This window comes from Protopterus annectens, chromosome 12.part0 (assembly GCF_019279795.1).
Source record: "Protopterus annectens isolate FY-2018-M chromosome 12.part0, PAN1.0, whole genome shotgun sequence".
Lineage (NCBI taxonomy): Eukaryota > Metazoa > Chordata > Ceratodontiformes > Protopteridae > Protopterus > Protopterus annectens.
In genome coordinates, this window is record NC_056746.1 from 946,290,264 (window position 1) to 946,434,442 (window position 144,179).

General features: G+C 40.0%; 1 protein-coding gene across 1 annotated transcript; it reads left to right on the top strand.

The window, feature by feature from the left end:
• The first annotated feature begins 37,996 nt into the window (after window positions 1-37,996).
• On the top strand, window positions 37,997-120,796 carry TUBB1 (tubulin beta 1 class VI). Its single transcript, XM_044089977.1, has 4 exons — window positions 37,997-38,188; window positions 44,797-44,905; window positions 75,640-75,750; window positions 119,145-120,796. Exons 1-4 carry the CDS (start codon window positions 38,132-38,134, stop codon window positions 120,221-120,223), a joined length of 1,356 nt encoding a protein of 451 aa, XP_043945912.1. The 5' UTR covers window positions 37,997-38,131; the 3' UTR covers window positions 120,224-120,796.
• The last annotated feature ends 23,383 nt before the right edge of the window (window positions 120,797-144,179 follow it).

Below are 144,179 nucleotides of genomic sequence, written 5' to 3' on the forward strand. Positions count from 1 at the left end.
CTCCCTGGAGAAATCTGGAGTGGTCAAAATCCTTGCTTTGCATATCCTCTTTATGAGCTCATCTACTCTGAGCATTGGATAAGTGTCAAATTTAGATGTCACATTCAGTTTTCAGAAATAATTACAAAATCTCATAAAGCTATCCAGCTTAGGAACCAATAAGGACTCCTCAGTAATTCTTAGTTTAAGATTTTTTTCACTTCTTCATTTATTGCTGTTCTTTTGGACTCTGGTATCCTTTATGGCTTTAGATTTTTCTTCTCCCCTGTCATGCTATTAAGTATGATGCTGTATTAGATCTTTACTACCATGTAACTCAAAAAAAATCTTCATTTTTTTTAAAAAGAAACATCTTTATTGAATTATCACTTATGACATAGGTAATTATACATTTGTATAAATGAAAACAAACCATATTGACATATTTTCAGTTGCAAGCATTACACATCACTTATAATCTATACAGCCATTTTCAATCAAACATTACATAGCTCTTTTAAATTTTGCCTTTCCTTAAACCTCATTCCTTCTCCAAAACATTATTCTGTGTGTATTGCTCCCACTGTTCCCATTTTTTCTATGTAACTTGCTCCTACCCTTTCTAAAGATCCTATTTCCAGATATTTTATCTCTGTTGCAATATTGACTACTTCTAGTACAGTTGGTTTAGACTTATAGTTTCACAGGTGTTTACTTGGCTAACAACCACAAGGGCCTTTTTAAGCCTAGCCATACATCCCAAATCTCTGACAAGTTCTGATACCCTTGACAAGTATAAGCATGGGCCTGGGAGATTAACCATTTACAGATTACCTGTTTGCATCAGAGACAGTTGCCAAACCAGTGATGCATTTCCGGTTTCCCATCCAATTGTCCAAGTTGCATTTGAATTGGATTAAGGAAGAACTCTGCTTCACATGGATAGGGAGCCTGTTCCATAGACAGAGTAGTCTCTGGGATACATACCTATCTCTCCAGCAAGTCCTATTTATATCACAGGTGAGGTTTAAGTCTTTAGAATGGGTAATTCTGGTACTGTTTGTTTTGTGGGTTTGTAGGAGGTCCATCAGAGTGGGATCTGACAATGCCCTGTATGCCAGGCATAGATCTCCCCTCAAAAGCTTGTAGGAGACAGAATACAGGGACAGGGCCTTGAGGCGGTCTGCATAGGAGATATTAAATACGGCCTGTATTCTTTTAGTGAGGAACCTCTGTGGATGTTCCAGTTGCTGGATATGCCCGGTTAGGTACATACCAAAGGGGGCATTGTACTCAATGATAGGTCTGATGAATGCCGAATACAGTGGAACAATGACTTCTTTGGACTTAGATGGCATACCTTTGTTTATAAATTGTGCAACATTGAATGATTTCCTCATCACCGTAGACACGTGATGATCAAAGACTTAAGACTTTTTTTTTTTTTGAAAGACACCAAAATTAAACTCAGCAAGGACATACTATGTCTAGGCAATTCTGATTCTGTATCACAGTTCAAAAATCATTTCTTTAGTTATACCAGTTTGCTCACCCGGTATTTCTGACAGAGTAGTCTGCAGGGAATTTTTAAAGTCTGCCAGCTCATTACACTCCGAAAAATATGTTCCCATTTACCTCTTTCTTCCCCCTCACACCACCAACATTTGCAATCTATACAAGGAAAAATTCTTTGGAATCTGGTTGGGGTATAAAATTACCAAACTTACTGCTGTGTTGCAATCTAAGTTTGTAGGCGCATCTCAGGGGTACTGCCCTGTAATCTCCCCCGACCACCCTCTCAATATCGCGCTAAGGAAGAAAGCGATACCTTAAAGTGTAGAACAGCCCAGAACTAAACTATCTACCAACAGCCCAGAACTAAACTATCTACCAAAAACTTTCATCTACAAGGTACTGCCCTGTAATCTCCCCCGACCACCCTCTCAATATCGCGCTAAGGAAGAAAGCGATACCTTAAAGTGTAGAACAGCCCAGAACTAAACTATCTACCAACAGCCCAGAACTAAACTATCTACCAAAAACTTTCATCTACAAGGTACTGCCCTGTAATCTCCCCCGACCACCCCCTCAATATCGCGCTAAGGAAGAAAGCGATACCTTAAAGTGTAGAACAGCCCAGAACTAAACTATCTACCAAAAACTTTCATCTACAAGGTACTGCTCTGTAATCTCCCCGACCACCCTCTCAATATCGCGCTAAGGAAGAAAGCGATACCTTAAAGTGTAGAACAGCCCAGAACTAAACTATCTACCAACAGCCCAGAACTAAACTATCTACCAAAAACTTTCATCTACAAGGTACTGCCCTGTAATCTCCCCCGACCACCCTCTCAATATCGTGCTAAGGAAGAAAGCGATACCTTAAAGTGTAGAACAGCCCAGAACTAAACTATCTACCAACAGCCCAGAACTAAACTATCTACCAAAAACTTTCATCTACAAGGTCAATATCCTAATATAATGAAAGCTACTAATGTATTTTACATTGTAAAGTATCCCCTAAACTAGCGTGCGAACTGGGTTTCACACACAGCAGTAAGACGCAAACAACAGTATCTACTCCTCACTTACTTGGAAAATTAGTGTGAATTCTGAGTAAAAACAGTGGAGCTAGTCCCAAACTACAAACAAAAGTGCAGCTACTATTACGCTTCACTTGTAGAGCCCTGTAGCAAGGAAAAAACATCTACTAGTGTATTACCTGAACCTGCTCTGTGTGGAGTGGGATTAACCCCCACCCCCTGCCTATGACGAATGCGAGGTATCATAACTCCCAAAGTGCCCGTCATTTTTAGTCATTTACTGCTGTGTTGCAATCTAAGTTTGTAGGCGCATCTCAGGGGTATGTAACATCACATAAAACTAATGTATTTATAATTGTAAATTACAGCGTATCCAAAAGTGTATTTCTAACAGTTGGTCCAGTTATAAATGTGATCTAATTGTAGCTCTTACAGCTACGACCACCCTGTAGAATAATTAGCTCACAAACTGTATTCAGCGTCTCGCTACCTTCTCACGCAGTTACTCACTCAGAGGTAGCGTGTACACACTAGTAGCGTCACTTGCTAGGTAAAAGGCGCTCTGTGAATTGTTTGTTTTTGACTACTTTAAACAGTTATATTTGAATTACTATGTTAAATTGAAAGAGGACACTATCAGCGACTGCTGTGTTTAAGGACATTGACGTGTTGCAGTATTAGGAATAACTAAGCAAATATAGCGAAGTGTCCTTTGTAACCAAACTGCTCAATTAGTAGTGACTGGTCTTTTCGGGGCAATAATGAAGTCTAAAATGTGTTGCATTAATCCTGAATGATAGAGTGAGTCGACTCGCAAAACGACTGTGTTTTTTTCATTAACCTGTTGGCTCAGTATACTAACAGGTCTTTATATACTTGTTGGATAGCAATTAAGTTTAAAGGGAGTTCTATCCCCTGTTCTAGGCTCTGTTACATATAAACTGCATTGAAACCTGTACCCTAACTCTACTTTATAGCTTTGCAATTAATAACTCTAAACACAAGCTGAATGTTTTTTTCTTTGTATTTGTTCAGGTACTGCCCTGTAATCTCCCCTGACCACCCTCTCAATATCGCGCTAAGGAAGAAAGCGATACCTTAAAGTGTAGAACAGCCCAGAACTAAACTATCTACCAACAGCCCAGAACTAAACTATCTACCAAAAACTTTCATCTACAAGGTCAATATCCTAATATAATGAAAGCTACTAATGTATTTTACATTGTAAAGTATCCCCTAAACTAGCGTGCGAACTGGGTTTCACACACAGCAGTAAGACGCAAACAACAGTATCTACTCCTCACTTACTTGGAAAATTAGTGTGAATTCTGAGTAAAAACAGTGGAGCTAGTCCCAAACTACAAACAAAAGTGCAGCTACTATTACTCTTCACTTGTAGAGCCCTGTAGCAAGGAAAAAACATCTACTAGTGTATTACCTGAACTTGCTCTGTGTAGAGTGGGATTAACCCCGCTCCACTCGCCCTCGCTGTGCTCGGGCTCGCTCCACGCCCCACCCTGCCCCCGTATCCCACCCGCCCCCAGTACCCCTAAATTTATACTTAACTAACCACACCCCTCCATTATCTCTAGCCACTCAAAACTCTCGGCCCACCTCTTTCACTGCCCCTCCAAGTCCACCAGGCTCACAAATCACACTGCCTCACTCCCCATTCCGCCTCTCCCCCAACCAATACCAAACCACTCACACTAACTATCTTATAGCCAATCAAGCAACAGTATGAAGTCCTTAACACCCCATATCACAATACCAGCCCAAAAAACTGTAACTCTCACCCTACCAATTCTTATCACGCTATACCTGCTAACTATATACGAGTCCCAGACACACCCAGGTTTTCATTATCCAAAGTACCAAACTAGTACTCCCACATTTCTGATCAATACTAATCACCCTACTCACTACCTAATCAACAAAACACCGCTTACTCACTTCCACTACTCCTATAAACCAAACATAATCTACCCCAAGTCCAAAAACATAGATAAACTACTACATAAACTGATGAAGCTAATAATGTATCTTAGAAAAAACATAAATATAGATGGAGACATACACCCAAATCCAGGCCCTCCATCAAATGACAATGCAAATAAAACATCCTTGTTTCCAAGACCTCCTGACTCCCTTCTTATATGCCACCTTAATATTAGAAGCCTAAATAATAAAATACATAATCTACATGCTCTTTTAGCAACATACCTCCCTGACATTATGTGTCTTACAGAAACCTGGCTCAAACCAGAGACCAAAGATAACGAAATCCTGCCAGCTGGCTACAACATATACAGGACCAATCGCCTCAAAAAAAGAGGTGGTGGTACTGCTGTGCTCTTCAAAAGCACACTCAACGTTACCCTACACCCCACTCAGCCACCGCAAATACCCAACGTAGAATTAACAACCCTAAAACTACAACTAAATAAAGAAAAAAGTATTAACCTAATCATAATCTATATTCCCCCTGGGAACAACTCTGACACTCTTGAGAACACTCTAAGTTGGCTGACAAATAACTTCCCACAAGAAACCATAATTCTGGGAGATGTCAACATTGACTGGAATCTATGTGTGTCAGAGACAGACCCAACCAATGTCAATCTCCATGGCTTCTCACAAAATATTACCACCTCTACCAGAATTGGCAGCAACAAACAAAAAGAAAGTATCCTAGACTGGATACTCACTAACCATAAACCCGAAACTTATAAATCTGGGACCATTACTAATGAGCTCAGTGATCACCTCATTACTTATATGGTAAAAAGCAAAAGTGGTAGCTGCCACCTCCCTGTACTCAGGACTGTTAGAAGCACCAAACATTTTGACATCACTAGATTCCGAAATGAGCTGCAGTCCTGTAACTGGTCAATCCTAAAACACCTCCCACTAGAAGAAGCTGTAATAAATTTTAACTCCACATTTCTAAACATACTTGACACACATGCCCCCAAACGGTCAATCAAAACAAAAGCTCTCATAGCACCATGGCTATCAAAAGACTCCACAGCCAAAATCAAATCTAGAAAAAAGCATGGAATAAATGGCGTACTACCAAGACACCCCTAGACCGTACCAACTTCCAAAAATTAAGAAATGACACAAAAAAATCTATCTTAATGGACAAAAAGAACTACTATTTCCAACTACAACATAAACATCAAAACAACCCCCAAAAGTTTTGGGCAGGAATAAATAAACTTCTCCATCCAGGCAAGTCCTCCACCCCCACACCAGCAAACCTAACTATGAAAAACCCAGATGAAGTGGCCACATCCTTTAACACCTTCTTCATCGATGTAATCAAATCCTTAGCCAACCAAGTAGCCCCCTGCTCCCTAACCACAAGTCCCACCCAGAAGACCACGCCGTTATTCAACCTACAACCTGTCCCTACTGCATACATCCGATCCTTACTAAGGAAACTAAAGCCAACCACCCTCGCGGCAGACCTACTTCCAGCAGACTTTCTACAAAAAGCTGCAGATGTTATAGCCTATCCCATCTCAATCTTAATTAATCGGACCATAACTGAATCCACAATCCCCTCCATATGGAAAATCTCCCATGTCATCCCCCTCCATAAAGGTGGCTCATCCACTGACCTCTCAAACTACAGACCAATAGCCATTTTGTCACCACTGGCAAAAATCATGGAAAAATGTATTCACAAACAACTCATCCACTACCTAACTCAGGAAAACCTGCTAACCAACTCCCAACATGGCTTCAGGCCCAAACATAGCACTACCACCGCTCTCCTCTCTTTCACAAACACTATCAATCTTAACCAGAATGACAAAAAAATTTCTTCAGCCCTCTTCTTGGACCTATCAAAAGCTTTTGATATGGTCAACCACGAACTCTTGCATGCAACCCTAAAAACTCTCTATCTAGATAACAAAACCCTAGACTGGTTTCATGCCTATCTTTCTGATAGGCAACAAGCTGTGCTCTGGCAAAGCAAGCTCTCTGACCTCCTACCCAACACCATAGGAGTTCCTCAAGGTTCCATACTTGGCCCTCTTCTATTTTCCATCTTTATTAATGATCTTAACAAAGTCATCCCAGAGTCTACATGTATTCAATATGCTGATGACTCGACTTTAATTTGCTCAGATAGATCCCCAACTATTCTATTATCCAAAACTCAAGACTGTTTCACTGCAGTTGAGAATTGGTTATCGGAACGCCAACTGATCCTTAATCCAAAAAAAACGAAAATGCTACTCTTCCATCCTACCCATAAAACACCAACTTTTCCCTTTTGTGTACAATCCAACAATGGAACCACCATCTCTCCCGACCCTCATACCAAGCTACTAGGGGTTACCATTGACAACAAACTCAGATTTGATATGCACATCAACCAAACTATCAAAACTGTTAATAAGAAACTGGGGTCCCTTTATAGAATAAAAGCCTTTCTGACTCCCACGGCTAAAGTTGCCATTGCTCGCACCCATCTCCTTTCTACCCTCTTGTATGCCTCCCCCATACTAACAAACCCCAACAAATCGGATCTATCTAAACTCTCTTGTTGTTATAATCATATTGCGAGATTTGCCACAGGCCTGCCCTACAAAACCCATCACTGTACTAATCTTCAGAACCTAGGTTGGATAGAACTACCAAACCTACTTCTACAGAAGCAACTTATCGTTGTTTACAAAATACTCTCTCAACCTGAAAACACTCCCGGCCTGAGTGGATTAATTACCCCTTACACCAACCTAAATAGACTAAGATCATCTCACAGATTACTTGCACAGACGATCAAATCCTGTAACTCAGGAGGTGACTCTCTGTTTTCAAACACAGTGGGTAAAATATGGAACTCTCTTCCACCTAGTCTCACCGAATCAACCTCCCTAAATACTTTCAGGAATGGCCTCTCCCACCACTTCAAATCCCACTGGCTTTGCCAATGTTCTAATCCAGACTAACCCATAGCTCCCCCTCAACCTCCTCAGTAAATTTACTATCCACCTAGGCCTCAAGCCATCTACTCTCCCCCTGAAACTAACTATTTGTAGGTTTGTTTCTTATAATAATTGTTCACTGTACATCCTAATGTAACTTTTTCTTACCTGTGTAAACTAGCTATATGACGGTTTGTTTTTCTCTTTATAATTGTTATTGTACATACTAATGTAACTTTTTTCTTCCCTGAGTATTTAATGCATAACTACAATCGTATGTTAGCTGTCAAACATTGTTGTAACCTACTATGTACTATTGGAGCTTTTTGTAACCTACTATGTACTATTGGAGCTTTTCTCCCCGGGCCTCCGCTGAAAACGGACATGTGTCCAGTCGGACTTTCCCGGTCAACAAATGTAAAATAAATAAATAAAATAAAATACTTCCTAGCAAAGATTCTCAATCTTCTAGACTTTGCTGCATATATGAGAGCCATACTTATATCCTCTCAATCTTTCTTTGTGAATTGCTTATCCAGTCTCTCTTCCCAATCCTTTCTAACCTCTTTTGATTGATTCCTATAGTTATCATGCAATATTGTATATGCCCTACTAATTATCCCTTTTTAAACAACAGCTTTTGTTCTAGATTATATTAAAAACTGTGCCAGTGATGGTGCTTCACTTAGGATCCCCCTATTCCTTTCTCTGTGCCTATACTCTGAAATCAATCCTTGATAGGGAAGGCAATCTCCAGTCTGCAATCCAAATGAATTCTTGGTCTCTTTCCATTCTATTGCCCTTATCGTTGTAATTATTTGCCCTCACTACCTGTGTTCCTTTGCCCCAATTGCCTATTTTCTCTATCATTATTTGTAGTCATCCCTCAATTCCCATACTGGCTTGGTTCTTACAATCCTGCCTGCTACTTTACGAATATAATAATCTGTATGGTTATTGTTATTCTCTTTAAGGATCTGAATCCAAAATTACAGTCCTTGTTTCTTGAGCTCCCCCCACTTCATCATCATTCCTTTCTACTTTCAGTTATAGCTTCCTGTTTGAGCTATGTATATGATACTTAACTGTGTAGCTCTGAAATACCCTTTCAGATCGGGATATAGCTTTGTCACTTATAAATGCAGACTTGGGTGTTTTTCTTCACCTATTCCTTCCCTCTAGAAATGGCAGCTTATACTGGTGACTCTCTTCTGTTTTTGGATTTTGCAGTTCCTTTATTTTTACATCAGTAAGGTACTTGCTGCTCAGAGTCATATTTCTGTCCAGCTGTCTTATAGTACTGAGGAACCTAGGTAACCTTGGACTCTATTCAGGTTCCCTTTCTTCTGTTAGTTGGTCTCACCTTTTCTGTTTCTGAATAGGCATCCTTCATTACTTTAATGACTGGAATCTTCTGACAAGGTTCCATATAATGCACTGTGGATTCTTTCATAACTAACTTAAACTGGGGTTTTATGATAAGATTCAGTAACAGGCTTGGGATAACACAGAGGTTCTTCTATCCGTTCTAGCCAAAGCCAGCTTCTAGTTCCTTTTGAAGTTTCAACACCTGTATCTTCCTCTTTATCAGAACCATGTATTGCCTTACTCATTTTACTAGGACTATATTTGGGACTATATTCTTAACAGTGTGTCAGGCTGCCATCCTATATTTTACTGGAGATATACTATGGCTACCAAGTAACTGTGCTACATCTCCTCATAGAATACACAGCATCTTTAATTGAGGGAAGTCTTATCCAGTTAGGATTTTGTGCATTAAATTAGGTACCAAAGCAACAGGATGCAATATTTTACCCAACAAAGTTTGAATTTCTACATGTTTTATAAGATATTCATTTTCTGTCTTCAAGGGCACAAATTTCTTCCACTTTCCACTTGTCATTGTCACATGATCATGCTCACAGAATCTAGTAGCCCCTTCACTTCCTTCCGTCTACCAATACTATGCATTTGGCTAACTTGGTAGTAGTTACTTTATTATATTCTCTTGGCATATTTTCTTTATCAGCATGTTGAATAGAAATCACATTTTGATAAGTACAGATACCTGTTACTGGTTAAACAATGCGCTCCTTCTTCCCATATCTAAAACATAGTATTTTAGTGTTTGACAGTTTTTTTGTGTAAACAGACATCTGCACATTCTTAGTTATAGGTGTAAGTTGTTAAGTTGTAAATAATGTTTCATTACCTAGTAACCTTTCGATTAGTACAACCAACTTATTAGTATTTTAGGGTCTGTTAAAATTACAATCTGCTAAAATGTCTAACATATTGCTTGTATTATTTGTGTCTGATTCTAGCAAAGAGTTTGAAATATACTTGAAATCAGACACTTGTGATCTTACCATTTTACTTAAATTGATGTAATGGTGCACTCAAATAAATAATAATAATAATAATAATAATAATAATAATAATACATTTGCTCCTTCCTTTTAGGGTGGTATAAACTCAGACAACAGTTCTGTTTCCTCATATGAGGTATATATAGAAAACAGCAAATGTTGCCTTTTTACAAAGGGGAGTTAAGTCAAATGTTCTTGCACTTGCAGACATACCTCTCAACTGTGCCTCATATTTTGTCTGGTCTCTCATTAAAGGTTTGATTTTCTGATAAATAGCTGTAGATTATAGTCAATCACTGACAGACACTGGAATTTCATACTTATTATTCAGAAAATGCATGCTGATGCAAACCCTGCTGCTCTATTAGCTTTCTAAGGGAATTACAATAATATTTAAAATGTGTCCCTGATTATGTACCTTTGTTCCCGCATTATTTTTGACTTTGTCCAGAATTCTTGAGCATAGATGTTGAAAGGTATGCTTGCACGCTGCAATGTAGGAATGGGAAAAGCAATTAATTTGATAGATAGATAGACAGATAGATAGCGAAATAGAGAAACAGATTGTTATATAAATGTAGACAGATATTGATACAGATATATGTAATATAATTGGTACAGCAAAACATTGCAGCATCGCTTATTGACAAAAAGTGATCAGAAGTTGAACAGCCATGCTCCAAATCATAAACTCGGAGCATGTAGGTCAAAAAACACTATATTTTGCAGGTGGTTGAGCTCCCCACTGCTTATATATACCAACTCTGAGATTAAACAATAGGAGGGAAAGGACATATTTCCCATTTCTCCAATGACCATCTCAAAGACAACCCCATCACTGAAAAAGCTGAGTAAAGATGTTGATCAAATGGAGTAAAATTAAAAATTGATGATGAAAGAAATAATATATATATATGATGGAACTCAAGCAGATATGTTTGTGGGATAGAGTACAAATTAAAGGCCGACCAATTACAGACTCAGTCCAGGATAGAATTTACAACAAGAATAACGCTGCATCAGTAGTTTAAAGATAAAGAAAATTGTATAAGCGAGAATACAACATTTGAGAAAAATGCATTTACTAAAAGTGAGCAACAAACATGACTGTAAAACAAGTGGTATTATATTGCATACATGAGGCAGTTGGGCATTCGTAAAGTAAAATAATAGTTTAGTGGCAGTTTTAAGGCAGTGGAGACACTTTCTTCAGTTTAAGTGCAGCATGTTTACAGTGAAATATATTTCTTCTTCTTTTCTTTTGTTATCCAGGTTAGAATGTTGATCCAGATGGACCATATGTTGGTTCAGCCAAGGAAGCGCAAGAGGAAAAGATAATAATACAAAATGGTAATGAAACGTTTGATGTGAATACAAATGGAGCAATAAGTGAAAAACATTTTGAAACATAACGGTTGAGTTAATAATATAGACTAGTGAGCATAGTTCATTTCCAACTTAAATAGTAAATTAACACATTTTTGCTTAACACAGTTCTGGTTAACTAACAGTTCATCTTTTTTTCAGGTCCAGTTTGTAAAACTTCTAAGTAGAGCACAACAGAGCTTGCAGTTCATGGACTTGCTGTTGCTCAGGTCAAGCTGCCTTGCAATCCACAAAAGGGTGCTGGCATTGCTTAAATAAATCCACAGGACTAACAGTGATTGTTGTGGCACTTCTACAGCTTTGCCTAATCAGGTTCCACCAAGAGTCTCCACTCTCAGCATTGACAACCTTTTCCATAAGAGGCAAACATCTCTGATCATTGTAGCTGCATGCTTTACTTTTAACAAGTGGTTTTTCAGGTGACCATAAGATCATAGGATCATAGGAGTTTACAAGGTTAATGGCCCTAGTGCTCTTTTAAGCCTAGCCATTCATGCCCCCTTTCTCCCAATTATCGATACCCACGGGCTAGAATGGCTTTGGTATATGCCTGTGCCTTAGGGCATCTACAAGATGCCCCTGTCCATAAAGGCCACAGGCAACAAGTCAGGGATGAATTTGCAATTTGCAACTGAAACGCCTCGCAAGGACGGCGTGCACGGTCAAAACCAACGCCATACAACCACAACGACCAGCAAAATATGATGGTTAGCACTAAGTTAACCACTTAGTTAGCACTAAGGTTCCAAATCCTTTATTGGTTTTAAAACATGTTCCAAACAAAATAACCATACCGGTTTCAGCCTCACAGCCTTTATCAATGGTTAAGCAAAAAGAAATTCAGTGTAGCACAGGTACTAGCTATATTTATAGTAGTCCCTCCTTAATTAAGAAATAATGGTATAGCCCAACCTGGTGGCCGGAATGTTCAAATACATTTGAAAATACAAAAAAATAAATAAAGACTTCATAATCTGATACTGTGATAGTATAATCATATAAACCACATATATAAAATTAACATTCAAATAATCAATGGTTAAATAATAATATATAGTCAATGGTACAAAGGTAGCCTACCATAGAAAATAAAATTAATACAGTATTATTATGATATGCTCAAAAAAACATATTTAAGCATTATCTTAGTAGGCTGATCCGATCATGTTGGACTGATAATAACTTGAAGAAAACTTCAAAAAAGCAGATGGAATAAACACGGTAATTGTATATAGCACTGGCAAAATTAATAAATGAGGAATATGTTAGTCAAAGGTCAGTATTGACCAATAGTAATATACCACCTATTTAAACTTGATCACCACAACCCAAAAGACAACAAAATCATAAGTCATAAAAAACGTAGATAATATAAAAGTATATATATATATATATATATATATATATATATATATATATATATATATATTTTTTTTTTTTTTTACATATACTTATTCAAAAAGATATATATTATCATACACAAAAAGTATCATGTTCTCTAAACCTGAATAAAGTCCTGATATATAAAATACATAGACCAAAAACCAAATCAGAAACAATTTATAGATGATCATTCAGGCCTGGCGGAAATAATGCCCCAAGGTTGGTAATCCAATATTGTTCCTTTTTATTCAAAATGGAATGCCAACCCTGTTGGTGGCTGCGATCCCCCACAATTTTGTCTATAACCATGAACTTAAATTGTGCATTAGAATGTTTCATGGTGTGTCTATATAGGGCATTAGTGTCCCTCTTGTTCCTAATGTCACTTTTGTGTTCTGTCAAACGTGTTCTGAGAGATCTTGATGTTTGTCCCACATAAAATGATTGGCACTGGCAGGTAGCTAAATATATAATCCATGTTGTACTACAGTTGGCAAAAACTCTAGTCTGATACACACGATCAGTGTTTGCACTGGTGAATTCCTTAAGCATGTAAACCTAGGAACAGGAACTACAATGGCCACATGGGAAGGTACCTAATAATTTATCCCCTGTCAGGGTTGTCTGTTGGTAAATGGCTCCTCCCCCTTCTTTATGTTTATAGTGGGAAAACAACCCCCCTAAAGTTTTACCTCTTCTAAAAGACATGTGGCATCTCGTACCTAGTAATGTTCTTAATTCATCATGTGCCAACAAAATGTTCCAATTAGAGTTCAGAATATCTCTCACTAACTGATTATTTCTACCATAAGTAGTCACAAACCTGATGATGGAGTCCTTGTCAGTGTCATCCAATTTTTTGAATTGTAATAGTGTTTGTCTATCCAGAGTATTGCTCCATTCACTGGCCGCCAAAATATCTCTGTCCTTGTATCCCCTGTGTGTAAATCTACGACATAAATCATTCCTAGCTGTTTGAAAATCCTCATCAGATGAGCATATGCGTTTAATATGCATGAATTGTGATTTTGGTATGTTGCAGATGGTGTGGTTGGGGTGCATACTAGATGCACGTAACAAGGTATTGTATTGTGGGTATTTGCGAAATACTTTAGTACTCAAAGTGTGATCTTCGTTACAATAAACTGTAACATCCAAAAAGTTAATGGTATAGTAATCGTATGTAACGGTAAATTCAGTACCCCATACATTGTCATTCAGATATTGTATGAATTCATATAAATATGTTAAATCCGCCCTCCACACCATCCAACAATCATCTAAATATCATCTCCAGATGTCAATTTCAACTATGTAAATGTTGTGTGATGAATCGTAGACCATGCACTCCTCGAAATAGGCCATAAACAAGTCCGCATAAATAGAGGCAAAATAAGCTCCCATTGCTGTACCTTGTAATTGCAAGAAACACTCACCATGGAAATAGAAAACATTCTTGGTTAACACATGTTCTGCCATGCAGATCAAAACAGTATTGAAACCTGGTGGGTACAAATCAGATTTTTCCAACCAATACTGTAATGATTGTAACCCAGCCCAATGTGGAATACTTGTGTATAACGATTTAACATCCAGTGTGCACATAAGCCAACCTTGTTCAAGTTGGGTGTCTTCAATGATTTGAAGGAAGTGTCGTGTCCTTCAGTCTAGCCCTTACTGATGTTAGTAATGGCTTGAGGTAGTGTGTAAGAAAGGCAGATAATGGTTCTGTTAATGAACCAATTCCTGACACTATGGGTCTACCTGGAGGTTTTGTAATAGATTTATGTATTTTAGGCAGGAGGTATAAAATTTGTTTTTGTGGATCTTTAACATTGAGATGTTTAACTATATTTGTTGTTATGATGCTTTGTTCTTCCGCTGTTTGTAAGAAGGAATCAATTTCCTTCTTGTATACCAATGTAGGAACAATAAACATCTGCATATAACACCTATGGTCTGCCAATTGTCTCTTTCCCTCACTGAGGTAATCCCCAATATTCATAACTACGACAGCACCTCCCTTGTCTGCAGGCAAAATAGCGATGTTATGATTATGCCTAAGTTCCTCTAAAGCAGTCTTTTCCATGGTTGAAATATTTTGGCCTAGAATGCCTGATTCATGATGCTGAAAATGTAGATCTTTAATAACAGATTGTTGAAATATGGAGACATATTTATTCATCGGAGGTTGAAAATCCGATTTCAGAAATCTAAATTCTGAAGATCTTTGAGAGATATTGCCTGAAAAGAACAATTTAAGATTTAGATTACGACAAAATGACAAAACATCATTCACAATACTGTATTCATGACTAAAAAAAACGGGGATGAAGCCAAGACCTTTATTAAGTAAAATCGTTTGTACATCTGTCAAGGTTACATCTGATAAATTCAATACATTACTTGAGCCTGATATTGTTAATTCAGCAGTGTTCGGATCAGACCCTCCATAGAATTACTTCTTGCATTTATGTTTGTGCTTGCGACCCCCTCGTCGCCTTGATGTATGTCTAAAGGGGTTTTGGTATTGGGTTTCTTACTCCTTGGTGATTCTCGATGGTTGCTACCATCATTATCCGTACATGATGATTCATCACCAGAGGTACTAGCAAAGGATGCATCAGTGGATTTCAGAATAGATCGTGGTTTCTTGCTAGGTTTTGTACCAGGTGTCTTTTGACCAATATCATTAAATCTAAGTGTTTTTGATGTATCAAAAGGATGACCCCTTTGATAGTCAGTGCAATCCCTGTTGAACTTACGAATTTTATGATCCCTAATCTGTTGATCAAAAGAAGCCAGATCCTTAGATAATTTATTAACTAAGGTAGCATATATAGGTTGTGACTCAAAGCGTTTACACTCCTCACAAGAGGCTTTGATCTCTGTTAGACATATATCAACCATTCTCTCATAGTATGCTGCTAAAATTGTGACAAACATCATCGAAGATTGATGAAGAGCCTGGTTCCATTCCTTGGTCAGCCTGTCTTCTGACCTGCCAACCAAGGGCTGCAACCTGACTCTGAGGCCTCTAGGTGTGATGTCTCTTTGTATATACACTTTGAATAGTCTCAAATGCCATATGTTGGATCTGAGATTCCTCAAGTCCTTATTAAATTTGTTAAAAGCCAAGTCACAACCATTAGTAGGATCTGTATAAGAGCCATTTTGGTTATTGCTTGACATGTCATTGACACCAAATACTCCTAGATCATGCCAATCAGCACATAACCCATTCAAAATCTGCTCTAGATCCATATTATTCTAGTATAAGTGACCAACAGATAAATGGATTACCCACTAAATATTGTGGTAATGTATGTATGTATAGAGCTGCAGTCCAACAGGAACTACACTGAGAATGAAGGGCCCAAATTTCAATCAAAAAGATATATATATATAATAATCCTTAAGATATTGGTCCCTAGACCTCCTGTAGTTCTGCATCCACTGGTGCATCCAATTATGAGTGGTAAAAGGTTTGTAATGAAAAATACAACCATAAATTAACTAATCTGTATAATATTGGTCAACTAACCCCCGTAAGTCAGAATCAACTGGTGTATCTATATAGGAGCCGCCAGTGCTACAAAATGAAAGCTTACAGTGTGTTCGAAAAGATCAGTGATGTAATATTAGTATTAGTATGTCTAAGCCCATAATAGGCTATCCATCACATCCATATATAACTATTAGATAATATGATTGTACAAATATAACCATATATTGTCCACAAATTATTCTTAGAAAGTTGTTAAAAATACATGGATATAATAGAAACAGTGATGTCGTATCCACAAATTATTATTTATCATCTAACCATAAGACATACATAAATATGTAATCTAAACAGCTTTCCCTGAACTTCCTAGTATCAAAGAGGAGGACAGGTAGTCTGATATAGTCCGATGTAGTGCCCTAACGTAATTAGCACCAACCTAATATGTCTTTAACACTGTATGTTTGTCAAAACACAATTATAGTGCATATACATGCGTATAGAAGCCTATATATAATGGACTAGTATTATAATTAGTTTGAAAAGCAAAATGTCTATGATACCAGAAAGTCCTAGAGTGTTGAGAACACATAGGATTCTATTCAAAACATAATATGCACTATAAAGATTGAGCAAAAGAATAATCAACATATTTTGCAATAAAAATAATATGTAAGTCCCAACTGAACCAATGTCTCCATACAGTCAAATTTAAGCGATCCTGGAATGCTCCGATAAGCCAATATGTTGTTAGGCACCCATGCACCGATCAATCCTGCCAAAAGAGGTATATTGTCCACGTACCCCTGTACCAACAGTAATACAAGAATGGTAGACAGTACCTTAAGTGAGTCGTCGTTATCGGACAATGTTTCAGCAACCCAATATTATGAAAAGCAGATAGCCAAAGGTTGAAAAGAAATCCTCTCTTAAGCTTATGTTATGTTTGCCTGGCACCATATGTCCCATATAATAGTCCAAATGTGTGTCAACCTCCAAGTGGAAATATTTCCTTGGTGTCTGGTGATGATTTTAGTCTAATAGGCCTGACCCATCCACGTACACTGAAAGTTTGTAAATAATAATTCCGATTAACCCCCTGGACCAACAGTAATACCACAATTGTAAACAGTACCTTTAGTAAGTCGTAGTTGTTGAACAATATTTCAGCAACCCAATGTGGTGAAGAACAAATAATCGAAAGTTGAAAGGAAATCCTCTTTTAAGCTTATATAGTGTTTGCCCGACACCATATGTCCCAATTAATAGTCCAAATACGTGCCGACCTCCAAATAAAATGGAAATGTTCCCTTGGCGTTGGTGATGATTCAGCCTGATAGGCCTGACCCATCCAAGTACGCTAAAAGTTTATAAATGATAAATCCAATTACCAAAAATTCTGACACTCGCCATAAGTATCCTAGTATACCATCCATCTGTGCATCCAAAGAACAATGGAAATAACGTGTAAATTCCTTTTAGTACAAAAAATGCTATGCAACCATCCATCTGCTTTTTTGAAGTTTTCTTCAAGTTATTATCAGTCCAGCATGATCGGATCAGCCTACTAAGATAGTGCTTAAATATGTTTTTTGAACATATCATAATAATACTGTATTAATTTTATTTTCTATGGTAGGCTACCTATGTACCATTGCCTATATATTATTATTTAACCATTGATTATTTGAATGTTAATTTTATACATGTGGTTTACATGATTATACTATCACAGTATCAGATTATGAAGTCTTTATTTATTTTTTTGTATTTTCAAATGTATTTGAACATTCCGGCCACCAGGTTGGGCTATACCATCATTTCTTAATTAAGGAGGGACTACTATAAATATAGCTAGTACCTGTGCTACACTGAATTTCTTTTTGCTTAACCATTGATAAAGGCTGTGAGGCCGAAACCGGTCTGGTTATTTTGTTTGGAACATGTTTTAAAACCAATAAAGGATTTGGAACCTTAGTGCTAACCATCGTATTTTGCTGGTCGTTGTGGTTGTATGAATTTGCAATTTCCCATCCATTGGTCCAAGCTGTGTTTGAATAGGCTTAGGGAAGACCTTTGTTTTACATAAATGAGGAATCTGTTTCAGAAAAGGGGTAATGTCTCAGACACATTCCTATACCAATAACATGTTTTGTTTATGTCACAGATGAGGTTTAGATCCTTAGATCAAGAAATTATAGCGCTGTTTGTTTTGTAAATATGTATCAGATCCATCAGGGCTGCACCAGTGAATGCCTTGTAGGTTGAGCATAGATCACCCCTCAGTAGTCTGTAGGAGGCTGAATACAGGGACTGGGCTTTGGGATGGTCTGCACAGGGCATATTATTTACACCCTGTATTCTTTTAGTGAGGAACCTCTGTGGCCAGTCCTGTTGTTGCAAATGCCAGGTCAAGTACATGCTGAAGAGTGCATTGTACTTGATTATTGATCTAACGAGGGCTGAGTATAGTGGGAGTATGGTCTCCTTAGATCTGGATTCCATGCCCTTACTTATAAGTCGCAACATGTAGAAAGATCTTCTCACTACCACCACACAGAAGGATTTTCTCATTATTATGGACACATGGTGCTAAAAGTTTAAGCTACTGTCAACCTGAATTCCCAATTCCCTTACCAGTGGGTCTACTGTTAGGGGAATTATATAAATGCTGTAATTTGCAGAGATGGTCATCTTCCCAGAGGGTATAATTACACATTTTTTTCATTGAGTCTTAGGCCATGGTTCTGGCACCAGTTATTTGTCTGTGTCAGACCTTCCTGGAGGATATCTACATCTTGGGGGGATTCAATGATTGCACCCAACTTGCAGTCATCAGCAAATTTTGTCAGCCAAAGGCCCTCTACATTTGCTTTGGCTTCAGAGAAGTATATTCCCAACAGGAGATGTCCCAGTACCGAGCTCTGCAGGACACCACTAGTAACAGGCCTCTTGGTGGAGGTGGATTCCCCACCCTAACTTCATGTGTCCTATCTGTGAGCCATTTGGCTATCCATTAGGTGACCCAGGGATTTATGCCTAAATTTAAGAGTTGGTCTGTAATACCAGAGTGAGGTATTGTGTCATCTGCCTTTGCTAGTGAACTACTTGAAGAACTCTGCCAAGCTTAATAGGCATGACCTGCCCTTGACAAAACTGAAATGAGATGGGTCCAGTGTTTAAAGATTTCCTGTGTCTTTAGTTATCAGGTCTACAATAATTCTTTCATGGCTTTGTATATAAGACTAGTCAAATGTATAGGTCTGTAGTTCCCTGCGTCTGTTGAAGGTCTGCTTTTGTATAGAAGGATAACAGTTGCAGTTCTCCATTCCCCTAGAGATGAAGCCTGTCTGGAGGCTGATATTGAATAGAGATTCTATTGGGCATGACAGGCCATGTTTCATAAAGCATAATATGACATGTTCTGTAGTCCTATCTTGCCTTTATTCTTACATATGGGTTCGGAGCCGATCCTCAGCTCCGGCTCAGCCTATTACAAAGCTCAAAGTCTCTTAATTGGCTCGTGGCTAGGTAGGTATCCAATAGTGCACCAGTAAAATCCCCAGATCTCGTTTGCTGTGTCTACGAGTTCAGATGTGCTTCTTGCTTGGTCATGGCTAAGTTTAAAACAAAACCTTTGCTATTATCATTACATTACTTTTTACCTATAGCAATTTATCTTGCTCCAGACAGAGTTTAGTAGTGTTGGAAGTAGTTTTCAAACCTCTTGGTGTAATTTTTTACTTTAAATTAGTTAGTTGTTGAGAACTGGTTGGCCATTGGCCCTTGTTGTTCTCCAGTTTGGTATCCTGTGTGCTAGTTTTCTAATTAACGTTGCTTGTTTGCACTTATATTCGCTATTATTTTTTGTGTGCAGTGTTTTCTTGTTTATTACAGAGTTAGAAATTTAGATATTTAGATATTTAGCTTGTGGGTAGTGTCGTTTGAAAGTTTTTGACCTTTTTTCTATGATGTAGCCTTCTGAGCCATAGATTTCTAATCTAGAAAGTTAGACATTTAGATATTTCGAAACTTAGCTTGTGTGCAGTGTCGATTGATCAATTGATAGTTTCTGACCTTCTTCTATGACTTGGCCTTTCTACTTAAGTCCGTTTATGTTAGAGGACCTAGTTCTTTGTTTATTTTCTCTTTCCCAGGTTTAGGCCCGTTTAAGTTAGAGGACCTAGTCCTCTGTATTTCTTCCTTGCGTGGTTGACACAAGGATTTATGCCTAAATTTAAGAGTTGGTCTGTAATACCAGAGTGAGGTATTGTGTCATCTGCCTGAGTGTGGTAAGGGCTAGGCACATTTAAATTAGAGGACCTAGTCCTCGTTGAGCTTGTGTGTTCCTGCTTAGCTAGTTATTATGTCTAAAGAGTCTAAAGACCACAAACCTTCGGGTTTCAAAAAATGTGTAAAGTGCTCTCAGAAGATGTCAATTACGGATGGCCATAGTAATTGTGTTTATTGTCTGTGAGCCATTCATTTGTAGGAAACTTGTTTATTCTGCCATTCCTTCAGTTCCAGGGTTCTCCAGGAGCAGAAGAACAAGTTAATTTTGAAAGGTCTCCTCAAGCCTTCCTTCAAGGAAGACTTAGCCAGTTCCTCTTCCTCCTCAAAATCACATTCTTCTAAAAAAGGAGAAGGTTAAGGTGGCCAAGAGGTATTCTCCGGCACCATCCAGTGTTTCGGAACCTCCTCAAAAACTATCTAAACTGGATAAGACTTCTACCTCCTTGGCCCCACTGTCCTCGGAACTGATCGAGGTTGTTGATATTGGCACTTCAGTTTCAGCCCCAAGCATCTCGGACCGACTACTGAGAGACTACATCGGAGCCGGTCCAGAGATCCCTTGCCGGTTTCCCTAACCTTAAGATCTGCAATTCTCCAGACATCCAGATTGCCCACACTGTCATCCAGATCCCTCAGGAGCCTGTCAGAGGAAGATGTGGAGAGAATAGTGCTTAGACTACTGAAGGCATCTGCCTTGCCAAAAATGTTGCTGGCTCTGACCCAGTCAGTTCCGGAGCCACCTGAGTCCACCCCCCCCCTGTTGTGGTTCCTCCTCTGAGCTGTGCTGGGCTTTCAGAGCCAGAGTGTTCAGTACCACTTGTTGTGGAACCCCCGGTTCCACCACCCCTCGAGGCTGTCTCAGAACCGAGTTCTGCTTCAACACCTTTGGTGCCGTCTGTGTTGTCTAGGAGCCAAACCCACCAGTCCACCCTGACAGGGACACTTGGACCCAAACCTCCTCAGTTCTGAGTCTCCCTCTCGGTGCGTCGGCTAGGGTGAGTTCGGACCCTACATCCATCTCGGAGCAGATGGCTCTAGACCCGATGACTTCCTCTGCCTCCTCGGAGCCGAGGAGGTCTTCGGAGCTGGAGAGATCCGCCTTCGAGATGATGAATGTGCTGTCTCACATCAGCGCCACACAAGGGTACCGACACTCTTCCCCCTCGAGAGCTGACCTCTGTCTCAGCACCTACTCTCTCTCTCTCATGACAGCATAGACCAGCAGCCTCAGGAGCCCCCCATTGGTGGCCCCCTGTCTTCCAAGACCTCCCCAGAATATCCTTCTGAGGAGCCCTTTCAGAAGACAACATGCAAGGGGAAGCATGTAGACTCCCAGGATGAGTCCCTTACCTCTGACACTGACCTCAAGGAGTCAGAAGGGTCCCCCAAGTCATCCTCTGATGATGTCTCATTTGTAGACATCTTAGAAATCCTTAAGCAGAGGGGCAGCTGACCCACTGTTACCCCTTCTGATGAGGAGTCAGTGTACCTGAAGGCTTTCGGGTCTCAACCTTCAGCCTCTTGGGTGTCTCCACCTTTTGATGAACCTTTAGACCTTGTTAGTCGGAAGGTGTGGGAGACTCCTGATGCTGTGGAGCCAGTTCCCAGGAAACCCAATAAATTCCTGTCTGTCCCCAAAGAGAAAGAATTCTTGTCCAAGGGTGTGCCTGTAGATGCCGTGGTGGTGGCAGTGGCCACTAAGAAGGAGCTAGAGGAGACTTCTTCATCTGTCCATCCACTGAATAAGGAGTCTTGAACGATGGACAGATACAGGAAGCATATCTTTTCTTCAGTGGCATTCACACTCAGGTCACTGAACTTACACATTTTATGAGGCTTCAAAGAGATTTCCTTAAGGAGTTGGGAGATACTCTACAAGGTACATCTACTGAAGGAGTCCCTGAGAAGGTGTCTGCTCAGTTGTCCACCTTAAAGTCCATCGTTAACTCCTCCATGAGGCTGATTTCTTATGCAGCTGATGGAGCGAGCAGGGCAGCGGGTTCAGGAGTTTCCTTTAGGAGACACTCCTGGATGCACTTGTGTAATTTTGCAGAGACATTCAAGTCTACCTTTACCAATGCCCCCTTTGATGGTTCTTCATTGTTTGGACCTAACATAAAAGATAGACTCACCAGGTGTAAGCAAGAAGGGAAAACGCTCTCTGCTATGGGATTACATTTTACCATCCCCTCTAGACCATATCCTAAGGGTCAGAGAGGTGGTAAGATGTGGTTCAAGAAGTCCCAGAGATTTTTCCTGGATGCACAGGGTGACTCCTCCTTCAGAAGCAGACGAGGAGGAGCAAATGGTAGACATCATCTTAGAGGCAGGGGCGGGCCGCAAAACCAGGGAGGTCATGATTCATTTCAAGGCCATCCCTATCAGTGCTCCTGATGTGGGGCCTGGCTATGCTTCTCTGAAGCCAGTCGGGGGTCGCATTTCTTTGTATTTAGAAGCCTGGCTAAACATCACCCAAGACAAATGGGTACAAAGAATAATCACCAGAGGTTACTCCATATCCTTTTCTCTTCCACCCTGAGCTCCCAAGAAGATCCCAGATGTTCCACCCAATCACAGGGATCAAGCAACTGTAGAAGTGAAAATGTTGCTTGCAAATAGAGTCATCCAAACCGTCCCTGCAGACCAGGTAGGATTCGGAACTTACTCCAGATTCTTTTTAGTGCCAAAACATACAGGGGTCTGGAGGCCCATCTTGGTTCTCAGCAAACTAAACGAATCCATAAAGAAGGACAAGTTCCGGATGGTGACACTGCAGTCTATACTCACTCTGTTAGGGAAAGACAGTTGGATGTGCTCAACAGACCTCCAAGATGTGTACTACCATATAAAAATGGACAGAGCATCGAGGAGCCACCTACCCTTCCCGCTGGAAGCTAGTCACTACCAATTTTGTGCTCTGCCCTTTGGTTTCACCACAGCCCCCAGGGTGTTCACCAAATGTATGGCAGTAGTGACAGCTCACCTGAGACGTCTAGGATTCCAAGTGTTTCCGTACCTGGACGACTGGCTCCTGACTGCCTCCACTAGGCATCTACTCCTTCAAACTGGAGATTCCACTATCCAACTTTGTTCCCAGTTGGGGATTACAATAAAATGGGAAAAGTCTGCCTTATCGCCCTCTCAATTTGTGACTTTTAAAGGTGCAGAAATAGACACAGTCGCCATGTTAGCTCATCTACCTGCAGAAAGAGCACAGAACCTCACACAAATTCTCCGTCTACTTCCTTTGCAAAACGTCAAGGCAAAGACAGTGCTGAAACTCTTAGGGACCATGGCCTCCACCATAATGTTAGTCCCTCTCACCAGATTACATATGGGAATTCTTCAATGGCTTCTTTCATCACAGTGGTCTTTTCAACAACTGCCTCTATTTCACCACATCATCATAACAGAGTCTTGCAAAAAGGATCTCCGTTGGTGGATCCAACCCGACCAACTAACACCAGGCACTCCATTCCTTCCTCGCCAACCCATTGCTACTGTAACCATGGATGCCTCACAGATGGGGGGGCATTATCTAGGCAGGACTGTCGAAGGCACATGGCAAGATCATGCGGCTCACCTGCATATCAATGTCCTAGAGATGAGGGCGGTGCTTCTAACGTTGCAAGCACTTTTCGACTCTCTTCCTCTTGGGACGATAGCAATCCAGTCAGACAACATGTCAGTGGTATGGTACCTCAACAAACAAGGTGGAACCAGATCATACCCCCTTTGTCGGGAGGTGATTTGTGTTTGGAAGTGGGCGATATCTTTCCAGTGCTTTCTACTAGCAATGCACATCCCAGGGTCAACCAATGTGATAGCCGACAAACTCAGCCGAGCAATCTTGATGCCTCACAAGTGGTCTCTGAATCAGGAAATAGTGGAATAGATTTTCTACAAATGGGGACAGCCTTGCTGCGATCATTTCGCCAGTCTGATCAATTACAAATGCAGCAGCTATTTTTCCCTTATCTCCCCTCCAGGGGAGTCACCGAGAGATGCACTTGTTCACAATTGGCCCCTGGGACTCCTTTATGCCTTCCCTCCCTTTCCTCTCGTATCCAAGGTGATTCATAAAGCAAAGCTGTTGGGAAGCAAAATGATTCTCATCACTCCTTACTGGCCTCATCAGATTTGGTTCCCCTTTCTCGGGCCTCATCTACTAGATGATCCATGGACTCTGGACCCAGTGCCAGACCTCTTGACACACATCAGGCTCCCTTCACGCCAGCCTCCACACCCTCAATTTAACAGCACAGCTGCTCCACTTCTATCCCTAGTCAGACTTCATGATTTTTCACCTGCTGTGATCCACATCCTCACATCTTCACATAAACCTTCCACTAGGAAGTTATACACTAGCAAATGGTGAAGGTTTTCTATCTGGGGTGAAGAAAGGAATATAGACCCTTACACTGCATCCATCCCAGTGGTTTTAGAATTTTTGTCTAAACTTTTCCATCAGGGATCTGCTGCTGCCACAATTAGGGTAAAGTTGGCATCAATATCTAATTTTCATTTGGGTCAACATGAGTCTAACCTGATGTCACACAGACTGTGTAAAACCTTCCTTAAAGGTGCTACTTTGCTGAGACCCCCATTTCAGGAACTGGTAGCTTCCTGGGATCTGAACTTTGTCCTGTCCAAGCTAACTTCTCCACCCTTTGAACCTGCTCATTCGTGTCCACTGAAATTTCTGTCTTGGAAGACTTTGTTTCTAGTAGCCATCACATCAGCTAGACGAGTTACAAGCACTGTATATCAAGCCCCCTTATTTGATTTTCCACAAAGACAGAGTTTCTCTTCGTATAAATCCTTCTTTTATCCCTAAAGTTTGCTTTCACAATAACTTGAACCAAACTATAGAGTTGCCGGTGTTTTTCCCTAACCATTCCAACGCAGCAGAATACAAGTTTCATGAGTTGGATGTTCACAGGCAGTTATGGTTCTATCTTCACGGGACTAAGGAACTTAGAAAGTCAGACCAATTGTTCATATCATTCTCTGATTCTAGACTATGTCTACCAGTCTCTAAAGTGACCCTATCAAATTGGATTTTTAACTGTATTTCCTTCATTTATTCTTCTCATGGAAAGGCTTTACCGTTCAAGATTAAGGCCCATTCTACATGATCCCAGTCTACATCTGCTGCCTCCCAAGCCAGAGCTCCAATTGACAATATTTGTGCAGCAGCAACCTGGACTACCCCTCATAACTTTATTACTCATTATAAATTGGACCTAACCTCTAGGGGTAGAGCCTCCTTTGGTTCCACGGCACTCAGGAGTATTTTTCCGTAAGCCACCCAAGAATAACGTGCTAGGGACGCTGTCCCATATGTAAGAATGAAGGCGAGATAGGACTACAGAACATAAAGAAGTTATGTACTCACCATAACACTCCATGTTTGTAGTCCATCTCGCCCTTCATTCTTATGAACCCACCCACCTACCCCCATCCTGGAAGGATCTGGAGACAGGATAGTATTACCTTGATAGGGTGGAGACCTTTCCTTATTTTTGTTCTTTATGGATAGCCTTAGTTCTGTCTTTCTATAGTTTAGCAGCAAACAATATCTGGGGATTGTACTGATGCACTATGGGATACCTACCTAGCCACGAGCCAACTAAGAGACTTTGAGCTTTGTAATAGACCGAGTCGGAGCTGAGGATTGGCTCCAAACCCATATGTAAGAATGAAGGGCAAGATGGACTACAAACATAGAATGTTATGGTGAGTACATAACTTCTTTTTTTTGCACATTCAGTCAATTTGTGTCACTCTCAGTACTGCACACATATGAGGATTACTATATACAAACCTGAGGAACCCAGATTCAAACAGTTAGCTGTCAGATATGTTTGCATTACAGACCTAAACCCTACCTGATTTACATTTGTTTAGGCTTTCACAGGATTTTACTATCATAATATACTGACTATACAAGCCACTATCAAATTCTTGCCATAAGACATAAGTATATCTATGCAACATTTGTATGTGATGGCAATAGCAGTCTTTTCTCCTGGCAAAATAAAAGGCTACCACTGGGGATTTATAGCTTTATGCTTCACACTAAAATGTATGTTGTTCCCTGCAAGAATACTGGTGAAACATGGTGTTTTTTTCTTTTCCCCACAACTCTAAACAAATATTTCCTCCGAAATCACATAATAATGGGCAGTTTTTATTTTTAGCTGTCATCCCACTGCTAGTTTAGCTCTTTTGGTTCCCTGTCCAGTCAGCCATTCAGCTTTAGTAGGGGGAAGCTAGAGCCAGTGTTTGGAGGACCACACTCCTAATGAGTTGGAGCAATTCTGTCATGAATTATTTCCCTCATATGGGTGTACGGCCTGCAAATGAATGCAGTAGGGCATACATAACAGGCCTAAAGAGTATGATTCAATGCCCATCTCAGCTACATGCTGTGCACTGCTTGGTATGACAAGTACATTACTACTGAGCCCTTCCAGGTTTTCAGTGAGGGCTGCTCAACAATGAATCCTACAACCATCTCCCCTGGGATGGGCAGGCTGGTTCAACTTATTCACTCTTATCACCCCCCTGCTGGCTCCTTCAATACCAGATCACTGAACCATTATTTGTTGGTGAATATTCAAGGCCTCATTCCTCCATACCACAGATCTGTCATAATTTCTGACTTTCATACCAGTACTGTGACCCAGTCATCAAGTACACAGTTCTTGTAGTAGAACCTGCCAGATCTAAGTAAACATTGGAAATACAAGGCAACTGAGTCTTGCGACTGTTTACACCATGCCAGTATATCCCCCCCCCCCCAGACTGAACCTCCTGTCTGGAAGAGGGCCAGGCCAATAAGGAAGGAGGGGATTTGTGAATACCCATCCAATCGCCCAGTTCCAGTATGAAGGAAGATAATGTATCATATTGCTTAATTTTGCAATAGAAGTTTATTCTAGAGGTGGGAGACACTGTGTAATTAACCTGTCTCTCCACTGTGTTTCATCTGTTGGTGAAGATTTAGATCCTTTGGCCTGGTATTTGTGGAACAATTCAATTTGTAGAAATACAAGAAATTTTAGATTACTGGGCCCCTAATGGCTTGGAAGGCAAGGCACAGAACTCCCCTCAGGAGGCTATGAAACATGAATAAAGTAACAATGCTTCCAGTTTTTTCTGGTGTTTTAGGGTTTTTTAAGCCTGTTATCTTCTTAGCTAGGAGCCTTTGGGGGTCTTTCTAGTGTTTGATATGTCTAATGAGGTACATCTCAAAAGGGACATTGTACTCAGTGATTGGCTTAATCAATGCTGAATATAATGGGAGAAATGACGTGTTTGGAGCTTGAAGATCCCACTAGTGATATTAGCTGTACTAAGACAGACTTCCTGACTACTGTCATTACATGATAATCAAATGAGAGAAAATTATCAAATCAAGTACCAAGATTTCTAACAGCATTCTTATTTTTGAGTGGGCTATTGACTGTGTGGTATGTTGGTGAGAGAGATGGTTTACCAAATGCTACTATATTACACATTTTAGCATTTAAATTAAGCCTGTTTTAGCACACTGGATGTTTACAAGTGAATTGAGAATGACTCCCAGTTTGCAATCTGCTTGGTTTGTGATTTGGAGGTTGGAAAAGTAAATGCCAAATAAAAGGGGTCCCAGCAAGAAGCCCTGCGGAACACCACTGGTTACTTTCAGAGTCTTTGATGAGGCACCTGCTACCTTCACTGTATGAGTTCTGTCCTTTACCCAATTTGCAGTCCTTACCACACTGAGATTTATTTGTAACGTCTTTCATGGTTTTCCATAAAGAAGAGATTAGTCTTTGGACCAGTTCCTCTTATGAGAAAGTTAGTTTCATACACAGGCAATCCATTTACCAGAATTACTTTCTGAACCTCAGAATAGTGGGTAAATGAAAGTTATGCACTTAACATAACATTAGCTCTTCATGATCCACATCTCTCTGCTTCAACCATAAGACTGGCAGCAGCCAACAGTTGCTGAACCCCTTTAAGAGTCTCCCATGTCCTAAAACTGCTCCTCATTCCTATCATACCCATTGCCTTCCCTGCTCCCTGGATTGAGATGGTGCTTAGGGACAGTTGTATGGTATTAGCAACAGTCAAATCCAGCTGGTCTCTTTGCAGAGGGATTGTGGAGAAATGGGAAGGAAGGTGAGTTTGTTGAAGGGGACAGGTGTGTCTCATGAAAACCTAACATTAGGTTAAGTGCATAACTTTTGTATCTTACATGATTTATTTTACCCACTTGAAATACAGGAGAGTGTCCTCACCATAAACGTATTGGATGGCATCATGACAGCATGCCTGTCAATATGGTAGCCCTAAACATCGACATGGACCTTCAAATCACATCCAGCTTATAGTGTCTTGCAAAATATACAGTGAGCCCCATGTCTCACCAGTGCAGTTATCATCCAGAGCAGCATGTCTGAAAAAAAAATCAGTCAAGTATCTGCAGCTCTAGCTGAATGTGCTTTTGGGCTGATTAGGTAAATAGCTGTTGTATTTTCTGAAACAAAACAAAATGCATTTTGAGAGACATCTGGACAGCCTGTCTTTGGAAACTATTTGCACCAGTCTAAAGGGACCTGCTCTTACCAGAGGACACCCACTTCAATTTGAGCTTTGGTCAGTGGTCTCAGCATCTTTTCCAAGTTAATGTGAAGAAAGGAGCTAAAGACAGGGAGAACAATGGATTACAGACTATGCAGTGTGTCAGGACTAACCAATCGATGGTGTAAAAGAATTGGCTCTAGGTGATTTGGTTACATTCTGTAATGTTGCCAAAAATGAGCATGGATAATTGCCAGTGATTGAAGACCCGCCCTACTCCTACCTACACTGAGGACCCATGCTAATGATGAGAATGGGTCTATACACCTCTATAGGTCAATTTGTGTCTGCAATAAACCCAGCAACCCTTGATCAATAACTTACTGGCCAGATGGTGTCCAGTTGCTCTTTGTATGTTACCTGGGATAGCTCTGTATTTTTTTAACACCTTTATTGAATTATCACTTGTGACACAGGCAAACTTACATTTTTATAAAAGTAATCAAACCATATTAACAAGTTCACATTCGCCCTTTTCTAAAGATCCTGCTTCCTGTTCTTTTATCTCTGTTACAATATTCACTACTTCAAATATAGCTGGTTTAGATTTTGATTTCCATTTTCTAGTAATTGCTTTTTTGACAGCCAGCAAAATTAAGCTTAATAAGGCCTTACTATGTCTAGGCAATTTAGATCCTGTATTCCAGCTCAACAAATCATTTCCTTAGTTACACTCATTTGCTCTCCCAGTATTCCTGACAGAGTACTCTGTAGGGATTTTTTAAAGTCTGCCAACTCATTACACCCCGAGAACATATGCTCCCTATTGCACCTCCAGTATTTACCACCTATCTGAGGAAAAACTCTTTGGTGCCTGCTTGGGGTATAAAAGTATCTATGCAGACACTTCCAGGCAAAAATCATAAATCTTCTTGATTTTGTTGCATATTTGGGAGACATACATATGTCTGCCCATTGTCTCTTTGCAAATTGTCTGTCTAATCTCTCTTCGCAGACTTTTCTGACATCTTCTGATTAATTCCTATACTTATCATGCATTATACAATGACACTCCATTAATATTTCAAAACATGCATGCTGATTGGCCAGCCTGCCCATTGTAAATCCCACAATATACCAACAAATTTTTTTTCTGTTAGTATAAAGTGCTCAAAACATTTTTTTTAACAAATAAAAAAAAAGAAAGAAAACAGAGCAATGGAGACTTTCTTTTCTCCATTGCTTCCGTTTCAAAGCATTTATGTACTGGGTATGCGTGGGACGCAAGTTCCATACGCATGCTCAGTACATCAAAACAAGGAAGCAGTGTACCACAACCAGCGGAAGAGCAGTAATGCGCTGTTATGCAAAGACATTATTTATGAAATAGTAAGCATTTTTTTTCCTAAATAATGCCATTGTATAATAGCAATAACTGACTCTGTGGTTGTGGTATATTGAAATTTACCCACGGTTGGCTTTATTTAACCACTTGGGCTTCACCCTTGTGATTAAACCAAACCAACCATGGGTAAATCTTCAATATACCCCACCACGTCATCAGTTATTGCTTAAATATTTTATATACCCTACTAACTATATTTCTTTTTTCACAGCATAGGGAAGGCAATCACTAGCCTGCAATCCAAATGTCTTCTTGGCCTCTTCCCATTCTATTACCTTTCCTTCACTAATTATTTGTTCCCAGCACCTTGATTCCTTTGCCAGCTTCCTCTAGTAAATATCAGCCTCTCTTGCCTATTTTTGCACCCCTAATTGCAGTCATCTCTGTCTGCAGAATCTCCTTTCTCCATTCTTGTATTGCCTTATGTCTTAGTATATTTTCTGATACTTTATGAATATAATATTCTCTTTTGAGTGTTGTTATTCTCCTTAAGGATCTACATCCAAAATCACATTCTTTCCTTATTTCTTGAAACACCCCTGCTTCATCATTATCATCATCATCATCATCATCATCCCTTTCCACTTTGAGTTGTAGCTTTCTGCTTGTATTATGTGCAAGAGCCTTAACTGTGTAGCTCTAAAATATCCCTTCAAATCAGGTAATCCTAGACATCCTTTTTCGATTGGAAGGCTCAGCTTATCCAACTGGAATCTTGCCCTCCTCCCCTCCTAAATAAAATCCTTAACTCTTTATTAATTGCTATCCACAACTTGTCTTTTTGTTGATGAAAATATGTCTGACCTGTGTATAAAATTAAAGGGACTAAACATTTTTACTGTTTGTATTTTGCTATCCATATCTATAGACAAGAGCTTTCAGTTTCTCAGTTTTTGTATTACCTTTTGTTTGGTCTCTTCCCACATATCCTTAGCTGCCATAACAAAATCCTTTTTAATCCATACAGCTGAATACTTAATTTTATCATGTCCCTATAAATATGGGTATTGTTGAATCAATTCATGTATGGGTACATAGTTTTTTGTCATAGACTTTGTCTTATTTTCATTAATTTTATATCCTGAAAAACCCTGGAACTGATTCAGAATGTTGCACAGCACTGACGTGTCCATTTCTGGTTCCATCAAGTACAAAATAATACAAATAAAGCTAACTTTTCTTGAGCACCATACCAATTATATCCTTCAATTTCTGAGTCTCTTATTTTCTTTGCCAATGGTTCTAAACCTCTGCCTGGTTCCTCTGTTCAGACACGACTTATCAGAGAAGAACCCTCCCACTTTGATTTTTGCTTCCAATGCCTCATATTTCCTTCTAATTAATCTTATTATTTTATCAGGAAATACAAATGTTTCCATTGCCCTACTCAATCATCATTGTTCTAATTATGTTGTCAAGTGATGGTCTCCCCTCCACAAAACCACACTGGTCCATACATATCACTTCTGGCATTACCTTTGCCACTGTTTTAGCCATTATAAACATAAACACATTAGAATCATGGTTGAAAACTGAAATGGACCTATATGAAGCTGAAGATGGGTCTTTACAGTCTTTAGGTATTACAGCCACCACTGCTTTTCCCCAAGATGTTGGTGCCTCCCCTCCTTTTAAAATACTGTTAAACTAAACCTTTCTGACCTTTATTACTTCCTTCCCTCCTAGCTTTCAAACTTCAACCAGAATACCATCTAATCCCAGAGACTTTCCTGCAGATTGGTTATACATCTCCATTTTTATCTTATTTCCACATCTACCTCTAACCTTGACATATTTAGGTCTCCATAAATACTTCCATTTGTGGATTTTCTTGATTTCACCACTTCTCTAGTTTATATAATTTTTCATAAAATTCCAGAAATATCTCTAATACCACTACAGGATGCCTGGTTATTTTTCTTTGTATAGGTTTCCTAAGTTTGACAAACCTGGGCATAAAACTAATCAACCTGCCAAGCATGAACTAAGGATTGCTGTAGTCATTATAGGTTCACTGACTGGATGCTGCTTGGAAGTGGATGACATAATGGTAAGGAGGAGGAAGCTGGATATCCTATGTATCCAGGAGACAAGGGGGAAGGACAGTGCAGCAAAGCCACTTGAACTTTGATCCAGAATCTACTTCTCCGGGGAAGGCAGACAAGAAGTGGGAATTTTGGTGAGGGAGGCTCTTCAGAAGACAGTGAGGAATATCGCTAGTATTAGTGATAGACTCATGACAATAGACTCTACTGTAGAGATAGGGCAGCGTTCATAATCTCAGCCTATGCCCCACAGCAGGGTTGTGATAGTGAGGAAAAGAGTGCCTTCAGACAGCAGCTGCAGGATCTGCTAGATAAAGCAGGACAACATGAGTTGATTCTGATAACGTGGAACCTGAATGCTCATATTGGGGGAGACAGAGCATGATATGAGGACTGTCTGGGTCCACATGGGTATTACAATAGGAATAAAGAAGGAGATGCCATCCTAGACTTCTGTTTGGCAAATGGCTTGATGGTGGCCAGCACATGGTTTAGCAAGACAGAGTCACAAGACCACATACAAGAGTGGTCAGCATGTAAATCAGGTATACTTCCTCCTAGTAATGAAAGGGTAATGGAACAGTTATCCCACAGCATAAACCACTGGTGACTACAATCAGCTATAAGTAGTAGTCAGAGAAAGCTCTAAAATCAACAGAGACTAAGCTGAAGACCTGGAAGTTGATTGCAACAAAATCACAAGAGTTAAAAGAGATAATGAGGGCTGCCACTCTAGCACACCAGGAAGAAGAGGAAAAAGGTGGAGCTGAAGAGGAAAAATGGCAGTGTCTCAAAATGGAGTGTGTTAGGACTATAGAAATAATAAGTGGCTGAGCAAGGTATGGGAATAGGGAACATAAGGATTGTTGGTTCTGGAATGCAGAAGTCCATGAAGTTATCAAAAGAAAGAATGACTGCAGGAAAAAGTATGAGATAGAAAAAAACAGACTACACTAAGAAGAAATAGTGGCTGGTTAACAAAGAGGCTAAGAGAGCAGTTGCAATAGGAAAGAACAAGGCATTAGAGACAGGGTCAGTATCCAGATTTTTGTTTGTACATACATTCATCCAGATACTGTCCACAGGCATCAGGATGAGCTGTAGCTTTATTGTGCAATGAGAGTCAGAAACAGCAATGAAACAAGCTGGGAGTCTGCCCTTTTTTCTTCTTTTATTGGGAGGGGGCAGTCACAGGAATCAGAGTGAGCTTTATATTGCATTTTACAGGGTTTGGGGGTACTATTTTTAAACTATAGAGTGCAGAGATTGCTAGGTACTGTGTCTGCCTTATTGTGAAATAGGAATCAGACTGTGTTTTTTTATTCTGTGGATTTATCCAGAGCTTTGTATTGCAGTTCAATCTGTGCATCCATTCACAGGTGTGCATTTGAGAGTGCAATGCCCCAGTTAGGCTGGGCTGTCCAGTTAAGAGGCTTGCACAGAGTTAAATCTTGTATCTTAGCTGTAGGAGGCAAGTGTTCTAATCCTCCACACTAACTGATAGACGTCTATTAACTTCTGTTTTTTTTTTTTTTTTTTTGCTAAATCACTGGGGAATGCAAGACCTGTTTTTCTAGTAATTTTTTTAAATGCTTTAGCTCTGCTGTTATCTGTCTCAAGTCTTGCAGAGATTTATGTCCTGTCTTTGAGGACCACCAGACAGTGGTTTGGGTCACCTGGAAATTTAAGCTAATCTCCGCAATGGTTCCCTGGACTGCAAGCCTACTAACTACCTATAGACCAGAGTAGTTATGGTGTAAATGAAGGAAATTGCACTAAGGAGGAGTATTATTGTGTAAGTCATGTTCTTTGGATGTGATACTTGGCTTCCTTGTTCTGCTAAATGTTGACAGTGCGTTTATTGTTTGGCTGTGAATAAACTGGACAACATGAAGTCTGAGTTTAATGTTAAAATGTAACTGAAATTTTTAAATTTAGCTTGTTTTTTCTTTCCTTTTTTTTTTTTTGTTCAGGCACATGGATGTGAAATGTACTGTGTCTGGGATACAAATGTTTGTCTAGCACTTAGTGCAGATGAGTAGGGCTGTGAACTGTTAAAAAGCTGCTTCCTGCAGCAAATTGTTTGATTCACTAAGGACTCTGCCAAGTTACTTCACAAGAGAGTACTCCTGGGCTGCTCCTGAAAAGGGACACTTGCATCCAGTGGGCTGTCCAAGGTTGTTTGCAAGTGCATTACACAATTTGTCTTTTAAATTCCTGCACTCTTTACATATAAGCTAATCAGAAATTCACTACATGTAATTTGAATATGAATCCCAGCATGCCTCTTGTAGTTTAATGAGTTGTCAGATATATATTCATAAAATGTGACATTGAAGGTAAGAGCAGTTTACTGTTTCTAATGCCAAGGCTGTTTTCAATGTGAGAATGTTTTGTTTAGAAAATGAATGTCAGTGTTTTTATGTACATTTTTAAATGAAATTCAAATCTCTGTGATAATTGTAAAATAAAAAAATGAAAATAAATGCACTGACACGTTTAAACAGTGTTTGTGGTAACTGGGGAGAAACAGCCAATAAATGGGATATTTGTATGGTATGGCTGGTGGGGGACAGATTTATTACCTTGCATGAGACCCCATTTGTCCTCAGTCTGGCTCTATTGACTCTGGAGTCATACGCTTTAACAATGCAGTATTATTAGCCATTCAGGAAGGTCAGACCTGTACTGAGTGATGTCAGATGGGATACCTATTTTTGATGACAGACCAGGCATGGTGGTGTCAAAAATGAGATACAGTATCCTTCAAACATGTAAGCCCCACCCCACTGAAAAAAAAAACAGAATGCTATATGCAGTAACATCTCTAATTTTTGTATGACTTGTGGATTGTTGAATAAAAGCTACTGCAAAATTTATATTGTCTTTAATTGTATTACTTTATTCATTGCACTAAAGAATCAATTAATTCATTAATAGACTTAGATTATGTAATATAGTCTAAACATGTTGCATTTTAGTAATATATTTTTCAGTACCTTCTTTATAGCCTCCAGCAAATGGGTTAACTTTTTTCAGGTTATACAATGTACGTTATTTGCAGCGATAATCAGTTCCATCTGATGATCTTCAGTATCCATTATGTAGTCATTATTGCATTTCACTGTGATACAGTCTTATCTAAAAGATAAGATTGCAAAAGATTTCTGCATTTAGTTAAAAACTGTTATGCTGACATTTAGCACACAGTAAAGCTACGACTTGTTGATGCGATGCTTGCTGTGGAAAAGGTGCAGAGTTTGAATCTTTCCAATTTCATTTACCTACTGTGTGACAGTGAGTCACTTAACCATGCAGTGCTTTGGATCAATTGAGACTTTGGGCTAGGGTCCTTAATGATCTCCATGTCTGTATACCTAGTAACTATGAACCTGTTGTTGTTGTTTCCCATAGGTCTGAGATTAAAAGGAAGGTTGAGACAAACGCATTATTCAGACATTTACATGAATTTCGAACACATGCATTTAAATTTAGGTGCATCTGTACGGTACAAATGGGCATTAGGGGTGGTGATCTAGATAACATTCTGTTATTGAAGGAATATGAATGGATAGTACGTCTACAGGCTGATAAACCTCCGGGCCTAAATGGGTCAGTAAGTATAAAACCAGTGTTAGTTAAGCGACAAAGGGAGAATTTATGAGAATTGTTTTGTCTTATCATTTTTTCTAATGTTCCTTATATTTTATTTTAATATGGATGATTTAAGTATATGTATATATTTTTTATATATGTATTTTATAAGTATAATAGAGTATTTAAGCATGTGATTTTCAAATGTTCCTCTATTTAAATGTGGTTCCATGTGATTTTCATTTGTTGTTTCCCAGCCATTCCATATTACATGGCTGATCTAGTTCTGACAATATTATAGCAATATCAACAACACACCAATTTTATATTTAGTGTAACACAAGCTATTTATTTTTCAAGAGCAGCAGACACTGCATTTGTAGCAGCAACCTCTGATTTAGTAATAGTTCTCTTCAATGTGGAATTATTCAGATTACTTTTAGTTTTGTAAAGTTTGTTCATATTGACTTAATATACATTTTCAGGTAGTTAATGTTTCTTATGCTTGCATAAATATTCTTCGATTTAAACTGCGCTACACATGGATGGACCTTATGGTATGATGCTAGTGATCTTTATAGAATCTGATGTAGTTCACCCAAAGCTACCTATAAAGTACATGTAACTTATTTCTTTATAACAATAAGGGGTGTACATGCACAGTCAACAAACTAACTATAACTGTCGGTGGGGTTGGAGGGCTCTCTGTGGGTGAAAAGCACCCATGGTCTTATCATCTGGTTATATTTAAACAGTCTTTAATCTGTCTTTGCAAGACTACTGTGTGCATGTCTTTGTGTATATCTGTGTATTAAGGTGGAATACTTTGGCTACAGTGTGTTTGTGTGAAACAAATTTGAAATATGTGACTTTGGTCATTATTATTATTTTTTGTCACAGACATCTGAGAAGGATGTACTCAACAATGTAGCTATCGTTGTTGGGTTTGGTGGGGGGGGGGGGTGTCTGTGGAAAAGTGACTGATCCTGCTGAGCTGATAAAGTTAAAACATCATTAGTCTGTCATTGCAGGACTAGTGTGTTTTTGTGTAAAGCAAATTGGAATACTTACAACTAAACAGAAGCAAAACGGCTAGGGTGTAAACGGACCAAACCAACAACAGAAAAACACCAAAAGTTACCAGAGAAGGATGTAAGTTTTTAGCGTAAAACACTTTAATCACGTTATTTGTCAAAACGACTTCTTCAGAAACACAGCAGATCTGATGAAGTTCCTGTAATTTTAACTTTGGGATGAAAGCGATTATTTTATGGAGACTAAATCGTTTTGTGGATTTCTACTTTTGGTCTGCACTGTGTTTGCCTTTCTAAATTTACTGTTCCCTCATACAGAGAGCCTTCATAATCAGACCTAAAGGTTTACTGTCCTGAGCATTGTCTACTGATTTACCTTAAACTTCTCTTGTTCTTGTCCCTTCACATTATGTGAAAGCTGGTTCTTCAAATTTATTCTTTCTGCCCTTCCTGTAAGGTAAAAACTGTTTGGCGGTGGACATTTTAGTCATTTTCTTTTGTTGTTTCTCTTAATGCCAAGGAAATACTGCTCTATAAATTCTATTCATTCCTAACACATTTCTGAGATGCAGATTAATTTTGCTTATCTTAATCTGCCATAGTGGTTTTTTTTTTTTTTGTAAGGAATCGAGATATCAGGCGAGTCAGTTAAAATTCCACACCTGCCTTTGGTTACTTTAAACGCTTTAAGTGAAACATTCAAAAACGTGTAACTTAGTATCACAATACCTCTTCCACATCAACGCGCCAAATAGGTTACTGTTGATAAAATCACTATTTAGAAAAAGTAAAAAAAAAAAAAAAAAAAACAGGAAGACTGAGTCTTGAGAAGGACATGATAGTAAAAATGAGGCTGTACTAAAACTGTGATGTAGGCAATGCTCAGTTCCCTCCCCACTTCACCCTGTGAGATCACAGTTCATTTAAACATACTCTTAGGCAGCTGTGGGTCATACGGAGCATCAGAGTACAGAGACTGTAGTGTGTGTTTGGCAGAGCAGGAACAGATACAGAAAGGAAGCAACTGAAGTGAGACCTGTCTCATTTTTCCAAATCTGAGAAAAGCAGAAACATGCGTGAAATAGTCCACATCCAGGTTGGTCAGTGTGGCAATCAAATTGGAGCCAAGGTAAGGGAGAAATACTAATGACTTAATTAGCGATCTTGATAAAACATTTCATGAAATAGATTTACAAAATTAGAATGTTTAATGTAATGAAACAACTTTATAACAATCTCCACATAAGCATTAAATGCTGTTTTTTATTTGTTTTGTTTTATTATTTATGTTGAGATTGTGGCTTGTACAGTTTTTGAAGGAAAATACATAGTTTTCATAAACTGTTATTTATGGTTAAAGTGACAAGATGCTGAGACAAGTTACTGCTAATGATTAGTTTCCATACATTGGTATTCTAAACCAAAGTTAGATCAAGAACATGCTACACCACTGCTGTGAAGGGTTACTTTGGTTGTAATCTAATAGCATATTCTGATGTATTAAATTTGGAAAGATTACTTTGGTATTCATACTTTTTTATTCATACAATTCCACCATTCCTTTTCTATATGCACTCAGATATGCTTAAGCAGTACACAAATAAAAATTTCAGGCTCAGAAAATTTTTTAACTTCTAATGAGTATAAAAACAAACAAAATTGAAGAAGGCAGTGCAACAAATGCTCCATTACAACTGCTGCACTTCTGTTAGACCTGACTTTACATGCAGCCTGTCTGATAAGAAAGTACTATGGCAGAATGTGTAGCATCGAGATAGGGAGTTCCTCCACATGTCGTCTGTAACTGCTCTGTCAAAAAATGCTTAATCAAGACAGCGCACATGCCTTCTTTTCCTCTGTACTGGCAAAGTACACAGAGAACTTTTATAACACTTATAGCTTTAATACTCATGACATTGTTTTATACTGAAATCACAGGGAGTGCCGTTTTAAATACTCAAGTGCCTAAAATGCAATGCTTCAGAATATACTACTTCTGTTACTGTTCTCCTGCCTATACTCATCACAGAATGCCACTGTGACTTGCTGTATGCTTATATCTGTCCATATTCAAGGACCACAGAGAGGTGATTCTGCTTTATCACTGAACCCCCCCCCCCACGCCCAGCTGACATCAACTCATTCTCTTACTTAATGAAAGAAAACTGTAAAGGGTCTGAGAGTTTTTTTTAATTAATTCAATAACTTCCTGCCCCTAGACTGAGCAGACTTATAGCATGCACTACACATACAGTATATACTTTCATATGGTGCTTCTGTGTACTCAGCAGAAAGGATATTCTGTTTAGCTGGACCTTTAAACAGTGTCTTTTTCCTTTGATCTGTGGGTAATCATGAAGCTCCTCTGTGGGCATTCTTATGGCAATAGCGTCCCCCTTTTTCCCACAGAAACGGACAGCTAGCCTGTGGGTGCTCAATCTTTCCATCTTGAGTGACCCTCTTGGAAATAGTCAACTACCTGAAATGAGATTCATAGCAACACAAAGACCAAGCAACCTATGTAACAGCCAGACCATCAACATCACAGTAAGCCCCCCTTTGTGTCAGCACAAGAGCAGTTGTGCAGTGTTTACAACAGCTGCTATCATATTGTTCCTGCTGTAAAATTTATCATCTGAAGGAGGTACAGCCTGCTAGAATAATGTCTGGAGATCATCTGTCAGGTAGTGTCATATATAGACATACTAGCATAGATGTTAGTAAATGATGAATGCTAAGAATAGGCAAGTTTATGTTTTCCTTTGAAGTCATCAGGATACACAGTTCTTGTTATATTGTCACACACTGTTTGCAGTACACATTGGTATTCAGTGTGTTTTGACATCTGCTGTGCAGAATAACTCATATGTGCAATGCATGTGTGTATACAACATATCCAGTGCATCAAACCAGGCAACATCTCATGTGGATCACGGATGGCTTACAGTGCATGCAGGTATATAGCATCTTCACTGAATCATGCCACATGGCAAGTGCTGTGGAAAATAGCTATCCTGCAGTTCATCTATCCACTGTTATAGAGCCACATCTGACTCTTATAGCAACCTTATGAACAGCTGCTACCATCCACAAAGTTAACTTGGCAAATAGGGAATGACAATAGATGGTCACACCTTTCTTCTGTATTTTTATGTATGCACCACAGTCATACTTACAGGATCATTCAGAACTGCCAGTTCACTTATTTTATGCCTTCGAGATATGGAAGGAAACCTGAGTTCCCACAGAAAACCCACTCCGACACAGAGAGGACATGCCAGAGAAGGCACTTTAACCAAGAACCAAACCAGAGAAGGTGACAGTGCTACTCAGACTATTTAAAGTATGGAATTTCCAAAAGATATCATGCCACCCAATATCTTACAATAGATATAGGTATACGGCACTTTCAGTGTATCACAGCTGCTGTGGATAACTCTTAGCATCAGTACACAGTAACACACAGTCACTTCAGGAGATGCAAACTCGTAAAACATACTTAAGATGCAGTTATGCATTTTTGGTTGATATGAGTACTACCTAATTGGGAAGAGCATCTGTCACCCACCAAGCACAGCGGTTACGACTAACAGCTTGGAAAAGAGAGCAATATATACAAGCAAGCACACAAGGAATATTAGTATGTAATGACATCAACAGACTTATAACTACTACATGTCCTACATGAAAGGCAATCATGTAACATATTTGGAAATTCCATACCTTAAGCAATCTGAGTTCTTCCCCCACTGAATAAAAAAATAGTGTTACAGGATACTAAAATGTAATATCCATGTGGGATGACATCTGAGGGTGTCACATAGTGCTTTCCTTGTGGTGACTATGTACACCAGATACTTGCAAACTGTAACATCTATCCACAGCTACAATAAAATGCATCATGTCTATGTTGTCAGGCTTGCAAATGAGGGACGACTATTAGGAAGGATGGAAATCTGTCCTACACCCACTGCCATGCTTTGAGCAAATGGCTGCAGTTGAAACTGAATACACAGAGTGTGATACAAATGCCATTCATTGAAGCAGTCCTTTCATGTGGCTTCACCCCTGTTCCACCTTAGTAATGTGTGTTAACCCTAACCGTTACCCTGATCCTGTCCGAACCCTAATGTGCAGCTTACCTTAAAAAAAAAGGCCTTCTCATAACAGTACCACTACACAAGACAGCTTGAACACTCATCACACACACACACACATGCACGCACGCACACATACACACACGCACGCGCACACACACAACACACACACACACACACACACACACACACACACACACACACACACACACACACACACACACACACACACACACTGGTAAAAATAATTTATGAAACATCACTAAATGCCTCAAGAGTATAAAATAAAATTACACCAACCTTCTGCAAAGAACTAGAAGGAAGGACAGATGTTAACATATAATGGTTGATATTTACTTTCTAAATGCCAAAGGTAATCATGAACTTTGAAAGCAAAAACAAAAAAAAAATCTTACAATTTACATTGAGGGTTAAGGTTCACCATTTGTTCCAGCATGGGCATATACACTAAATGCCAAAGATTAGTTTACAGTTGGAGTTTTTGTAAATGTATACTCAGGGGAATCAGTTACATTGTGAGGGAATATCTTTATATGCATTATTAATTTGGTAAGTGGTCTCGTCCATGGACCATTTTCAGCCTTGATCCAAGCTAGAAACAAAGTATTATGACAGATAATGTTTACAATAGGTTCTTCTTACTACAGTGAAGTTATTAAGACAAGTACACAACAATACAAAAAGGAAATCTTCAGCTGCCATTGTTACTAATGACAATTAAAGTTTTTAACATACTATACAAATATAAGCATCAGGTGTTGTTTGTATTGAAGGGCATGTCTAGAGACTACAGGACTGGAGTTTGGTATTCAAATTCAGAGGTGAGCTGTGGAGAAAGTCCACGTACGTAGTGTTTGTCAGTATGACAACATTTATATTATTCCTTTAGGTGAAGATTGATGTTTTAACTAAATATAATGTGTTTGAGTTTCTTATTTATTATTTCTGATAACAGACAATTGCAGACTCCATGTTTTTTTTTTTTTTTTTTTTGAAAATAGACTCGTATACTAGATAGGTTAAATCTGGGCATATAAAATACAGGCACTTAGTCAGTTATAGTACTGAGGAAACAGAAGAAAGACTTCTGGAAGCATACCTCTCAACTTTATAGATTTTTGCAGAAAGTCTAGATTTGTGCTTCATATTTTTGGTGCGTTTTTCATAAAATTGTGGTTTTCTGGAAAATTAATGTCAAATCATTAAAGAATAAAGTCAGAAAATAATGACAAACATTTGAGTTTCAGACTTCATACCCTTCAGAAAAATTCATGATAATGCAAAATCTGTTATTCTATCAATTTTGTAGGTTTGGGAGAGCAATATTTAAAAAAAAAAAATGTCTCTAATTTTGGACCTTTGTCCCACTTTTATTTATTTATGGCTTTGTCCAGATTTCTTGCTCTAAGAGGTTGAGAGGTATGTCTGGAAGGTATTTATTTCAAATGGCGGGCATTGCCTGGAGCTAATTTGTAGTAAGGGTGTTTTGGAATAACGAGTATCTAGCAATAATGGGAAGCTGGCTAATTTGTAGTAAACGTCTTTAAGAATAACGAGTATCTAGCGGTAATGGGAAGCTGGCTAATTTGTAGTAAGCATGTTTAGGAATAACGAGTATCTATCAGTAATGGGAAGCTGGCTAATTTGTAGTAAGCGTGTTTAGGAATAACGAGTATCTAGCGGTAATGGGAAGCTGGCTAATTTGTAGTAAGCATGTTTAGGAATAACGAGTATCTAGCGGTAATGGGAAGCTGGCTAATTTGTAGTAAGCATGTTTAGGAATAATGAGTATCTAGCTGTAATGGGAAGCTGGCTAATTTGTAGTAAGCATGTTTAGGAATAACGAGTATCTAGCAGTAATGGGAAGTTGGCTAATTTGTAGTAAGCGTGTTTAGGAATAACGAGTATCTAGCAGTAATGGGAAGCTGGCTAATTTGTAGTAAGCATGTTTAGGAATAACGAGTATCTAGCGGTAATGGGAAGCTGATTACTAATGCTCTGTTCAGTGTTGCTTCCCAGAATGAGGCAAAGTTATAAAACTATATATTGCATTTGTTGTGGAATACTGTATTTTGAGAGGAATTTATTTCTTCTTTTGGAAAGCTAAACTCTACCTATGGGATAAGCTAACTAGTTCCAAGTGACCAACAAGCTACAACAGTTAAATGCGCTGGTGAATTGTAGACCAATATCTGGGATGAAGGACTTAATTCTTGTTCTGTGTGTAGTAAAGGGGATAACTTTTGATTTAGAATTAGCCCCAGGGATATCTGCTGGCTAACTACAGGAAATAGAATTCCAGTTAGGTGAATTGTTTTTATTAAGGGGACATTTCCTTGTTTCCATAGGGTACCAAAAAGCATGAATATTGACTTACTGAAGTTTCTTCCCCATGAGCCAATGCCAAGGTACTATATGACCATGTTTGTGTATGGTTTATTTCTCTAAAATAATTTACTGTATATTTTGACAACCAAAGTCCTTTTTATAGTGCAGACATAGAACCACGTATAACTTAATTGTCTTGCTGTGTGTGACAGAGCAGATACATGGAAAACATACCTCTCAACTGTCTAAATTTTGGCAGAATGTCCTGATTTTTGCCTCATATTTTTATTTTGTACCTCATATAATTTGTAGTTTTCTGGGCAATCACTGATGATTAAAGTCATTATATAATAACAGACATCTAAGTTGTAAACCTCATATCCTTCAGATACTGCTTACTAATGCAAAACCTGCTATTCAGTCAATTTTCTCAGATTATAAAAGCAATATTTAAAATCTGTCCCTGTTTGTGGGCCTTTGTCCTCCAATTACTTTTGCGTTTGAATTTGTATGCTATGAGGTTGAGAAGTATGATGAACAGTTAAGTCAAGTGTTAGTCTGCAGGTTTCAGTCCCACACCTTAATTACTATGCTATTAAGTTGCCACATTTCTTAAACTATCTTAGAAATATGTTAAATACAACTCATATATTGCTTTGTCACAAAATGTAGCCTGTGTCACACTGACTGACTTGCTCAAACTACCTTCTGAGTGTCACCAACCACCTTCTCCAGACACCTGTATCCTTCCATGGAATACTGTATCCTTCTCCCTAACACATGCAAAACAAGTGCCTGTGATAGTGAGGTCACAGTGCAGTGCCCACAGTACCCTGCCAGTATGTGTCTGAATAGTCACATATCTAAGTCAGTAAGGTTTTCTTGTCCACTGTTTTTCCTACAGCCTGTAAATTGTTGTCACATGGGTGTCCTGAGTCTCACACTTTCCACTACACATGAGTTTGCTGGTATGCACACCGGCCTCCCTCCAGTTCCAGGAAATAGCTGTTATCAGGGCATGCAGCCCTTCCAAAACTAGTCCTTTTCTAGATGACTTATCACTCTACACTTTGTCATGAGTAGTGGTCTGCCAGTCTGCACTGCAACTGTGAGTGTGTGTGTGTGTGTGTGTGTGTGTGTGTGTGTGTGTGTGTGTGTGTGTGTGTGTGTGTGTGTGTGTGTGTGTGCGTGTGCGTGTGCGTGTGCGTGTATGTGTCCTGAGCAGGGCCTCTGCATTCATTTTCTGACATAGTCCAATGGTTATGTCAATAATATTCCTTTCTTTTAACAGTTCTGGGAAATCATTGGTGATGAACATGGAATTACATCGACAGGGGTTTACAAAGGAGATTCGGACTTGCAGCTGGAGAGGGCCAGTGTGTATTTCAATGAAGCACATTGTAAGTTGTGTAAAAGTTTTACTATGGCCAATTATTTTTGTTCACTGTTTAACATTTCCTACTACTTTAATTAAAATATTGGTTGGCTCCATTTACTTGTTAATAAGCCTTTTTTGCTGAACTGCCCTGTTTTTAAAAATGTTTCATACAACAGCAGCTCTGACTGCCCTATTCACCCTTAAAACCTTACATGCAAAGTGTAATCTGTTTATATTTTTGCAAATATAATACACATTTAATAATCTGCTTCTGGCATTTATGACTTCATTATTCATTTTTCCATTTTTTTTTGATAGGGCTACTGTTAACACACTTCCTGTGCCCTAAGGAAGATGCAAATCAAATTACGTTTTGCAATTTAAATATACTACTAATGCTTAAATGACATATTCTAGAACGTAACTTTAGGGACCATATTGAGGCTTGTATTCCATCCCATTTAAACAGGTACGTATACATGATTTCTCACAGCAGAAAGAAGTTAAAATAACCTCAAAAGGACACACAGTGACAGACATAAAAAATATATGCAATATCCTTGTCCAGGCATAAGCCATATAAAAGTAAATACCACTTTCTGTATTCCATAAATTAGCTGTAAAGGTTGTCATGAAATATAATAATGAGGCTGGTAATTAAAGTTTTTATGCCAGCTTTTTATAAGAACAGGCCATTATTTTGGCTTGTTTTCATTCAAGTAAATTTGCTTCCCACATTATGACAAGGCAACTCCATCTGGCCTGCTTACTCATTTTCTTCCCAGCTTTTCTCTTCTGAAACTCTGCAGTGGCAGACAGAGATAAGCAGGGAGGTTAACCACAGATCCACATTTTATGCAAGCAGCTTTTGAAAGGTAGCTAAAGGCATTCCCACCAACTTGAGGGGAAAAAATGCATGGAGACGGGACACTACAACAGCAATATTCCTGCAGCTCACTGACCGCTTTTTACACTTTACTAGTCTGTCAGTGTAATACATCAACATTAAACTTTCTTTATTAAAAATTTATGGGAGGCCCATTTGCATCCCATACTCAGACACTTAATTAGGATAAAACATTTAAAGTATAAACTATGGAGGCACCCCATCTTAATTTCAACCCACATAACTGGGGATGTTAGCATTTTTAATTTTTTTTTTGCCTCTTTCTACAAGGTGCAGCTAAGGGTGCAGGTGCATAGCTTACCTGTAAAAAAAACCCTGTTTAAAAATACTGAATACTTGTGGTCGAGTGTTAACTGCTTCACTCCAAAAGTGAGGGTTTTAAAGTTTCTATCATTCAGCAGAATCTAAGATGGTTGAGTCTCTACAACCTCCTAGTTAAACTGCCAACAAATGCCATCTATGGTCAATCATATATTACAACAGATACATAAAACTATTTCCTTGCCTTCCCCCATAAGGACATTTCTGGACCAAGCACTTTGGCAAAATCACTAATGTGATTAACATGAATCAGGATACTGATGCAGTATTTTTCCATAAAAATAAAATATCGTCCTAAGCAATTTATGTTATTATGCTCTGAAGGCCTTCCAGAACATTTTCCAAATCAAATACCTTCTCCTTTACATCCCTACACGCATGAAACATGGCTTAACATGCCAGATGTTGAATAAGCACAGGCAAGTCCTGGGTGTTAAGAGGACTACAGCCATGTTTGGGCTGATTTTCTTCTCAGTAGTCTTGCTTTGGATCCTTGTAGCCAGGAAGACATGCTTGAAAGCAACATATTATCAGGAAATGTTATTATAGTGGTACTGTTGATGTTTGCAGGTATATGTTTTACGTTGTTCTGAGAGCCTTATTTAAAAATCTGACACAAATGGCTAGAAATCAGAAGAATTAACAATAAAGCTAACAGGCAGAGAAGCAATATCTCTGCCTGCAGATGTTTAATAAGATAGAAAAGGATCATACCTTACTCATTAGAAGGATCTTACAAAGTAGGTGGAAACAAAGTTACTTTATCAGGTCTTGTTTAGAGAAATGATTATTGTGGAAGATGGATGGGCTCTGTGTGATATGCACAATTGTCAATCTGAATAAGGTGACAAGTCCCTCAACTCAAAAACACATTTATAACTTCATAAAATCCCTGTTTATGCACAGACAGTGGCAGTGTGAACTCAGGCTACAGGCAGTATGAATATCATTGCATCAGGAATACTTGACTGGAGAACCTGATCACAGTGATAGGATATTGTAACAAATGTCATGATGGCATAACTCAAATGCAAGACAAAAGATGTGGTAAGTCAAGTGCAACATGAAAGCTGTACCTAAAGGCATTATCAAACCTATACAGAGGTTACTCTGTTTTGTGTATTATATATCTAGTAGACTCCTGATTGTACATTGGGCCACCCAAAGGTTTAAAAGTTAACATCTATAATCCTCCCATTCCCTTTAAAATACACATATTTTATACACACATGTGTGTGTGTGTGTGTGTGTGTGTGTGTGTATATATATATATATATATATATATATATATATATATATCTATATGGAGTCTGCATGTCCTCCCCGCGGTTGGGTGGGTGTTCGAAAGACATGCGTAAATGGGCGTGCCTTTGTTGAACACTGAACGTCGAGCTGGCACCTCGGCGTTCGTGAAAATCTACTGCCAATCATTAGCTGACCGGAATACCTCTGTGGCGACCCCTAACCGGGAAAAGCCAAAAGACAGCAACGTATATATATATATATATATATATATATATATATATAAAATTGATATATATATATATATATATATATATATATATACACACACACACACACACACACACACACACACACACACACACACACACACACACACACACACACACACACACACTCATATCACTGACCTTTTCTTTTCCTGACATTCTTTCTAGGGAAAGAGTGTTGGAGCACTGAAACATGATAATAGCAGAAAAGCAAATGATCAGGAGAATAGAAGAATACATGTCATATCTTTGTCTTCAGCTCTGTAAGAGTCAGAAATGTCTGCCTTCAGAATCTCATGAGCCTACTTGTAGAATTAGTCACTACTAATGTATAGCAGAACTGTATTATGGTTTTGATGGGGCACAAGAAAAAAATATCACTGTAAGAAATCAGTGACATCTGGAAAAGTCCTAAACAGAACTGAAGGAATACTTCCAGGTGATTATTTTACTGTTTTTGGACAAGTCATTGCAGTCTTGACCCAGCAATATGATACGAGTCATGTCTTTCTACAGGCTACCACAACAAAAAAGATAATTAAATTTTTCCTAGAAATCAAATTCATTTGCTGTTTTTGAACAGCCATCCATGGATGCTAATGGATTCTTCCACTGTCTTTCATATTATTCTCACTGCTGTATACACCCATGTTCCCATTATAAATGGTGAACCTTCAGCAGACAGGTATTCTCTGTTTATCCACCAGTCTTATGAATTTCAATACATAAGCATTTTTACACTGACAAGTTAAATAGGTGGAAAAAGGTTTACGTATGACTGGGTCAACAAAGATGGGGGGAGGAGCTGCTGTGAAACACATTTGTCTTTGACATCTTCAGAACACTGTCAACTACCTATAAAAAACAATACCCACAGAGTCAGAGATGCTGGAGCCATGTCAGACTCGAAACCGGTCACAAGTGGCGTTCCACAAGGTTCTGTCCTGGGACCTCTCTTGTTCGGTATTTACTTTTCTGAGGTACAGGCCAACGTGGGAGGACTATGGCTCACCATGTTCGCAGATGACTGCAAACTGGGTGCCATAATTGACTCTCCAGCTGACACAAACATCCTTCAAAAAGGTCTCGCAGAGACGGATAACTAGTGCCAGAGCCATGGTCTAAAGCTAAATGCCAAAAAGTGTATAGTCATACCCTTTGGCAAAAACAATGTACCCACAAATTACCACATAGGTGGTAACCCATTAAGTACAGAGAAAGTAATTAGGGATCTGGGGATCCAAGTTGATAGCAATCTCTCCTTTGACAACCACATTGCCAAAGTGATTAGAAAGACCTTCTACATAGCCCACCTCATCATGAAAGGATTCACATCTAGATCAAGAGAGGTAATCATGCCCCTTTATTCATCCCTCATCAGGCCTATCATAGAATACAGTGCCCCCTTTGGGATGTACCTTACCCGACACCGGCAGCAATTAGAAAGACCCCAAAAGTACTTCACCAGAAGGATCAAGGGACTCAAACAGGTGTCAGCACAGAAATAAATAAAACATGCTGGAGGGACAGATTCATAACCCAGGGGCTCCCTTCACTCTGGAATAGAATTCCAATTCATGTTAGGCAGAGCACCTCACTGACTCTCTTCAAGAAGAATCTTGATGAGTGGATGGGGGATCGTAGGTTTGTCCCGGGGATTACTTCCGTGTCACTATTAGACAGAGGCACAGCAAACTAAACTTTAAAAAGGGCACAGTATACTCAAATCAAGGGGTGGCGTAAGCCAAACACAATCGGGCTAGGCTTATAAATGCCCCAGGGCAGATAGCCTAGTATGAACCTATGAACCTATGAAACTGCTGCAGACTACAGTAACAAATACCAGAGCTAGAACAAGAGGCTGCCATCCTAGAATACAACAAATGAACCCTTCTAGCACTGCCTATTAAGCTCTCTGTGTTGCCTGGACAACACCAAAGTCCACCTCCCCACCAAAATGGATCTCCTTGTACCCTAAAGTGCAGGGTTCATGGAAACAAATGTATATTTTCTGGTTTTGGCTCCATGTATCCAACAACCACCAGATCTTATTTCCAGGGAAAGAATAGAGGCAGACAGGATAGGAGAGAAAATATGACTGTGGCCACCATAATGTTATTATGCTCCTACTGCCATCCTCTTACTGGCCAGCAAGCAAGTTGAAGTCCCACTATGCTAAGCCATTGTGGGGTACATGCTTTTATACCCATCATGCTTGACTAGAGTGCAGGCGCTCTTTGGCTGGCACTTCACTCCACTAGATGATACTCCTGCAATAAGACAACCAGATTCCTGCAGTTTCTGCACTAAGTGCTAACTTCTACCTCTCCCTACTAGCTTCTTCCAGCAGCAAAACCACTAAACAAATCAAGCTGACTGAATCACAGTCAGTGTTTTATGCATCTACTTCACAGAGCTGGATTCACTAGTATCTTTGTCGTCTGGAATGTAGTGATTTAGAAAGATCACCTTTGTCTATATACTGCTGTGATCCCCAAAGATCATTACGCCTCAGAAAGCACTGCTTTTCACAGAGTCCATTTCATTAATATCATTTGTCTTCTGCAGTGCACTGATCTAGAACGATCACATTTGTCTCATACAATACAGTGATCCCCAAAGGGCATTATTGCTCCACAATGCATTTTTCAAGAAGAATAACCTGTTATACACAACCATTACCAATAAAAAGCCACAGTTGCTCAGCACAGAACAACCATTCTCAAAGGTTCACACCAGCCACAGTGCACACCACCACAGAGGTCATCCTTGCCCCCAAAGTTCCAGCTCAAGACATCCCTCCCCACACTGATAGTACTGCAGCTGTGAAAGATGAGCAGACTCCTACACAAAGGGGACACGCCTGGAAAAACAGAGGGAAAATATCTGTGAAGGAACTCAAGCCAAGGAAGGAAGGTTTAAGTATGACTGGGGGCTTAGTTGGGAATGCCTGAAGCCCACAGTGAAGATGAAATAGACTAATACCTGGTGAAAGAAAATTTTGATCAGTAAAAGAATTACAAAATTTCCCAACACAAAAATTATGGAAGTCTTTTACGGAAAAGCTCATAACTTTACATCTTTTTACTTAGCACTTCTGCAAAAGAATCTGCATCCAATTATTGCCAGAGTATGCTAGTAAAGAATGAGATTTGTTTAAAGAAATAGCATTCTTATTCCTATTGTTTTCTAAGGATTTACTCGCATTCCAATCCCCTTTGTTACATGCATTAGTATAATAAGATATGGACAAATAAATCTAACATACAAAGGTGGGGGGTGCCTTCGAAGAGCAAAGCAACATATTCTATGGGCTTATGATGTTAAGAGTTGTTACACAGGCTGCTGTAATCGAATTGTACTGAAAGCCACACCATGTGCTAAGCCACCTGACCACCCCAGCTCAGCATTGATTGGATGATGACTATGCTGCAGCTGTAGGCCACTGATAACCTTGCACTGTCCATTTGTTTCAAACATCTCACAAAAGAACACATGTTCAGTACTTCACTCACCTGGAATATTTATGCAGTTAACCCTAAGGTGAATGCCAGTGCCTTCCAACTGAACCTTAACTGTCTGAAGATAGTGGGGTAATACAATATCTAGGTAGACGTTCCAACTGCTACTGCTTCATGGTGTTTCCTGGTAATCAGCATATTCTTTTTATGTATACAAATTCAACATATACATTTCTGTTACCCTGTGACACCTTCGACACTTAAGCAAAAGCTCAATTCCAGCTACTATACAATCCATAGTAATGCCCCAAGGAAAAGTGTAGCCTGGTTTATACAGAAGCATATCCATATATTAACATGTTCCAAAGAAATTCCAGCTGAAAGTTATTTATGAAGAGAAGTACCAGCAAAACTCTAAGAAAAGGACTGCCTGCCTGTTACACACCAGAAATAAATTTGCTTATACAGCAGATTTACATATAGTGAACTCAGTGTATTTGCTTTTGCAGTCTGGAGTCCTGACAACAGATTGCTTGATACATACAATTCAGAAAGACTCGACAGATGAAAAAGACTTCTGTTTCTTTAAGCTTGACATCAAAGCACTAAGGTGAAGGCTGGTACTATTCTGAACAGACAGCCTAAAATATATGCAAGAATTAATAGAATAAAAAACAAAGCATAACTGTATTTCAAAACTTCTATACTTTGAGGTTGAAGACCTTCTGAGAAAGTATACCACAACACAAGAAATACTAAATAAGAGCTGAGCAACAATGAACAGGGAAGAGCAATTTAAGTTCAAAATAGTCAAAAACTAATTTTATTAGAATTAAAACAGTTGATACAATTATATACAAAAGATATAATAGCTTTTACATGGCAACCTCTTTGAAAAAGGCATGCAAAGCATCTAATAACAAAAGTTCAAAGTGAAAGACTCACAGGTGTACAAAGCTTAATTATGCTGAACATGAAAAACTGACATACATTAAAATGCTCTCCTAGTAACATAGAAGTACTCACCATAGTCAGTGACTAGCGCATACCTCTCAACTGTACAGATTTTAACATCATATTTTTGGCCTGGTCCTCATAAAATTTGTGATTTTCTGGCAAATAAATAGAATTATCTATGGATTGTTTCAGACTTCATATCCTTCAGAAAAATGCATACTAAGACAAATCCTGTTATTCTAGCAACTTTCTAAGTTTATAAGAGCAATATTTAAAATATGTCCCTATTTTTGGGCCTTTGTCCCCCCATTCTATCAGACTTTGTCCAGATTTTTTGTGCTAAGAGGTTGAAAGGTATGGACGAGCTCCAGCTGCAAAAAAAAGGTAAGACTGATGCTACAAACAATAAGACCATTCAGTATACGTGACCTTCCTGGAGATAACCCTCATTCATAGCCCACATAATACACTGCTTTAACACAACAGTCCAGTTTGGAACAAACATAAGATAAAAGAAGTGACAGAAGTTAGAGGAAAGAAGGAATGATGCTTCCTACAGCAAGAGCTATACTCTACTCAATGACCTATCTACAAGAAAAGGAAGGAGAGAGTTCCTGCCCCCCACCCCCACCCCACCGAATGGCTGCCCTAACAGACTATTTCCTTGACAACCATGGACCAAAAGGAAACCCTAGACCTAGAGGCCACGTCTAATTGTAATGCTTAATTCTTTCCAATGATATTCAGAGCTGACCAGGTATCAGTTTTCACAAAGCATCCACAGGAGTATTAAAGAAAGCCATGGATACAGACATGGCTCTGGTATAATATGCTTTATGGTGAACTTTGGAGAACTCTGCACATTCATCATAACAGAAGGTAAGGCAATTTGAAAGTTACTTGAAGAAACACTGCTTGATAACAATATTGCTGAAGAAAACAGCTGAACATGTTTTTCCATAGCCATTGTCTTATCTATAGGAGTTATTTGTTCCTATCTATAGGAGATATTTGTTGCCTGGGTAAGTGGACTGGTCCATGGACTCTTTTCAGCCAGAACTTAAGCCATTTGGCTTCCTGTGTTGTCAGAGTGCATCCATGCACTGAAAACAGTCCCCTGGAGTATTTGGAAAACAAAACCATCAATTGTATGTAGACACTCTTCTTTAACTTATTTTATATAGCCACCTTAGAGAAGGACTAATAAACATATGTGGTTCCAAGCTATCCTAAGACAAAGATTATTTGTATTCTGGATGGAAAGCGAGAAACTGAGGAAAAGTGTACTCTTCTTAGAGGCTACTTAAAAGACTAACTTCAGGTTTAGAGCATTCTGCCAAATGAAAATGTTTCTTATAGACACAAAACATCCTCCCTACTTTCCTAGAAACAGGGGCCATGGTATCAAAATGTTAACATGAGCAATTTACTAGTCTTGAAACAATATAGTAGCACTGCTCTTGCAGACCTTTTGGACTCATCCCTGGAATGATGTAAAAGTGAAAACTAGCCATCATCTCTCTGGCACACTTTTGAGAATCTAACCAAAACCTAGATCACCTGGTGGTGAAGAAAGGGAAAGGTCTTCCTTCTTTATCAGTTACTTTTTTAGAGGTTTGTTCGGTCCTAAGGAAGTACCTGCATACCTTGCTTTCTGTAGACTTTTAATCCTTTTATTTATTTATTTTACATTTGTTGACAGGGCTAGTCAATGGATATATGTCCATTTTCAGTAGAGGCCCGGGGAGAAAAGCTCCAAGCATTAGCAGTGACAAAGATTACAATATACAGTAATAGTCAAAATAAATTACAGGACATTGTTACATTGAGGTTGAAATAAGTTATACAGAGTCCTTAGTAGGTTAAAACTAAGATCAAATACTGAGAGCAATCATTTGAGAGAGAGCAATCAAAAAAGAAAAAAAAATATTGAACTGCAAAAATTTCTTAAAATTTTTTTTTTTATTTGCTGGTGATTCTGCTGCGGTCTTCAATGCAGTCAAACTCACCAGATTGATGAACTGGTACAAGAGAATAGGGAAGGTGAGAAGAAGGCGAGACACCAAAAAGTGCAGTAAACTTTTCTTGAGTGGAGGTGAGCTGGCTAAGGAAAAACGACCTGGACTCGCCAGAAAAGGCTACTGCTGCTGTTGAAAAGATCAAAGTGTACAAGGCAACAGCCTCTCCACATCTCTGAAGTATTGTGACAATCAAGTTACTTCCCACACTGTGTACAGCAACAGAACAACACAAAAAACAGTGAATAATACATCACAAACACCTATCCAGCTCATGTATGTATATATGTGTGTGTGTGTGTGTGTGTGTGTGTGTGTGTGTGTGTGTGTGTACAAACATCAGGTAGGCTGGCATCAGTTGAACTGACTTCTAGCTAGGATTCTCCAAAATATGAGGTTCAGATCACGAGAAACCTCCAAAATTTGGGCAGGGGGATCAATGAAAATAAGTGTAGAGATCTTAATTTGATATTATGCCTTTGATCCATTACATTGCGTAACTTTCCAGTGAGAGAGCCTGCTGACTTATAATGTTTCTCAATGTGCTTAGCTCTATCATAGTCCTCACTACAGATTTTATGCTGACATTTGGAAGAACCCTACTCTAGCCTCTGCAATTTTCTGAGACATTACGTGATTCTTAATAGCTGTTTATATTGCATCATTAAATCACCTACAGATGAAATACACCTGGATGTCATGAGAAACACCCAATCAAAGTAAACACTTAAGGTGAGCATGATGATTTTTCCACTGATTAACTACAAAAGTTGAATGATGTGGGGCTAGTGAATCAGGAAGTGCAAAGGATTAGCAAGGAGGAAGTAAGGATAGCTATGAAGAGGATGAAGAATGGAAAGGCTGTTGGTCCAGATGATTACATACCTGTGGAAGCATGGAGGTGTTTAGGCAAAATGGCAGTGGAGTTTTTAACCAGATTGCTTAATGAAATCTTGGAAAGCGACAGGATGCTTGAGGAGTGGAGAAAAAGTGTTTTGGTACCGATTTTTAAAAATAAGGGTGATGTGCAGAGCTGTAGTAACTACAGAGGGATTAAGTTGATCAGTCACAGCATGAGGTTATGGGAAAGAGTAGTGGAAGCTAGGTTAAGAAGGGAGGTGATAATTAGTGATCAGCAGTATGGTTTCATGCCAGGAAAGAGCACTACAGATGCGATGTTTGCTCTGAGAGTGTTGATGGAGAAGTACAGAGAAGGTCAGAAGGAGTTGCATTTTGTCATTGTGGACTTAGAGAAAGCATATCACAGGGTGCCTAGAGAGGAGTTGTGGTATTGTATGAGGAAGTTGGGAGTGGCAGAGAAGTATGTAAGAGTGGTACAGGAAATGTACGAGGGTAGTGTGACAGCGGTGAGGTCTGTGGTGGGAGTGATGGATGCGTTTAAGGTGGAGGTGGGATTATATCAAGGATCAGCTCTGAGCCCTTTCTTATTTGCAATGGTGATGGACAGATTGACAGAGGAGATCAGACAGGAGTCCCCGTGGACTATGATGTTTGCAGATGACGTTGTGATCTGTTGTGAGAGTAGGGAACAGGTTGAGGAGACCCTGGAGAGGTGGAGATATGCTCTAAAGAGGAGAGGAATGAAGGTCAGTAGGACTAAGACAGAATATATGTGTGTGAATGAGAGGGAGGACAGAGGAATGGTGAGGATGCAGATAGAAAAACACAAATTATATGAAGAACAGACCAAAAATATGAGGCATAAATCTGGGCATTCTGCAAAAATCTGAACAGTTAAGAGGTATGGGCAAATTTAACATGAATAGTCTTGCTGTGCATTAATTGTACTGGAAAGTGGCTATGACATCCCCCCCAAAGGAGTAGTCCTTGCACTCTAAGGACCATTTAGTAAGTGGGTCACTATCCTTTCTCCTGACCAATAGATTACACAACGTATTATAATTATTTAGTTTCCTGATTTCCGCATTCAGTAAATGAAAGAAAACCCGTTCTACTTTGTGCCCCCTTGTTAATTGCTCTGTATCAACTATAAACTGATTGCTCTCTGAGGGTGGAAAGCCTGCTCTGCTTGGCTTCACCTTGCTCCCCTAACATACCCCCAATTCCCATCCCCTCTTACTTTATCATTATACTTCCCACATACATATTTCACCTGTGACACCCATTCCCTAATCATCCTCAAAAAAACTTTAACACCATCATACAAACCCTCCTGTTTCTATTTTCCTATTTCCCAACTCCCATCTAAAATTTAACATAATTCCCAACAACCCTCTTCCCTCCTATACTGCTTAGCAAAAATATATTCTCACTCACATCCCTCCCCAACAGTACCATACCTCTCAACCTGGAGACATCAAACGTCTGGACAAAGGCCCATGAAAAGTAGGTACAACTGGTCAAAAATGTGGACACTAATCAACATAAAATTTGCATATATAATAACATAACTCTACCGACTCTGATTGACATGTGGGATACCAACATTCAAATAATTGTGAAAACGTTCCCCAATTTAACATTAAAGCTGACAATATGCATTCCCATAGAAACACCAGTTAAAGTCCCTTTACAGCATTAACAAAAAATCTTAAGGGAAGTAGTAGGCAATAGGGATGTAAAACATTTAGCATTCTGCTTTCTACCCAGCCAGGTATGAATGCTACGTTTTACATCAGTGACAGTTTTTAAATATTACACAAATTACTGGAATACGTTACTAGAACAAAATCAGTATGCATTACTGACTAACTGCAATTCTCTGTAACTTACAAAAATACTTATGAATACATTATTAAGTTTGTGATGGCTATGAATTCTAAATAGACACTATTTTCAGGTGTTATGACAGGTCATGCACCCAAACAGTTAGAATGTCATTACTGCATATTTATCAATTACTGAAGCAATAACCTGGCAAAATTGGCAGGGTGGCATTTCTTTGAGATATAGCAAAAACTGTGCTCATCTGAGCAAAAAGAAAATACCCTTGGGTCCATGAAAAGGGTGAGAACACCAAGTACATGTTGCCAAGTGTTGGACTATAAATGTTGTTGGACCTCATAGTGGCCAGCGTAGAGGCTGTGGGTGGGGGGAGTTTTGATGTCATTAAAAAGCACCAAATGGGTATGTTGAACAGCTTTCAACTTCTCAACTCCAGGGTCAGGGGCAAATCCAAAAATAATCATGGACACTTTTTAAACTACAAGTACTAATACCTTGAGAAGTTGACAGAGTAACAGAATGTGTTAACAACATGCATTTTCTGAAGTAAAAGAAATGTATTAACTCTAATTATACAACTCCCCCCGTTAATATTCAAAAACGTGCACGCTGATTGGTCAGCGTGCATGTTGTAAATCAGAGTTATAGTAATAGAAAAAGGTCCAGTCGCCCGGACTTTTTCCATTACTATAACTCTTTTTTCTCACTGTTTTACTACGTGCACGTGTTTTTACTACGTGCTTTTTTTAAAGCTGTCTCGCTATGTTAAACCCATTTAACATAGCGAAACAGTTTGTAAAAAACAACGGAGATCTTGCTTTCTCCGTTGCTTTTTTCAAAACTGTCTCGTTATGTTAAATGGGTTTAACATACCGAGACAGCTTTAAAAAAAGCAACGGAGATTCTCCGTTGCTTTTTTTAAAGCTGTCTCGCTATGTTAAACCCATTTAACATAGCGAAAACAGTTTGTAAAAAGCAACGAGATCTTGCTTTCTCCGTTGCTTTTGCCCACAGTTCTGTTGTACTGTGTAGGCATATGCATGCGCAGTACATCAGAACTGCCACAGAATACCAGTCAGCTGCGGAAAGGCAGCAAGGAGGCATTATACAATGCCATTATTTAAGAAAAGTAATTTTTTTTTCCCTTAAATAATGTCATTGTATAATAGCAATAACCCACTTCTGGGTGTGGGTAATGCTGGATTTACCCATGGTTGGCTTTGTTTGGCCCCTCGGGCTTCGCCCTCGTGATGAAACCATGCCATCCGTGGGTAAATCCCGCATTACCCACACCCAGGCGTGGGTTATTGCTATAGTATCTTTGCATCATAGTCCTATATATCCCCCAGGTAACAATATTCCCATTCTAGAAGATATCCTTGCCTGGATATCAAACAATATAAACAATGAGACAATTATTCTAGGTGACGTAAACATAAACTAGAATGATTTCTTAGGTCAGTTTCCATCATCTAATATCAATCCATTCAATTTTACACAACTAATAATGGATATAACCAGGCCTATCAGAAATAAAGAAGTTGGTTCAGTCCTTGACTGGATACTAGTGTCTGACCCAAATAAAATTTCAGCAGCAGGTACACTTCCTTGCAGCATTAGTGATCACCTACCAGCCTATATGCTTCCTAAAACTAACCCATTTCCCACCCAACACCAATATAAACAAAGCAGAAACCTAAGAAACTTCAATCCACTAACTTTCAATGAAATCATGAGTAATATAATTTGGAATATACTAAAACTCCTGCCCCTCAATGAGGTTTTTGAGTTCTTCAGCTGCACATTCCTCAACATCTTAAACAAACTAGCCCCTGTAAGACAAAAAAGAGTAAAAACTAAGCACGCCATATGGCTCTCTAAAGCTACCAAACAAAATATGAAAAAAATAACAAAAGCACGAGAATCTCATTGATATCTAACACAAAAGATTTACTTAACCCTCCAAAATGATCACAAACAAAATCCAGAAAGATTTTGGAACTCCATCTCATCTGTTATCAACCCAGGCACCAAAATAACCCTTGTCCCTTCCCTGAGAAAATTGCCAGTAAAATAGCCACCCTCTTTAACTTATATTTCATCGACACTATAGCCAAACTTACCACCACCTTTCCTCAAACTAATTCTAATACCAGCTTTCTTACACAAACACATTCCTCCCAGGATAATGTCACCCCTCCCCCCTTCCTTCTCTTTCTCACCCATATCCATCACCACTATAACTAAACTTCTCCTAAAACTGAAACCTGGCTCCACTGCCCCCCGACAATTTACCCCAGAATACCTCCAAACGTCAGCTAGATCCATTGCCTAGTCAGTCAGCATACTTTTCACTAGATCCCTCCAAGAATCTTATTTTCCCACTATCTGGAAAAAAGCTTATATTCTTCCCGTCTACAAAGGTGGTAATAATACCATTTCCAACTTCCGACCCATAGCTATTCTCTCCCTTCTGCCTAAAATCCTTGAAAAATGTATCCACCATCTGCTATCAAATTAGCTCTTATCCCCAACTCAGCATGGGTTTAGGCTGGGTCATAGCACTATTACAGCTCTTATTTCCTTTATGGATACAGTCAATAAAGCCAGAAACACAGGCAATTTTGTATTCTCACTCTTCCGCGACCTCTTAAAGGCTTTTGATACAGTCTCCCACCCACTACTCCTCAGTAAACTCTCCACCCTATGTATATCTCCCCCAACTCTAAACTGCTTCTCCAACTATCTAACAGGCAGGCAACAATCTACTAGATGGCTCAACTCTTTCTCCCCATTCCTTGACTCTTTAACAGGTGTTCCCCAAGGCTCTATCTTAGGACCCCTTCTTTTCAGTATCTTTATAAATGACTTCTATTCCACCCTTAATAATGAATCGGTTGGGCAATATGCAGACTATATGACCATTATTTGCTCTGCTAATTCAACAACAGAACTTCTGCAAATAACTCAGAATACCTTTACTGCCACAGAAGTGTGGATATCCAATAATCACCTAGCACAGAACCCCCCCAAAAAAATTGCTAACATCTACTCCTAAGAAAAATCTCTCCATTAACAAGTCAGATTTCATCATCCTTTCACAAAATAATACCACCATAGAGGTCATCTCCCACACTAAACTACTAGGTGTTATTCTAGATGAAAACCTGACATTCGACCTCCACATCCACAATAATATTAAAAAAACTAACCAAAAACTAGGCACCCTCTACAGGCACAAACACTTTCTTGACAGCTCTACCATGCATACTCTCACCACTACCTTTCTCCTTCCATCTCTGCTATATGGAGCTCCTCTCCTTAGCAACATCCAGTCCTCCTTAAAGACCATCCTCGAGTCCTGCTATAACAAGGTTGCAAAGTTTGCAACCAACAAAAAACACTCTTCCCACCACTGCATATCCCTACAAGCACTGAACTGGTTTGAACTTCCAAATTATCTAATCTATCTACAGTTAACCACAGCATATAAAATAATTTACAAACCTTCAGACTGTCCAGCCCTTTCATCCATTTTAACTCACTACCACCCAAATAGGCCACTTAGATCTGAAAATCAACTCCTTCTACAAGTAGAAAAAACAAAACTCCTGGTGACATGCTTTACTTATTTTCTGTTGCCAAACTATGGAACTCTCTCCTAATAGCTAGGTGAACCTCCAGCAATATCTCCTCCTTCAAAAAATCACTGCACCAGCACCTCTCCACCCTTTGCCAATGCAGATGTCTTAATTCCCATCCATCTATCACCTGACTCCCACATCCTAAGTCATATTAACCTTATGATTCTTCTAATAGTGACTTACTATCGTTTGCTGCCAATCCACCTGTCAATAAATTAATTTCACTTTTCCCTGATCAACCTATACTGGCTGTGACTCCTGGGTTACCTTGTAAACATTGTATACAACTGCTCATCACTAAAAATATATAACAATAATTTTACTTGTTCAGTATGCACCCTTAAACTGTGTTATCTGTACAAATTGTATATGTATATATTCTTTCTACTCAATTGCTTGATTAATATAATTCCATTTTGTTAGCATTGCTTGTATATACTATCCATTTTGAATGTTATATACTATTATGCTAACTGCCTTGTGGAGCTTTTCTCCCAGGGCCTCCACTGAAAATGGGTTCTTTCGGCCCAGTGGACTTTCCCGGTAAACAAATGCCAATCAATCAATAAATAAATAAATAAGCTGATGACCTTCTAAGTGGGTACCTTAGAACAGCAGCCAATAGCATTGCCTATCCTGTCTCAATTTTTATAAATAGGACAATCTGGGAATCCCACATTTCCATTCTCTGTTAAAGAAAATCACACATTATCCCTCTACACAAAGGAGGAACTTCATCAGACATCACTAACTTTAGACCTATAGCAATTTTATACCCCCCCACCCTAAAATACTTGAAAAATACATTCAGAAACAATTGCTAAACTTTCTCCAGCAGGAAGAACTCCTATCCCCCACACAACATGGCTTCCGGGCCTCCCATGGTACTAATACTGCACTTCTGACCTTTACAAATGCTGTCAATAAAGCTAATGGCAAACTAGTCTTCTCCGTTTTTTCCTAAGGAACCTTCGACATAGTTTGTCACAACAAACCTCTCCTTCAGATACCCTCACTAAATCTGATTCAGACCACCTTCTATAGTTCAAAAGTTACTTGTCTAGTAGATATCAGCCAGTAAAATGCACTTCACCCTCTCTCCATTTCTCCTAGTCATCACTGGTGGACCACAAGGCTCTATTTTTGGTTCCTTCCTCTTTAACATTCTCACAACACTGTCCACAAATCCGCAAAACAGGTCTCTGTAATACAATACACAGATGACTCCACACTCATATGTACATCAGACAACCTTTCACATCTACAAAAAGTTACTCAGGAAGCTTTAACAGTCACTGAAACATGGCTTTGTAACTCACAGCTCATGCTTAATAAAAAAAAAAAAAAAAAAAAAAACTTTTCCCCCAATATCCCTCTCTCATGAAAAAACAAAATTTAAAACTCTCTCTTTTGTTAATACAGCCATTGAAGTCACTTCTCATAGCAATTTATTAGGGATGATAGTTGATGATAATCTTAAATTCGGTATGCATATGTAAAATGTCATAAAAAATTACCAAAAATTAGGGATGCTTTACCGAGCCAAAAACGTTTTCACCAATCCAACTAAAAGTACACTTGTCTCTACTTACCTCCTTTCCTCACTTCTTTATGGTGCTTCCTTCCTTACTAACCTTTAGGCGTCACAAAAAGCTAAACATGAACAATGCTGTAATAAAGTGGCTCTGCATCAGATACCGCTTTCAGAACCCACCACTGTACAGCACTAAAAGGCTAAATTGGTTAGAACTATCCCATCAACTAACATGTGCACTGCTTCTCACCACCTATAAAATTATTCAGTATCTGTCTGCTTGTCCAGCACTTAGTACCATTCTATACAATGTTGTTTCCACTCGGTCATTACAATCCAATGACCAAAAACTCTTCTCTGTTCACACACCTATCAAACCTACTGGACATAGTCTATACTGGTACCATGTTGCTAAGGCCTGGAACTCCTTACCTGTATCTGTCAAATCAATGCCCTCCCTTTACAACCATTCTGAATGTCTTAGCCAAAATCTGGCTCTGTTCTTGCTCAACCTCATGATAAATTATATTCCTAAATATGAACAATCATACCTCACACCTCCTTACTCCCCATCCATCACTGACTTCCTTACTTCAATCAATTTCTCTTCCTTGACTCTCTGAATATGCGATAACCCTATTTTTTCTCCCACTTCATATTGCAATTCCTGTTGTATTACACTAACTTACCTTTAAATTCTCTAAACTGGCTAAAATTTCTCTAAATATGAAACCACTGTCATATAATTTGCATCTATTCTTAACAAATGTTTTCACATAATTTGGTATAATTGTTTAAATTGTAGCTTTTTATTATTGTATTATTTTTTAAGGTTGAAATTATTGTTCTTAAAATGTTTTTGTAATGCCTTGGAGATTTTCTCCCTGGGCCTCAACTGATAGTGTCCACCTACCCAGTCAGACTTTCCAAGTAATCAAATGCCAATAAATGTATAAATAAATAAATAATTTAGTTGGCACCTTCTGACAGAGTGGGATGTAGGGGATGGGAAATGAAAAATATTGCTAAGCTCTCTACATGGTGAGAGAGAGAGAGAGAGAGAGAGATGATGATGTCATTGGCAGAAGGGATCACCCAAGAGATACGCAGGGCTTAATGGAAAGCCTGCAGTATACTTTCCATAGAGAAGACTGAGTTAGTAGCCCCCCCCCCTAATTAATTCTTGGAGTATCTCATGCAGACCTAGAGTCATCAGTGGGGATACTGAGGGGGTGAACTCCTCTTCATAAAAATCTATATCCAGGGTGCGAGGACTCCTCCATAGGGGAGTCATGATGCCTCATTTTACATTTCCTATTCCAGGGAACACTTGGAGAGGCCTTATCCAAGTGTGAAGAGGAGGAATCCAATCCAAATTCTAACAACCAATCATCTGGCAGATGGAGCAGAGGGTTAAGGCTGGGAACGGCCCTCACTTACCTAATGTGACCTTGAGCAAGTCACATAACAAGACATTGCTCCCAGGTCACAAATGAAAATGGACTGTACCCAGTGGACCTACCTGATTAACAAATGGCTATTACTATTATTTTTATTATTAACCTACCCCTGAGATAGCCTTCTGTACCTCTGGGACAAAGATGATAACACCAAGATATCAGACTGAGGTGCATATGCTGAGGTGGAGAAGATGTCAGTGTCACGTCCACAAACCCTAAATGTTGCTAATGCACAGTCTCCAGGCTCTGTGTGATTACTGCTGAGGAGACCTGTGGTCAGGATAATGACAAAACTGAAATCATTGGTATCAAATCAATCTGATCAGCTCTGAGTGCCAAGGCTGATGTCAGCTTCACTGTGACAAACTCAAATGCTTTTAACACTGACATCAGCCTAGAGGACATTGCAGCAGAGACCTGTGATGACTCATTGGGCCTGAGAATCTTGTCCCTAATGATCTTTGGCACTGAGAGACTTTCTTAGGTACATAGGTTAGTACTAGGCTAACTGACCTTGAGGGACATTTTAAGCCTAACCAATTATCTCATGTGAGAATCAAACGCTGCACCTTGTATTTGTTAGGTAAACACCTTAACCATTATGCAAACTTCCACGAATTACTGGAGATGAGGGATGTAATTGCACCAAAGACAGCGTCATACTCTAGGCTGAAGCAGGATTCAATGTCATATTCATGGGCTCTGTAACACCCAGATCCAGAAAGAGGTTAGAGGAAGTAGCATCAGATGGATAAGATGGTTGGGGACCTTGTTTTGCTGTTCTGGATTTAGAGGGAAAGAAAGGATGCCCAACTTAGTTTGAACCTTGAGCAGTGCCCTCATCTTGTTCCGGTCTACTTTCAAGTAGGTACAGTAGAATGATACTGAGGAAAGCATTGCCACAGAAAAGGAAGTCTAGATTCTAAATTTCTGGAAAATTCTTTCTCTGAGGAAACTGCTTACTTTCATTCTGTGATAAGAGTACAGAACTACTATAATTTCCAATTGAGAAACACTTGGTGATGGACGTCTGAGCAGCACATCAAGTCCTGTTTTAAGGAGGGGAAATAGCCCCTCTGGACGTCAATGGAAACAGGGTAAGATATTGCTGAATCCCCGACTGAATTACTATCACCTGTCTTTTCTTTCTTGCCTTTGGAGGGACAGACAAGTTCTTATGTAATAACTCTTCAGACTAAGTTTATTCTTTGTCTTCTCTAATGTTCCTGTGTGACATTTCTTACAAATACCACAACCAACATCAACATTTTGCATGCCTAAGCAAACAACTCATAGTGCATTGGAATCTTAATGTTTTAATGGAGATTTATTTGATCAAATTTACTGTATTTCCAAAACAAAAGGCCTTTTCCTTAATCGTGATAAAAAAATGCTCAGCAAAGTCATGTAACATCAGAAAAAATTACTCAAATCTTGAAACACTGCTAGTGATCCTAAACTAGGAAAGCAACAACTACAAGACTACAAAACCCCTTTTAAACACAGAAATGGCAATACAATTGTGATCTGATGGGAAGAACTAAAAAAAAAAAAATAGCATTTTACTATGAAAACAATACTGTAGAATTCACAAAATCAAAAGACCTAACCAGAATATCCAAAAAACATAAATAACAAAAGGAATAAAAGCTTAACACCAAAGGCTTTCAAAAACTGAATTAATGAGCCTGGAACTGCCAATTGCTGCTTGCTGATATGCAGCAAAAGACATCTGAAGCATTATGGGAGGAGTTCTGAGTCTGGGAGATTCTCAAAAGTGCCGAGCATCTGCTTCCTGCAGCTACCATTCTTATTGTTGAAATGAACAGAAAAAATAGCACCATTTCCACAATGTTATTACCATTAAAGTGAAAAATGCTGCTTGGTGGGTATTTCAGCTTTGGTACAGCGGTAGCATTGTTACCTCACAGCAAGAGTTTCTCCCGTTCGATTCTCACCTGGGCTTGGGAGTGCCTTCTGTGTGGAGTCTGCATGTTCTCCCCGCGATTGGGTAGCGTTCGAAAGACATGCGTGCATGCGTAAATGACCGTGCCTTCGTTGAAGGTTGGGTGTCGAGCTGGCACCTTGGCGTTTCGTAAAAATCTACTGTCAATCATTAGCGGACCGGAGTTCTGCTGTGGCAACCCCTTACCAGGAAAAGCCGAAAGATAAACAACAACAACAACATTAGAACACTACCCCACTGGCCGTTTCATGCAGAAATGGGCGTGGCCAAAGTGATTGACATCTCTACTGTCTATAATGTGGTATGCAAATAATGCATAATTGACATGTCATGCAAATTTGCCTATGACTTTGTGAATATTCATTGTCTAATAGTAGTTTACCATGTTCGTCAATGCAGTGCGATCTCAGAGTTGGTCTATTTAAGTAGCGGGTGGTGTGGGGGGACGCAACCCCCCGCATGGTGGGAGCAGGGGGGGGCTTGCCCACTCCAAAAGGACTTTTTGTTGGTTAACCAGATACTTTTTCTATGTATCCCAAGGCCTTCCTGCATTTTTCCAGGTCCCTGTTTCACATTTCTTGGTTCTTGTTTTCTGTGCAAAGTCTGCACATCCTGCCAGCCACCATTCACTTTAGTTGCTCAGATTGTGTATTAAGAAGTGCTGCTGTAAAATGGAGTTTGCAGATGTATCCGATCTTTTGTTTTCTTGCAGAACTCCCGTATGACTATTCATGCAGATGAACAAAACATCATCATGTTTATTCAACAATATAGAAAAAACATCACCATGTTCTGGGACTTGGGTGGGGTTTGAGTGGCCCTTGCTACTGCGCATTCGGTGGAGTAGTGTTCTAATACAAAGCCAGTATTTTCGGCATAGATGACTGGTTACATTCAGATGAAAATAATTCAAACAAGGTACATATTCAGTCTGAAAGCTGACAGTACCATAGCAAATGATTTGGAATTATTCAAAGTTAATTCTTTAGTCTGTTAGCATAACATAGCACAGGGAATTATTTTGTTATGATTCATTTTCTGATTATTTAATTAAGTTCAGGGCTGCAAGTCATGGACACATCACATACATAACTTCATACAATAATTTCGAGGATCTCTAATTTGGCTACTAAAAGACACTGCATAGTCAGGGTTTACTAAAAAGAGAGGTAAGAAAAGTCTTACAATTCATAAGTGCAGTGTGACAGCATAGCAAAAAGGACTGTTTAGTACAGTTCTGAAAGAAACATAATTATACAGACCTTATGTCTTAGTTGATACTGTATTATCTGGTACTCCACAAAAAGAAAAAAGGAACAGCTTGGCACAGAGAACCATTTGTTACCACTCAGAGTAAAAACACTGCTTGTTTCATTGAGTCCGACAGCATAACATATTGGAATGAGCCAGAAAGAATTAAAAGAGAAAAGAAAGCTACTTATTTACATTATCTGTTGCTAGATACATTGTTCTGTATACTTAGAAATAAATTACCAAAGCTGACATAACACAGCACAATAGAGAATACTCTTTGGTACTGTTCAAAATAACACTGGCATGATTATAAAAAATGTAATCCCACAAGAACTCTTACTCAGAATTAATAAAAAAATAGACATACAGTGTGATGGTATGGAATTGTGTAAATTAGGGGATTATTTGGGTATCATACAAAACAAAAAGTAAGAAGCTACTAATTTTAAATTGCAGAGTCAGAATTACACAGTGTATGCAGGCTACTTTCTTGTTATTATGTAAACATCTGAAAAATAAGCTGCTTACTTTGTGAGCATAGTACAATATAAAGATATGTTGTGATTCAGAAAGTATAAAAAAAAAATAAAACCTGCTTATTCATACCATTTGACAGGAACACAGCACTACTCAGCAGCACAATGTAGAAAAAAAATCATTACTGGCATAGGGCACCACAGTTTACATTTAATACCATTCAAAAACAAATTAAAGATGCGTATTCATACATCCTAGCAGATACATTGACTGTTTGGTATAATTAAGGAAAAGGTGTATTCACATAGTCTAATGTTGCAGCACAGAGTTAACAAAGGTGATTGCTTTGTGCACTTCACAAATATTTATAAGTAAACTCTTCTGTTCCAGAAGATGCAGAAAGCCAACTCAAGGAGTTGCTGACATTCAGCAACAGTTTTTTTTCACCTTTTCCTCCTTTTTGCTTGGGTTTGGTGGACATTGTTGTTAGCTTTTATTTTTATTATTTTATTTTACATTTGTTACCGGGAAAGTCAGACTGGACACAGGTCCATTTTCAGCAGAGGGCCGGGGAGAAAAGCTCCGAAATACAAATACAGTACAAAAGAGACAAAATGGCAACATATAAGAAAACACATCATCATACATATTAAGAATACAATTGAGCATACATAGCAGAGATTAACAATTTCTAAATTTCTGATAGTAAGTCATTTCCATAGAAATAAGAATAAATGAAAGTTATATATATATTTTTTATTAGTTTTGTTGAGAACATAACATTGGCTGATCGGTCAACCAGCACTGTAGAGTACTTGTCATTGGTTAACAAGTATAGATAGTGAAATGGGGAGCAACCATTTGATCCTTAGCAGAATCCTAGCAATGGTGCAGTGGTATGGCCTAACCTGGGGAGTAATATGAGCAATGGCAGTTAATTAAGTAGTGGGTTTTGAGAAGTTTTTTAAATTGGGAAGTAGAGGTGGTAAAAGTTAAGTGGCTTGGCAGTGAATTCCAGGTTCTGGCAATGGAGCAGGCAAAGTGAGATTTACCAGCATCATTTTTATGTTTGATGATATTTATGTGGTTCTGATTACTAGATCTTAAGGTTCTAGTGGTGGTATAGGGGTGACTTAGATTCTGAAGTGCAGGGGTTTTGTTAGGAAGGTAGTAGAGTTTGTGAGTTATTGAGAGTTGGTTGAGTAGGAGTAGTTGAGGTAACTCAAGCAAATTAATTTGCTTGAGGGGTAGACAGTCATAGGATCTATGAGAGACATCAGTAGCAAACTTGGCAATCTTGTTGTAGCAACATTCCGTTTTGCTTAGTTCTGTGTGGCGAAGGTTAGTTAAGATAAGGGAGGCATAAAGGAGGATGAGATGGGTCCTTGCAATAGTGGCTTTGGTATGTTTACTGATGAACTATCTGTTGCTGTAAAGGAGACCAAGCTTTTTGTTAACTTTCTTGATTGTTTGGACTATGTGTATGTCGAATCTCATATTACTGTCAGTTTCTACACCTAATAATTTTGTGTGTGTTGTTGGGGTGATTTGTATATTATCTTTAGATTTTATGGTAAAATCATTGTTTAGTGGAGGAGATCTACCAGGGCTGAAGAGAATGAGGTTTATTTTGGGATTAAGAATAAGTTTGATGTTAGTGAACCATGCTTCTGCTAAGGTAAAGTTATTTTTGGGTTATGTTTTTTAGCTCATGTAGGGTGGGGGCGGCACATATAATAGTGGTATCATCTGCGTATTGTACTACTGAGGCAGAGAGTGAGGATGAAGCTATCTGGTTAGTAAATAGTGAGAATAGCAAAGGACCTAGGATGGACCATTGAGGGACAGCAATGGCTACTGATAAAAGGGGGGACAATTGGTCTTGCCATAGAACTGCCTGCTGATGGTCTAATATGTAGTTATTGAACCATGTTATGGTGGAGGAGCTTATGTTAAGGGTAGACAGAGTTTCTAGAAGCATACTATGGTCAACCATATCAAAGGCTTTGGATAAGTCTAAGACTACTGAGGATACAAATAGTCCATTGTTTCTATGGTGATTGACAATGTTGGTAATGAAAGTAGTGCTGCGGTAGTGCTATGGGAAGGTCTGAAGCCATGCTGGGACTTGGATAACAGGTCATTTTTAGGAGATACTCCATTAGTTGGGAATGAACTACTCTCTGTAATATTCTTGATAAAGGTGATAGGATTGCAATAAGGAGGTAGTTGGTAAGCTCAAGGGACTTACCCCCTTTGTGCACTGGTATAATATGTGATATTTTCCATGAGTGAGGTACTTTACATTTTGATATTGACCTATTTATGAGAATGGACATGGGATAGGCTATAGCTTCTGCTGTTATCTAAAGGAAATCTGCAGGTAGATTGTCAGCTGTCAGTGTGGTTGGTTTAAGTTTTTTGAGGAGTTTAGCAATTATATTAGTGGGGACTGGGTGCAGGGAAAAACTGGATGAGTTGTATGTTGTACTGAAATGGGTAGGGATCTCTGTAGGTAAGGGGCTGCTAGTAGTATTTTGGGTGTTGGCTAGGGCTTGGACTGTTTCAGCAAAGTATTTGTTAAACTGGGTGGGGATGTTGTCATGATTGTTTGCTAATACAGGGGTAGGAGTGGTGGATTTTCCATGGTGCAGTAAACTATTTATTGTGGCAGAGACTTTTTGAGGGTTGTGAGCGCATTTTTCATGCATTGTTTTATGGTATTAGTTTTGTCAAGTTTTATTAGTTTTTTGGCTTTGTTGCGGAGTTCGAGATAATTCTGTCTCAAGGCAGTGGTTTTGTATTTGTGAAATTGTAACCAGGCTTTGTCCCTTTCTTTCATTTTGGTTTTAGTATCTTTTGTTAGCCATGGGGCATAGTTAGTTTTGATTCTAATGGTTCTGGGGGGTGCATGAGAGTTTAAGATTTTTAGGAAGGTTGAGTTAAAGTACTGCACAACTTCGTCTAGCGGTAGTTGCTTTAAGGGAGTCCAGTTACAGCATTTTAGTGAATTGATTAGGTCATTAGCACTGAAGGTCTTTTTGTTACATACTACTCTGAGAATGGGTTGTTTATTGTGGTGGGATCGGTTCCTAATTAGGTAAGTTGCTTGATGGTCACTCAGACTGTCAGGAAGACAGCCTGATTGTTGAGCCAGAGTGGGGTCTGATAGCAGAATCCACTCTAAGATGGACTGGTGTTTGGAGGTTTTGTTAGTTCTTGTGGGGGTAGATGTAATTTGGGTAAACCCATGGAGGTTAATGTTGGTAGTGGGATTTTGGCTAGAACAGTCAGACCAGTCAGTACTGAAGTCACTTGATAGTATTTTTTTTGTGGAAGGGGGGATGACATTAAATTTAGTAGGCTTTCCAGCATAGTAGCATTATTGCCTGGTGGGATATATCCACCTGCAATAATTATTTGTTTGTTGGAGTTGAGTTTTTAATTTGGCTAGTATTAGTTCTTCATCTTTGACTTATTGGGAATTACACTCAAATTGTTCAATAGTGGGGTGATTTTGGAATAGTATTGCTACACCGCTTCCCTTTTTTCCTGATCTATCTCTAAGTATAATATTGTAGCCAGGGGCAGTAATTTCATTACTGTGATGTCCAGGTTTAAGCCAAGTTTCTGTTAACACAACAATATCTGGTTTGTATAGAGCTAGTAGGGCATGAAGGTCCTGTATTTTGTTAATTATACTTTTTACATTAATGTTTAAAAGAAGGAGAGATGAGGTAGGTCTTAGATAAAGATGATTTTGCTGTTTTACGTTTGTGTTGTTAGATTTGTTGGGTCCTGGATTAGGGTGAATGTCCCCACAGCAAGTAAGTTTTTGGAGTAGGTATAGATAGAGTTTGTTTTGTTTGTGTAATAGCCTGTTTTGGGGAGGAATGAGGCTAGTTTTGTATGTCCAGACTATTATATAGGAAGGGAAAAGGTTGTATGGAGGTGAGGGCACAAGGTGATAGATGGAAATGTCCTAGTTTTATGGGATTGGTTATGGATTCTGTCTGTCATGGTGATGTGAGATGATAATAAAGTTGTGTGTGGTAGGAGGAAACAGCAGGAGGAGAGAGAAGATAGTTAATGAGAAAAATAATACTTTTAGTAGTAGTTGGGTATGATGTGTATAGGACATTTTATTGAGTTGTAGAAGGAGATGAGTATGTGTAGGAGTGCTATCAGTAATTGTAGTGGTTAGGTTTGAATAGGGGTGTGGTGAAGTGTGTTTGTAAGGGAGATGAAAGTTGTTGAATATGGGTGTGGTGAAGTGTATTTGTAAGTTGTAAGGGGGATGATAGGTGAGATTTGACTGGATAATTGGAAGTGAGGTGTGTTGGGGTTGTGGTATATAACTATAAATGTAATTGATGTGGGGGTAGGTGGAAGTGGGGGTAGGGTAGGGGACTGAAGTTAGCCCAAGCATTAGCGAGGGCAAACGGAATGGGGCAGCACCTACCTGTAGGTGCAGCAGTTAAACGAAAAAAAACAATCAGTGAGGGAGTCAGGTATTTCAGCACAGGAGAAATGAGTTTTAATTTAATGTCAGAAATTACGTTCTGTTATTACTTTTGAGCAAATCTATGAACAGCAACTGACAGTCGCTAGGCTGGGAGCAAGACTAGGGAGGTGAATGAAGAGACTGAGGGGAGTAGGAGAAAAATGTTAGCTTAGAGCAGACAGGAGAAAAAAGGTGGCAAGGTAATTGAGATTAGACATTGGGTAAAGTGAAGAGCAACCAGAGTAGGGAGTAAAATACAGTTTACAGAACAATTGGTAATGTTGTTTAGCAATTATGTCCAAAATAAACCTTGTATGCAGTATTTGGAAAAGAAAAAAATGTCATATAATATGATCTGAAGAAGGAGAAATCTGAAAGCACTTATAGTTTGCAATAAGGGGACTTGTTGTTTTTATCGTGTTGTTGGACATTAAAGACTTCTTGGTTTATTTTAAGTTGGCCCATGGTGGTGACACTGACATTTTTTCTTTTCCTTGCCTGACTCTTATCAGTGCACCTTCAGCAGCTATGGGTACTTTGACTTTGGATTGTATGCAGTATTTAGGTAACATTAGCAACAACCTGCTACTCAATGAAGACTTGGATTTCAATATGTAACTGAGGAGGTTTAGTTGGTCTAACAATGCTGAAAATACAAATAAAAATATATGGAGGCAGCGTGGTGTATGCAACTTCCTACTAATACCAGTCAATGGCTAATTTGCAGGAAAGATACACACAGTTTGCAACTACTTCACAAATAAATGCAGTCACTTAGCTATAGACACTGATGCAGTAAACTACATACAGCCTTATAGTTTGCACACATGTTACAGTCGTTACCGACAGCTCACAACATCAGAAAATTCAATAACAGGGCACAGTATATTTAAACTCACAGATAACTGCAAAACTAATTAAAAACGCAATTCACAAAAGCTGATACATTACTAAGTTAGATTAAAACTTTGATAAATAAGCAGTTTCAGCAAAAAACACTGTAGAGACCAAAGAGTACACTTTATGCAATGTAAGGATGACTATTTGGTAGACTGACAACTGAAGGCAAAATACAGTTGCACTTACATGACATTAAAACTTTAGAAAGCAGTTCAGTTCAACTAGAGAGCTTACCTGGTCAGCTTATCACACCACCGCTCTAAGGGGCAGAGAGGATGGGAGAGAAATGGTGCAGAAGCCTAAGTGTGTGTTTTAACAAGCACAATGCATTATGGGAGGGGAGTAGTGATGTATTGTCATTAGAGCTGGTATAACTGACTTAAGGCAGTGCCAGTATGTGGCATAGCACCTTCCTGTAAGTGCAGCATTTAAACAAAAAAAAACAATCAGTGAGGGAGTCAGGTATTTCAGCACAGGAGAGAAATGTTTTAATTTAATATCAGAAATTACTTTCTGATTTTGCTTTTGCACAAATCTATGAAGAGGAACTGACAGTTGCTAGGCTGGGAGCAAGGCTAGGGAGGTAAATGAAGAGACTGTGGTAGGGAAAAGGGAGGCTCTGGGTTTGAGGTTGAGAGTAGAGATTCTATGTGGGAGAAAGAGGTCAGAGGAAGGAAACAGACAAGTGGTAGGTAGAGGTAAGAGGGACTGTGCCAGTAGGAGACAAGAGAGTAGAGGGAAAGAGCTAGCAGAGAAAGTGGCTGGGTGTGAGGTTATGTGGGAAGGTGAATGACTTAAAGGCTAGAGAGAACAGGGGTAGTGGGGTGGGGGTACACAGAGGTGTGCTGTAGCTGACCAGGAGCAGTACTTTAAAGAGGGACACAGTAGGCACAAAGTAATATTATACATTAAGTGAGTAAAGAAGGTCAAGAATAGTAAATATACAGTGTAACATACGTTGTTTATTAACTGCACTGTTACTGGATAGGAATTCCACTGAAGGAACAACACCCATAAAGGGAGTGGGTGGTCTTCAAAGATGGCTGGGGTTAGACAAAGTCCCTAAATTTGGTGGCAGGGACATTCTTAATTAACTGCACTGTTGCTGGATAGGAGTTCCACCAAAGGAACAACACCCATAAAGGGAGTGGGTGGTCTTCAAAGATGGCTAGGGTTAGACAAAGTCCTTATCTTTTGTGGCAAGCACCTGGTCAGCTTATCACACCTCAGTGCTAAGGGGCAGAGAGGATGCCTTAGGTAGCCCTCGATAGTTTTCCTCTCTTGCTCCAATTAGGACGCGATTTTGTTTAGCAAATTCACATTCCAGTGTTGTGAAATTTTGGACTAGCTATATTGTGCGCCTCATCTTCTGGCTGGTAGTTCACTGTTACAATCTTTCCCCCAGTTCAGTGCTGTCCTTGCTTCCCATTGGCTTCCTGGTAATTAGGTAGTCAGTTTGTGTTAGGCAATTAGTTAGGCAGTCAGGAACAAGACTTCAGATTTTAGAAAGTGTCAGAAATATAGCTTCCAGACACACATATGCCCTTGTACCCCTTGTTCCACCTTTTAAAAGACATTTGTGCAAAATCAGATGAGTACCTGGAATGTTTGTTTGAAAAAAGGCCATCAGGTTTCATTTGAACAATGTTCTGAATAGAGGCAAAGCTGCAGGTGTTTCCAGAACAAATGATGTCCTGTAACTAGATGTGGTCTGTAATATCGGGGATTATTACTGACAAGGTCAGAATTGATGTCATAACAACTTTCTGGCCCCGACATTTTTGGTTCCTTCTGCTGTGGCCTCTAACTGAGCTGTCCGGAAAACATAATCTAAACTTAGAGTGCCTCTGTCTAATGGCATTGTTTCTCCAGTTTCACTAATGACCACGTCCAAGGATTCTATCTACCCATATAGGTGGTCCAGATCCTCACATCTGCTCAGAAGCCTTCTATTATGTAAGCAAACAAAAGCATATGGACTAAATATTCTCTGTAGGCTGCTGAATGGGGCCGTGATCCTTTTTTAGCACTCAGTCCATCAGTGTTACAATATCTGGCATATAATTTGATTAAGAACTATGTTATCTTCATTAATTGAGCAGCTGTTTCTAATTTTCATCTTGGACTGAACTCCTCTTCACAGGCATCTTTAAAAATATGCAAGGCTTTTTTGAAAGGGAACTTCTTGCTAAGACCCCCCCCCCCCCCAAAAGAAGCCCTCACTACCCTGTGATAGTAATTTTATGCTGGAAGATCTAATGTTATGGTAAGTTCAGAACTTTTGTTTATTTTTCAACTTGTAGGGTCTCAACATTAGCTGATCATGCACTTCAGATAGTGTGCCCATGTCTGTACATTCTGCTAGAGCACATCACAAAATATATATTTGGTTCAGTTTATAGAAAGATACTAATTTATTCATCACAGCTGATGAGACAAAATGTCTGATAGTGCAGCAGTGAGCTTTGAGTTTTCTAAGTCCAGGTTCACTACTTTGGAAGATTTTTTTAAATTTATTTACTACCGTTATGGCTGGTTATTCATTTATTTCTGGATACAAAAAAGCACCCTCTGTGTTTTCCAACTTGGAAATGTACATTGCAATGTGCCATTGATCAGCTTAGGTTCTGTCGAATATAAGGGGATGAGGCTCTGAGTTTAACTAGTGCCTCGGATTCTGGAACATCGAGGCAGGGGCAGTGGGAATAAAAGGTTCAGACGGGTATGCAGTCCTGGTCCTGGTCAGCCAAATTGTTCCCATACAAGTAGAGGATTGTATGACAATGGCTGCAGGACTGGGGGACATGGGCTTGGCATTCCAAGCCAGTGACAGTAGCCTTCAGAGATGTGTGAGTGGGAGTACACACATACTAGGGTGAGGCAAAAATACTCCCCTACACTGATGTAGATACTTATGTCAGCCACCGGGGGTAAGGTTAGGGACAACAACCAAACCTCTGATGACTGCCTGTATGATGGCTACTGAGGAAGGGATGGCTGATGGCCACTGGTAATTGGGAAGAAATAGCATTTTAAAGAACTGTCCTTGATCATTAATGTAAGACACAATTTGATATTACTGTTTTATAGAAAAAAGAAATGTAAGTAACTATGAAGTACTGCTGTGTTGTTGCAGCTCAGAAGTTTGTGCCTCGTGCTGTACTAGTGGATCTGGAGCCAGGTACAATGGACAGCGTACGCTCCAGTAGGATAGGTCAGCTTTTCCGACCAGACAACTTCATCCATGGTAAGAAGTGTGAAGTACATCTCTGTATTAACATGAACCTGTTTGGCTAATCCCGTGTTAGTTCTGACTTATCTCTTGACATAAATGATTAATATTTGCCTAAAAATTTTATGACAACTGAATTTAGAGATTTATGTCTTGGGGCTCATGATCTGATAATACCTCAAAGATAATTTAATGGACTTGTATAATAAAAATTACCCAGATTTATTTTTATGTACTAACTGGTAGCCAGGGAAGTATATCAGGAAGAGAACATTTTCAAAGGTACTCTAGAGAAAAGCTCCTTAAAAATTAAACATCTAAAAGATGTAAAAAAATTAGTTACAATTCTGCAAAAATGACAATATAATCATATACAGTTTACAATGTGAATACAGATAATCATACACATTTATATCCTACATACATCATCTCGCTTCATTTCTACAGTTTCCGGATTACATATAGTACACAGGAAATTGTCATTTTTACCTTTTTAACCTGTTTTAAAATTACATAAAGCAAATTTACTATAAAATAGAGCTGTAAGAGTCCAACTGTGACTTGTTGTCTACTAGAAAACTGGACCTTGGTTATAAAAAAAACCCCAAATGTTATGTATAAAACTTGTAACAAAAGGAATGGTAAGCAGCTGGCGTTAATGTGAGCAAAACATGGACTTGGAGTAACAATTGGATAAAGGTAATAAAGAAGCAAAAATACTTCCATTTACAGTTAACCTGAAACTCCTTGTCCTTGTACAATTTGGGTCTATATCACCAGATCGAATGTTTAGGTTATCTAACACCTAAACATCAAACTGTTAATACCGAAAGTAAAAAAACACGAACAGCCAGTTTAATGCAGGGAAAGAATACCCTTGGCCGTTAGCCGGATTTTGCCATTTTTGTTAACTGTAGAGCAATCTCGGAGTTGGTATATTTAGTTAGGGGGGGTGTGGGGGGCACAGCCCCCCACGTCATTTGGGTTTCATTTTTTTTTTTGTGGCCAACAGAAGTCTTTCCCTGCGCTATTTGCGGTTTTTAGTTTCAGTATTACCAGTTCGATGTATAGTTGCTCGATAACTTAAACATTCGCTCTGGTAATATAGACCCGTACAATTCTGTAGCTACTATGACTATACTGTTCTCATGTTGGGCTCAGCTCTCCCAGTATGCTGTCATTTTTCATTTCTTATAACTGACCAATATAAGTCGGGGTCTGGTATTAATTTGTGCCTTGGTAAAACAGTGGGATCAAAGCAAGCAGTAAATGAGGTCAGACCTTAACCTGCCCTGAGTGTTTTCTCTTGTAGATCATATCAGGATGGTGAGAAAACAAATAACTCTTATTATTGACATGAAGATAGGACCTGACAAATATCCTTCTTTCCCCTTTCACTACTATCAGATGACAAAAAAAAAGATATATTACAGCTCCTGCGGAACACTGCTGCAAATTACACTTCATGATTCCCATTGATGATACTGCAAAAGCAAAACTGTCAGTCATTTTGCAACACACAGCCTCACTTCCTTGTCATTCTTCAGTACATATGTGAATACAAATGTTTTCAATGCCGATAGCACCATGCAGTCTAAAGCCATACTAACAGCAAGCAGCACAATAAATGATAATACCGATTAGCTGTTGCCCTCATTTCCAAACCATAGTCAGTTTAGACCACCTCATTGTATATGCACAATCCAACTACTTAAACTGAGAGTTGTCACATTTGTTGCGTTAAAGACAATCTGATTCTGAATCAGTGTTCACACTACACTACTTTGATGGTGAGCCTATTACACTAGTCTGTGACGTGTTCAAATAACAGAAATGTTAAGCAGTAAAAAGTGAATTCCATTTTTATTAGAGGTAGAACCACAGCATGTCCTTCTGGGCTACATGTTCACAGACCCACTTACTAGTAACACTCCCTACAAAAAACATAATGTAGATGCACAACCTCTTTCTTACAAGAACAAGCCATGATGCAGCAGTAATATAACTCCATTCAGAATGAGTTTTGCTGACATCATGGACTGGCCAAACAAACTAACTTCTGTACACAGACACTGACTCCCTGCAAACACTTCTAAATCCTCAGTGTGCCACTCAGGCCTGTTCCATTATAACTAACCTTTCGGATAACAATGTCATGATTACATTAAGGGTATACTTTGATACAGCTTTGATTTTTCCTTGTCATACTAACGATATGATCAGGACTGTCCATGGTCACCTGAAATGGCTTACAAGTGTTCTATTTTACTTAGTACAAAAGCCAAAAAGGCTACTGCCACAAACATTTTAAGGACTCACCTTGAATATGCTGTGTCCCTTATCTCACCAGCATGCATGCTGGATTCATAGGGCAGGAGGTTGAGACACCCCACTTTTCATCCCCTTTGTTGACTCACCTGTTTAAAAAAAAACACCTATTCAACCACAGTAGCAGAAAATAAAGAAACAGCCTTGCTCTTAATTAAACAAGCGTGTTTTCTAATTTTCTGCTACAGTACTTAGGTGTGTTGTGATCTGGAACAAGAGATAAAAATAACAGATAACTTGCACTGTTGGCTCCACCTGTATCTGCTTCTTATTGGCTGTCTAGATGTAGATACAGTGCTGGCAGCATGACTACCTGCAAAGAAAAAAACAACTCAATGCAGAAGTACCTGTCAATTAGTATTGCAGGACCTTTCTAATTTTGCCCTCATATTTTTCCTCTGTCACACTTAAACTTTTGATTTTCAGACATAAGTCACTTATTGTTCAAAAAATGCATGTTGATACCAGGATCGTTGGGAGACAATGAGCAATCTACTTTTTTTTTTCTTTTTTTCTCCAGAAGATGGGCAAATCCTGATTTCAGTGTGTGTGTGTGTGTGTGTGTGTGTGTGTGTGTGTGTGTGTGTGTGTGTGTGTGTGTGTGCTCGCTAGTACAAGTGTTCGCTATTGCATATGTCTGGGTATGTGAGTATGCACATTTTAAAACAATTATAGTATATTTTCATTATATATGATTGCATTTCTCAATGTGCAGCTATAAAAGTATTAAGTTCACTTGTAAAAAATTGCTGTAATATGGACTTAGAAGTATTCTGCACATACTCATAGATACATGTCCATATAGAATTGTTTTATCTTCTGAAAAAGAAAAAGCAACATAAATTTTGTGTATGCACACAGCATTGTGTTTTTTTCTCTCCTTTTGTAGGTCTCTGAATTTTCTCGTTTTTCTCCATACCCCATAAACATTTTGATTTTCTGGCAAATCACTAAGAAGTCAATAAGAAGCCAGTTGGCATAATGGCTAAGGTCTTTACCTCACATGCAAGAAGGTAGTGTTTCTGATTCTTCCCACCTCAGTGCTTCCATCTCAAACTCACCAATTAATGGAGCTGTGGGCAGCAATACAGACTCTACATGGTGCCCTATAGGGAGAAAAGTTGTGCAGACCAACTACTTTGGGCATCTACTGTGGTGTACAGTATCCTGAAGAGAACACAGATCACAGGTTGCATGCCATGGCAAGGCTAGCCACTTCATGGTGAAAATATGGCTCTAGGTGATTCATTTATGTGGCCATAGGTATTTGCCTGACCTATGCCATGGACCAATGCTAATGGTGGGAGGAGTGTAGGTCAATAAGCTGGTCAGCAGCCAGTGTCCATTTGCACAGCCTAGCCTGGGTTACCTGGGATAGCCCTGTTGAGCTGCCAAACTAAGAATTACTAGACTCGATGTAGATTCATGGACACAGCTTGGAAATGGATGGCATAATGGTATGGAGAAAGCCAGACATCCTGTGTATCCAAGATACAAGATGGAAGGCAGTGCACAAAGACCCTTGGCTTGGGATCCAGAGTCTGCTACTCAGGTGGGGGATAGGCTAGAAATGGTGTGGGAATTGTGGTGAGACAAAGACTTCAGAAGGCAGTAGAATTATGGCAATCATACTCCAGCCTAATGATAGGACATTATTCATAATCTCAGCCCTATGCCCCATAGTGAGGAAAAGAGTGCATCCATACAGCAGTTGTAGGGTCTACTACATAAAGCAGAGCAACATGAATTGGTGTTGATAATGGTGACTTGAATGCAGGATAGACAGTACAGGGTGGGAGAACTGCCTGGGTCCACATGGGCAGGGCAACAGGAATAAAGAATAGGTTCATAGGTTGGTACTGGGCTATCTGCCCGAAGGCATATATTAGCCCAGCCACATTGTGCGGTATTCACCACCCCTTTAGTAGTTCCCTAGATCCTTGTACTAGCAGCTAGTACCCTTGGCCCCTAGTGCTGTTGGTGTGATCCCCGGTGTGAACTTTCTGTTACCCATCCACTCATCAAGGTTCCTCTTGAAGAGTGATAGTGAGGGGCTCTGTCTTATGTAGATCGGGACCCTGTTCCATAGTAAGGGAAGTCTCTGCGAAGGGAATCTATCCCTCCAGCATGTTCTATTCATTATTGTGTTGAGGTTTATATCCCTAGAGCGTGTAGCTTGAGTAGATTTGGTTTTGCTAAGATGGAGCATGTTCAATAATTCTGGGTTGGACATGGCTCTGTACATTAGACAGAGATCACCTCTGAGAGAGCAGTATGCAACAGAGAACAGTCTTAGCTTTTTCAATCATGCTGCATAGGGCAACTGTTTGAGGCCAGTAATCCTCTTGGTTAGGTACCTCTGTGGTCTCTCCAGCTGCTGGAGATGTCTAGCCAGGTACATTCCAATTGGTGCATTGTACTCAATAATGGGTCTGATGAGGGGAAGAGTACAGGGGCACCATTACATCCTTAGATCTTGATGCGAACCCTTTCGTGATCAGATGGGTCACATAGAAGGATTTTCTAACCACTTTGGCAACATGGTTATCAAAGGAAAGCTAACTATCTACTTGGGTCCCTAGATCCCTTATTTCTTCTTCAGATTTCAGGGGATTACCTCCTATGTTGTAGTTTGCGGGTACTCTGTTTTTTCCAAAAGGGATTACTATGCATTTTTTTGCATTTAGCTTGAGACCATGGCTTTGACACCATGCATCAGTCTCATTTAGGCCCTTCTGGAGGATCTCCATGTCGGCCGGAGACTCTATTATAGCACCCAGTTTGCAGTCGTCTGCAAACTTAGTCAGCCACAGCCCTTCCGTGCTTGCCTGTACTTCTGAGAAGTATATGCCAAACAGGAGGGGCCCCAGGACAGAGCCCTGAGGCACACCACTCGTTACTGGTCTGGATTCGGACATAGATCCCGTTACTCTTACTTTATGGGATCTGTCTGAGAGCCAGTTTGTGATCCATCTTGTGACTTAAGGGTTTATGCCCAGGCTGGTGAGCTTATCAATAATACCTGAATGGGGAATGGTGTCAAATGCTTTAGCAAGGTCAAGGTAAGCCGTGTGTACCTCCTTTCCCTTATCTATAGCCTGAGTCTCAAAGAAATCCACCAGGTTCAGGAGGCATGATCTGCCTTTGACGAAGCCGAACTGTCCAGCGACTGGAGGTTCCCAATCTCTCCATTTATGAGTTCCATAATTATTCACTCCATAGCCTTACAGATCAGACTGGTCAGGCTTATTGGTCGGTAGTTCCCAGGGTCAGTTGTGGCCCCACCCTTGTGTAGCGGGACCACCGTTGCCATGCGCTATTCTATGGGCACATATCCTGTGGAGAGGCTGAGACTGAACAGGGTATTAAGATGCGAGGTTAATTCCTTTTGGAGCATGCGTATGACACAGCCTGGGACACCATCTGGTCCCATGGAGGCAGTGTTTTTAGATTTAGATAGAGCCTTGTTAACCAACATATCAGTAATAATTGGACTTACACAATCCCCTGGAATGGTAATAGGCCCTGTAGGTGAGGGGGGTGGGGGATTTGCACTGAACCTGTCAGCCAAGATGTTGGCAATGTCAGAAGCGTCAGTGTATTTTGTTCCATTTTGTACTAGCTCAGAACAGACCTGAGCATTGCCATTTAGGTTTTTGATGTAGCCATAGAAGGCCTTATGGTTATCCTTGGCATCCTTGGCAACTTTCTTTTCAAAATTAGCTTTAGTTGACTTGATGAGGGCCCTCAATTTCTTACTAATGCTGATCAGGGATGATTTTTCTACTTGAGATTTGGCCTGTTTTTGTATAAGTCTCCTCCTTTTATTGTAAAGTTTGCTCATGGCTGGGGTCCATGGACCAGACTGGTTTCTTCTTGCTTGAGGAAGGAGTCTTGGTTGTATTTGGGATAGCATGGTCCATGCAATCCTGAAGATGCATATAGAGTGCCTTGGTGTAGGATTCCGCATCCTGGATATCATTATCCTTCTGCAAGAAAATAGTGAAGCTTTCCACCTCGGATGCAAGTAGTTTGAAATTTGCTTTGGAAAGGTTTTTGACTATGGTTTCTTTGACTGGGGGAGGTGGAGGGGTGAGAATGTCCAGGGTTATCAGTTTGTGGTCAGATCTGACCAAGGAGGGAGTGATAATGGGTGGGGTACAATGGGCGCCCATATTTGTGATGATTAAATCCAATATGTTGTCCCCTCTAGTGGGGGAACATACTAGTTGTTTAAGGGCATTTGAATTTATAAATTCTACGAATCGCTGAGCATAGGAGTTGGAACATTGGTAGTTCACCCAGTCTATACCAGGGTAGTTGAAATCACCCAATATTATGGTGTTGGGTAGGACCTTTATATTTTCCAATGTCTCAAGGAATGCAGAGTGAGCATCTTGGGACATCGTGGGCGATCTATAACCAGCTATGACTTGAAATGTGGTTTTGCCTGCTGATAGTTGCGCATGGATGATCTCTGGGGCATCATGCTGCGCTACTAACCTGGAGATATGGGTATCCTTGATGAATATGGATCCGCCCTTTGTACTGCGATCCGGTAACTGAGTCCGGAAGGTATGATATGAATTGTAACCTGGCAGTGCTGGGGTGCTCTCTTGAGCCTTGAACCAGGTTTCCGTCACTGCACAAACATTGATTTTCTCCATGCTGAGGAGAGCCCCGAGTGTGTGCATTTTGAGGTTGAGACTTCTGGCGTTAAGTAGCATTACCCTTAGTTTTTGGGTACCTGTGCTGGTTACGAATGAAAGGCCTGTCTGGCAAATAGCTTGATAGTAGCCAACACATGGTTCAGAAAGAGAGACAGTCACAAGATCACATACAAGAGTGGCCAACATGCAACTCAGGTAGAATTCCTCAGTGGTGTAGAATCAGTGATTGCAAAGTCATCCCCAGTGAAACAATCATTCCATATGTGGCCCACAGCATAAACCACTGGTTGCCATAATCATCTGCAAACAATGGTCAGAGAAGGCTCTAAAGTCAACAGAGACCAGGCTGAAGACCTGGAAGTTGACTGGAGAGAAAGTACAACAGTTCAAGGAATTAGCACCCTAAAAAGATGAAGAAATAAGTGGAGATGAAGAACAATGTCAGTACCTCAAAGCAGCATTTGTGAGGACTGCAGAACAGATATGTGGCCAAGCCAGGTATGGAAATAAGGCACATAAGGAAAGCTGGTGGTGGAATGCAGAAGTCCAGGATGTCTTTAAAAGAAAGAAGCCATGCAGGAAAAAGTGTGAACTAGAAAAGATGGACCAGGCTAAGCTAACAATGAAGCTAAGAAAGGAGTTACAATAGCAAAGAACAGGACATCAGAGGCACTCTACCACCTTCTGGAAAGTCACTCTGTAGCATACCTCTCAACTGTACAGATTTTTGTAGAATGTTCAGATTTTTGTCTCATATTTTTGGTCTGTTTCTCATAAAATTGTGGTTTTCTGGCAAATCATTGAGAGTTGAACTCAGAAAACAATGACATATATTTGAGTTTCAGACTTTGTACCCTTTAGACAATTCATGCTAATGCAAATCCTGTTATTCCATCAAGTGTCCCTTTTTTGGCCTTTGTCCCTCCATTATTTATGGCTTTGTCCAGATTTTATGCTCTAAAAGGCTTAGAGGTATGCTCAGTAGATGGCACAATGAAACTATATCAGGTTGCAAGGCAAAGACCGAAAAATAAAGAAGATAGTCAGACACCCTTCATAACAGATGCCAGCAACAACCTGCCCCAGGACATCAAAGGCAGATGGAATGAGTACTTCTAGCAGCCTATGATGAGAGAAGAAGAAGAACCCACCCTAAAAGAAGTAAAAATGGCAATAAGGAAAATAAATTCAGGGAAAGCGGCAGGCTCAGATGAGGTCACAGCAGATATGATAAAGATGCTGGGTGACATAGGGGAGAAATGACTTCTGAGGGTACTCAAAGTAGTGTGGAGAGAAAGCCATATCCCAGATGACTGGAGAATAAGCATACTCATACCAGTGTACAAGAGGAAAGGGGACATCCACAACTGTGGGGAGTACAAAGGTATCCAACTCCTGCGATATTGCATGAAAGTTCTGGAGAGGGTGACTGATAAATGGATATGCACAGTAGTAGAAAGTAAGATTGGAGATGAGCAGTTCGGATTCAGATCAGGATGTAGCATAACTGACTCGATGCAGTGAGACAGATAGCCGAGAAGAAGTTAGAGATGATAGAGTACAACTGAGCATTCCTAGATTTGGAGAAAGCATATGACAAGGTTCAAAGAAAGCTGATTTGGGCAGTACTGTGGTAGTTCAAAGTCCCAGAAACATTAGTAGAATTAGTGCAGGCTATGTACAAGGGCTCATTGACTCAAGTACAAACAGTGTTCAGTATCACAGAGGGGTTTCCAGTGGGAGTGGGTGTGCACCACAGTTCATCTCTTAGCCCACTGCTGTTCATACAGTTGATGGACTACATTAGCAAAAAGGCCAGAGGGGATAGATCAACAAAGTTGCTGTACGCAGATGATGTGGTATTACAGGCAGATTCTGAGCAAGAATAGGGGAATGGAATGCAAACCTGAAGGCACATGGGATGGCATTGGTGTGGCTGGACCTCTGGGACTGTGTGCTGTGATATGGCATAGATGCTTAGTGCTAAATGTCAGCATCAGTGTGAATGGACATCAATGGGACTGGCTGCCATGACATGGCTTGTCACAGTAATGTCTTCTAAGTGAAGGTCTTCTGGCAACTCTGCAGGGACTTGTTGCAGTGCAGCACTGTAACCAAAAGACAGTCTGTGTCATGTGACCAAAGAGATAATTTACTGCACTGCCACCTCATGGCCTCTACAATGTACTGCTAACTTACAGTCTATATATTTTATGGGAGGTGCAATATACCTCTGGTGTGTACAATTTGTAAATTCCTGGCTACTCCCCCAGTTGATGCCTCATATTTTTACCATGCTCATCATAAAAGTTTTGATTTTCGGGCAGGTCTGTAAGGATTAAATTAGTCAGTAACGTAGCCTTTAGAGCTTCATACTTTTAACTGGGCAAAAAAATGCACATTGAGCAAAATTAGTTATTCTATTAACTTTCATATGAATTAGAGTAACATTTAAATATTTTCCCTGATTGTGGGCCTTTGTGCCCCTATTACAGTTGGCTTTGTCCAGAATTCTTGAGCAAAGAAGTTGAGAAGCATGGGAGGAGACTCTGTTGGCAGATTTTGTTCAACCACCTTAGTTTTGGAAAGACTAAGGTCCTGTAGCTAGCCTTATTATTATTGTTATAGACTTAAAACATGTTAGAAATTGATTTTTTTTTCTCAGATGTTTCAGTGTATCATTCTGCTTCTTCCCAGGGACTCTTTAATTTATGGGGCATGAGCTGTGACAGGTTTCATAAATGGTTACATTGATTCTGGGTTGGCTATGACTCGTGCCTTTCTTCTATGGTAAATTAATGAAGATTACTGACAATTATAATGAAGAACTTTTGAGTTGCAGACTTCATATTCTTCAGAAGATTGAATGCTAACATAAAACCTGTTATTCTAGCCAGTTTTTAAGTACATAAGAGAAAGGATTGTTTCAAATGTGTCAGCAATTATAACAGACCAGTTGGCATAATATTTAAGGTCTTGGCCTTACATGCACTAGGTACAAAGTTCAATCCTGACTTCCAGCCAATGCCTGTTTGGATTTTGCATGCTCTCCCTGTGTCTCTGTGAGGCTCCTCCCACCTCTGAAAAAAACATGTTGAGTTTTTCCATCTCAAAACTCACCAATGAATGCGGAAAGAGTTGTACAGACCAACTGCTTTGGGCATCCACTGTGGTGCGCAGTATCCTCAAGATAGGAGAACACAGATCACAGACTACACGCCATGGTAGGGCTAGCCACTCGAGGGTGTAAAATATGACTCTAGGTGATTTGGTCATGTTGACTAATGTTGCCAAAATGGGCATGGGTAGTTACCAATGATAAGTGGATAAGCCAGGAACCCATGCTAACGGTGAGAGGAGTATATGTGCCCCTGTTGGCCAGTGTGTACCCGCCATAAAGCCCAACAGCCCCAGATCAATAAGCTACTGGCCAGGGTATAGTTGCTTAGCCTGGGTTATCTGGGATAACTTTGTTGAGTGAAAGCCGGACATAAAACCAATCAACCTGCCAAACATGAACTGAGAATTGCTACACTTAATGTAGGTTCACTGACAGGCTGTGGCTTGGAAGTGGATGATATGGAGGATGCCAGACATTCTATATGTCCAAGAGACAAGATAGAATGGCAGTGTAGCAAAGCCACTTGGATTGGGATCCAGAGTCCACTACTCAGGAGGGGGACAGGCTAGAAATTGTGTGGGAATTGTGGTGAGAGAGAGGTTTCAGAAGGCAGTGAGGGATATCATCAGAATTAATGACAGACTCATGACAATTAGACTTCAGTGTAATGATAGGGCAGTATTCATAATCTTAGCCTATGCCCCACAACAAGGTTGTGATAGTAAGGAAAAGAGTGCATTCAGACAGCAGTTGCAGGACCTACTAGATAAAGCCAGACAACATGAATTGATGTTGATAATGGGTGACTTGAATGCACATATCAGGACAGACAGAACAGGATATGAGGACTGCCTAGGGCCACATGGGTAGGGTAACAAGAATAAAGAAGGAGAAGCCATTCTAGACTTCTGTCTGGCAAATGGCTTGATAGTAGCCAACACATGGTTCAGAAAGAGAGACAGTCACAAGATTACATACAAGAGTAGCCAACATGTAACTCAGGTAGACTTCCTCCTAGTAAGGAAAAGGCACTGGGTAGAATCCATGATTGCAAAATCATCCCCAATGAACAGTCGGCCCACAGCATAAACCACTGGTTGCCACAATCAGTTGCAAGCAGTGGTCAGACAAGGCTCTAAGGTCAACAAAGACTGGGCTAAAGAGCTGGAAGTTGACTGGAGAGAAAGTACAACAGTTCAAGGAATTGCTCAGGGCTCTAGCGCCCCAAGAAGAGAAAATAGGTGGAGTTGAAGAAGAATGGCAGCACCTCAAAACAGCATGTGTTAGGACTACAGAATAGATATGTGGTTGAGCCAGGTGTGGAAATAAAGTACATAAGGAAAGCTGATGGTGGAATGCAGAAGTCCAGGAAGTGATCAAAAGGAAGGAGAAATGAGGAAAAAAAATGGGAGATAGAAAAAAACAAACTGCTTGGCTAACAAAGAAGCTAAGAAGGGAGTTGCAATAGCAAAGACTAGAAAGATAAAGATAGTCAGACATCCTTCATAAGGGATGCCAGCAACAACCTGGTCACCAGTCCACAGGACATCAGAGGCAGATGGAAGGAGAATTTCCAGCAGCTTCTGAATGAAGAAAATCCCACAGAAGCTGTACTGCCCCAAAAACAGCCTATGATGAGAGAAGAAGAGAAGCCCACCCTAGAAGAAGTAAGAACAGCACTAAGGAAAATGAAGCCAGGGAAAGCAGCAGGCTCAGATGAGGTCACAGAAGATATGATAAAAATATTGGGTGAAATAGGGGAGAAATGGCTGCTGAGGGTACTCATAGCAGCGTGGAGAGAAAGGTATATTCCAGATGACTGGAGAATAAATATACTCATGCCAGTGTACAAGAACAATTGGGACATCCACAACTGTGGGCAGTACAGAGGCAAACTCCTCTCACATTGCATGAAAGTTCTGGAGAGGGTGATTGATAAACGGATATGCAGAGTAGTAGAATGTAAGATGGGAGATGAGCAGTTTGGATTCAGACCAGAATGCAGCACAATTGACCCAATTTTTACAGTGAGATAGATAATTGAGAAGAAGCTAGAGATGAGGAGAGAGTCCAACTGGGCATTCCTAGACTTGGAGAAAGCATATGACAAGGTCCCAAGAAAGCTGATTTGGGCAGTATTGTGGTGGTTTGAAATCCCAGAAACATTGGTAGAATTAGTGCAGGCTATGTACAAGGACCCAATGACTCAAGTACGAACAGTGTTCGGCCTCACAGAGGGGTTTCCAGTGGGAGTGGGTGTACACCAGGGTTCAGCTCTGAGCCCACTGCTGTTCATACTGGTGATGGACTACATTAGCAAACAGGTTAGAGGGGACAGATTAACAAAGTTACTGTATGCAGACGATGTAGCTTTACAGGCAGACTCTGAGCAAGAAATTCAGCAAAGGATAGGGGAATGGAATGCAAAACTGAAAGCACATGGGATGAAACTAAGCACAGATAAGACAGTGGTAATGGCAGCAAACTGGGGAAATCAGAAGCTGAGAATATAGAAGTGAAGATAGTGAAACAGGTAAATAGCTTCAAAGTATCTGGGAGGGGTGTTTGAGGAGAAGGGAAGTCTGAATGAAGAGGTCAAAGCTATAATCAGAGGAGCTGCAGTCAACTGGTATAGAGTCTCAGATGTAGTCTGTGACAGAATAATGCCAAAGAAGCTGAAAAGTAAGGCTTCCAAGACAGTGGTGCGACCAGTACTATTGTATAGTACAGAAACCTGGGCAGTAAAGACAGAGCAGATAAAGAAGCTAGAGGTGATGGAAATGAAGTGCCTGAGAATGATGGTAGGATGTATACTGTGGGACAGACAAAGAAATGAGGACATAAGAGCAGAAGCCAAAGTATCTCCAGTTGCAGAAAAGATCAAACAGAACCGATTATGGTCACTTGGACATGTGCAGAAAAGCACTAGACAATCTGGCGAAGACAATTTGAGACAGACAGGAAGAAGGTAAGAGGAAACAAGGATGTCCAGCAAAGAGGTGGCTGGATTGTGTGAAAGATCTGCGACAGTCAGGCATGAGTGTTGAAGAAGGCTGGAATGTGGCACTGAATCAAGAGAGATGGCAACAGTTAACACTCTGACCCCGTGTAGAAAATGGGAAAAATGGGTTTGATGATGATGATGATGATTATGGCCTTTTAGCCCTCCTTAACGTTTGGTATTGTACATTGTTCTGGTGCTAAGAGGTTGAGAGCTATGGCTAATGTTCATTTTGAGCAGTTTGTTAAGGTAGAATTATTAATCCTGCAATAACAACTTGATCTACATTGCTGTGTCTACTTTTTTACCACTTTTGGGGATTACAAATGATTATCAGAAGTAGTTATCTGTTGGGAGGACATTTGGTTCATGACAGCAAAGGACAGCTAGGATGATCACAGCAAAATGATCACTGGTGTGGCTTGGTTGAAAGTTATGTGGGGACACATCATAGTTCCTGATAGTCCCAAGATGAAATACATCAGTGGTGATTCTTTTTTGTCACTTTTTCTGCAGGAATCCAAATAGATGTGTGGACAGTGGTAAGAGTACACACGGCCTACAGCATCATGCACTTGTATAATTTTTTTTTACTTTTACTGAGGTTGAAAGGGAGGTGATGTGCCCTACACCTGAAGTGAATTAGATTACTGTGGTTGTTCTTTCTGTCTAATAGTAGCAAACAAAGCAGATTACTGTGGCTTTTATTTAACCAGCTTTGGCAAACACACAAGAGGTGATTGCCATAACTGGCTCTGTGCATGAGGGCAGGTTGTAAATGAAAACAAAGAGTGATTACTTGAGTTATGCAAAACACTCTTTGACATGGCTAGTTTAGGAGAGAGGCAATGTGGGCAATAGTTACCTGTAGCAAACAGGGGAACAATATGTGGATTCAACAAATGTGGCTCCCCGTTATCACAAATAGTGTGAACTCAGAAAAATGGTTATATTATTTAGGGGGTGTAGGGGGTGCAGCCAGCCCCTCACAATGCCCAGGACAGATGTGATAGAATCCTATGAGAACTAGGGGAACCAGTTAGAAACAGTATGCAAAGGAGTCATGCCAAATTGCTACACATAACCAGTGCTGTGAGGGTTTGAAATAAATTTTAGCTCTAATTTTATTTTTACTTACTTTACTTTATTTACTTTAATCAGAGGTGTACATAGAAAATGGACATCTTTATCGAGAAGGGACGAGAAGACACTGCTGTAAATATACATGGTCATTTCTTGAAAACAATCAAACTAAAATATGGCTTGTCGGGGTCAGTGAATATATCTAATAGCAGGAAGGTGAAATATAGTACTGTATTGATTATATTTTTTTGTTTTCTTCTCAGTGAGATAGAAGTCTACAGAATGTGAGTATCAGTTCTGGGGACATGTGCTGTATGAAAGCAAATGGTATTTACAGGATCGCTTCTGACCATTATGATTTTTTTCAGGAAGCTAGAATCTGTTAAAGACCCATAAGGCCATTACACTTCTGTGATTCATTCAAAGTGAGATGAGATACTGTAATTTCCCAGCAGGGGCACATTCTGCTAGGACAGCATATGTGCGTTTTGTACTAAAATACTTTATTAGAAGTCCATGATTTTTTTATTGTGAATTGTCTTCAGGGAACTGAAATATGGTCTCTTAACACAGCTAGTAAAACTAACATTTTGAGTGGCTTTTGTTGTCACAGTCTGCCAGTATTCCTGGTTTCCACCTTGGTATTTTGCACAAAAGGCTAAGGACAAGAGATTTATGAAAGGAAAAAAGTAGTTATATACTCACCATAACGTTCCATCTCAGTTGTTGATTTTCATGTATCCTCAGCAGATGGGTTCAGTTCCAAACCCTCAGAACCGACTCAACTGCTTGCTAAAGCTTGTGGCAACCAAAAACTCTCAAGGTGCCACCTTTACCCATAATGCAACTGATTCATTACCTCAGATCGAGTTTGCTGACACAATAAGCAGAAGAAGAGGAGGACTGAAAATTTTTATATTTCCAACAGGGATCATGTCTGGGTCAATGAACATTTAAAATAATCAGCCAGATTGTGATAAGGTGGAAATCACCCACTCTGCCAAAAGAATTAGGTAGGGGGTTGGAGAGTGGGGAGTTGAGGATACATGAAAATTGACAGCTCAGATGGAACATCATGGTGAGAACATAACTTCTTTATCTGAAGTTATCAAGTTTCATGTTATCCTCAATGGATGGGACAGAGTCCCCAGCTACCTTATTTCCTGGGCAGACTAAGGAAGGATATTCCTAAGTACCATTGAGCCAAATGATGCTCTACCCTTGGAGACCAGACCCAATTTGTAATGAGTAATAAAGGTATGGAGATTAGCCCATGTTGCTGCTGCACATATGTCATCCATGGATGCTCTAGCCTGAAAAACAGCTGATGTAGCTACAACTATTGCGGAATGAGCCTTTGCGAGTTTTGAAAGAGTAACACTGGATTTGGAATATGTAAAGGAAATGCAGTTAGCCAGCCATTTTGCTAAAGTGACGTTGGATACAGCCTGTCCCAATTTGGTATGTAGGAAGGAGATAAAAAGCTGGCCTGATTTTCTGAAGTTTTTTGTCCTGTGTAGGTAAAAATGTAAGTGTCTATTTACATCCAAATAATGTAAACAATACTTCCTTTATTAGAATAGTTGGGGAAAAAACTGTCAAGTTAATACATTCATTGCTGTTGCTCTCAGAGACCACTTTTGGAAGGAATGAAGGGTAGGTTCTAAGTGAAACCCTGTCCTTATGGAAGACTAGATATGGCGGTCTAGATGATAGGGCTTGAATCTTTGAAATTCTTCTGGCAGAATTGAGCGGGAGTAACAGAAGAGTCTTTCAGGAAAGGAACTTAATATCCCAAGTGTGGGCAGGTTCAAATGATTGTTGACTGATTACTTGTAATACCAAGTTAAGGTCCCATGGTGGAGTAGGGTCTTTGAAGGGAGGTTGTAACAGAAGAGTGCCCTTCAAGAAAAACTTATAGAGATTGTGAGGATCCACAAAAAGAGTCTTTGAAACCAATATGAAAGTTAGAGATGGCTGCTGGTTGAACTTTGATGGTGGAGGGATTGGCCCCACTATCAAAAAGCAATGCAAGAACTTGAAGATTTCATGAACTGGGGCTGAAAAGGATTCAGTGTCATTCTGCAGAGCCCAATATACAAACTTCTTCCATTTACTAGAATACAGTTTTTGTGTGGAAGGCTTATGAAATGATAGTGGTATGTATCGAAGAGGAGAAGAGAGTATAGGTTGTCTGGCTACTACTGTCAGCTTGAGATTGTGAATGTCAGGATGGAGCATGCCTGTTGGGCGGGACAGGCGATATAGACTTGGATCCAGTATCCAAGATTGCTTGATTAGGTGAGGCCAAATGAAGGGGAACCAAATCTGTTGAGGCCAAAAGGGGACTATGAGGATGACTTTGCTCTTCAACCTGATGGCTTTCTGAAGAAATTTGGGAATCAAAGGTATTGATAGAAAGGCATAAAGGAGACTGGGAGGCCAAACATGAAGAAGAGCATCCCTCAGGGCTTTTCCCATTGGTGGGCTTAGGGCAAAATAGCTGCTGCATTTGTTGTTTAGGGGAGAGGCATATAGATCGCAGCAAGGCTGGCTCCATGACCAAATAATTCCCTCAGACACTTTCTGATTGAGGGTCACTCATGAGGTAGAAGAATGGAGATGCTTAATTTGTCTTCTGTTACACTGGAGTTCCTCAGAATGTGCGTTGCTATGAGAAAGTGGTTTGATGAGATTACCCATTGCCACACTCTGAGGGATTCTCAACATAGGGGATAAGACCTGGTTCCCCCTTGTTTGTTGATACACCAGACAACTGACATGTTGGCTATTTGAATCACAATTATTCCAGAGGGTAGAGCATCCTGAAAGGCTTGCAACACTAAGAGCACTGTCCTCAGCATAGCATCCATGGTCACAGTGGCCTTGTGCTGAGGGGGAGAAAAGGGGCGTCCTAGTAGAATTTGTTCTGAATGAGTCCACCATGTTAGATCTTTCTTGAAAATGTCGGTGATGGAAATTGGTGTGGACATGGGATGGCTAAATATTGACCATTGTGGCACAAGCAACCACTGTAGAATTTGCATATGGTATCTGACCAGGGGTACAAGAGTTATTGATGCTGTCATGGAACCCAATATTTGGAGACCTAGATTGGCTGGTACTTTGTTCTTGGTGATTATGCTCGAAAGGTATCTTTGAATTGTTCATAATCTTTGTGAAGGAAAAGAGTCTATGGTAGTTTTTGTGTTTAAAATGGCACCCTATAAATTCTAGGACTTAGGTTGACTCTGGGTGACATTTTTCATAGTTTACAGTTATTCCCAAAGAGGAGCATGTTTGAAGAACCTTTTGTCTAGCTTCTACGAGTTAATGCCTGGTCGTGGCAGTGACAAGCCAGTCATCTAGGTATGAAAATACTTGGAATCTGTGCAGTCTCAAGTGACCTGCTACTACTGCCATGAATTTGGTGAACACCCTGGGAGCTGTGGTGAGACACGATGACAGTACTCTGAAATGGTATTGACTGGGGTCTATATCATATAATCGAATAATGGAAATGTCGAACACTCTAAAGAGGGAAAATGCCAGAACTCGAAGTTCTTTTATTGAGACTGCAGTACAGTGAAGATTGGAATATTTGCCCTTTCCTCACTGTAGTGCGATCTTGGAGTTGGAATATATATTTAGCAGGGGGTGTGGGGGGTGCAGCCCCCACAATAAGGAGTTTGAGTTCTGGCATTTTCACTCTTTAAGTATTCGACATTTTCAATACTCTATTATATGATATAGACCCAGTGACTGGCTCCCAGCTGGAAGTATAAGAACCTCCTGGATCGCCTGTGCATTTGTATGTGTTAGTACACATCCTGGAGGTCTGTGGAGCACATCCAGTTATCCTTTTCCAGAAACTGAAGGATGGACTGAACCTTGACCATCCGGAATTTGATTTGAATTGATTTGTTTAGTTTGCTGAGACTAGAATAGGTTTCAAGTCGCCTGTCTTTTATGGCACTAAAAAGAACCTTGAGTAAATTTTGGATCCTATCTTTTGGATGATGGGTCTATATTATGAGATCAAAAAGACTGAATAGAGAATAGCTAAAATATCTAAAATGCCATACCTCAAAGTCGCGTTTGTGGGGCGCTGTGCCTCACACCCCACGCTAATTATATATACCAACTCTGAGATCGCACTACAGTGAGGAAAGGGTAAATTTTCCGATCTTCACTGTACTGCCATCTTACAAAAAATACATCAATGAATGGCATTTCCGATGTTAAAGGCATTTGCTCTTCAACCTGTTCGATTTCGTGATAGGAACCCTTGGATGCCTCACTTTTCTAGCAGCTTATGTATTTCTAGTGCTGCTTGTTCCCTTTGATTGGGTGGAACATGCGGGATTTTTCTGTAATATGATGGAGTTAGTGAAAAGGGAACAATATAACCTCCGGATATAATTCCCTGCACCCATTTGTCAGAAGTTGTCTGTAGCCAGGCTCTCTGGTGCAGGGAAAAATTACCCCCAACTGCCTCCACAGGAGAGCACTCGGGCCTCCTTTCTAGAGCACTGGAAAGGTTTACCAAAGAACGAGTCTTGGAGACCTTGGTTCTCCAGATGGCTTCTGCCACGAGGGCAGCATCTTTGATTGGAGCTCCCCACTCTGCCCTGGGGGAGCTGTCACTACCTGTCAAAGGAAAGGACCCTTGGGACTTCTTGAAACACATTTTTCCACCAAGGTCTGAGAAGTGGAGAAACATATGCCCACTGCAGAAAGAGTCTTTCCATCCTTTTCACATCTAGTGAGTGTGTCTTTAACTTTGGGCCCAACAAGGAAGTGCCATCAAAGGGAGTATTGACAAGCATAGACTTGAAGGGTTCTGCAAAGTCACACAAATGCATCCAGGCATCTCTGCTTAAGGTTACTCCTAAACCAATGGCTCTTGTCATCCCTTCATCTGCATGAGAAATGAGCCTCATGGATGGAAGTCAGGGTGGCCAACTGAGAAGTTACAGAGTCACGAACCTTGTCAGAAATGACTCCTGAGAAGGCATCCAAAAGTTCTTTAATCAGATCTCTCTGCCACCTCCTAAAATGTGACAGGTAATTGAAAGACCATAAGGTAAAGGTCGCTGAAGCATAAATACTCTTCCCTATCCTATCCATCATCATAGACTCTCTATTAGGAGGATGAATCCTGGAACTTTTTTCTGCCAGTTCCTTTTTGGTGGCTGCTGCCATGACCATGGCATCTACTGGTAAGCCCTTGGTCCAGAAGGGTTTGTTTAAGGGTGCAATTATGATTTTGTCTGGTATCCAGGATATTGGCTCAATAGAGTCAGGGGCCTTCCATGTCCACTGAGAGATCAACTCAATGAGCTCATCAGTGGATGGAGTCACCCAGGAGGCAGATGGTCAGGTGCCAAAAGCCTGCAGATACACAGATTTCTCCAATGTAGGATTGCTGGACTGCCAACTACCTCTCTGTTTCATAATTTCCAGGATGTCTCCAAAGGAGACGCCATCACGAGGTGAATTTGAAGATCCTTCACCCACCTCAAAATCTGTGACGTCATCGTATGATTCTTCAGGGGAATCAATGTGTTTCCTCTTGCACTTTCTCTTCCAAGAAACCTCCTTAGTGGGAAGCTCTGGGGAGGTGTCGGAAGAAGACGTTTCCAAATGTGGGGTTCCCTGAGGCCTTGACACCTGCTGTCCAGCTAGAGGAAGCGGATGAGGCTCTGATGCAAGCAGTGACTTGCAAGGTTGTTCTGAGGGGGGGGGGGTAGAAATGACTGGTGACTTGGAACAGACAAGTCCCTCTTCTTTGCCTCAAAAGCCAATACACCCATGGCAGGAAGGCAGTCTGGGCCTGAAAGAACAGAGCATGGCACCATAGTCTCCCCCTGACCAGGGCAGACCCCTCCCAAGGCAGAAACTGAGCCTAGCTGATCTTTGCCAAGGCTCTGAGGAAAAGAGATGACTCAAAAAAACTCGGGTCGACTCAAACTTCTCAGAACTGACAGGGCAGGTTTGGCTGCAGGAGGTCTCCTGTTCTGAGTGAGCCAGAGAGCTCAGAGACACAATATGTGCCAATGAAGAAGACAACTTTGTGACCAAGGTAGTCAGTGCCAGACAACTCGGAACCAAGGACTCTGAACTTACCGCAGAAGTCACAGGAGAAAAGGTGCTTGGAGGGGTGGAAGTAGAAAGACCCTGACCCATCAGGATAGGAGGCCTAGAGGTTCCAGTGACTCTTTGTGCCCAGAGTATCTTCCTCACCACTCTTTCCAGCTCTTCCTCAGTGAAGCTTCTGGAAGAATGGGTGGATTTTGCCAGAGGAGAAGAATGGTCCAGGAAGGGGGAAGGCAGTCTATCTGGGAAGGGATTGATGGATGGGGAATACCTGTACCTAGGCACTGTAATAAATTCTTTAGTCAGCACTGATGAATAAAGGCATTGAAGCCATTGTCTTCTCTGAAGGTGGAACTGACTACTTAGACTTTTTAATAGTCAGTGCCAGCACAGGTATCGGTATTGAAGAGTTCCATTTTTTTGCCTCTGAAGATTTAGTCGAGGAAGCTGGAGTTGATTTGGGGGATTTAGACTTATATCTGGTACAATCTTTAGACAGTGACCCAGAAATAGCCTCACCGGAGGATGGTATCAGGCCCTTTAAATTCAACTTGGTTTTCTGCTCCACTAGAGCCGATGGCTAAAAGAATGAGAAATGGAGCAGTCTTTTTGTAAATGGTGAGATCCTAAGCAAAAAAATGCATAGTGAGTGCTGGTCTGAATACGAATTTTGTGAGAGCACTTTGTACATCTCTTAAACCCTGCAGGGGATTTCTCCTTTTCCTTGTTTTTATCTGCCATGGCCAGATTGGGAAGACAGAAGTACACACGTACACACACACACACACACACACACACACACACACACACACACACACACACACACACACACACACACACACACACACACACACACACACACACACTAAAGATATAGTGGGTAGAAAAGTAAGGAAATACTAGGGATGGTAAAAAGGAAGCTACTGAAGGACAGAGGGAAGGTACTAAGAATAGTACCTAACAAGGGGAGGGAACCAGCAAAATAGGATGTGCTAGATATAGAAAATAGAAAAGCTGAAAAAAGGGGAAAATATAAGGCAAAAAGTCTATAGAAAATTCACTTATCTGAAGAGTTTGAGAGTAAGGCAAAAAAAAGTCTGAGGCTGAAAGCGGCAAATGAGATCTAGGATAATGAACCAGTTATATTATGGACAAAGGGGAAAGCTCGAGAGCTTTTGGTTGCCATGAGCTTTAGCAAGCGGTTGAGTCGGTTCAGAGGGATCAGAACCAAACCCATCCATTGAGGATAACATGAAAATTGACAACTTCAGTTGGGCAGAATCTGTCAAAGTGACATATGGCCATTATATTTTTGTGATTCTGTCTCAATCAAAGGTAGAATACCCTCTCAGAAGCTGGACTTTCCATTGAGACAGTGAGTGTTTTGCACCAAATACCCTGTTAGAATTCTTCTGTTTTTATTGTGAACTGTCTTTGTGGAACTGACATATTGCCTCATATATATAGCTCTGAGGCCAGGTTTTCAGGGGTATTTTATTATCACAGTCTGCGACTATGTTTGGTGTCCACCCAGGTGCTATTCAACATCCAGGCAAGACAATGTATGGTCTCTTACATACAGCTAGTAAAGCTAGTTTTTCACGGGGCTTGTGTGGTCACAGTCTAGCACTAAACTTGATTTTCACCAGGGGACTATCTCATCTCTGCACAAAATGTTGGGGGCAGGAGACGTACATAAGTAAATAAAAGTTTCAGGATTTCTATGGTTTGTTTTTGGAGGGATAGGTTCTGTAAAAGTTCTATGAGGCTATTAATTTTTGTGATTCCTAAAAAGTCACCTGTGGTGTATCCTTTGAAAAGTCCCACAGTCCATTAGGACAGCATGTGTTTGTTTTGCACTAAAGTACCTTTTTACAGTTCCTGCTTTTATTTTATTTTGTTTTGCACTAAAGTACCTTTTCACAGTTCCTCCTTTTATTTTATTTTAACTGTCTACATTGATCTGACACATGGCTTCTTACATACAGCTAAAGCTAGATTTTCAGAGGCCTTTTGTTGTCAGTCTGATGCAATGTTTTGGTTCCATGCTATGGCTATTTAACCTCTACGGAAATGGCTTTATAAAACTAATGTCCACAATATATGTGTACTAAGTTGCAATATTTCAGAAGTGAAATACTAATGTTTTTCAGAAAAAAATAATGTTTGAATTGTAATGTGCTTTGGCTACAATATCATGCTTTCTTGCAGCTAAAGCTGCAAAGACAAATTCACTGGCATGCTGCATTGCACGCCCTTGGGTTATAATTGCAGTGCAAACTGTGTTTTGCAGTCAAGTGCCATGTTATTACCTCAGATGTTTGTAATAATCTCAAAGGCAGACAGAGGTAGACCCTTTGGCTTGAGTTCATGTACATTTACCTGAAGTAAGAACCAAAATAAACTATCTTCACATGCTTTGACAAAAATGCACGTTTCAGCTTCTGTTTCTCTTATCATAGTACATACTGATATATAAATAGATAAACATTTGCACTTTTTTGTATTGTTAAGTGCCTGTTTGTCCTCCAACCCCCCTCTTCTCCCCCAGCCTTCAACAGCTTCCAGCACCCCTGCTCACTAGGACTTTGTAAAAATAGTGTTAGAGTATTCCAGTGCTCCAAAAATATGAAAAAATGGTTTATAGATTTATATTACTCTCTGAAACTTATGAGCACCAGTCAGTAACCTTGCAGTTTGCTTTTCAGTCAATGAAAAGGCAGGTCTATTCTCACTCATCATAATCACTCTAACATCCACTGTTCCATTCTGGTTTGTAATCTGGTCAGACCTAATCACATCTATAACCCAAAATCAGTGTGGAATGATGCTGTCACCCCAGTTAATCTCAGTGAAGATGAAGAAAGCCTTAAGTATGTAATCTAAACTTTGGAGTGTGCTTCCTGATGAAATTGAAGCATTATGTGAACTATCACTGTGGAACTGATATACTTCCTCAATATTGCAGATGTTTATTCATTGTGATACATCATAGTATATGATCCATATTTATGCTTAGCTCTACTCACAAGTGATTGTCGTAACATACGGTTTCTGTTACATGTATTTTTTGTTCAGAAAAGGTTATCTTATTAGCCTTAATTTCTATCACATATTATGCTAATTCCTTGGCATTCATTTCTGGCTGCTAGGAGTTCTTTGCTGTTCATTGCTGTCAGACTGCGCACAATTTCAAAGCATTCATTGTCAGCAATAATTACCTTTCATGTATTGTCTGCACTCTTTGTGCTCGAGTTATGCTGAACATCTTCTCTCTACTAGTCTGCCTACCCAGCTAATTCAATTTGCCATGTATGCAGAAGTCTACGGGTAGAATTCAGAGTTAGCAACTCACTCTGTACACCCTAGGTTGTCAAAGTCTGATTCTCAATGTTCAAGCTTGGTGCAGAATGTATGCATCCTTAATGGTAACTAGCATACACAAGGTCATCTAAGTGTTTTGTTGCCATTGCCAAACTACCCATTCTAAAACTTAAACTCTACCATTTGAAAGACAGTCACTTTGTGGCAAATTTCTTTGAAATCCTCTACAGGGGTTTGGGGCAGGTATATAAATACAAGCAGTGATAATTACATTTGCCTCAGCTTTCTCTTTTGTTACTGCAAATCTGCCTTGTTTACCTTTTAATGTATCTATAACCTGAAATTGATCATTCCTATTTATCAGTATTATAGTGCCCCTTTTTCCCCCTCTGGGAATGAGGAGACACCTCATACCCTGTTCTTCTTAATTTCTGTTGTTCAGTCATTCAAATGCATTTCTTGAAGTAAAATGACATGTGGGGAATGTTTTCTCAGCCAAGTAAATACCCTATGCCTTTTTACTGAGTTCCCTAGTCCAGCTACATTCCATGATATTTTATAGGTTCATAGGTTAGGCTAATGACCACAAGGGCCTTTTTAAGACTAGCCATGCATCCCAAATCTCAAACAAGTTCTGATACCCTTGATAAGTGTAAGCAGGGGCTTGAGAGATGAAACATTTACAAGCTAGGACCTGGAAGATGAACCATTTACAGGTTGCCTGTGTCCATTAGAGAGGCAGGTGCTAAACCAGGGATGAATTACATGTTTCCCATCCAATTGTCCAGGTTGCACTTGAATTGGGTTAGGAAGGAACTCTGCTTCACAGGGATGGGGAGCCTGTTCCAGAGACAGGGTAATCTCTGGGATACATACCTGTCTCTCCAGCAGGTCTTATTTATATTACAGGCAAGGTTTAAGTCTTTAAAATGGGCAATTCTGGTGATGTTTGTTTTGCAGGTATGCAGGAGATCCATCAGAGTGGGGTCTGACAATGCCTTGTATGTCAGGCATAGATCTCCCCTCAAAAGCCTGTAGGAGACAGAATACAGGGATAGAGCCTTCAGGCAGTCTGCATAGGACATTTTACTTAAGCCCTGTATTCTTTTAGTGAGGAACCTCTGTGGATGTTCCATTTGTTGGATATGCCTGGTTAGGTACATACCTAAGGGGGCATTGTACTCAATGATATGTCTGATGAATGCTGAATACAGTGAAACAATGACTTCTTTGGACTTAGATGTCATACCTTTGTTTATAAGTTGCACAACATAAGAATTATTTCCTCACTACTGTAGACACATGATGGTCAAAGGCTAGATTACTATTTATGTGCACCCCTCATTTCCTGACTACTGGGTCAACTCTAAGGGGTGTGTTGTCAATGTGATAGTTACCTGGTGTAGATGACTTCTCGAAGGATACTATTATGCATTTCTTGGCATTTAGTTTTAGTCCATGGCTCTGACACCAGTTTTGTCGGTAGAAAGAAAACAGCAATACAACCACCACGCCAAGCAGCATAAAAATTCAAGGAGACTAAATAAAACTGTATTTAATAAAAATCAGGATAAGCGCTTTCACATAAAAATGCTTCATCAGATCCTCAGTATACACAAACCAACAAGTACAGTTAAAAAGCACATTCAAAAAGAAATTACCCTATCAAACAGTTGGGCCAATTAGTGATGTAATGGCCTCGATTTCAATGCTGGCTTTGAAGGAACACTGTAATTTAAGCCTGGTGTTCTATGTGCCTGTAATGTGGCAATCCACCTCATCTCCACACATTCTGTTCTATTGATTATTTCCCCACCTCTGGCAGTCTCTGGTATAACCTCCATCACAGTGAAATTAAAAGAATGTCCACTATGATCTTTAACATGTTTAAAAAGGGCGCTTATACAACTCATTCTCCTTATGTCCCCTACATGCTGCAGGACACAATCCTTCAACTTCGGATTAGTTTTACCCATGTAGTATGATTCACAGTCATTACAAGTCACAAGGTACACTAAATTAGCTGTCCTGCAGTCAGCATGTACCCTAAAAACATAGTCCTTAGCAGTTATAGGATGTGCAAATGTATTAGTTCGGGACATATATTTACAGGCTTTGCAGGACCTGCATGGAAACGTCCCAAACCTCAGGCAGACTCTGTTATAACCTCCATCACAGTGAACTTAAAAGAATGTCCACTATGATCTTTAACATGTTTAAAAAGGGTGCTTATACAACTCATTCTCCTTATGTCCCCTACATGCTGCAGGACACAATCCTTCAACTTCTGATTAGTTTTACCCACATAGTATGACTCACAGTCATTACAAGTCGTAAGGTACACTAAATTAGCTGTCCTGCAGTCAGCATGTACCCTAAAACCATAGTCCTTATCAGTTATAGGATGTGCAAATGTATTAGTTCAGGACATATATTTGCAGGCTTTGCAGGGCCTGCATGGAAACGTACCAAACCTCAGGGGTAAACTATAGGATGTCCTAAGTGGTCTATAACATATTCTTCCTATTTATATCACAGGCAAAGTTTAAGTCTTTAGAATGGGTAATTCTGGTGATGTTTGTTTTTCAGGTATGCAGGAGATCCATCAGAGTGGGGTCTGACAATGCCCTGTATGTCAGGCATAGATCTCCCCTTAAAAAAGCCTGTAGGAGACAGACTACAGGGATAGAGCCTTCAGGCAGTCTTCATAGGATATTTTACTTAAGCCCTGTATTCTTTTAGTGAGGAACCTCTGTGGATGTTCCATTTGTTGGATATGCCTGGTTAGGTACATACCTAAGGGGGCATTGTACTCAGTGATAGGTCTGATGAATGCTGAATACATTGAAACAATGACTTCTTTGGACTTAGATGTCATACCTTTGTTTATAAGTTGCACAACATAAGAATGATTTCCTCACTACTGTAGACACATGATGGTCAAAGGCTAGATTATCATTTATGTGCACCCCTTCAGTTCCTGAATACTAGGTCAACTCTAAGGGGTGTGTTGTCAATATGATAGGTACCTGGTGTGGATGACTTCTTGAAGGATACTATTATGCATTTCTTGGCATTTAGTTTTAGTCCATGGCTCTGACACCAGTTTAGTCTGTGTCAGCCCCTCCTGGAGAACAATTGTGTCAGTATGGGATTCAATGACAGCTCCGAATTTGCAATCATCTGCAAATTTAGTCAGCCAGAGGCCACTGACATTAGCCTTGACTTCCGTGAAGTAAATGCCAAAAAGGAGTGGTCCAAAGACTGATCCCTGAGGGACTCCACTTGTGACTGGCCTCTTTGTAGAGGTGGACTCCTCAGTTCTAACTTTCTGGGTCTTGTCTGTGAACCAGTTGGCTATCCACTGGGTACCATACGAGTATGTACATAATATGTTGAGTTTGCCAACAATGCCTGAGTGGAGTATTGTATCAAATACCTTGGCCAGATCAAGGTAGGCAGTGTGAACCATTTTGCCCTCATCCATTGCTTTGGTGACCTTCTTAAAAAAGTCCACCAGGTTGAGTAGGCATGATCTGCTCTTGATAAAACCAAACTGGGTTGGGTCCAGTGTCTGGAGGTTTACTATATCACTACCTATCATTTCCATGATAACTTTTTTCATTGCTTTACATATAAGACTAGTGAGACTTATGGGTCTGTAGTTTCCAGGGTCTGTAGATGGCCCACCTTTGTGCAGAGGGATGACTGTTGCTATTTTCAAATCAGGAGGCATGAAGCCTATTTGGAAGCTATAGTTAAATAATAATTCCAGAGGCCCTGATAGGTCATGTTTCATGCTATTTAGAAGGTATCCTGGGATATTGTCTGGGCCCATTGATAGTGTTCTTGGCTTCAGAGAGAACATTAAGAAACTGTTCCCTAGTGATAGCAGGGAGAGTTATATTTGATTGTATTTCCTGAGGGAAGGTTGAGGTGGAGAGAGGGGTAAAGTTGGAGCTGAATTTATTGGCCAGTAGATTTGTTATATTTTATGGCTCAATGTAGGTCCATTTACAATCTGCACAAAATTGTGAATTGCCTTTAAGGTTGCACATACCTAAAGAATGCCTAGCGGTTGTTCTTGGCCTGGGAGGCCAAATTCACCTCAAATTTGTCTTTGATAAACTTTATTTCTCCTCTGATATGTTTGTTTAGTTTGATGAGAGTGTTTTTATCCCACTGGGTACTGCACCTCCTAATTTTTTGCCATGATTTTCTTCCTCCTGTTATACAGCCTATTGATTTTGTAATACCACCAGGGTGACTTGTTTTTCTGAGTTAGTTCTATACTTCTTCCTGGTCGATATACCGACCTCTATGCAGCTATTAACATGCTTGTACAGGGTTTCTGTGAACAGTTCTGCATAGCCAGCAGTGCTCTCAGAGTTTATGGGGGCTTGAAATTTTGCCAGGTTATCACTTAATAGCAGGTGGTTACCCTGTGCTGAGAACTTCCCACCGTTGTGACACATTGAATGAGCTAGCCTGCACACATACACTTTCATATTCAATTCAATAAGCATTCTTTTCCCCTCATGGTTAGCTCCCCTTTGGACTAATACCCATCTCATCTGTTTCAAGCATTATTAATTCCCAGTTTGACTCACAATTTCAACTAGTTATGTATAAAGAGTAGTCAACAACATGACTTAATACAACAACATAAACAAATACCTATCAACATAAAAACAAAACATTTAAACTGTAGAGAAGTGTTTAAATTATATATAGTCAAAAACAGTTTGGCTTCCAAGGTTGTCTGAAACACCAGACTATGATAGATCAAGCATAAAGTACTGTCATGGGATATCACCTATGAATATTTACATTCTTTCAGAATATATCATTAGGTCATGGAGTTATTAGGGCCTGCTCTTTATATTACCCAAATTAGGTGAATGTAACATCAAGAAATACAATGTCTGTTGTTATGTTCGGAGGTACCACCTATTATTAATGTGTTTCTGTAACTACAAATCCAAGTCACTCATTTCCTTCCAGTTTTTTTCAGTTGTCTATAGACTGGATGAGGTATATATTTTTTTTTTGCCTTGGTACTCACCCTGTTCTGAGATTTCCTTTTCCCTATCGATCATCAATCACTTTCAGGTTCTCATCCCTGTGTACATCCTTCTATTAGTGCCTCCAATGCTTCCATGGAGTCAGCATACATTTTAACTCCAGCTGGGAAGACCACCCTCAAAAACACTGGGTATAGTAACTTAAATTTTAACTTCCTAGTCCTGCATAACTGCAGAAATGGTGTAAATCCTCCTTCTGTGTGTTTCAGTGTTATAATCTTGATCAGCAAAGACTCTGATGTCCCCACCCATCAACTTTTGCCCTGGTTGCCAAAGTTTTCTTAGGATTCATTCTTTTAGGCCATATGTGGCACAGCGAACTATTATTTATCTAGATGCCTAGGCTTTTTGGGGTTCCCTGTGTCCATGGACAGTACAGTCCGTGAGCTTGCGCAATCAAAGTTTCGTGTGGTGACAAAAAACAGTTTGTTCTAACAAATAATGATGTCATAAAAGCATGAGAATCCCTTCCTTCTTTGTTATCTGGTAGGCAAGAACATCTAAGGTTCTTTCTATGTGCCCTGTCTTCAATATCTGTAAGTTTCATCTCAAGTAATTCCAGCTTAACCTGGTTATCTATAACATGAGTATTCAGCTATTTTACATCCTTCTGAATCCCCAACAATCTGTCTAAGTGTAGAGAAAGTGCTTCCTCAGACTTTCTCTGTCCTGCCCATGTATTAATTTAATTTTGAGTCACTTGCCATTAGTTTATCCAGTATTTGTTGAAACTGCATTTCAACAGGCAGAGTCTCTGCAGTTATGGCCTGCAAAGGATTGCCCATCCTCTGCAAGGCCTGCTTCACTTCTCTCTGCATGAAGCTTTTCACTTTGAGCTGTTTATTTCCACTTCCCCCTTAAAATTCAGGTTGTTAGAAGATTATAGGGGCAATGTGCAACTGAATTAAACTAATTTACAAGTAATAAGTTGGATACAAATAGTTACTTTTACTTTCCTATCTTTACAGAAAGAGGGTCTCCCATGTGTTTACACTGCCACCATAACAAGAAATCCTTCCTTTTTGTCTTTTACTTTATAGTATTGAGCAACTGTGGTGTGACTCACAAGACCATCCCTCTGGTAGCCATCAGACCTCTTTGGTGCAGTAGAGTGTAACCAAGGACTGTAGCACCTGACCCTTCCATGTTCATAGGTTGGTACTAGGCTGTCAGCCCTAGGGCCTATACAAGCCTAGACATAACAATTCCCTGGCTATTTCTTCCCACAATATTTACTTCGGTATGACCTTTGGTTGGTAGTGCTGGGATTCAAATTCTGCCACTGCCAGTATGGTCTCCATACCAAGTTTTCTAAATCTTAAAGTAAGTATTACTGTTATATGTACACATACACCAAGCTAACACTGTGAGAGTACTACATCCTAAGTTAAGTGCAAATGTTACATGGTATACACCTAACTTTCTAAATCCTAAATGAAGTACCAGTCTTAGATGGTGTACACCAAACTAAGTACCAAGCTTTGTGAATACTGAACTAAGTACCTTCCCTATATGGAGTACACCAGACATATACTGTAGATGCCAAGCCTTCTGAATCCCAAAGTGAGTATTAGAGCAACAAATATATACTGAGTGAAGCAAAACTCAAACTGCATGTGTGGCTGAATGCAAACCAAATAACATGAAAAAGAAAAGAAAAAAATGCAATTCACCAGGATGAAGAAATAAACTTCAGAAATTTAGGAAGCTCTTTCATCTAACAAAACATAAGAGACTTCATCAGAATAACATTTAACAAACAGAAAAGCTTAAGACTGGTCAAGGTCACATGTCCATTGTACAAGCCAATGGCAAAACAGTGAAGTAATTATTGATGAGTAAAAACAGAACTCTTCACTGTGTGCTCAGTAAACTCAACAACAAAAAAAAATCAAAGGAATATTAAACTTCTATTTCATAAACTGTTTGTTTCTTTCGGCTTTTCCCGGTTAGGAGTCGCCACAGTGGAACTCCGGTCCGCTAATGATTGGCAGTAGATTTTGACACGCTGGCTTGCCGGGCCTAACGCACAACCTTCAACAAAGGAACGCCCATTCACGCATGTCGCCACACAGAAGACGCTCCAACTGAGAATCGAATGGGCAACGTCTAACTGTGAGGCGACAATGCTACCGCAGCACCACCACCGCTTCTAAAATATTCATTTAAAAATGTTATTCCTATTCCAAAGTATTACGCACAACAGTAACTTATAAATAAACTATCATTCTCAATTTTAAAATGGTAGTACTTGCATGGAACATATTCAGAAATTTCCATCCAAGCAAGCTCTGTTCCTAAGAGATGAAGGGTTTTGAAATTTTTGTAAGTTTTAAATAAGGACAACTAGCTAAGGAACTTTATTTTTTTTTTAATGATATGGGTTCTACCTATGCCCATCTTATAGGATCACAGGAGGTTAACTAGGCTAATGGCCCTGGGCCCTTACAAGCCTAGCCAAGAGTTTATCCCCAAAAAGAAACCTCAGTCAGCACCTGTCACCCCTGTCAATGAGGGACACAGGTGGAACCCCTGGGACAAATTTGTGGTTTCCCATCCACTCACCAAGGTTGTGCTTGAAGAAGGTCAGCGAGGTACTCTGTTTGACCTGCATGGGAAGTCTATTCCAGAGATGGAGCAGCCTCTGGGAGACAAACCTGTCTCTCCTGCAGGTTTTGTTGATATCACATATTAGATTCAGGCCTTTTGAGCAGCTAATGCTGAGGAGTTAGACTTATGGATTTACGGATATGGAGCATCTCTAGTAGAGCAGTGTCCGAGATTGCCTTGTAGGCAAGACACAGATCACCCCTGAGCAATATGTATGATACTGAGTAGAGTGATAATGATTTGAGCCTGTCTACATAGGACAGGTGTTGGAGGCCATGGATTCTCTTTGTGAGCTATTTCAGTGGCCTTTCCAGTTGGTGCAGATGTTTGGAGAGGTACATACCAAATGGGGTGTTATACTCAATTATTGGTCCAATGAGGGAGGAGTATAGAGAGGTAATAACCTCCTTTTTTCTGGATGCAATCCCTTTACTTATGAGATGAACCAAGTAAAAGGCTTTTCTGACCACTGCCGCTACATGATGGTCGAATGTGAGGTTGTTATCAATCTGAGTGCCCACATCTCTCAAAACACGTTGTGTGCTTAGAGGGGTTGCTGTTGATGTGGTAATCAGTAGGGGTCGTGCTTTTGCCAAATGGTATAATGATACTTTTTTTTGCATTTAGTTTGAAGCCATGACTTTGGCACCAGTCATTAGTTGCTGTGAGACTCTCCTGCAATATGTTATCATTTGGGGAGTCAGACAGCACCCAACTTACAGTCATCCGCAAACCTGGTCAACCACAGGCCTTTTGTCTTTGCCTGGACCTCTGAGAAGTAGATGCCAAACAGTAGGGGTCCCAGGACAGATCCTTGGGGAACTCCACTAGTGACAAGTTTGCTATTGGAGGTGGAAGTGCCTATTTTGACTTTGCGGCTCTTGTTGGTGAGCCAGTTGGCCACCCACCTGATGAGACAGGGATTAATGCCAAGTTGTGTTAGCTTTTCGATGATGCCCAAGTGGGGGATTGTGTGAAAGGCCTTGGCCAGGTCAAGGTAAGTTGTATGTACTGATTTTCCCTCATCCAAGGCCTTGGTGACAGTCTCAAAGAAGTCAACCAAGTTCAACAGGCAAGATCTGCCCTTGACTAATCTGAACTGGGTGGGGTTAAGTGCTTGGAGATTGCCTATGTCCTTGTTTATGAGATCCATAATAATACGCTCCATGGCTTTACATCTCAGACTTGTCAAGCTAATGGGGTAATAGTTTCCAGGGTCAGTAGTGGCACCACTTTTGTGCAAGGGGATGGCAATGGGAGTCCTTCATTCTGCTGGAATGAAGCCTATACTTAAGGCTGTGGTTGAAAAGGGTGGTCAATGGTGAAGCCAGTTCTTGCTGGAGATGGTGCAGAATACATCCTGGGATACTGTCAGGTTCCACGGAATCTGTGTTCTTTGCCTTGGATAGGGCCTGTAATACTTGATCTATGGAGATATGAGATGCGGGACAAGAATCGGGGATGATGAAAAGGCTTTTGAGGGGACAGGGGGCTGAAGTTTGCACTGAACCTATCTGCTAGCAGGTTGGCTAAGTGAACAGAATCAGTGTAAGTGATACTGTTAAGTACTAATTTTGAACAAACCTGGGCTTTGCCATGGAAGTTCCTGATGTAACTGAAGATGACATTATAGTTTCCCTTTGTTTCAGAGGCTAATTTCAATTCATAATTGACTTTGGAGGTTTTCACTAGTGATCTAATTTGCTTGTTGAGGCTAAGGAGGGAGTTTTTCCAATTTGGAATTTGTTCTTTTTACCCTTGGACATCAGTTTCTCCATTTTGTTTTAAAGCCTGTTGATAGAGGATGTCCACCAAACAGGTTTGTGATTTCTTGAGGAGCAGGTTTTATTTCTATTGGGTATGGCTGAGTCCATGCAGTTGTACAGGTGCTTGTATACTGCATTGGTGTATTGTTCAGCACAGTTGTCTGCATCCTATGAGGGGGGCAGTGGTGTGACGCTACAGATACCCTCCCTTAGGAGGTTTTAGTCAGCTTCTGAGAATTTTTTTAGCTTGATTATGGGTGGGTGGGGGGGATAGAAACTTTGAATGAGACAGTCCAATGATCTGATCTCACCAGGGAAGAACATACTATGGGAGTGTTGCAGCGGTTGCCCATGTCGGTGAGAACCAAGTCCAGAATGTTATCTCCCCTTGTGGTGGATGAGATGAGCTGGTCTAGTGCATTAGAATTGATGGTCAAGGAATTGTTGAGAGAGTGCATTAGTGCAAGAATAGTTCACCCAGTCTATGGTGGGATAGTTGAAGTCACCAAGGCTCAGTGTGTTAGGGGGTACCTTGATGGAGTCAAGTAGATCTAGGTAAGAGGAGCGGGTGTCCCGAGTCATGGAGTGGGTGTTGATAGCTGACTATAACTTGGATGGGTGTCTTGCCAACTGTCGGTTGCACCTGGAGTAGTTCCAGTGTGTCATGTTGGCAAACCAGTCTGGAGGTACCTGTCCTTAATGAAGATAGAGACTCCACCACCCTTAGTCTTCCCGACCTCATTTTGGGGTCAGAAGGAGGTATATCCTGGGTAAGGCAGGGGTGCTCTCCGCAGCCCTGCACCAAGTTTCCATGACTGCACAGACATTGACATATTCCAGTGCAAGGAGAGCCTCCAGTGAGTCCATTTTCAGGTTAAGGCTCCTAGCATTAAGCAGCATGACCTTCTAAGTAAACAAAATGATTTACAATTAGCAGATCTTAAACATCAGATAATGAAACTTAACAAAAATATGCAGCATAGAGACTACTGTTTTTTTTAATTTCTATGATCAAATGTTTGTTAAAATTGAGAGGCTTAACATTACTCGTTCTGAAAATAAAATCAAAAATATCAAAAGGAACAAGAAAAAATGTAGAGAATGCATGACACAGTAATTTTTGGCCTGGGTAATAAAATGGAAATCTTATGCAGATACCAGTCATTGAAACATGCCAGAAGTTGAAGAAACTGGTGGGAGAAACACCAATGTGCTCCCAAACAGACCTAAATCCGGGCAACAAGCAATAAAAGAGCTAGAGAACTATTCAAGCAGGTCCTGGGGCTGGGGGGTATACACAACATACTAAAGTGCATGCAATCAAGATGGATGATAAAGTGGGAAAGGCAAAAACTGAAGAGAACAAACACTGAAGAGAACAATGTATCAGAGATGAGTTCCTTTAACTCCTTTGCATTTCAGTCTTCTTGAAAAAGGGTTTTAATTTATTACCTCAGCTAAGAGACCATCTTAGGACCACTACTATTCACAGTCTTCACAAATGACCTCCACACCTCCACACAGCATGCATCTATAATTCAGTATGCAGATGACACTACCTTAATCTGTGCTGCATAAAACATTCCCACCCTCCTGCAAACAACTCAACTAGCATTCTCTGACGTTGAAAACTACCTTACCAAAGCCCAACTTATCCTCAATCCAAAGAAAACTCAGCTTATGATTATAACCAGTTCTAACAAAAACACTAACAGTCAATTCACTATCTACTCCACAAATGCTACTCCAATTGCTCCAGTGCCACAGGCTAAGCTATTGGGAATAACCATAGACTCCCACCTAAAATTTGATAGTCATCTGAACTTAACTATTGAAAAGGTACATGCCAAACTGGGGTCACTCTACCGTATCAAACCATTTCTTACCAACAACACAAGATCAGCCATTGCTCGCTCCCAACTTCTATCCACCCTACTCTATGCATCTCCCATTCTGACTAATCTCAACAAAACTGAACTAAGCAAAATGGAAGCTTGCTATAACAGAATTGCCCATTTTGCTGCAAATTGCTCATATAGAACTCATCATTGTACTGCTTTGAGACAGCTCCACTGGCTTGAACTGCCCAACCTCCTAACCTACAATCAGCTCTGCCTCTGTCATTCTATCTATTACCTCCCCAATAAGTGTCCTGCCCTCAAAAACCTAGTACAACATCACTCAGCCAAAAGGCCTCTTAGATCATCAAGCAAACTACTACTAGAAGTCACCAACAACTACAATAGCTTTGCAGATGTGCTATATAGTAGTTCGGTGGCTAAAAAATGGAATTCTGTCCCTACTAGCATTCAAAACACATCATCTAAAGCCTCCTTTAAAGACCTCATCAGGCAACATCTCAAGCAAAGTTGGCAGTGCCATGATTGCTCCCCAGGCTAGTGAAAGCGGATAACATATGCATAGTAAATCTAGAGCAATTTATAATAGTTTTTCAATCTTACTCACAAACACTGGCTAATCTACAATGTATGTACTGTACCTGTGTACTATGTATGTATTCTACCTACATTCCAAAGTTCAGCTGTACACCACAAATCTATTATTTACCTTTATTTTTAAAATGAATATCTTTTTTGATTGTTCTCTCCACTGTAACTGTTTGTGCCGCATGCCACTGTAAAAACATGTCTCTTGTAATTTGTGTGTATACTGATTATGTCTAAATAACTAAATGTGTCTGTAATTTTTCTTTGTGGAGCTTTTCTCCCCGGGCCTCTGCTAAAACAGGGCCTTTTCGGCTCAGTCAGACACCCCCGGTTAACAAATGTAAAATAAAATAAAATAAATAAGAGAGATGAGCTTACTAAAACTCTTTATATGTGAGAAAACGGAGTCCTTGTTTTGAAAGATCATATTCATGAATTCATTCTTAGAAAATGTAGCACTTTTAATTAATCCCTTATTCAGGTTCTGAGGGATTTTGAACATGAGGCACATCCACAAATTGTTGAAAATCCCTCCTAAGAATAATAGGCTCAACTGATCCTCTCAGGAAGCATTTGCTATATGAGAGCTGCATGCTAATACAACACTGCAAATTATGAAAGTAGACAATGAGGGAGAAATTGTACTCATGAATGCTAGTGATCATGTATCTAGGATGGCCTTAGTTATGCTACTGTAGCATTAAGAGATATTAGTTTAGCACATAAACACAGATCTTTTTATATTAGATTTACTTCATAATGGGTAGGTGGATGCTATACTTTCAATTTACAAGTCAAATATCCTAGGACTGCATTCTTACTCAGGATGCCTAACATTTACAATATTCAAAACCCCCTTTCAGACCCATTGTTACATTGTTTTGGGTGGTGGAATTCCAAGTCCATCTCCACCTACCTGGACACAATGTTAAAGCCAATCACATGACTTTTATATACATTAAGGACTCTTAAAACTTCCTCAATAAAATTAATAGAATCAAGCTAGCAGATTTTTTACGGTGACATTTTTATTTGATATCTTTACGTATACTTATTTTTGTGTTGTTATACCTCAAGATGAAGATATAGACATGGTGAGACAGTTTCTGTCAGATATTATAAGTTATACCAATAAAATAATTGAAAAGTATAGTTTTGCTATCAAATTACTCACAGCTGCTGATGTTGGAGTCCCTGCTGCAGTTGTAAATTCAGGGATTTCTGCCACAGTCAGACTCCAACATCTGGCCAAACACTGAGCCCATTCCCTTCTTCTCTATGTCAACCTGTCATGTCCAGCCCTGCTGATGTCACCACTTCCACATATATAGCTGTATCAACGTTTGCAAAACACCAGCTTCAGAAACCACTGGAACTTCCTCGTGTGGAGCTTGGCCAGAGGAAGTATCAGAATGGTGGAAGCCATGAACCCCAGAGCTCTCAGACACTCCTTGACTGAAATGGAGGCCAGGGGAAGAAGAGCTTGAAAGAAAGAAATGATAGTTAATGGAGGAGGCAGGGATGCCAGCATTGGCACCATTTGAAACCTGCAACCCAGAGTGACATGATCTTGCGAAGGAGTCAGGGAAGACTTGTTTAAGTTTATTATGAACCCCAGGCTCTGAAGAAGAGAAATGGTAAAAATGAAGATTTTGCAAAAGGACCTCTGGATAAGACACCTGAATCAGCAGGGTGCCCAAATAAGGAAATATTTTGATCCCTTGAAGCCTGCAAAAGCCAATCACAGGAGCATAGCATTTAGTAAACACCCTAGGGGCAATAGAAAGGGCAAAGCACAGAACTGAAAATGCTAGGAAGCAACAGAGAAACACAAAAATCTCCTGAAAAGAGGATAAATCAGAATAAGGAGATAAGCATCTATGAGGTCCAGAGACACCAGAAAGGCCTGAGGGAGCAAGAGAGGAAAAGGAACTGAAGGGACAGCATCCAAAAGGAAGGCACCTTCCAAGAGTTGTTCAGATGGGGGAGGTCTAGAATAGGTCTCCAAGTACCTTCTTTTCTGGGCACTAGAAACATTCTGGAATAAAACCATTTCCCCCTTTGGGACACAGGCACTTCTTGAATAGTACAGCTAAACAACACCAAGAATAAGTGCTTTGACACAAATGACACCACATATAACCAAAATAACTTTTATTTCTCTAGCACCTCGGCTACAAATAGCCTTCAAGGAGTAAAATACACAAATTCAGCAGTCATTTTTATAATACCAGCAGCTTCAATCAATTAACAATTAAACAATAAAAACATCAATTAAAACTTTTAAAGTGACCATGTCTAATTTCATATAACACTTTTTCCAGCACCATTCAGTATTCAATCCCTTCGGCATCAGTGTTCCATATTTTAAAATAAATATAGTTTCCTTTTTCAAAAGATTATATCTATGAACTTCCTTATTATTATTTTTTAAACAAACCTGTTCTAAAATAGTTGCCTAAGTCCTTCAGGATTTCCATTATGGTAACTTCTGAAATGCTGGGCTAAGGGGCTTTTTATCTTACCTGACCTGATGTCTCCCAAATGTTCCAACAATTTAACTTTAAATATTTTTTGTTTGTCCAATATAGAACATATTACACGTGCATTTAATTGCATACACTACCCCTTCTGTTCTACAATTGTATTCCCCTTTTACACTAAAAGGGATGCCATTTATGGTCTGAAAAGAATTTACTATATAAGGACATCCCCTACACTTTCTACAGGATCTAGTCCTTTGTTCCAAAGCTGCACAGACATTTTTATGTCTGGCCTTTGAAATTTAGTGTGTACCACCAAATCTCGTATACTTCTTCCTCTTTTGTATGAGAATACTACATTTTTGTTCACCAGCCCATCTAATTCATCAAAACTTCTCAAAAATTCCTAATAATGGAGCATGGTCTGTTTAATATTCTCACTCAACACATTATATCCTAAAACTCAAAATAAGGTTCCAGTATCCACTTTATTCCTTATATCTATATTATATTATTATTATATTATTATTTCAGCGAATTCTTTCCTCGGGAAAGAAGTCACTTGGCCGTTATCGGGGATTTGCCTTTTCAGCAATGTTGAGCGATCTCGGAGTTGGTATATTTAGTTAGGGGGGTGGGGGACGAAGTCCCCCACTTTATTTAGGTTGAAAAGTTAATTTTGTTCGCAGACGGCCTACTGAATTCTTTCCCGAGGACAGAATTCGCTTAAATGGCCATTCGTGATTTTGCAAGTTCGACGCTTAGGTCTCAATCATTACAGATTCGACAACTTAAGCTGTCGATGAACTAATATAGACTCCGTCCTAGACATCATGTCCACGAAGGAAATTTCCTCAGAGGGATTATCAAGAGTATGAGAATCCTCCTCCTCAGACCTGTTGTCTAAAGGAGAAGGAATCTGGGCAGAATAAGCAAGGGAGTAATCATCAGAATCTACCTCAGAAGAATGGAATTCTCTGGGCCTTTTAGGGGAAGAAGCAGACCAAGGAGGAGCAGGAACTGAAACCCCTTGAGGAGGCCACAGCAACAGTAAAGCTTTAAATAACACCTTGAGTAAAGGCCTGCCACACACTTTGTGGATCCCTAAGAGCAGAAGAGACATGATTAGTTTTCTGTTTCTTCTTCAAAGGGACCGTCATCCTGGAAACCCCAGAAGGCCCAGACTCAGGATGGCATTCCCCAACTGCAGTAGAAACCTCCTCCTGAAAGAGAATTTGCAGAACCCCATTAGACCCCTCAGAAACAGTCAACAGTGGTTCCCTCTGAACACCCAAAATGGATGCCTACAAAGCCTTGTCGATGTGCTGCCTGCCAAATCCTCACCAGTTTCCAACACAGACATTGTAGAAGAATCTGACAAAACAACTGAGTGATCCTCCAGGTGCATAATAACCTCAGGAGAAACACCCGGCAGAGACTGGACAGCGGAAGATTACCTTATGCACCTTTTTCTTCCCAGACGGCTGACCCTTGTGGCAGGAAGTTCCATGCATAGTACCCACAGCAAGAAGCTTAAGTTGCTGGCTCTCAAGGAAAGGGAAGAAAGCCTACTACAAAGAGCTTTGGGGACGTACGGTTGTGAGCAAGGCAAATTGAACAAGACGTATGGTCGAGAGTAGCACCAAGGCAAAAAAGACACTTATCGTGACGGTCTTTATGGGGACTCAGTCTCCCACACTGGAATTTACCCTTCCTGGATGACATTAATTCCAAACAGCACTAAACAAAACAGAAAAAGTAACAAAAAAACCAAACTGGGTACTTATCTGCAACTGTGAGGACACTAGCAAACAGGAGCAAGCACAGAAAAGCCAATAAACAGAAAAACTGTATAATAAAAAAAAACGGATGTATGCAACAGACTGGCTGTTAAAACAGCTTTCAGACTGGTGGTAAAAAAAGTTCTGAGGATGGTACGCCTGAACATCACCTTTATACCCTACCTTATGCAAGGAGTAAGCAGGGGACATTCAGCATATCTTAAAGCAATGGAAATCTTTTGTAAACTGGCCAGGCGGAAAGCTTCACGGCAGGGAATCCCGTTAGTAAGGAATACTGCAGTGGTGAATGTAAAGACATCATCTATTACACTGACTATACTGACAAGTGTACTGTGCTCTACATAAAGATTACTGTTACATTGTTATATAATACTGTTCTGAGAAGAAAACTAAAGCAGTAAGATGGAGTGAAGCCTGTGAAATCCACATGCCCTTCAAAACTACAAAAGTGAACCTAGCTCCGTTACTGGATTGTGTATCTAGTTACAGCACATAGAAAAAAGAGAATACAAATGTCCAGGTAGATGCCTCACAAATACTTAGTGCTGTTTTGGTCAAGTGAACTTTCACCTGCTTCTAATAAGTTGAGATTTATAAAATAAAATGTACACATACTTCCAAGATGAATTAAAAATAAGAAAAGCACCATTGCTAGGAGAAAAGTAATAGAAACTACAAGTACTTTTGTTCAAGTCCAACTGATTTCAGACTCTAAAACAGCAGAGATAAGAGTCTGATTAAATACTTATTAAAGTGACATCACATTGCATACATGGGAAGTAATTAAAAATGACAAAATTCATTAAAACCTAAGTAACAGCATTCACTTTTGTTTCTTCAGAAGATGTAAAATGTATGTTGTCATTTAGACCTGGGGAGAAATACGATGATGTTTCATGTGTTGAATTAACTGGAAATGGCCATTAGAATGTAAGATGCTAAGAATTTAATCAACAAGGAATAAACTAATTACATCACCTCTACGGTTAGGCAGTGAGGTGCTGTCAAGAACAACAGAATAGCAATGAAATTAAATAATAAATCCAGACACCAGCAAAAGAATGAGCAATTTCACTTGGCACAACAGATCAGGTTACCTCAAACACAATCACTACTTTTAAAGCACCTGATGTCAAATCTGGATTTTTAATTGTTTAATTTTGAGAGGAAGGCTCCTTCTGCTAACACTTTTATTTAGACGTTTTTAAGCTAATATTAACCTTGGGTTCATAGGAAAGTGCCAGACTAGCTGCCCTTGGGGGACAATTTTAAGCCTAGCCAATTTCCCTTCTTGTGCTTCAATTAACCTATCCTGTTTGGTTGAAGATTGGCCTCACCCATCCCCATGGGCAACAGTTATTCTCATTAGGGGTAACATACCATAATTGTGTGGGGGATCCATGCATGGGATAAAGCATTTTGGACCGCTTGAATATGGAAAGGAATTAACTTTTTTTGTGTAGATTGGGAGTCTGTTCCAGAGCACTGGTATCCTCTGTAAGATATACCTGTCCTGCCAAATCATTCTGTTGATGTTGCAGAAGAGATTTAGAGCCCCAGACCAAGTATTTTTGATGCCATTTGACTTGTTCATATGCAGTAAACCCATCAGTATTAGGTCAGAAGATGCCTTGTATGCCAGACATTGGTCACCTCTAAGTCTGTAGAATACAGAGTATAGTGACAGGGCTTTGAGGCACTCCATGTAGGACATGTTATTTACATCTTGTATCCTTTTAGTAAGGTATCTCTGTGGGTATTACAGTTGTATCTATCTGGATAGAGACTAGCCAGAGGCATTATATTCAATGATAGGGCTGAGTAAAGGGAACAATGATATCCCTAGATCTACAAACAATCCCTTTGTTTATAATGCCTCAGTACTTCTAAGTAAGGGAAGGAGAGACAGCCATTAAACAAGCCACATTACTAGATATATGAGCAAATAGAATAATAGCTATTATCCAAGCCAGACTAAGAACTAACCTTTTAAGCATAAAAATATATACATTTTTAGTTTTTCTACATTGTTCACAAATCTCAGAATTGCATATCTATACTCTGAACAAAAGTTGATAACTGTCTCTTGTGGCATTAGTCATATATCAAAACCACAAGACCCAGCTCTGTGGCAGAGGGATAAAGCCCCAACTACTCACCTGATAATTAGTAAGCAGGAAGGACTAAGTAGGAGAGGGTGGGAATAGGCAGCCATCGCTGGTTCATCCATCCTTGGAGAAGGATGCCAGTCTTGTCAGCTACACTGCTAAACACCACATATGGACATAAAATGCAGCATTGTTGGCTGAGGTAATGCAATGCAAAATATGGTTCAGAGGGACAGGCATGTCTGAATGATGCATGCATCTTTGAACAGCCAAAGCAGGGAGAATTTTGCTGGGGGTGGGGGCTGAGACCCATTTTGTGACAGCTGACTTTCAGAAACTGACTTCACCAGTCTAAGGAACTTCTGAGTATACAACTCTCACACCAACCCAGAAACAGATGGACCAGGATCTTACAATAGAGACGAATGAATGGGTCTATAGGGTGTCAACAATAGAATTTGATGATCTAGGAGGCTTTAGGCAGCATAAAATGAAATGCAAAGCATATGAAGTTGAACCTGCTGTGTAGCCAGGCTCAACACAGCAGCAATGGCTGAAGAGTGCAACCTCATGCTTTTACAGGTATCAGGCTGCAAACAACCTTATGCTTCTACAGGTATCAGGATGCAAACAACCTCATGCTGCTCCAGGTGTCAGGCTGCAAACAACCTCATGCTGCTCCAGGTGTCAGGCTGCAAACAACCTCATGCTGCTCCAGGTGTCAGGCTGCAAACAACCTCATGCTGCTCCAGGTGTCAGGCTGCAAACAACCTCATGCTGCTCCAGGTGTCAGGCTGCAAACAACCTCATGCTGCTCCAGGTGTCAGGCTGCAAAAAAAGAATAAGCCAAAGAACTGATGTCTGCCTCCAGCAGTTTACCTTTCATTTTATGAATCATTGATGAAATTATCTTTTATTATAAGCACCCAGCATTGCTGTAACACTGTACCATTATTTTAAACAGGTATTCCTTCTACAACTCAATGGATTTCTACCTCTGCATGTATTTGTAGAAAGTTCATAACAAACCCAGTACCACCTCAACTTCAACACCATCATTCTTCAGCCAAGCAACTTTTCAGGCCTTTAAGTAATCTCACTCTTATACCTCCTTATCTGTTTTGTGATGGTACTTTAGAGTCAGTTTTGTAGCAGCCTCATAACCTTCTTGCAGAACACCACTGATGAGAACCAAGCTTGTGCTATCCCAAAAAAAGCACTAGCTAACTCACTACTGTATATTTGTTCCTAACAGATGCAATGACAGATGCATTTTGAGCCTAAGCATGACATTTCTGTGTTCCCAGTTTCACTTAAATAGTGCTAAATTTTACATATATTTTATTTTTTAGAGCTGTATGTTGTGAAGACAGGTATAGATTCCAGGTTGGAATATACATAACTTGAATAAAATGTTGTCTGACTTTTTTTCTACATTTCTATCTAATCAACTTATTCTTCTCTCTCCATTGTTTAAACTTAGGTCATTCAGGCGCTGGGAACAACTGGGCTAAAGGACACTACACCGAAGGAGCTGAACTAATAGAAAGTATAATAGATGTAGTAAGAAATGAATGTGAAAGCTGTGACTGTCTTCAAGGCTTCCAAATGGTGCATTCTCTTGGAGGAGGAACAGGATCTGGCATGGGTACTCTTCTCATTAATAAAATCAAAGAGGAATATCCAGACAGAATCATGAACACCTTCAGTATTATGCCTTCACCAAAAGTATCAGACACAGTTGTTGAACCATATAATGCTATACTCTCCATTCACCAGCTAATAGAGAATACAGATGAAACTTTCTGCATTGACAATGAAGCTCTTTACGATATATGTTTCAGAACCCTTAAACTAACCAACCCCACATACGGTGATCTTAACCACCTGGTTTCCATGACTATGAGTGGAGTCACCACATCTCTCCGTTTTCCTGGCCAGCTAAATGCAGACTTGAGGAAACTTGCAGTGAATATGGTACCCTTCCCTCGTTTGCATTTTTTCATGCCTGGCTTTGCTCCCCTAACTTCTCGAAGCAGTCAGATATACAGTGCTCTTACAGTGCCAGAGCTTACACAACAGATGTTTGATGCAAGAAACATGATGACAGCCTGTGACCCCAGACATGGTCGGTACATGACAGTGGCTGCTATCTTCAGGGGCCGTATGTCCACAAAAGAAGTGGATGAACAGATGCTGGCTATCCAGACAAGAAACAGTAGCTACTTTGTAGAATGGATTCCAAACAATGTTAAGGTCGCAGTCTGCGATATCCCACCACGAGGGCTCAAGCTGTCAGCTACCTTCATAGGGAACAATACTGCCATCCAAGAAATCTTTAGGAGGATCTCAGAGCAGTTTTCAGCAATGTACAGAAGAAAAGCATTCCTGCACTGGTACACTGGTGAGGGAATGGATGAAATGGAATTTACAGAAGCAGAATGCAACACCAATGACTTGGTGGCTGAATACCAGCAATACCAAGATGCACCTGCAGACATGGATGAAATGTATGAGGAGGAGGAGGAGGAGGAGGAAGAAGAAGATGAAGAGCACAACTGATCCCAGACAATCTGTTACTATAGAAACAAACTTAAAAGAATACTTGAACGTTTACAGCAAAGGTAGTGATGAGGTCAACACAAGACTATTACTCACGTACAACTTTTTTTGTGTTGGGAATTTCTTAGATGCTATATATTCATTCTGAGGACTAACAGAACCCTTAGAAACTAATTTAGGCATTTCCAAAATGTTTTGTTTATCCAATGCTATCAGCAAAATTTTCTAGTTTTTAAACAGCCTCACTGAAAATTTGATAAATTCAGTTCTGCTAGTTAATTTTACAAGATTTTATTATCAAAGAGGCATTTTTTACAAGTTCAAAATTTATAATGCATACAGCTACTATGAAGTCACAGCTCTGTTTAAATCAAGTTTGTTACAACTGCCATGAAGTCACAGCTCTCTATCTAATGTAACACATTGCTACATGGTAAATTATTTTGCTGTCCAGAGATAGAAAATACCAATTCCATCCTGGAATACCACATACGTCTCATTTGTTGCATTAGAAAATAAGGTACTAGATGAACTTCAAGTATTGAAATCACTGTAGTATATTAAAATATAAAGGCATTCACTGTTTTCTTAATGTCATCATGGTGGCAAAGCAAGCAGGCAGCTGAGGCACATAACTTGTCAACAAAACTATAATGTACCTTGGGTGAAGAACTATGCAACTTATTGCCTTTGATGAACTCAGTGGAAATAACGCTGTGACAAAGCAAGGCAACTGCAGGGCCCCTCAGTGAACACTAATATCCAAGTATGGAGAAATGAGCAGATACTCTGTAAAGTACCTGGTTGGGAGGGACTAACTAGCAGAAGAACCAGAACATGGGATAACACTGAACAAACTAAATCTTGACAGCAGATAATGATACTATTATGTCAGCCCTTTGCCCTTCTAGTACGTTTGCTTCAGAGCTAAACATTTCTTAAGTCTCAAATTCTGCTATATATCTTCTAGTACCATTAGCCTCATTTGCAGTGCTTCATCAGTCCTTTCCCACAAGTGGCTAAAACCAGTGAATCATTTCACCAGCTCAACCACTCTGTTCATCCACAGCTGTTAAAAAACAAAATATTCAGTTTTAATCGCCACCCCCCTCAGAAGGTCACTCCACTCCTCAGTGCCAGAATCATTCATTGCAAATCCTTTTAAGCAACCCTAAAATAAACCATCCATCCATCTCTACAATTTACTCTGATTTTATGGTATATTACACCTCAGGAAGTACCATTTTAACTGTCCAGTAAAGAAGGGACGAGTGAAATTCAAAACCACCACTGTGATACAGAAAATGCATTACTTTGTTGTGGTACAAAGACATACTGTGTTAATACTGTTGTCAAAATATTACAGACATGTCAACATTGCTTACATGCTTGCTTAAGTCTGTATATTAGTATGAGAATCGATCCGTATATGTGCAAAGGAGAAAGCATAAAAGATAATCACTTATGAAACATTCTACATAAAACAAGTACATAGCCTTGGAGCTTAATGACTACTACCTTTGTATATCAAGACAAAACTGTGCACTTTAACACATAAGCATAAATACTCTGTGAAGGTGAATTACGTGAATTACACCTAGACACTACAGCACACTCCTGAATAATTAAATGTGCCCACTGTTTTATATTTATAAAAAATTTACTCTATATTAAGTCACACTTAGAATTAATTAAGTTGCCTGTAAAAATATTAGAGGAAGCAACCAAACTGTCAACAAACACTAGTATGAAATATTTTGAACAGTGAAACATTTTTGGCCCTAATTTTTGCACTGCTGCCCCTAATGCATTATGTGGGAACATTTGTTCCACACTATTAAACAGCACCCAATGAAAATATTTAACAGTTAACCTAACTTTCAGCTAATGCAAGAATCCATTACAAAGACTGACCTGAGAATAAGGTTAATATTCAAACTCACCTTCTCTGGAACTGCTTCCAGGGTTTGAAGTTGTACAGAAATGTGTACAATGGCAAGTCTCAGAGCAGTAGCCACTAGCCCAATCTATGGGGAAGAAAAAAAGAAAATGCAGATTTTGTGCTCCAATAGCTCCATGGTCATGTACTGACTTCACCAACAGCCTATGTTCACTTCTGATCTGTGATCAAAAGTATGTCACAGGCACCAAAATAAAACTGACAAACCAAATAAAAAGACACCACCAGTCTGCAGAGGGTCCAAACATCCACAACTGCACAAAAGAACTGAAACATACACGAATAAAATTGTGAAAGGTGAGCGCTTTCGCTTTATTTCATATAAAATCTCATCAAAAGTATGTCACCCTCCCTAGTAGTAGAGAATTTTCTCAACCTGTTGACTTTTACCAGACTATTAAGGCAAGATGGTTGTAAAAGTAGCTAAGCGTAAAATAGGTTGGGAATGGGGCTATGCCACTCCTCAAGTCCACATGTTTGAGAGGAACAGAAAGTAGACTTGAGTGGTTCAATGGAAAGTCATCTCTCCCTCAGTGTGCTTTGGGATTTGTGGTTCAATCCAGACTTCCACTTACTCTGTGGAGCTTTCTTCACATTTTCCCCATGTCTGAGTTAATTTGGCTCTTGATGCAATGTTTTTTTACTACCTTCCAGAAATGTGCCAGTTGCCTGCCTACAATAAACTGAGTCTGCATTCATGGATGAAAACAGTCTGTGGACCAGTTACCAAGTTAATTATTAAAACAAAATGAATATGGGAAATCACAGAGAAGCAGGAAAAAGACCAAAAGAACTGGGCAAGATCATAACATAGATATAGACAGCAGCTCTACATGTTAACCATAGACATGAGTGAATTCATGGACCCTTTCAGCCACAACCTAGATCACAAGGGTAAACGTGTGTGTGTGTGTAGGTAATTATGTAGCAAGTTTTTGGAAGGCAGCAGAAACCCCCACAGCCATATGGAAAATATAAAATGTACACAGTGAGTGGAGGTTATGATGACCCTCCACCTCTGCGTCAGTAATCAAGGAGCCTCAATCCTCACCACTGGCACCTGTGGGGAATGTTCACTGGAAAGATAACAGGTGCACAACCAGTATTCTCCAGATGCAGCTCTCTGCATCAAGCAGAATCTCCTTTAAGAGCACATGGGGAACAATCAGTCCAGGGCTGATTTCTCCCCCTTTCTCCACATCCTCAATAAGACACCCCACTTGCACACCTATCAAGTTGAGTCCTTAGCTAGGGTTCCAAGTCAAGTCCTCCAACTCTCACAGTCCAATCAGTGCTGTGTGTCCCTACCCAAGTAGCTGACTCACACATACACACACACACCTGGGAAAGGCTGGCACAGGTTTACTAGCTATGCCCCCTTCTGCCCATACTTTAAGGTGGTTATCCCTGCCACCAGAACCCCTCACCAGCTACTTTAAAGCCCTTAACAAAGGGTGTCCAATTTTACTGTGCAATATTAATACTAATACAAATGGTAGTTTGACCAAGCGCAAGGCTATTAGTAATGGCCCACAAAGTGTCACCAAATAAATATGAAAATACTCTCAAAACTTAAATATCTCTACAAAGATTAGCCACAGTTAAAGGTTTAAATATATTTAATAAAAGAACAAGACAAATATATATTCACAGTGACATCAGAGTTCAAATCACAGGAAATATGTAAAATAACATTGAAGGACAGGTTCATCAAATAAAGAAAAAAAATATTTAAACTAAGCTTCTATACATTCCTGACTGAACCTAAGAGTTACTATTCCCCAATAACTTATTTAAGAGCAAGGCAGATGTGGTGAATGGTCCTTGTTGTCAGGCCCAAGCCAGAATACAGAATGCTCAGTCTCACTAAGAGACTTCTCAAAATAATATCTAAAATATTACCTCTGAGATAGCTTGCAGAATAATATCACATCTGGTCATATGACTTAAATGTTCTCATGCAAACCCCCCATTGCTGGGAGCTGGCAGGAGTTAACACCTACCTGTAAAAATACACACACAAGGACTTTTGCCCAGATCTGTGGCAGGTGTCAGAAGTCATAAAAGCAATTACATACCTCCACACTTCCAGAGTAGATAGTTCACTCCAAAGACAATAGAGAAAACTTCCTAGTACAGAGTGCATGTGCCCAGCTGCATTGAAACCTGAGAGATATCATCTTTATGCTTAGCCTATAATGTAATTTAATTTCAGATATATGTTAACCTCCTGATTTACAGTTTCCTCTGTTAAAACATATACATTTAAAACAGTTAAAATAGTGCACATACATTTCTTTTTTCTCCAGTAGAGCACACTATGGATACATTTCAAACACAAGGACTTTACAAATACCTTTTCAACACAAATGTCTGTACAAATCAGTTTGATAAACACATGACATGAAATGCTAATACATTTGTAACACCAGCATCTTGTATAAATCAGTTTGATATTCACAAATGACATTATTTACAAAATTCCAGCTAGCTGTGCTGGCAGTACCTCCTTTCATCACAGAGGTCAGCAGTCAACGCCTTGCACCCTGGAGCTGGGAAGAACAGAGCATACTATGAACCACCATGCTAGAATGCTATCTGGGCACTGGGCAAATCTCTTAATATGACACAGGTCAGCTCACCTTTGTACAGGTGACCACACACAGACAGCCAATTCTACAGGGAAAATAGGAGTGCATATTTATATTCCCATGACAGGCTGATTTTCAAAAATAAAACAAGACCATAAAGAAAAGCCACCACCAGACAGATGACATCTACAGAAAGGCAGAAATCAAAGTAAGGGAATAGAAAGTTAGGTACACAGGCATACATTACAAGGTTGGCTTAGTGAAAAATCTGGGTGGTGTTGAGACGAAAAAAAAAAGTCTCCACTTCTGCAAATGAAAGTCATTTCACTTGCAATATGTGCTTTGATCACAAAGCTGTGTTAGGTCAATCAGAACCTAAAATTATCTGCCAGAAGGAATGGCATTCCATTTTCATGACATTTTGTAAACAAAAAATGCAGTTATATTTGAAACAAAAGCAAGAACTCCCAGCCACAGTTTTGGGGACTTGATTTCAGGTGTGTTTGTTGTTGACAGCATAGCTCTCAACCAATCCGGGACAAATTTAAACAAAATCAGGGACAAATCCAGAAATAATCAGGGACACTTAAGTATTAGTTCTATGAACTTGAGAGGTCAACAGAATAAGAGAACGTGAATTAACATACATTTTCTGAAGTAAAGTAACTCTTAAGTCTAGTCATTTATCAAGTTTAATTCACCAACTTTCCTCCAAAAGTCACCAGTTTTATGAGGGATTAAGACTGACAGAGTTAAAATTGGAGTCAATCATGGACAGTTGAAAGGTACGTTCAAGCAGAATGTTTGCTGGGGATGTCTCCAAATATCACATATAGCTTGTAGCAAAAGTGGACTTGTACCATGCCTGCACTTGTAAAAAGGAAGCAGGTACACTACCTGTAGTAGCATTTACACTGTAATTTGTAAATCTGGTGCATTACAAGAAAAATATCTCCTCTGAAGTGAATATGCTGCCAACTATCCATGAAACTAAACCCAACGGATGGGCCAAAGATGAAGACATCAACCTAAGTGGTGGTGGTGGAAAAGCTAAACTTGGGAGACATTTTACATGTTTATTATATTTTGGATGCAAACACTTACCCTACATGCTGCAATAAAGAGAAGATAGAGAGATACAGAGGTGTGTATATATATATATATATATATATATATATATATATATATATATATATATATATATATATATATATATATATATAGAGGGAGGGAGAAAATTGGCTTCCTCAATATTTACCTAGCAGTCATAGCTGCAGTGGTGGTGCTGCGGTAGCGTTGTCGCCTCATAGTAAGACCTTGTTCTGTTTGATTCTCAGCTACAGCGTCTTCTGTGTGGAGACATGCGTGAATGGGTATACCTTCGTTGAAGGCTGTGCGTCAGGGCTGGCAACTCGGCACGTAAAAATCCACTACCAATCATTAGCAGACCGGAGTTCCGCTGTGGCGACCCCTATCCGGGAAAAGCCGAAAGACACAACAGCAACAACTGGGAACAGTCATAATCAGCAAAAAAAAAAAAAAAAAAAATCTATTCAGTAAAATTTAGTTTTCATACACCCCAATCATTGAGAAAGATAATAGCATCAGCTTACTACCTTGCCAGCTGTAGCAACCCTAGTGAATCAGGGGTGAAATTCAATCTTCTGCATACCAGTCACTGCCCCTCCCTCCAAAAGATGCATTTTTATTTGCTCAATGGACTTGCAATAATGTTTGCAATCAAAAGTCAGACTGATGAAGTGGCTTCCAAATAACACAGGAAATTATAGAACTTTCTGTGGCTATCATGGCAGATGACATATAAAATGTGCACTCAAAAACTAATTTCACAAGTATATTTAATCTAGGCACCCATCTTTAATGGGAGGATTAGGTGCGTCAGCCTTACTTGCTCCTTTTTTTTTTTTTGAATAAAAAGCTTGCAGATTCTTCTAAATGCCATATCCTGGGTTCTAAACAACCATGCACAATAATTCTACTAGACATTATCACCATGGTTCTATACACATTCTGATAAATACCAAGATTCTACTTCCCCAGAACCATTTTACTGGACTTGCTCTCAGTAACCACATTTGCACGCATTTGCTTACAGGTGTGTAAACTTTTGAACTGAAAGACTGTTTTTAGCAGTTGACCTATCAAGGTTACAATGCATGCCAATGAAATACTGTACTCTTATTTTATTTGCCATTTTCTTGCTTGAAGGGGAAGAAATGCACAAAGTTGGAAAAGATCTGGCTAGGATGCAAATCAGTAAGAAAGTCAGGAGTACAGCCTACGTGGCTTGTGTGTTGCATGTCATTTTGTCAATTTAGGGCCTTCTTCAAAAACAAGTGCCAGTTCATGTAACTGTATGCTAAAATTATAAAACTACAAATACCATCACAATAAGTTTTGACATAACTACAATGCTGTAAAGTTTTCTGCCAAACGAGGCAAATTCCAGAGTCTCAAAATTAAATATGTATCTGACAAAATCACCTTACTACTTTTTCACCTCAGTTTGTTAAACCAAAGAGTAATCTCTCTGGAGCGGATTTGTTAAATCCAAGAGTAATTTCTAGAGTACAATAATTTCCTGAAACTGTTAAGACATCATACTTCCAAAGATTCCCTTAAAGCTCACGAAAAAGAATGCAAGTACACTCACAACTATCTTATTTTTTTTCTTTTAGATACAGTGTCGCAATTTTAGCCCTCAAATTTAGCTTTGCTCCTCCTACATTTTCTGATCTTCTTCGAGGTCAGACCTGTTTATGGGTACTTACCTTATTAATCAAACTAAGCGTACACAAAGATTCCTTATTAACTACATAAGGTCAAGTACATAAAGAATTTCTATTGGTAAAAATAAACTGCTCCTCTTTTGGACCCTCTGCCATGATTTTTTCAAGACTAAAGCTAGGATTTTTAATGCTTGAAGGTTGAAAGGTATGAACACAAGTCATGCTGAAACTACTGTCAGTCTAATGGAAATTTCAGGGGGGGGGGGTCCTTCATTTTTTTTTATTTTGTGAAATTAAACATGTTTAATGTGCTGCATAACTGAATTTACAAACATGGTTATTAACTACCGAATCTTCAGAAATGAAACACCAATGATATACACAATACCAACCTCTTTTGCACATGAAAGCTACTAAAACACTCCAAAGCGGTGTAACTGTGGAATAGGGATCATTTAAACATACACACCTTGCATGTTATCCGTCAATATGCTTAACAGTAATCAACATCTGCTCTTGCAAGCACTTTAACATTTATAATACAGAGTTCTCTTACACATGAAAATGCAACTGCAACACACATCCAAGACTTTCCTAAAGTTTAAATAAAGGTATTGGAGAGAAAAAAAGACTTTGCAGGTGGACTCCCAAGGTTCCAGACTGCCCCTAGATAAAAGAATGTGTGCGCCCTGTAATGGACAAGATTCAATTCAAGGACTGAGTTCTTATGCCCACTGTTCACCGGGCTAGACTTCAGCTCTCTGTGACCCTGTCAAAAGTATACAGTGCAAGAAAATGGGGAAAAATTCTCAATGCACAACTCACACATTCTGTGACTTTTCTTTCCTAATCATAGTTGTTTAACTGGTTAAAAATATAAATGTTACCTAATTGAGAAAGGTGTGTGTGGGCGGGCATCAGGGTCCACTTTGTATAAGCCAACTACAATGCTAGAAAAAACTACATATGCTTGGCGACATGGAAAAATCCATATGAAATACAGTTACAATCAAAATTAAGCACTCTTCTGATATTAAACTACATTAGCACAAGAGTATGTGTTTGTCTCTAAAACCTTATGTCAAGCAACAATGACAGCAACTCGGGAGGTGCGTATTTGAAGTCTGGAATGCTAAGAAAGTCATCCATCAGGGTACAAGACATGGAAGCTCACCTGTGAAGGAGTTATGCAAACAACCCACTGCTGAGTATCAGCCAGATCTGTGAATTTCAAAGTGTATGCTTATAGCAGCAGTCAGCTGCATACCTCCCAATCGTCCCCAATTATTCGTTTTTTACCGAGTTTTGGAGTCCAAATAATGAGGTGCCACGATTCCAGAGTGGGACCCTTTCATTTCCGATTTTTTCCCACTTTGTTTTAACATTTTTGCGCTGACGTCAGCGCCGTTGGTGCTACCAGTCTATCAGAACTGAGCTCTGTAAGCATTTCCAGCTGGGCACTCAAGGGCTGTTCAAATGCTGTGAGCAGGACAGCCTGATCCAGTAACTGCGTTTTGATTCATGGCTGAATGAATGATGAAGAACTATACTGGCAGGACGTTTTAGATATCATGGCTGGCTGAACGAAGAACTGGTAAGGACAGTGTGTGTCTGTGTAAGTGCCCCCATTGTAATACACCTGGTGGCTAGAGGTACCGAGGCTCAAACCCTGTACCTTGGATATAGGGTAAAAAGAGCCTAATGTCCCTAGCCACCACCACTTGTGAATTTCTGCCATATTTTTGATCTGTTCCTCAAAATCTGTGGTTTTCAGGATTTTTGTGACAAATCACTGAAGATTGAATTCATTAAATAATGACAGCATTTGAATTTCAGACTTCATATTCTTCAGAAAATAAATGGTAACAAAACCTTTTATTCTAGCAATTTTCTAAGTTTATAAGATCAGTATTTGAAATGTGTCCCTATTTTGGGGCTGTATTCCCCCATTATTGGCTTTGCCCAGGTTTTTTGTGCTAAGAGTTGAAAGCTGTGGTGAGAAAGTACAGTTGTGTACACTTACCATAAATGTAGATGTTCGAGTGTATTCATTGTTGCAGTCATTAAATTTGGGTTATCTGCTTGCAGTAGCTCTCAGTCAGCCTGATTAACAAAGTCTTGGTTCCTACGTTGGTTGCTGTCTCTTCTTCCATGACGTCAGGCCGTCAGGGGTATAAAACATGCAGCCAATGTCATTACATCAGTTTTTCTTGCCCCAGATGTCAGGTGCCCCCCTAATGAGAAGCAATTAAATCTATAAATATACAAGGTTATACCTCCAACAAAAAAGCAAATACACCAAAAAGCTTTTAAGCATAGAAAAGAAGAGAAGAGGTATAGCCAAAAGAAGTCAGGAGGCTGGAGGGAGGGTAACCAGGACTGCAACAGTGAATACACTTGAACATCTACATTTATGGTAAGTGTACACAACTGTACTATGTTCTTCATGTTTTACTGTTGCAGTCATTACATTTGGGTAGATTCCCAAAGCCAAGGATGGGAGGAAGAATTTAGATAGCATTAGGACCAGCTATAAGGCCCTGCAAAATTGCAGTGACAAAGCAAGCTCTGGATTTAGAGAAAATTGGCAAATGGTAATGCTTGGTGAAAGTATGTACATAACTCCAGGTAGCAGCTTCTAGGATGTCCCTGGTAGGTACGCCTCTGAGAAAGGCTGTAGAGGTAGATGCAGCCCTGGTTGAGTGGGGTCTGATCCCCTGTGGGATAGGTTTTCCATGGTGCTTATAGCAGAAATGAATGCAATGGCCTATCCATTTGGAGATGGTTTGCTTTGAAATAGCCTTTCCCTCTGTCCCTGCAGCAAATGCCACCAGCAGTTGTTCAGATTTCCTTTGAGGTTTAGTCCTGTCCAAGTAGACTCTAAGTTGTCTGTGCACATCTAAGGAATGCAGTATCCATTCCCCTTTGTTCTGTGGATTAGGAAAGAAGGTTGGCAAATAAATGGACTGATTAAAGGCCACACTGGATACCACCTTTGGCACGAAAGACGGGTTGGTCCTGAGGGACACCCTGTCCGCATGAAAGATGATGAAAGGCTCCACTGCCATAAGGGCCTGTAATTCAGATACCTTTCTTGCTGAAGTGATGGCTAGAAGAAAAGCTGTTTTCCAAGAAAGGAATTTTAAATCTGCACTAGCAGCTAGCTTGAAAGGAGGAAGGGTGAGTTTCTACGATACAAAGTTAAGTTCCCAGGCTGGAACTGGAGCTCTCCTGGGTGGTCTTAAATTTTTTTGGCCCCTCTGAAGAACTGCTTGAGCAGTGGATGAGAGAAGAGGGGAGGGTCTGTGTTATAATGAGCTGAAATGGCTGAGGCATGAATTTTTATTGAGGAAAAAGACAGGCCCTAGTGAAGCATCTCAGTTAAGTATTGTAAAATCTGAGGTAAATTGGGCACTACTACGCTCATCCCTTGAGACTGATTCCAGGCACAGAATCTTTTCCATTTTCAGCATAAGATTTTTTTAGCACTAGGCCTCCATCACTGGTTTACTGAGGGATGGTAAAGGAGAACTTAGGTAATTAGCCAGGCTGCTAGGTTCAGTGCTTGAAGCTGAGGGTGCAGAATCTGGTTCTCCTGCTGAGACAGTAGGATAAGAGTCTAAGGCAGGTGCCATGTGACACTGCGCAGGAGGGGGTACCAGTGTTGGCGTGGCCAGTCTGGTGCAATCAAAATCATCCTTGGATTGTCTTGTTTGATCTTTAGTAGTACTTTGGAGAGCAGAGGCAGAGGAGAAAAGGCATAAACTATGTTTTTCCAGCTGAAGGACAGAGCATCCACTTTCCAAGCTTGTCTGTGGGGAGTCCTTGTGCAAAATTTTTCCAATTGATAGTTCTGGAGGGAGGAAAACAGGTCTATATCTGGGCTCCCCCATTTGCTTGTCAACATGGTGAAAATCCTTGGTTCCAGTTTCCACTTGTGTGGGTCCATGAGGTTTCCGCTTAGCCCATCTGCCAGTGTATTTAGTTTTCCTGGCAGGAATTGAGCTTGTAGATGCACTTGGTAGCTCAAGGCTGTGTTCCACAATGCCATGGCTAGTCTGCAGTGGGGGGTAAGAATGTGTACCCCCTGCTTGTTTATGTACCACATAACAGTGGTGGTGTCCGTCTTTACCATTAATTGTCCTGGAAGAATGTGGTCCTTGAAGGCTGTCAGACCATTCTGTACAGCTAACATTTCTTTATGATTGATGTGAAGGTGCATTTGAATTGGGTTCCATTTGCCCTGAATGCACTTCCTTGCCAGGTGCGCCCCCCATCCATAGTCTGATGCATCCGTTGTTAGGGTTTGGGTGGCAGGGGGTAGTGTGAATGGTAGTCCCTTGTTTTGGTGGCAGGCCTCTGCCCACCAAAGGAACTCTAGGCATAGGCAAGGAATAATAGGAATCATTGCTTCTAGATCCTGAGAAAGTTGACACCATAGGCTTTATAGATACCATTGTAGTTTCCTCATATGCAGTTTTGCATATGGAATTAGAAGAATGCAGGAGACCATGAACCTCAAGGCTTGTAGTATTTGCCTTGCAGATAGCAGGGTTTTTGTGGCCACTTGTTTGAAGTAGGTTGTCAAGTGAATTTGTTTCTCTGGCATGAGGAAAGCCATCTGGGAAGTTGTATTCAAGCTTGCTTCCAGGAATATAATTTGTTGACAGGGTACCAGGTGTGATTTATTTTCGTTTATGGTGTACCCTGGCAAGTTATCTCCCTTTGTATAAAACCCAGATGATTCAAAAGTATGTCCTGGTTTTCTTCCTGAATTAGACAATCGTCCAGGTATGGGTATATTTGAATATTTCTTTGCCTTCAAAATGCAATGATGGAGCTAGGCATTTTGTGAATCCCCTGGGTGCAGTATTAAGCCAAAGGGCAGTACAGAGAATTGACAGTGAGTGTAGCCTGCTTTGAAGTACAGGTATCTTCTGCAAGATTCCCTGATTGGGATGTGCAGGTATGCTTCCTTTAAAACTAGTGTTGCCAACCAGGCATCTTTGCTTAGCGTAGGAAGCAACTGGTGAAAAGTCAGCATCTTGAATTTTGGAATTACCAAAAAGGTGTTGAGTATACAGGATAGGACGCCATGAATTGTCTTTTCTGGGTACCAGGAAAAATCTTCAGTAGAAACCTTCGCCCTTTTCCTCTTCTGGTACCAGTTGTATAGCCCCTATGCTTAAGAGAGAGAGTACTTGTTTTTGGGCCACTACCCACTGATTTGGAGGTAGATCCGGCCAACCGCTTGAAGTTGGTAACATGTGGAAGTGAAGTCTGTATCCTTGGGACACTATATGTAAAACCCAATTGTCCTGGGTAATGAGTCCCCAGTTCTTTGCATGAAGTGCAACCCCCCCCCCCCCACAAGGGAGCAGTCCATTGAGAAGTGCTTGGAAGTTTTTTGAAAAAAAAGTAACTGAGACAGTATACCATAGGGTGGAGTTATTACTCCCAGATTTGGAAGTGGAGCCCCTCCCACTGCTTAGTCCTGTGCATCCCCTGGGTTTGAAGCCTTGGTGCTCTGCTGGATCTTGGTTTGGACTGAGAAGGTCTGGAAGAGGCAGGAAAGGCCCAAGTCTTAGAAGGCCAATGCCTACTAAATCTTGGAGGTTGTACTTGTAAAAAAATATTTAACAGTTTGCATAGATTTAGCTTTTTCCTCCATCTTTTTAATAACTTCTTCTGCCTTGTTGCCAAACAGGCGGTCCTGATTTAAGGGAGCATCCAGTAATTTCACTTTAACATGATTTGGCGAGGACTGCTCCTTAAGCCAAGCATGCCTTCTAAATACAGACCCAGTTACCGCAGCCCTGCAAGATGCCTCTAATGAATCAAAACCACATTGCAATGCATGTTTGCCAACTTGTTCAGCAGAATGCATTAAATCCTGTAAATCCTTATTTTCGGCACAATCAGGAATCAACATCATTTTCTGTTTAAGCAATCCAACAATATGCTGCCAATACTTAAACATATTAAACTGACAATTCAAGGCCCTAATGGCCAAAGTTGCAGAAGTGTATACTTTCTTACCCCATCTATCCAGGCCCTGGAGTCTCTATCAGAAGGGGTAGGTTTTTTGGCAGAAGTAGCTTTAATGCCCTTGGGTCCCTGGTTTTTGAAAAGGAACTTGTGAGAGTCAGGATACCTGTAATATCTATCATGTTTTCTGGAAGCAGGAGGTAGAGAGTCAGGGGTGATGCTATATTCTGAAAAGGCATCAACAATGTCCAGTACAGGAGGTATAGCTAAAGGCCTGTGCTGGGGCAGGAGTAAGAAATCCCTAAGCCTCTTTTTAGAATCAGAGAAATCCCGACTTTCCCAATGAAAATGCTCCCTGAGAGTATGCAAGGTTTCACCAAAAGAGAAATCCTCTGGGGGAAAGCAGAGGGAATAGAGCCCTCAGCATCAGAACCCTCATAGGTAGATAAGGGTAAATCCTGGTAATCAGAGGAAACAAAAATTTCAGAATCCTGGTTAAAAGTATCATAAGCAAACTCAGTCCTAGGTCTCTTAGAGGGGGAAGGTCGGCTTCCCCTGATTAAAGTAATAAGGTCTTCAGCTATTCTTATTTTTTTTTTAGGCATAGAGGCCTGACCATGCAGTCTGGGTGTCAGTTTTCTAGGCATGGTTCAAGTTTTAGGCCTTGAAGAAGAAGATGGCGTTGGTTTAATATGCAAGTCAGTAGGCCTAAACACACCCTCAGAAGCCGGTGCCTGCACAGCGGCTCCAGACCCATCCAAGGTAGAGACATCCGCAGGTTCCACAGTTGAAGCATTTCGCGGCATACCGGACTCTGAATGGTTCTCAGTAGAAGCCTATGAATCTGAAGTAGCGGGTATCAGGGGCTGTGAAAGCGCCTCACTGAGTACCGAACTGGGCGGCCTCTCTCTTTATCTTTGTGTTTTTTTCTGAATGTCGGTAGTCGGATGGCTTACCGAAGACATATCAGGATAATTGAACCGAGCACCAAAATATTTAGAAGCGCAAATATACCGATAATGGATAGTTCGAAGTTTAAGTAAGGCACAAAACCAACAGCAAGGAACATCATGGTCAGGGCCTAGGCAATGAATACATTACAATTGAAAATCTTTATGAGGTATTTGCTTTACACAAGAAATGCAATTATTTATTTTTACCGACATCGGTTTAGAGAAAGAAAAAAGTTTCCCCAACTGGGTACTTAGCTTTTAGTTGAAGACTTCGGTTCTCAAACTCGAAAACAAAAATTTCAGGAGTCGGCCAACCTGCACTTGCGAACTGCTTCTGCTTCGGGCACCGTACGGCAAGGAAGACTGATATAATGATGTCGGCTGCATGTTTTACACCCCTGACGACCTGACGTCATGGAAGAAGAGACAGCAACCAACGTAGGACCCAAGACTTTGTTAATCAGGCTGACTGAGGGCTTCTGCAAGCAGATAACCCAAATGTAATGACTGCAACAGTGAAACACGAAGAACATCTGAATTCTTTATTCCCCCATTATTGGCTTTGTCCAGGTTTTTTTGTGCTAAGAGGGTGAGAAGTGAGAATTGAATTCACTAAATGATAGCCATTTAAGTTTCAGTTTTCCTATCTTTCAGGAAACAAACTGCTGATTTGGCATAGTGGTATGTTGCTCTGACTGTAGTGCACAGAGTCCTGGGTTCAAGACTTGCCAGTGAAAAGCATGGTGGTAACATTTTATTCTAGCAACTTTCCAAAATTATACAAGCAATGATTAAAATGTGTCCTTGGTTTTTGGCCTTTTGTAGCCTTCCAAAAAAACAAATTGAAAATAAGTGCAAGAAGCTGTGCAAGATGCCTATGCCTTACACTACTGTCATTCTACTTTTATATATATATATATATATATATATATATATATATATATATATATATATAGTGTGTGTGTGGAGGTAGACTTTTACGATGGAACTGTTTTGAATTGGGCAGTTTTGTCATTATTGGTTCATGCATTTTGTTTAATTGCCTACTGGAAAAATGTTCAAACAATAAATTTAAAATGCGCTCTAACAAGTGTGCAGAATTATACAATGAATATAATTTAATAAAAAGTCAGGAATGTGTATCAAACAACACATGTATGTTTTGTGTGCAAGGGGCCAATGATTTGAAAACATCCCAAAGGTAATCTTTATCCACCACTGGTCAGATGCATTTTTTTTTGGATGTGGTGTGGGTTTCAGTGCTGTTTTAATGAATGTGAGTTTCAAGGGCAGAGACGTTTTAATGCCTAATTTATTTTCATTGTGAGGCAGTATTGCTTTGTTTAGCAGATGTCTATTAGCTTTTGTGCATTGTGCTGTAATGTATAAAAATAAAATCATCATTGCAGAAGTAAAGCAGTATGCACACATTAGTGTTTATGGTAAATGGGTCAAAATAGCCAGGTAATGGGACATTGGAATGGCTGCAAGGGGACTCTGGTGCCATATTTGGTTGGTTGTTCTTCGGTTTGTATTTGAAAGTCGGTATCCCACAATTCCATTGGAGTGGACAGGGTTGCATAATTATGTATGGAAATGTTATGTTAAACAGCATACGGATATGTATCTATTTTTCATGGGCCTTGTCCATATTTTTGATGTTTCCAGGTTGAGAGGTATGGTCAGCTGTATGCTATAAAAACAGGACTTAGAGATGGGACAGCAGGCTGCTGCAGTTTTAAGCAAGATCAGGATGATTCAAACCTCCAGAGAAGTATTTTGACTGGTGGTAGTTGTCAGTTGCCAAATGGCACTTGCTATGCTGTGCTTGCACATGTTTATTTTTATTTATTATTTTATATTTGTTAACCGGGGGTGTCTGAGACAAAAAGGCCCTTTTTCAGCAGAGGCCTGGGGAGAAAAGCTCCACAGAAAAATTACAGATTCATTTAGATATTTAGACATGATCAGTATATACACAAATGACAATAGATATGTTTTTACAGTGAACAGATAAGAGGATGCTCCCAACGAAATAAATACCTTTTGGCTTACAAGCAATATAATAACAATTAGTCCAAATAAAACAGCTAAGAGGTAACCAAAGCTCAGCAGTAATTCCAGCATAAACCATACATACATACAACAAACAAGGTATTCCATATTTGTAAAATAAATCCTGTTTTTTAATTCATGTACAAAGGTAAGTGCTTTCACATAAGCTTCATCAGACCGTTAAAATTTGAAAGGCCTTTTTCCTGTCTTTATAAAAATGTTTGAACTCATTAGGCAATTTCACATTTAAAGCAGTATTCAAGTCAAAATACATTACAATAAAAACTATTCATAGAAACTTATTTAAATAAAATATGACATTCCAATTTCCCTTGCTTTCATGATACAAGACAGAACTATATAGACTGCTTATATAAGTAATATATATATATAAACTTGTTAATACTATTTTGTTATATAAAATCCTTAACGCATTTATACTATAGTAACCATGCACAGAATTTTTAGACAAGTCAGTATACTCAAACCGTAAAGTATATGTATATATATTAATGCCGATAAGTATTGTTTATTTACCTTTCATTATGAATCTATCCAAAATTTACTAAAATGCATTAATTATGCTTATGAAGTAACATGTTAAAAAATAAAAGAATAATAAAAGATATGGCCAGCTCCATGGCGTGCTATCATTCTATAACCACGGGTAGTTGCATTCAATTGACCAACATATCCTTCACTACTTGGAGAATGACACAAGGTCAATCTCCACTACATATAACTGCTGGATATGTAATAGATCCTTATAGTGTATATTACTTGTAAAATCTACCACTATAAATATATCTAATTTGTAAAAAGTGCCACTGTGCTATTAGAGTGTTCAATATTGTGTACTTTCAGGATACGCTTGATAGATTTAGATAGTATAACTGTCACATTCGTTACTGCATTAAAATACCGCTCTACAAATGCAGTTAACTACACTTAGCTGACCGACACGTCCTTTTTGTATCCAAAGATATAACATAGTCGCCCCTTGCTGCATTTAACAATCCTGTATATATAAGAAATAAGCATAATGTATTAAACTATCTCTAGTACTTATCTAAACCAAGAAAAGGCATCACGGTGCTACCAAAATACTAAATTCACTTGGTATACGAATGTAAGCACCAATTATATACGTAATAAAAAATATATACAGCATTAATGCCATACTGCTATCAAGTCATTAGTCCCACGTCCTTATATTACAGTCTCTCTACATATCACTAAAGCTTTTTGCTAAATATGCATCTAGTAGATTGCGTATTTGCGAACTGCATAGGTATACTGTAATCTTTAACATAATTATAAACATTCTCTAAGTTCATATAAAACAAAAAACTATTCTATATGAATACTGTTCAACTACACTATGCCAACATATAGGAAAGTACAGTTTTGTACCTACCATAAATGTAGATGTTCGAGTGTATACACTGCTGCAGTTATTACACTTGGGTTATCCTGCCCTCAGGCGGTTCCCAAGTCGGCCTGAGTTCCAAAGTCTTGGTCCGGCATCGGTTGCTGTCGCCTCCTCACTGACGTCAGCGCGACAGGGGTATATAAGATGCAGCCGACACCATTTTCTTCATTTTTTCTTGCCCCAGATGTCAGGTGCCTCTAAATAGGTAGGCAATTCCAATTGCTAATAAAACATACATAAGAAAAGCAAAAAACTTACAGCTACCAGCAAATACTCCCCATAGGTAGTAAGGGTAGAAGACATAGGTACATACCAGCCAGTAAGAGAAAAAGGAGGGAGGGTAACCTGGACTGCAGCAGTTTATACACTCGAACATCTACATTTATGGTAGGTACAAAACTGTACTATCTTCATCATGTTACACTGCTGCAGTCATTAAACTTGGGTAGAATCCCAAAGCTGAGGTAGGGTGGCTGGCTCTATAAGGCATTATGGGTGGTTATAAGGCCCTGCAGCACTGCAGTGGCGAAGCCAGCTCTGGATTTAGAGTATAGAGGCAGATGGTAATGCTTGGTGAAGGTATGTACAAAACTCCAAGTTGCTGCTTCCAAAATATCCTTGGTAGGTACTCCCCTGAGGTAGGCAGTTGAAGTGGCTGTTGCCCTGGTGGAATGAGATCTAATGCTGCTAGGTACAGGTTTTCCATGGTATGTGTAGCAGAAATGTATACAATGTCCTATCCATTTTGAAATAGTCTGTTTTGAAATGGCTTTTCCCTGTGCTCCTGCAGCATATGCTACCAATAATTGCTCAGATTTTCTGAAAGCTTTGATTTTGTCCAAGTAGAAGCGTAACAGCCTGTGAATATCCGAAGAGTGCAATAGTCTCTCCCCTTTATTCTGTGGTTTAGGATTAAAAGTTGGCAGGTGAATAGTTTGGTTTAGAGCCACACAGGATACCACCTTTGGCATAAACGTGGGGTTAGTTCTTAAAGACACCCTGTTCTGGTGGAAAATGAGGAAAGGTTCCACTGCCATTAGTGCCTGTTATTCTGAAACTCTCTGTGCTGATGTTATTGCCAGGAGCAGAGCAGTTTTCCAAGAGATATATTTTAATTCTGCTGTGTTAGCTGGCTCAAAAGGAGGTAAAGTTAGTTTTTCCAGAACAAAGTTGAGGTCCCAAGTTGGAGTAGGTGCTCTACGGGGCAGTCTTATGTTTTTAGCTCCTCTGAGGTACTGTTTTAACAGAGGATTAAAGAAAATTGGTGGATCTGTGTTGTAATGAGCAGAGATGGCAGAGGCGTGGATCTTGATGGATGAGAAAGAGACGCCTTTGTCCAGCATCTCAGTTAAGTATTGTAGTATCTAAGGAATGTTTGGGACAAGAGGGTCAAGGCTGTGAGCTTGGTTCCAGGCACAGAATCTCTTCCATTTATCCGAATAGGCTTCCCTGGTACTCGTCCTTCTGGCCTCCAGAATGACATCAATAACAGCTTTGGAGAGAGGCATTGCTTGCGTGACTAAGGAATCTTCTATGCAGCTAGGTTTAAGGTCTTTAGCTGGCTGTGTAGTATTTGATTGTTGTGCTGAGTCAGCAGATGTGGGATTTGAGGTAAACCCAGGGTGGTTCTTGTGCTAAGCTCCTTAAGACTGGGTACCATTGTTGGTGTGGCCAGTCTGGTGCAATCAGGATCATCTTTGGCTCTTCTTGCCTGGCTTTTATGAGTACCTTTGGCAAGAGAGGTAGTGGTGGGAAAGCGTATACTTGTAGGTTCTCCCAGCTGAATGCGAGGGCATCCACTTTCCATGCTTGTGGATGGTAACTCCTTGTGCAGAATTTTTGTAGCTGGCAGTTTATAGGGGATGCAAACAGATGTATGTCCGGGCTCCACCATTTCTGTGTTATCATTCTGAATATTTGTGGATTCAATTCCCATTCATGGGGATCCATGATGTTTCTGCTTAAGTTGTCTGCCAGTGTGTTTTTCTCTCCTGGCAGGAATTGTGCTTGCAGATGAACTTGAAGGTTTATAGCTGTGTTCCACAAGGTCATGGCTTGTCAACATAGGGGGTAGGAGTGAGTACCCCTTACTTGTTTATGTACCATATAACTGTGGTGTTGTCTGTCTTTATCAGTAGTTGTCCTGGATGTAGCAGGTCCTTGAAAGCTATAAGGGCATTTTGTACAGCTAGCATCTCTTTTTATTGATGTGAAGATGCCTTTGTTCTGCGGGCCACGTGCCCTGAATACATTTGCCTGCCATGTGCAGTCCCCAGGCGTAATCCGATGCATCTGTTGTCAGTGCTTGCCTGGCTGTGGGTTGTGTAAAAGGCTGTATCTTGTTCAGGTGATAAGCTTGAGCCCACCATTGAAACTCCTGTTGAAGGCAAGGGATTAGTGGTATAACTGTTTTCAAACTTTGACAGTGTTGAGACCATACATTCTTTAGGTACCATTGTAGTTTCCTCATATGCAGTTTGGCATATGGAATTAGTAGTATGCAGGATGCCATGTAACCCAAGGCCTGTTTTCTTGCAGGGAGTTGGGTCTTTGTTGCCATCAATTGAAAGTATTGAGTCAGCTTTCCTTGCTTGTCTGGCGTGAGATAAGCCATCTGGGCCATTGTGTTCAAGCTGACACCCAGGAATATAATCTCTTGTGAGGGCACTAGTTTTGATTTCTTTTCGTTTACTGTGTACCCCAGGCAACTTAACTTTTTTACAAACGCCAGATGCTCGAGAAGAATGTCCTTGCTCTCTGCTTGAATCAGGCAGTTGTCCAGGTACGGATAAATTTGAATTCCTTTCTGTCTGCAAAATGCAATTACTGGTGCCAGGCACTTTGTGAAGACCCTGGGCGCAGTAGATAAGCCAAAGGGCAGTGCAGAGAATTGGTAGTGCATTGAACCAGCTATGAATCTGAGGTATCTTCTGCAGTTTTGTCTGATAGGGACATGCAGGTATGCCTCCTTGAGGTCCAAAGTCACGAGCCAAGCTTTCTTGCCCAGCATGGGAAGAAGCTGCTGTAATGTCAACATTTTGAATTTCGGAACATCCAGGTAAGTGTTTAGAGATGAAAGATCCAGAATGGGCCTCCAGGCTTTGTCCTTTCTGGGTACCAGAAACAGTCTTGAGTAAAATCCTTGTCCTTGCTCCTGTGATGGTACCTTTTGAATAGCTTTCATATCCATGAGTGCTGTAATTTGTTTTTGAGCCTCTGCCCATTGATTTGGTGGCAGATTTGGCATTCCTTTTAACCTTGGCAGAGTGTGAAAGTGGAACCTGTAACCTTGAAATACAATGTTGAGGACCCATTTGTCTTTGGTGATCATTTGCCAATTGCGGTAGAAGAGTGCCAGTTTTCCTCCCAAGGAGGCTGCCAAGAGGGATTTGCTTGGCAGCTGTAGTGGGAAGTCATTGAAGCTGCTTTTTATATGGTTGGGGCCGGTCTTCCCCTTCTTTCTGGCCTGATGCAACCCATTGTTGAAGCTTATAAGGACCTTGTGTTTGACCTGTACCTCTTGGATGTCTGTATCTCCCCCTTTGAGGTCTGTCTGTCTGTAATTGGAAAGGACCAATTCTTAGTTGGCCAATTTCTGCTAAATCTAGGAGGCTGAACCTGTAGGAAATCCTTCACCGTTTACATAGATTTTGCCTTATCCTCCATTTTCTTTAATACCTCTTCTGCCTTAACTCCAAATAACACATCCTGCTGCAAAGGTGCATCCAATAATTTTGCTTTAACATGATCTGGTAATGTATGTTCTTTTAACCAAGCATGTCTTCTAATGACAGAGCCTGTAACTGCTGCTCTGCAGGAGGCCTCTAGAGAATCAAAACTACATTGCAAAGTATGCTTTCCCACTTGTTCAGCTGCATGCAATAAATCCTGCATTTCCTTAAAATTAGGAGGATCTGATTCTGGAAGCATTTTCTGTTTTAACTTAGACAGTAAAAATTGCTATTTTAGCATGTGAAACTGGCAATTTAAGGCTCTCATTGCTAAAGTTGCAGACGTATATACTTTCTTTCCCCATCTGTCTAATTCTCTGGAATCTCTGTCAGAGGGAACTGGATTCTTGGCTGATAAGGCCTTAACTCCTTTGGGTCCCTGAGAAATAGTTTCATGGTCAGCTACAGGGCTTTTATACAAAAATGTGTGTGAGTCAGGGACTCTCTAGTATCTGTCAGGTTTAACAGGGGCTGGAGGTAAGGAATCAGGATTTAAGCTGGATTCAGTATACACATCATTCACAATATCTAACTGGCGGAATAGTAAGGGGTCTGTGTTGAGGTAATAAAGTTGAAGTAATAAAAGGAAGTCTATGAGCCTTTTCTTGGATTCTGAGTAATCCTGGCCTTCCCAGTGGAAATGCTCCCTCATGGTATGTAGGGTTTCCCCAAAGGAGTAGTCCTCAGGCGGTGAGGCTGATGGAATTGATTCCTCAGCATCAGAATCCTCATAAGGGGGGTAAAGAGTATCCTAGGTCTGAGGATGAATCAGAAGAGATGGACACCTGGTCGGATGAGTCATAGTCTGCATCCTGTCTAGGCCTTTTATCAGGAGGGGGATGGGACCCCCTGATCAGAATGATTATGTCTTCGGCCATTTTGAGCATTTGTTTCTTAGGCATGGAGGCCTGTACTGGAGAATGCTGTATTTGTTTCTTTGATTTTAAAGGAGGCTTAGACTTAGCTGAGGGTTTAATGCTTAACTGAGTAGGTCTGAAGACACCGTCTGAAGCTGTGGGTTGCTCAGCTACTCTGGATCCCTCTGAAAGGTTAGTCTCAGTAGGCTGAATAACTTGTGCGTCCGAAGGCCCAGCCATCTCCACATGGGAGACAGAGGCGGCCTGTGGTTCTACAGAAGCAGTCGTCAGGGGCTGCGAAGGTGCCTCGCCGAAAACCGGAGAACCGGCGACTGGCCTAGACGAGGCTTCGTCATCAGTTTTAGGCCTCAGATGCCTATCCTTGTCTGCGCTTTTTGTGTATTCTGGTGGTCGGAGGTGCCGACGGCATGGTATAATTGAATTTTCCACCAAAATAATGTCGGGCAAAATCAAACCAATGTTTAATAGTGCGCTTGTTAAACCTAACACAAAACCGACAACCAGTGATGTCATGGTCTGGGCCTAGGCATGGGATACAATAGGAATGGAAATCCTTATGAGGTATTTGCTTCCCACAATAAGTACAGTTATTAACTTTTACTGACATTGGTCTGAGGCAAGAAAAAGTTTCCCCAACGGGGTACTTAGCTTTGTAGAAGACTTCGGTTCTGGATTCGGAATGAAAATCTCAGGAGATGGCCAACCGTCACTTGAGAACTGTTTTTGCTTCAGGCACCGCGCGGCAAGAAAGACTGAAGAAAATGGCGTCGGCTGCATCTTATATATTCCTGTCGCACTGACGTCAGGGAGGCGGCGACAGCAACTGACGCTGGACCAAGACTTTGGAACTCAGGCCGATTGGGGAAACCGCCTGACGGCAGGATAACCCAAGTGTAATGACTGCAGCAGTGTAACACGATGAACATCTGACTATACCAATCAATCATCACTATATATGCAAAGAACCTGCTTAAGAATGGATGAGGGTGCTTTCTAGTATGTCATATCAAATCTATATTAATGCTTACTGCCATATATAGAGAAATGTCATTCTCCAACCAATTATTATTTCAGTATGCATAGTACTTAAGAATGTATACATTTTTGCAGTTCATTTGATGTTATTCCCACTCATTCAGTTAATGCTTATTCCAGATCAAATACTTAGTTCAAAAGTCCTGTAATATCTAATATGTTATTGGTAGTTATTTCATGATTAGGTGTCTGGCTCTAAGAATTGGCTTGATAGAGGCTCTTTCATTCAAGCCTTTACCTATGTTTTTAGTGGTATACAGCACATCAACAGTTACAGTGGAGAGAGCAAACAAGAAAATATTAATTTAAAAATAAAGGTAATTAATAGATTTGTGGTGTACAGCTGAAATTTGGAACATAGGTAGAATATATACATAGTACACAGGCACTGTACATACATAGTAGATTAGCCAGTGATTGTAAGAGTGAAAACTACTATCAAGTACTCTAGGTTTGGTATGTGTACCTTATCCGCTTTCACTAGCCTGGGAAGCAATCATGGCACTGCCAACTTTGCCTGAGATGTTGTCTAATGAGGTTTTTAAAGGTGGCTTTGGACAATGTGTTTTGTATGCTAGTGGGG

Coding starts and splice junctions, on each gene's coding strand:
- TUBB1 (XM_044089977.1), top strand. CDS start 38,132: ATGCGTGAAATAGTCCACATCCAGGTTGGTCAGTGTGGCAATCAAATT. Junction 38,189..44,796: donor GCAATCAAATTGGAGCCAAG/GTAAGGGAGAAA, acceptor TTCTTTTAACAG/TTCTGGGAAATCATTGGTGA. Junction 75,751..119,144: donor ACCAGACAACTTCATCCATG/GTAAGAAGTGTG, acceptor GTTTAAACTTAG/GTCATTCAGGCGCTGGGAAC.